Source organism: Aotus nancymaae, unplaced genomic scaffold (genome assembly GCF_030222135.1).
Source record: "Aotus nancymaae isolate 86718 unplaced genomic scaffold, 86718_ANA_hifiasm-v0.15.2.pri h1tg000263l, whole genome shotgun sequence".
NCBI classification, from domain to species: domain Eukaryota; kingdom Metazoa; phylum Chordata; class Mammalia; order Primates; family Aotidae; genus Aotus; species Aotus nancymaae.
The window spans coordinates 261783-384513 of NW_026988678.1; the positions used below are offsets into that span (position 1 = coordinate 261783).

The 122731-nt window shown below is 45.4% G+C and overlaps 1 protein-coding gene and 1 pseudogene across 1 annotated transcript; one reads left to right on the forward strand and one right to left on the reverse strand.

Annotated features, from left to right (window-relative positions):
- The first annotated feature begins 926 nt into the window (after positions 1-926).
- LOC105729928 (TBC1 domain family member 9B-like) lies at positions 927-108523 on the forward strand (annotated as a pseudogene).
- Positions 108524-113730: 5207 nt separating this feature from the next.
- LOC105729933 (olfactory receptor 2V2-like) lies at positions 113731-114677 on the reverse strand. The gene is given in 2 exon segments (XM_012470886.2): positions 113731-113762; positions 113765-114677. Coding segments are annotated over 2 exon segments (945 nt in total).
- Positions 114678-122731: the final 8054 nt, after the last annotated feature.

A 122731-nucleotide genomic window follows, 5' to 3' on the forward strand; every position in this document is an offset into this window, starting at 1 on the left:
TTGTTTCCTCCAAACTGTATGAGAAACAGACATGATGACCTATTAAGTCTTTCTCTTCTTTCTTTTTCAGGTGGTCACTTCTTTAATCGAAACTCTTTGTCCCCTCAGAGTCTGGTATATGAAGGAAAATTCTCTACAATAGAACCCTCTCTGGACATGTATGATGAGAACAAAACCTGATTTTGAAACGGGCTGTAGGGATCACTGCTTTTGTGATTTGATTTCTGATCACCTTTCTTATTTTGTATTCTCCTGTCAGCATCCGTTTTGGAATAATGGCAGCACTTTCCAAGCACAGGTTGGGGTTCAGGGCTCCCCTGAATTTGAACAGGACCCTAAGGTGAGGCTTTGAGGACAGTAGTATTGCGCAGGTGAGCCTTGTGGTATTGAAAATGCTTCCAAGCTGATCATTGAAGGCTGGCGCCCAGCAAGCCTAGCTGTTTCCAGAGAGGAGGCCTGGCCCGGGGTTAATGTTGTATTTCAGACACATCTCAACAATCACAGGCTGTTCTATGCCAGGGCAGTTGGGGTTTTTAACATCCTTTTGTGGTCCCCGCTTACGATGCACACTGCCCTGTGGTAGAAGCTTCCTACCGGTGCACAGTGCAGGTGCTGTTCCCTAGCCTACTTTAGATGGTCCCCTCTCGCTTATTCTACTTCCTGCTGAAGGGCCTCTTCTAAAGGGAGTCAGGAAAAGACCTTGCCTTTGTACCTCCTCTGAGACTCTGACCACCCACTTCCTGCCACGGCAGGGCCGGCAGGAGACGCAGGCCTTGGGGCTGGGTCTGTGTGCAAAGCCAGGCAGCCATCTGCATCACTGCCACGCGCCCGCCGGGGGGCGCCGCCCACTGGCTCCGCAGGCTCCGCTCTGGACAGAGACGGCGGCAAGTGCTTCCCCCTTGCGGGCCTCGGCGAGGTGCCGAGCGATGTGGATGAGCCTGGAGGAGGTGCTGGTGGCCAACGTGCTGTGAGTGACGAAGTGGACCAACCCCTTCTTCGTGCTACAGCGGCGCCGGGGCCACGGCAAGGGCGGAGGCCTCAAGGGTGAGAGGCACACGGGAGACCGGGCCTGTGGGAGCCGTGGCGGGGCACGACGGGACGGGGTGGGGCTGGGCGGGCGGTTCAGGCCCGGCCTCTGCGCGTAGTCGCGGACACGCGCGGTGGGGCGGGGACGCGAGGCGAGGACCTAGAAGCCAGGCTCGAAGGGGCCGGGGGTGGGGAGGCAGGAGCTTGTGGGAGGCGAATGCACTCTTGGCGGGCCCTCCTCAGGTTGGCAGGGGGCGGCGGAGTGGAAACTGGCACCTGTGAGCTCCAGGGCCCTTGCAGCTTCCCGAGATTTCACCGCCGAAAGTTAGGGAGACCACCCAGTCCTCATCCTCCACCTCAGTTTCCACAGGTTCCTCTAAGGGGCCAAGTGACACCAGCACACGTTTTCTTTTGCCCCTTCTTCATTCCCACCGCACCAAAGTGTCATCCTTTTAGCAAGATCAGAGGCCCCTGGAGCTGGATGCACCCCCATTCCCCCAGTTTCTCCTCCCCAAACTTTCCTGCTCCTGGGTGCTATGGGAAGCAGCACAGAGTGTTCCTTTGAGCTTGCCAAGGTGCCCCTTTGTGGGCCTGGGTGCCACCACCACACAGAATGAGGCTGGACAGGCATCCCTGGAATCGTGCAGCCTGTGGGATCCAGGGGAGGCCGACCGGCCACTCCCTCCACAGGTGTCTTCCTGGGCGCCTCATACTCCAAGGCCTGCGCCGGGGACTGCAGGAGCCCGGCTGGCTCAGGCTCAGTACCTATGCTCTTCGGGACGCTGATTGTTGCCCTACAGGAATGAGGTCCCAATGTTGCCAGGTCTTGCATTTTATCCAGAACATTTTCTGTGAATCGTCCTGATTTTCAGTGTTAGTGGTTAATACAGTCCTGCCAGATGTAGACAGAGGCTTCTCCTGGGCCACACTTCTTCATGTGAAAGAGACTGTTCTGTTCTCAGGAACACTGTTTTCCCTTCAGCTTCAGACTCCCTCCCAGTGGGCCTCAAGGATCTCGGGCTCCTGTGCTGGACCTGCCTCCTGGACCCAGCTGTTCAGTGGGAGTTAGACGGCAGCCCCTGTGGCCAACCTCGAAGCTACTGCAAGACCATTGAGAAAAGCGAGGAACCAGCCCCTTTTATTACACCAGAGTATGTGTGTCAGATTGGCTAGTGTGCTTGCAGCGCTTGTGCTGCACTCGGCAGGCTTATGTGGTTCATCTCATTAGATGGCAGGTGCAGGTGCAGCCTGGCCTCTGTACACCTCCTTCCTGCAGGCTCTTCTCCTTTCCACCTCATTCTCCATGTCCCTCAGGATCAAGCTCCTAGGGCATCCCCAGGGAAACATTCTTTGAACCCCCTCCCCACTGCTAGGTTTGGTGTGTTTTGCTGTGGCCTCTGACAGGGCCTGCCTTGTGCCATCGTGGGCATCATGGCCTCCTAAGTACTGTCCTTCCTGAAGAGGAGTAGAAAGTGATGTGGTTTCATTTGGGCCATCTATTAAAAATATGCCAACCAGCCGGGAGCAGTGGCTCACACCTGTAATCCCAGCACTTTGGGAGGCCAAGACAGGTGGATCACCTGAGGTCAGGAGTTCAAGACCAGCCTGGACAACATGGTGAAACCCTGACTCTACTAAAAAAAAGATGAAAATTAGCTGGTTGTGGTGACACACGTCCGTAATCCCAGCTACTCAGGAGACTAAGTCAGGAGAATTGCTTGAACTCCAGAGGTGGAAGTTGCAGTGAGCCGAGATCACGCCACTGCACTCCAGCCTGGGCAACAGAGTGAGGCTTCTCCATCTCAAAACAACCAACCAACCAAAAATACCAACCTAGATTTTTCAATAAAGAATCTGAATGTCCAGCTTGGCCAACATGGCAAAACCTCATCTCTACTAAAAATACAAAAATTAGCTGGGCACGGTAGCATTATCTTGTAATCCCAGCTACTCAGGAGGCTGAGACACAAGAATCACTTGAACCTGGGAAATTGAGGTTGCAGTGAGGTGAGATGGCACCATTGCACGCCAGCTTCGGTGACAGAGCAAGACTCTATCTCAAAAAAGTTTTAATGGACTATGAAACAAAAGTGTTAAAGTTGAATAATATCAATAAAAATTGTTCTGACATCAACAGGAAAAATGGGAATAAAATATTTTCAGATCATGACAAAAGCAGCACTTCATTAAAAGGAAGAAAAAATTTCAAATACAAACAATGAACGTTTTTAGATGGCTTGATAATTCAATTGGTGAAAAGGAATGAATCAAACAATGGTAAAAGCTGTATATTTCTTGCTGATTTGTCATAGCATAGTGACACTGACAAAGACAGCATTACCACAAATTGGTTAATGTGTGTCATCTATCAAATGGGTATATGTGGTGAGAAGAAAAACTTGAACTGCCCTAAAATGTTTCAGAAATGAAACATTCAGAAATGAAAAAACTTTATCAATATTTTTCCAAATTTGACAATTCTAAAGATTTACATCTTCAGTTATGATTTTTGAGGCTAAAAGAAACTTCCATAAACTGTTGGTAATAAAAGTCAGTAAGTCATGGCAAAGGAAAGATGTTACCTTTCTGTTCTTGATATGGAAAATAATGTTGCCGAATCATTGTCCTGTGAAGAAGCGATGGAGAAATGTCTGGGAAGATGGATTTCAGATGTGTCTGGCAGTTAAGAAAACATTGTGTTGTTTTGTGATATTTGTGGTATTGTTCTTTTTTAGCTTTAATGTGTAATTCTGTACTTTCTCATTCTAAAGCAATACTTGTTTTCTAGTCTAATTTTGTATACTTAAAAGAGGGCTTCCCAGAATCGTTTAAGCTCTGACCCCATGAAACTTGCATCTGCCTCTTCCCACAAGTGTTTCTGAGCTAGGAGAAGTAGATACTTCCAGGAAGAAGTAGAAGGGGATTTTTAAAATTAGGATCAGATGCTGGCGGAAGGCCTTTGACCGTGGGGGTAATTCAGGACATTTCCCTCTTTGGGCTGGACCCTTTGGGTAGTATCACCATCCTGTCTGCCTCCGGCCAAGCTCAGCCTTCAGGGGCCTCAGTCTGCCCCTCCTCTCACCCTCAATTCTCTCTGCCCTGTTCCCAGGTCTTCTCTTGGGCACCCTGGATGTGGTGCTGAACTCCAGTGCCTGTGTGGCCCCTTACCACATCCTGCATGAGACTCAGGACTCCCAGATCTACTGGACAGTGGCCTGTGGTAGGTGCCCATAGTTGTGAGGGGTGTTGGGCAGGGTCTGCCCTGGAAAGGCCATTGCTGAGAGGGAGGGGTGTGTAGCCCACATGCCTGAGTGGAGTTCCCTGCTAACAGCTCAGGCCAGGCCAGCAAGAAGAAAGTGGAAGAGTCTTCGCTTCCAGCTTAGGAAGGCAGCTCCACTGGTCATGGGGACAGGGTAAGAGAGGACAGCCCCATGTACCTCTGGGGGCACAGGCTTGGGGCTAGCCAATGTCCACATTCTCATGCCACCTTTTCTGAAGGTAGGTATAGTCAGCCTCATTCAGAGATTCCATATTTGCAAATTGGCCCACTCAATAAAATTTATTTGCAATCCCCAAATCAATCCTTCCAGCAATTTTGTGGTCATTTGGAGGCATTAATGGACATATGCATGTTCAAAGCAGTGAAAAATTTGAGCCGTCTGATGCCCATGTCCCCAGCTGAGATGGAACAGAGTGATGCTCTGCCTTCTTGATTCAGCTCTCCTGCTGCACACGCATGTCCTGTTCATGATCTCTTCAGTGCCATGTTTGTGCTCGTCGCTGATTACTTGGCTGCTTAAAATGGCTCCTAGGCATAGCGCTGAAGCACTGTCTTTTCTAAGAGCAAGAAGGCTCGTTTGTGCTTGTGAAGGAGATCCATGCTTTAAGCAGCTTTGTTCAGGCATGAGTGGTAGTGCTGCTGGCCATGAGCTCAATGCCAGTAAATCAGTGAAACATATTTTTTTTTTTTTGAGATGGAGCCTCGCTCTATCGCCAGGCTATGCAGTGGCATGATCTCAGCTCACAGCAAACTCTGCCTCCTGGGTTCAAGCAATTCTTCTGCCTCAGCCTCCCAAGTAGCTGGGACTACAGGTGTGTTCCACCATGCCCAGCTAATTTTTGTATTTTTAGTAGAGACAGGGTTTCTAGGGTTTCACCATGTTGAATACCTTGACCTCATGATCTGCCTGCCTTGCCCTCCCAAAGTGCTGGGATCACAGGCATGAACCATTGTGCCCTGCCAGTGATAATGTGTTAAATAAGACATCGTTAAACAGAAATACATGTAAAACAGTTAGGTATCAGTCAGTTGACAAAAGTGTGATTAGAGGCTTGAGGAACCTAACCCTGTATTATCCTAGGGTACTGGTTCAGGATTCACTAACACAGTGTTTACAGTCATTTTACATAATCTAATCACCTGAGTAATGAGAATCTTCTGTAGTTGTCCTCCTAGGTGGAAGCACACCCACCCTTCCAGGAGTGTCGAGGAAAGTTCCCTTTCAGCAGGTACCTGCTGGGCTGAGTTTGCTCTCAGAAAATGACACTCCTAGCTGACACTCAGACAGTGCTTCCCGTGTGCCCGGCACTTGCCTGAACCACCTGGAAGCTCCAGAAGACATGAGTACTTGGTCTTCTCTATGTTGAAGGTGAAGAAACTCTGGCCCAGAGGGGTTGGGTAACCTGCTCAAAGTCACACAGCTGCATTCGGACCCTTTCAGTACCTCTCTGAAGCAGAAGCCACAATGCCCTTGTTCTCCATGATAGTGGTTTCCCTTGAAGGCCTGGGAGAAGATGATGATACAAACAAAAGTTTGTCAACCTCATGGCTAGACTTCAGCTTCAGGAGGGGAAGGGTCAAGGAAGTAAAAGCACAGGGCAGGTTGTGCCCCAGGAACAGCCCTACTCCCAGATGGATGCTCTGCATGGGCATCCTGACCAGCAGTGCCCTTCTCCCTTGCAGGACTGAATAACTCAGTAAGAGTTAAGAAGGGGAGTTTGCCCAAGGCCAAGCAGGGAAGTTCAGTTAGACCCCAGATCTCTGGTTCTAGAACCTGAGTGGGCCCTGGGGGCAGCAAGAGTTTGCCCACCAGAGGAGGGGCTTCCTGTGAGGAGGGGACCATTTCTGAGCCAGCCAGGAGGTTGGTGTGTGCTGATGAGGAGAGGAGCTACTTTAACATGGGCCCCCAAAAGTTCCATCTCTGGCAGCAAGAGCTGCCTCTCCCTGGGGAGAGAAAAGTTTGAGGGGCAGAGGGGGAATCCTTTTAGTCACAGGGGGCCTGGCACTCTGGAGGGGCCCAGCCACAGCCACACTGCGGAGCCCATGTAAACAGCCCCATGCCACACCATCCTGTCAGGTCCAAAGCCCTGTACTGGCCCTGGCTGCACTTCCCTTTCCTGCAAGCCAGGCTAGAAGCAGCTCACCAAAACCAGACATGGCCTCGCCAGCACCTGCCCAGTGAGTCCTGCCCCTTGAGCCTGGTGTTTGAGGACTTCTGGGGGTCTGTCTGCCTCCATTTCTGGCCTCCTCTCTCCAGCTCACAGCCTGACCATCAGCCAGACTACACAGTTGCAGGGCCTGGAGGAGCCACACCCCTCCTGGCTGCCATGCATGGTGCCTGCCAGGCATGGTGTCCACCACGCCAGCTAACCTTCCTTCCCTCTCTACTGAGAACTGCCCAGACTCCACACACCCATTCTTCCTTCTTACGTCTCTGGACTTGATGTGTCTACGCACCCTTTTACACAGAAGCCCGTGAGACTGGGAGCTCCCGAGGGTGAGGGCAGGCTCTGCAGCCAGGCAGCCAGGGTTAGGATTCTGGTTTGATCACTTCCCAGCTATGTGACCTTGGGTAACTTATTTCACCTCTCTGTGCCTCAGCTTCATCTGGTAAAATGAAAATGATGGTACCTGTCTCCACTGTGTTCTGAGAATGAAATAAGATAATCCATGGAAAACTCTGAAAACAGAAATAGCATTTTATAATCTAATTAGCTATTATTTTTATTCCCAGTACCTAGCATAGAGATGGAGTTGTTTTCTTAGTATTAAATGAATATTGAGTTACTTTTAACTAATGTTTTTTTAATGCTCATATGTTTAAAAAAAAACTTTTTTGAGACAGCCTGTTTCTGTTGCCCAGGCTGGAGTGCTGTGGTGCAATCACAGCTCACTGCAGCTCCCTGGCTTAAGCAATCCTGCCACCTCAGCCTCCTGATTAGCTATGACTACAGGCCCATGCAACCATGCTTGACTAATTTTCTCTATTTTTTTGTAGAGACAGCCATGTTCCCAAGCTGGTCTCAAACTCCTGGGCTCAAGCAATTCCCCGGCCTCAGCTTCCCAGAGTGCTTGTATTATAGGAATGAGCCACTTTGCCCAGCCTGTAAATTTTTTTAAGATGGAATCTTTGTCTGTCACTAGGCTGGAGTGTAGTGATGTTAGCTCAGCTCACTGCAATCTCCAACTCCCTGGTTCAAGCAATTCTCCTGCCTCAGCCTCCCAAGTAGCTGAGATTACAGGCACCTGCCACCATCCCCAGCTAATTTTTGTATTTTTAGTACAGACAGGGTTTCACCATGTTGGCCAGGATGGTCTCAATCTTCTGATCTCATGATTCACCTGCCCCAGCCTCCCAAAGTGCTGGGATTACAGGTGTGAGCCACCCGGCCGGGCCAATATTTTTAATTAAAGTGCTGACACATCTACACAGGCAGGAAGGAGACTTCTTTCATTTTAGTTTTCTAGGAATGTATGTATAAAATAAAATGATACAGTGGACTTGCACCACATATAAATATGACTTCCAAATTCAACTGTGGGTTCCTGGTAAAGAGACCGATAAAGAAATCTCTACCTACCAACTAGGCCTTGGCCTCTGTATCAGGGAAAGGAGGCTGTTATAGAAATGCAAAGAAAAATTTAAAAAAGGAAAAAGAAAATTATGGATGACTTAAGGGGTTTCCAGGAGTAATTCTGGGGCCTTTTGTGATTCACTGCAAGTTGTGTGTTTCTGGGTGCAATCATTTTCCCATGGGTGTCCTCCCTGAGGCCCATCGGGGAGGATATGTCCCGTGGCCTTGCTTCTTAGGTCAGGGTCTGCTTGAGGAGATTTGACAAAGCAAACAGATCAGCCCCAAGCAGAACAGCTGGGCTGTGACACAGCCATGAGCAGGTGCCATAGGCTAGAGCAGGTGACAGGCCTGGCCTAGCCTGGCCTGGCCTGGAGGGAGGGTTGGAGCTGAATCCAGCTGGCAGAAGAGCATGATCAGGTAGGGAAGGAGGCAGGCACTCCAGCAGAAACATCTGGTTCACAGTCACACTGGACTCATGTCTTGGCCGAGGCTCTCTGCATGCCTGGTGGATGGGCCTCCTATCCCACCACTGAACAGTTGAGAATGACTCAGGGTGTCATTCACTTCTTGTCCCTGTGTTCATACAGCACAGGCAAAACCCCAGAAATGGAGTACCAGGGGTAAGGGGAGCCAGGCCAGGCAGAGATCTCCTCTCATCCCTTTGCTTTTCCCCCTGGGGCTTCTTCCTTGATTCCTTGATGAGAGTAAACAGTTCTGCCCTTTGAAAGTGGCATCATGCTGCCATCTCTATGTTTTCATCTTATGTGTTTTTCTGTTTTTGTTTTTGTTTTTGTTTTTGATGAGGTCTCACTTTGTCACTCAGGCTGCACTGAGCCTCTGCCTCCCAGGCTCAAGCAATCCTCCCACCTCAGCATCCTAAGTAGCTGGGACCATAGGCACACACCACCACACCCAGCTAATTTTTTGTATTTTTGGTTTTACCAAGCTGCCCAGGCTGACCTCAAACTCCTGGGCCAAAACGATCCTCCTGCCTTGGCGTCCCAAAGTGCTGGGATTACAGGCATGAGCCATGGCACCCAGACTTTCTCCACATTTTTTTATTTCCACTGGGCCTGTGGAGGATGGACCCCCTCCCTCCTAGGTGGGGCAGATACTAGGGAAGAGGGTGGCCAGGAGAAACTGAAGAGAGGGAGAGTAGCTACTCACCTGCCCAGCAGGAGTCTAGCAGGCCAGGGGCCTGGAGTCTTGTAGGAAGCTCCGGCTGCTATCTGTGGACACGTGGACTCTGAGGAAAGAGCTGGACTCATTTATACAAAGTGTAACTGTGTCTGATTAACACACACATAGCAAAGGCCACATAAAGTTCTTTCAGCTTGAGGAAAGTATAAACAAACTTGCAGGTGCACAGACTATTTCTAGGACACACAGGAAACTTAGTAACTCTCACTGTTGGCTTCAGGGACAGGTGGAAATGTTCTCTCCCACATGACTGTGATTCTGCCTAGATGTTTTAATTTTTTGTTTTTTACCAGTACCATTTATTACTTTTGTTATACACATATTCATAAGATTAAGAGGGAAAAGACTAAGCAGGTTGAAGATTTTAGTCACTATAATTTAGCAAATTAGGTGCCCACTTTCATCTCACTTCTTTGTATTTGTGTTTAAGGCCTGGTGAATTTATGATTTTTCTTTTACTTCACCAAACCTCTTCTAGGTTCTTCCCACAAAGAGATCACAAAACACTGGGAATGGCTGGAAAATAACTTGTTCCAGACACTGTCCATCTTCAACAGTGAAGATGATATCACCACCTTCATCAAGGGCAAGATACACATAAGGTTTATGCGCCACTCCCTGTCCTCCCCTTCCCTGGCCGGCAGTGTTCTCGTGTATTATCCTATTTAATCTTCACAATGTAGGGTGTGTCCCAACTTTTCAGAGGTGGAGACTGAGGTGTCAGTGCTCCTTCTCTTGGAGTTGAAAGGGGCAGAGGAACTCATGACCCAGGAAAACCCTTTGTTACCCTGTCTGGGACCTGGAGGCTACTAAAGCCTAGCTCGAGGCTTCCATTCCTACCCAAGTGCCTTGGAAGGTAGATGCAGATAGACAGTTCTGTTTGCCAGAAGAGATGCTGGAAACAATAGGATATTCTGAGTTATTTTTTTATTATAAAACTAACATTATTTTAAAAGACACATACCATTTACCCAAAAATTCCATTCTGTGGAGTTTACCCCACAGTGTATTTATATATGCAGAATATACAGTTTAAAGGGCAGGTATGGTGACTCACATCTGTAATCCCAGCACTTTGGAAGGCAAGGCAGGAGGATCATTTGAGCCCAGGAGTTTGAGACCAGCCTGGGCAACAACATAGTGAGACCTCATCTTTAAAAAATATATGTATACTTTCAGTAGGAATGGTACCAGTTCCTCTTTGTATGTCTGGTAGAATTCGGCTGTGAACCCATCTGGACCTGGGCTTTTTTTGAGTGGTAGGCTCTTAATTGCTGCCTTAACTTCAGACCTTGTTATTGGTCTATTCAGGGTTTCGACTTCTTCCTGGTTTAGGCTTGGGAGGAGGCAATTGTCCAGGAATTTATCCATTTCTTCCCGGTTTTCTAGTTTATGTGCATAGAGTTGTTTGTAATAATCTCTGATGATGGTTTGAATTTCTGTGGAATCTGTGCTGATATCCCCTTTATCATTTTTTATTGCCTCTATTTGGTTATTTTCTCTTTTCTTTTTTATTACTCTGGCTAGTGGTCTGTCTATTTTGTTGATCTTTTCAAAAAACCAGCTCCTGGATTTATTGATTTTTTGTAGGGATTTTCGTGTCTCTATCTCCTTCAATTCTGCTTTGATCTTAGTTATTTCTTGTCATCTGCTAGGTTTTGAGTTTTTTTGATCTTGCTCCTCTAGCTCTTTCAATTTTGATGATAGGGTGTCAATTTTAGATCTCTCCTTTCTTCTCATGTGGGCACTCATTGCTATATATTTTCCTCTAGAGACTGCTTTAAATGTGTCACAGAGATTCTGGTATGTGGTCCTTCCCAAATCATTTTATGAGACCAACATCATCCTGATACCAAAACCCAGCAGAGACTCAACAAGAAAACAAAACTACAGGCCAATATCCATGATGAACATAGATGCAAAAATCTTCAATAAAATACTGGCAAGCCAATTGCAACAGCACATCAAAAAGCTTATCCACCATGATCAAGTAGGATTCATCCCGGGGATGCAAGGATGGTTCAATATACGCAAGTCTATAAACGTAATTCACCACATAAACAGAACCAAAGACAAAAACCACATGATTATCTCAATTGATGCAGAGAAGGCCTTCGACAAAATTCAACAGCCCTTTATGCTAAAAACTCTCAATAAACTAGGTATCGACAGAACATATCTCAAAATAATAAAAGCTATTTACGACAAACCAACAGCCAATATCATACTGAATGGGCAAAAACTGGAAGCATTCCCTTTGAAATCTGGCACTAGACAAGGATGCCCTCTCTCACCACTCCTATTCAATATAGTACTGGAAGTTCTCACCAGAGCAATCAGGCAAGAAAAAGAAATAAAGGGTATTCAATTAGGAAAGGAGGAAGTCAAATTGTCTCTATTTGCAGACGACATGATTGTATATCTAGAAGACCCCATCATCTCAGCCCAAAATCTCCTGAAACTGATAAACAACTTCAGCAAAGTCTCAGGATACAAAATCAATGTGGAAAAATCACAAGCATTCCTATACACCAATAACAGACTTAAAGAGAGCCAAATCAAGAACGAACTGCCATTCACAATTGCTACAAAGAGAATAAAATACCTAGGAATACAACTAACAAGGAACATAAAGGACCTCTTCAAGGAGAACTACAAACCACTGCTCAACGAAATAAGAGAGGACACAAACAGATGGAGAAACATTCCATGTTCATGGTTAGGAAGAATCAATATCTTGAAAATGGCCATACTGCCCAAAGTAATTTACAGATTCAGCACTATCCCCATCAAGCTACCAATGACCTTCTTCACAGAACTGGAAAAAACCATCTTAAACTTCATATGGAACCAAAAGAGAGCCCGCATAGCCAAGTCAATTCTAAGCAAAAAGAACAAAGTGGGAGGCATCACACTACCGGACATCAAACTCTACTACAAGGCTCCAGTAATCAAAACAGCATGGTACTGGTACTAAAACAGAGATATAGACCAATGGAACAGAACAGAGGCGTCAGAGGTGACACAACATATCTACAACCACCCAATCTTTGACAAACCTGACAAAAACAAGCAATGGGGAAAGGAATCCCTGTTCAATAAGTGGTGTTGGGAAAACTGGCTAACCATGTGCAGAAAACAGAAACTCGACCCCTTCCTGACACCTTACACTAAAATTGACTCCAGATGGATTAAAGACTTAAACATAAGACCTAACACCATAAAAACCCTATAAGAAAACCTAGGCAAAACCATTCAGGACATAGGCATAGGCAAGGACTTTATGACCAAAACACCAAAAGCATTGGCAACAAAAGCCAAAATAGACAAATGGGACCTAATCAAACTCCACAGCTTCTGCACGGCGAAAGAAACATCAATAGAGTGAATCGGCAATAAACAGAATGGGAACAAATTTTTGCAGTTTACTTATCTCACAGAGGGCTGATATCCAGAATTTACAATGAGCTAAAACAGATTTACAAGAAAAAAACAAGCCCATTCAAAAATGGGTGAAGGATATGAACAGATACTTTACAAAAGAAGACATACATGAGGCCAAGAAGCATATGAAAAAATGCTCACCATCACTGGTCATTAGAGAAATGCAAATCAAAACTACATTGAGATACCATCTCACGCCAGTTAGAATGGCGATCATTAGGAGAAATAGGAACACTTTTACACTGTTGGTGGGAGTGTAAATTAGTTCAACCATTGTGGAAGACAGTGTGGCGATTCCTCAAGGACCTAGAAATAGAAATTCCATTTGACCCAGCAATCCCATTACTGGGTATATATCCAAAGAATTATAAATCATTCTACTATAAGGACACATGCACACGAATGTTCATTGCAGCACAGTTTACAATAGCAAAGACCTGGAACCAACCCAAATGCCCATCGATGATAGACTGGACAGGGAAAATGTGGCACATATACACCATGGAATATTATGCAGCCATCAAAAACGATGAGTTCGCATCCTTTGTAGGGACACGGATGAACCTGGAAACCATCATTCTCAGCAAACTGACACAAGAACACAAAATCAAACACCACATGTTCTCACCCATAGGCGGGTGTTGAACAATGAGAACACATGGACACAGGGAGGGGAGCACTATACACTGGGGTCTGTTGGGGGGGAATGGGGGGGACAATGGGGGGTTGGCGAGTTGGGGAGGGATAGCATGGGGAGAAATGCCAGATATAGGTGAAGGGGAGGAAGGCAGTAAATCACACTGCCACGTATGCACCTATGCAACAACCTTGCATGTTTTTCACATGTACCCCAAAACCTAAAATGCAATTTAAAAAAAGCATACACATACATATATATATTTATATATATTTTTTATATATATAATATAAACACAGTTTAATATGTTTCCCACAAGATTGTATTAGCAAAAAGACTGGAAACAATGCCTCCTGGTCCCATGATAATCGAGGAAAGCAGCTGTTCTCTCCTCTGTGACATAAGAGTAAAAATAGGTGCTGGCATTTACTGAGCACTTTATGTATGCTTATTGTGCTAATTGCTGTGTGTTCAAGGGACTTAGTAAGTCATAAAAGTTATATATGGTATACTTAATGCAGTATTTTGCAGCCATCAAAACAATGGTTATGAGAATTGTAGCAGTGTGTAAAAACTCATGGTGATCTCTAGGTTGTTTCCTCTTTGGGGAAAATAATGGAATAATGAGCATTTATCTGAGACAGGGTCTCACTCTGTTGCCTAGGCTGGAGTACAGTGGCTCAGTCTCAGCTCACTGCAACATACACCTCCCGGGTTCAAGTGAATCTCCTGCCTCAGCCTCCCGAGTAGCTGGGATTACAGGCACGAACCACCATGCCTAGCTAATTTCTGTAATTTTCGTAGAGATGGGGAGTTGGGTGTGGCGGCTCATGTCTGTAATCCCAGCACTTTGGGACGCCAAGGTGGGTGGATCACCTGAGGTCAGGAATTCAAGAGCAGTTTGGCCAACATGGCAAAACCCCATCTCTACTAAAAATACAAAAATTAACCGGGCATGGTGGCATGCACCTTTAATCCCACCTACCAGAGAGGTTGAAACAGGAGAATTGCTTGAACCCAGCAGGTGGAGGACACAATGAGCAGAGGTCACACTACTGCACTCCAGGCTGGGTGACAGAGCAAGACTCCATCTAAAAAAATAAATAAATAAAATATTGTGATTACTCCTGCATGTCAAGATATGTGGGGTGCAGTGAGAGCAATACACAGAAGGAAATTTAAAGCCTACAATCTTATAAAAGAAGGACAGATGAAAATAAACGAGCCAAGTGTCCAGTAAGTTAGAAAAAGAACTCCAGAGATACCAAGACACAAGACAGAAGGAAATAACAGAAGGCCAATGTTATTTCCATAGGAAACAAGGGAGCCATAGAGAAGAGCAACAGATCCCCAAATATTAGCAGACCTGTAGTAAAAGGGACCCAAGACAAAAGAGAGAAATCTCACATATACAGTGTTGGGGATATGCCATGAGGTGCATCTGTAAAAAAAAAGCAAAGCTCTAAAGAGAGACTGGATGACAAAACAGCCTTAAACCAGTACCTTTAAGAATTTAGACAAAATGGGGCTGGATGCTGTGGCTCACTCCTGTAATCCTAGCACTCTGGGAGGCTAAGGCAGGTGGATCACTTGAGGCCAGGAGTTCAAGACCAGCCTGGCCAACATGGCAAAACCTCATCTCTACTGAAAATACAAAAAATTAGCCAGGAATGGTGGCACACACCTGTAATCCCACCTATTTGGGAGTCTGGGCACTCCCAAAATCACAAGAATCACTTGAACCTGGGAGGCAGAGGTTGCAGTGAGCCAAGATCACTCCACTACCTTTTAGCTTGGGCAGCAGAGCAAGACCCTGTCTCAAAAAAAAAAGAATAATTCAGACAAAATGGGCACTTTATTAGAATAATGTTTATTAGGTTTCCAGTTGCTTTTGCAGCAAGTTACCATAAACTTAGTGGCTTAAATGAACACAAATTTGGCTAGGCACAGCGGCTCACATTTATAATCCCAGCCCTTTGGGAGGCCAAAGCAGGCGGATTACCTAAGGTCAGGAGGTCAAGACCAGCCTGGCCAACATGACAAAACCCCATCTCTACTTAAAATACAAAAATTACCCAGGTGTGGTGGCAAGTGTCTATAATCCCAGCTACTAGGGAGGCTGAGGCTGGAGAATTGCTTGAACTCGGGAGGTGGAGATTGCAATGAGCCAAGATCATGCCATTGCACTCCAGCCTGGGCAACAAGACAAAATTTCATCTCAAAAAAGAAAAGCAAATTTACTATCCTGGAGGCCAGGAGGGCAGAATTGGTCTCACTGGGCTGAAATGCAGGCATTGTCTGCAAGCTGTGTTTCTTCTACAGGCTCTGCGGGGAGAATTGTTCCCTTTCCTTTCCCAGCTTCTAGAGGCCACATGTATTCTTTGGTTCTCGGCCCCTTCCTTCATCTTCATGCCAGCAGCATAGATCTTCACCTCAGCTAGTCCCTCCCTCCTCCCCTTCATCTACTCCACTTCCTCCCTCCTCTCATTACCTCACCTTCTGTCAGGGTCACCTCCCCTCTCAAGATCTTTAGTCACATCTGCAAAGTTGCTTTTGCTAAGTAGGTCACATATTCCCAGGTCCTGGGGATTAGGATGTGGACATCATTGTGGTGTGCTATAGCTGGCCTGGAGCCAGAACCTGAGCAACGCCATTTTATAAGACAAAGCTGTGTCTCCAAAAATGAGTTGTAATAACTGCCCCATTCTCCTTGCAATAACTGCTGACTTTGGTTTCTGTAAATAAGACTGCTAGTCTGCTCTGGAAAATGTCCACTAGGTGAAGCTGTTTACCTTTTTTTATCAGTAACTGACAGAATTGCTGGCCTTGGCTTATCAGAATACGCAGCCGAAGCTAATTTCATCTTGGCCCCTGTGAACTAAGATCTGTAATTTCCACCGGTACCCAAACAATGTGTAAACTAACGTTTATCTTGACTTCTGTAAATCACTTAGGTAGCAATCAGAATGATAATAAGCCCCCAGCCCTCGGAATGTCTGGAGGCCCCTACCCCCATCCCTGCCCAGGAGGTAATTTATGGAATCCCCTGGCCCTGGGAATGTCTGAATCCGTCCAGCTCCACCCCCACCCCACACCTTCCCTGGGAGATGGTTTACGGGCATAAAAGGTCCTGTCACCCTCCCTGTGGGGCCGCGGGTTAGAAAGACATGAGTCCTCCATGGTCGCTGGCAATAAAGACCCTGCAATTTGGCACACTTTTGTCTTGGTGAATTATTTTAATCTCGCATCCCAATACAGCATTCGGGCCATTGTTTGGCCTACCATGTAATACAACTTAACTGCACAGGGGCTGAGGAAGAAGTAGGAAACCTGAAAATGCCTACAATTGTTAGAGAAATTGAATTCATAATTTAAAATCTACCCAGTGATTTTACAGGTGGATTCTGTCTGTTAACAAACAGGGAATTTCAACCCCATGAGCCAGTCCCCATTGGTAGGGACTGTTCTTCCTGAGCGGAGGCTGGAAAGTAGCCTGTGGGCTCGGGGCTGGTGAATTTTAGTGAAGAATGCTGAGGGAAGCGCAGAGCAGGCCATTGACCTGGGATGGTGGCCTGAAGGGCAGTGCTGCTGGGATAGCTGCAAGCCTCGGGCCCATGTGGCAGAGATGGCTGTGCCACCATGGGCTGGCCAGGGCTTCCTCTGTTATTTCCATGAGTGGGACGCTTTTTCTGCCTCCCAGTAGGGTAGAATCAGAGGCAGCGGGAAATGAAGGCAGAGCCCTAATAATGAGGGGGGTGCTTTGCCAGGGCCTTTCCCAGACACAGGAGTAGTTCCTGTAGCCCTGGTTCCTGTAGGAGTGCTCCACAGAGGTGCCAAAGGCCCCTGGAGAGAGATGTTTAGATCACAGCTGTGGTGGCACTAGTAGAAGGGAAGAAAAACCCTTTTTCTTTCTCCTCATTTAGGTTCTTGTCTGCGGCTCTGTTAACAAAAGACAGATTAACAAGAGAAAAGCAGAAGTTTACTAATGTGTTTATCTCATATATTCACGGGAGAAATGCTAACTAAGCTCAAAAGTTTAGTTAGAATTGGGTTTTTACAGCCTCTTAACACATCAACAGTCCACTTAAAGAGCTGTAACAGGATGAAGGAAAACAGCTTAGGCTTCCAAGGGCAGGAAACTGTGAGAAATGTAGATACATGGGATTAAACTAATGGAGTAAGGCTTGTTTGCAGACACCTATGGTGTTAACTCTGGACTGATAGGAATCTACAATTGTCTCCCGTAAAGGTGAGTATATATCCAGCCTTTATGCAGAAAGCAGGGGGCGGGGAAGAGAGCTTTTCCTGTGTTCGCTGCTACTTTATTGCCTTCAGCTCAAAATACTTATGTCAAAGAGGCATATTTGGGGATGGCATATTCTGTTTTCCTTCCCTGGTTGCTCTGAGAAATAGAAGAAATCAGAGCAGCAGACCCCACCTTTCAGTCCTCGCCAAGGCTTTTGGCTGTCCTCCCTGCCCATGGACAGAGGGATGGGTGGCAGCCCAGCTACCTGCACTGACCTTGACTTACTTTAGTATATCCTGTAATTGTCCTTCTAGAAAATCAATGTGTACATTTTGAGCTGAGGGCACTGAGGACCTGTTTTACCCCTGGAGGCTTGGGGCTGGCTCTGTGTCCCAGGGGGATATCTCTGGGACTCCAAGGCCAGCAACAATGGCAGCTCCATGAGGGAGTATGGATGGGCCCTGAACCTGTGGGTCTGCCGCTGGTCTGTGTGCAGGGCCGAGAGGCAGGAGCTCCCTGGCACACAGTGGGTCAAGCGTATTACATCTTCCAGGATGTGATGAGAGAAGCACTTTGCAGAACAGGGCTACAGGGTGATCCCATTTGGGCAAATAAAAGGGAAAAGAGGAAAACATGTATTTGCCTGTGGATTCATCAGTGTTTGCATGCCTGGAGGGAACCAGGGAAGTCGCTACAGAGGATGAAAGATTCCTTTTTCGTTGAACACACATTTCTACTATATACATTTTTTTACCATGTTTATGGATAATACGTTTCAGCAATTTTACATGAAAATAACTGAAATGGGATGGATGTGGTGGCTCACACCCATAATCCTAGCACTGGGAGGCCATGGCGGGCTGATCACTGTAAGGCTGGCTGCCTCACCGGGAGTTAAATGGACACACTTACCTCTCCCCATGCCGGCCTCTCCATGCTGACACACTTATCTCTCCCCATGCCGGCCTCTCTATGCTGGCTCCCCACACCCACTCCTATCTGGTCTCTCTATGCAGGCTCCACACACCCACTCCTGCATTCCTCACTCGACCCCTTCAAAATTTAAAAAGCCCACCAAAGATTTGTCCAACGGCAGCTTAACATTGACCTCCCCAGCTGGTCAGCCCACCAGTAGTCCCGCCTGGCAACCAATGGCAGCTTGCCCCATCAGCACCTTGACTTCCCCTCGCCAATGAAACTCTCTGCTCTTTGTTTCCCTAGTAATCAATCAAACCCCCTCACCAATAAAACTCACCAATGAAACTGTCTTCTCTGTTTCCCTAATAATCAATCCTCCTCACCAATGAAACTGTCTGCTCTTTGTTTCCCTAAAGACCAATCAATTACCTCCACTCCCTATAAAACCCCACACCCTGAGAAGCCCAGTGTGACTTCTCTGGCCCCTTCCCGGACCACAGAACCTTGCCCGGGAGCTGAATAAATTGGATTCTCGTTTTCTCACACTGGCCTCAGTTTCCTCATTTTAACTCGGCAATATACCTTACAATCACAAGATCAGGAGATCGAGACCATCCTGGCCAACATGGTGAAACCTTGTCTCTACTAAAATACAGAAAATTAGCCAGGCACAGTGGCACATGCCTGTAGTCCCAGCTACTTGGGAGGCTGACGCAGGGGGATCTCTTGAACCTGGGAGATGGAGGTTGCAGTGAGCTGAGATTGTGCCACTGCACTCTAGTCTGGGAATAGAATGAGACTCTGTCTCAAAAAAAAAAAAAAAGAAGAAGCCAGGTATAGTGGCTCATGCCTGTAATCTCAGCATTTTGGGAGGCCGAGGCAGGTGGATCATGAGGTCAGGAGATCAAGACCATCCTTGCTAACACAGTGAAACCCCATCTCTACTAAAAATAAAAAAAATTAGCCAGATATGGTGGCGCATGCCTGTAGCATGAGCAACTCAGGAGGCTGAGGCAGAAGAATCACTTGAACCCAGAAGGCAGAGGTTGCAGTGAGCTGAGATCATGCCACTGCACTCCAGCCTGGCTGACAGAGTGAGACTCTGTCTCAAAAAAAAAAAAAAGAAAGAAAAGAAAAGAAAGAATTGAAATGTTCATTTTAAAAGTGTCAGGCCAGACACACAGTGACTCACGCCTATAATCCCAGCACTTTGGAAAGCTGAGACAGGCAGATCACTTGAGCCCAGGAGTTTGAAACCAGCCTGGGCAACATGGCAAAAACCCATTTCTACAAAAAGTACAAAATTAGCCAGGTGTGGTGGCGTACACCTATTGTCCCAGCTACTCGGGACGCTGAGGCAGGAGGATGGGTTTAGCTTTTTGGTCAAGGCTACAGTGAGCTATGGTTGAGCCACTGCACTCCAGCTCGGGTGACATAGTGAGACCCTGTCTTAATTATTTTAAAAAGCCTCTGCTCACAGCCAGTGATGACAGTAGTTCAGGGAGTTGCAGGAACTTGTCTGGAGAGTCACATAGGCAATGTCTGTGGTTCATGTGCCTTGACTGCATGCCAGCAAGAGCCACTGACTGTTCCCACCTGTGCCAATAGCCCTTAGACCAAGGTCCATCAGTCCTGGGTTCCCTGGGCCTCTCTGCTCCACGCTTTGACCTGTCCAGGGCTGAGCAGAGCAAGTCCTTGTCCTCTTACCTTCCTCCAGGGCATCATTGCAGAAGAGAATAAGACCCTGAAGTCCCAGGGAGACAAGGACCCCGGGAAGTTCAAGGAGGCCGAGCTGAAGATGCAGAAGCAGTTTGGGATGTCTGAGGGTGAGCGGCTGGTGAATTACTACTCCTGCAGCTGTTGGTAGGGCCGTGTGCCCCAACAGGGCTGGTGCTACCTGATGGTCAACTACCTGTGCTTCTACTCCTTCCTGCTGGGAAAGGAAAGTGAGCCAGCCCCTCAGTGTGCCCCAGCCCCTCCATGCCCTCGGCCCCCAGATACTCCGTCCCCACATAGCCACCAGAGGGATCTTCCTGAAACCCAAATGCCACCTTAGCTCACTGGGGTGGGACTGCCCAGCCTTGGCCAGGCATATACCTCCTCCCAGCCAGCTTTTACCATACCTACCACTTGCTATAGAGTTCTCCACATGGTGACATCATATGCCTGCCCTGCCCTCTTCTGCCAAGCTGGCGTATTCGGAGCAAACCTCTGCTCCAAATTCCTGGTGATTCCATGTCATGCAGTACCTTGGGTGTGTGCCATGGCCCTCAGCTGCTGTAGGTCCTTCCCTGCAGACACCCTGGCCACAGGATGCAAGCCTGGTTCCCCAGCAGCTCCAGAAAGAGCCCCCAGGGTCTTAGCCATCCCCAAGCCTACGAAGCCCTCCTCCCTCCTCGCCTCCCTCAGCCCACAGCCTCCCTATGCCCCCTCCTGCCCTACTGCTTACCCATCACAACCAGGTGGCCAGTTACCTCCCATCAGTTGGGGTCAGGTCCTGCTCTGTGTTGGCTGTGCCGTGCTGTGACTGTTCACACATCAGTGCACTCCCACTCAGGGGAGCTGCTGGGTGGGTCTTGGTTGTTCACAGTCATTCCTTTCACCTTCAGCCACTGGTAGGGTAGACGCTTACTGTGTGTGGTTGGTCTGGAAGGCAGTGGACACCTCAGTGGGCTGGTCCCGCCATATGGAGGGCGTGACAGACCAGCCAGGCCTGGGCACCCAGGAAGGAGCACATAGGAAGTGCCCCCAGAGAGCAGTTCCCTGGGGTGGGTCAGGGGCACAGATGAGCAGCCGGAGCCTCACCCTGCCAGGCCCTAACCTGCAGTGTGTCTGTCCCTGTGTGTACAGTGAACCTCGTGGTGCAGTGGGTGGACATAACACATCTGGAGAAGAACGCCACCCTACTCTTCCCCCAGAGCATCCATGTGGAGACATGTGACCAGGAGCTCTTCTCCATGTTCCTCAACATCGGCGAGACCTTCAAGCTCATGGGGCAGTTGGCCAACCTGGCCATGCAGTAGCAAGGACTTCCTGGAGGACAAGACCCTCCCTAGGCCCATCCAGCCACACAGAAACATCTCAGCCCTGAAGCAGTGTGTTGCCCTCCAAGGCTGGGGTGGGCTCATGTGAGCCGGGTTTGCTGACCATGGCTGGGACCTGCCTGGTCCAAGTGTGTAGACCTGGAAAAGGTATCCACACTTCCCCCTCATGGGCTCTCCACTTGTGAGGGAAGCCAGGTAAACAGATCATTGCAGTACTGTGTGGAGAGGCATCAGGAAAGAGTAGTGATGTCTTGAAGATACCACTCATGGGGCACAGGCTCTTCCCGTTTTATTCCTCTTGGTCCTAAGATGGAAAGGGGATCCTAGGCATCAGACAAGGAAGCTGAGCCACAGAGAAGTTAAGTAACATGCCTGAGGTCCCTCAGTTAGTGAGCAGTGGAGCCAGGTTGTAGCCACCTCAGCTGGGGTACTCTGATGCCCCAAGGAAGGCTTCAGTGAATCTGGGCTCCAGTGCACAGTCTCCATCCCACTGTGATTGACATCTCTCCTGTATACCCCAAGACTCCTTTGCCAGAGGCCCCTCACAGCCATGGGGGCCCCAGGGATCCTGAGTTTGATATGGAAGCAGGCCTCTGGGTCTGAGGCCAGCCAGGGGAATGGATCATTTGTGAGTCTGAGGTCTCTGCTGCCCTGTCCAGGGGATTTATACACAGGAATATATCACAGCAGCCGGCAGTCCCAAGCTTATGTTTGGGCTCCTAGGTTTAGCTTCATGGGAAACTCAAGAGGCTGGCCAAGATCTCTGAGGGTTCCTGGATCTCACAGTCAGCCTGAGCACAGGCAAATTCACACCTGTGTGTTCAGCAACCTCATTCCTGTCAGATCATTTCCTGCATTGCACCCACAGACCATGGCCTAGGCCCAAACTCTGGGGTCCACCTCCAGGACCAGAAAATTGTGCAAGCATGTCACCCTTGGGATGCGAGTGGTTGGTTGGCTTGTGGGACCTTTTGGAAAGAACACAAGCAGAGATAGAACATGATCATGCCTGGCACTGCCGGTGAGAGTGCAGTCAGGCCCTGTTCAGGCTGCTGCAACCCAGGGCAGGTAGGAGGCTCTCTTTGGAGCTGGGAGAGTTTATGTGGACAGAGCCACTGAAGGGGTGAGGGCCTGGACCAGGCCCCTGTCACAGCCATCAGCTACATAGGTGTGCATTTCTGTTAGCAGCCGTATGCTTTACTTTTAGCTCCCCACCTCCCTGTGGGGAGCTTCCTCGCCTAGGTTTCAAGGTAGGGTTAGTCCTGCCCGGAGTGGAAGAGCAGCCCCAGGCCCTCCATCTGAGTGGGACCCAGTGCCAGCGCTCTGGGCTCTGCCTGCCCTTCAGTACCAAGGGTTTGGTTGCACATTGTCAGGCCAGCATCTAGGTGTCCTTTTCAAATCAGTCTCAGGATACATTGCTGGCCACTTCTCCACTAGTTATGTGACTTTCACCTTCTGCCTGTGTAAGGTATATTGCTGAGTCCAAATGAGGAAACTGAGGCCAGTGAAGAAAAATGAGAATCCAATTTATTCAGCTCTCGGGCAAGGTTCTGTGGTCCAAGAAAGGGGCCAGAGAAGTCGCAATGGGCTTCTCAGGGCATGGGGTTTTTATAAGAAGTGTAGGTAGTTGATTGGTTATTGGGGAAACAAAGAGCAGACAATTTCATTGGTAAGGAGAGTTGATTGATTATTAGGGAAACAAAGAGCAGACAGTTTTATTGGTTAAGGGGAGTTGAGATACCGATGGGGTGAGTAGCCACTGGCAGTTAGGCGGGGCTAAGGAGACAAAGAATAGACAGGTTCATTGGTGGGGAAGTTTGATTGATTGTTAGGGAAATAAAGAGCAGACAGTTTTATTGGTTAAGGGACGTTCAATGTTAAACTGCCGCCGGACAATTTCTGGCAGGCTTTTTAATTTTTTTCTTGTTGAAAGGGACGAGCGAGGAATGCAGGAGTGGGCATGTGGAGCCTGCATGGAGAGGCCAGATAGGAGTGTGTGTGGGGAGTTAGCATGAAGAGAGATAAGTGTGTCTGTCTGGCTCTTCAGCGAGGCAGCCGGTCTTACAGCCTGGTCACTCAGCATGCATCTTTTATTGAACTCTAAGGTCTCTGAGCATGACTTGCTCAAGGAAGAACCCCAGGGAATCTGAATCTGATATGGAAACTGAGGGCTGGGGAGGCCCCAATGCTTCCTTGAGAGTGTGCTGGTCCTGACTGTCCCCTTTCCTCCTGTCCTCCCACCTTGTCTCCCCAGAGACCTGGATGCCCAAGCCAAGAATGAGTGCTACCTAGCTATGTTCCAGCTGCCCAGGGATGAGTGGCTGGATGGCCACATGAGCTGTACCCTGTGGACACCATTTAACAAGCTGCACATCCCCAGCCAGATGTTCATCTCCAACAACTACATCTGCTTTGCCAGCAAGGAGGAGGATGCATGCCACCTCATCATACCACTGAGGGAGGTCAGTATCCCCTGGTTGAGGGGCCAAGGCCTTTCCAGCCCCAAGGTGTCAGTGGGCTCAGGGACCAGCCTGTCCTGCTCTGCCCTGGCCCACTGGGGGGCACCTGGGAGGAGGCCCCAGCCCAGGTAGCCACATGTCACTCAGTGATGGGACAGGTGGAGGGTATAGGCTGAGTGAGCCCCTCCACAAGCACCTGCCCTGTCGGGGAGGCAGGCACACTGCTGCCCCCTTAGGCCACTTGCCTAGTCGAAAAAGGGCCTCCTATGCATGAGTTTCTGTCAAGCCTGCCTTCTAGACCCTGCAGTTGAATTTTGGCAAAACGCTGCTCTGTGGTTGGGCTTAGAGGACCATGTTCCTGTACCAGTCCCACATGTCACTTTCAGAGGCCACCTCACCAGTCTTCTCTGGACACGCCACCTTGGCTGTGGCTCAGGCTCCAGCAGGCCATCAGAGGTCAGCTCTCCCCTGTGGGGCGGGGTTGGCTCTCACTTGCTGCTCCTTGGGTTTCTAGGGATTCCACAGTGACCCTGGTGGGAACAGGGTCATGTGTCCTGCACTGCACTGAAGGGGTGTGGATAGCAAGGACAAGGGCCCCCACCCAAACAGAAGGCATGAGACTGACTCAGGACATGTCTCAAGGCCTCCTTTTCCTTGTGGCCAAGCAGGGCACTAACCGTTTAATTATAAGAAGCAAGTGAAGGCTGGGCACAGTGGCTCATGCCTGTAATCCCAGCACTTTGAGAGGCCAAGGCGGGTGGATCACAAGATCAGGAGTTTCAGACTAGCTTGGCCAACATAGTGAAACCCCATATCAATGAAAATACAAAAATTAACTGGGCATGGTGGCACACACGCCTGTAGTCCCAGCTACTTGGGAGGCTGAGGCAGGAGAATTGCTCGAACCCAGGAGGCAGAGGTTGTGAGTTGAGATCACGCCACTGCACTCCAGCCTGGGCAACAGAGCGAGGCTCTGTCTCAAAAAAAAAAAAGAAAAGAAAAAGAAAGAAAGAAAGATTCTTCCCTGGCATTTACACAAAGCCCTCAAGTTGTAGGTGTGACGAAGAATAGGTGTAGGAGAGTTGCTGCTTCAGTTTCCCCAAGGGAAGTTAGAGGGAAGGAACTCAGAAGAGCCATAGCTCCAAAAGTACCAGGTTGAGAGGCTCAGGTATGACCCGGAACCCATATTCTATTAGCACCAGGACCCTGTGGCTCTGTCCTAGGAACTGTACTGACCTGGCCCCCAGGCCTAGGGGTCTTCCTGACACCTGAGGCCCCATTTGAATTTGTCCTGCTGGGCCCTTGACATCTCTGATGGTAGAGAGCCCTGGCTGAGCCTGGGGAGCAGGACTAGCCCACACTGAGAGCTGGGTGTGCTCTGGTGACGGAGCTCTGCAGCTGGTCAAGGTGGAGGTGGCCTGCCCAGCCAGCGCTGTCCCCTCAACCCACCTGCTCCCCCATGTTCCAGCCTGCAGGCTCCTGAGCATGCAGCTCACTCTGCTGTGGGCCTAGCGGGCTCTTGAATTTCACTCCCAACCATGCCCTTCCAAGCTTCCCTCAGGAAGTGACCCCAATTCCACCCTTTGCCGAGGTAAAAGCCATGTATCAGCCTAGATTCCAACCTTTCCCTCCTCCCTGTGTCCTCGACCTACAGCACGTCCTGCCAGCTTGCCCCACAGAGCTCAGCCTTTCGTCTCCATGGCCACCACTTGAGACACCACCATCTGCTTTAGCCTCTCCCTAACTGCACTTAACACCTGCCCCCCTCCTTTTTTTTGAAACAGGGTCTCACTCTTACCTAGGTAGGACTGCAGTGATGTGATCGTGGCTCACTGCAGCATCGATCTCCTGGGCTTAAGTGATTCTCCCAACTCAGCCTCCCAAGTAGCTGGGACAACAGATGCACACCACCACACCTAGATGGTTTTTTATTTTTAACAGAGATGGGTTCACCATGTTGCCCAGGCCAGCCTCAAACTCCTGGATTCAAGTGATCCTTCCTCCTCAGCCTCCCAAAGTGCTGGGATTATAGGCATGAGCCACAGCACCTAGCCCAACATACTTAGCCCCTTTATGAGACATCCTCCCACAGCAGCCGACAAAATTTAAAATGTCAGAGCAGGTTGGCACCCTGCTTAGAGTCCTCTAGTATCTTCTCCCACCTGCCTCCTGTGACCTGTGAGGCCTTCTGTGAGCCTCTGCCCCCTCTCAGACCTGTGCCCAGGCACACCCTGTGCACGCACATGTCCACATGTATATGCTCATACACAGACATAAAAAGTGCACATGCACACTCACCCCCCCACCGGCTCACGCTATCCTGGCTTCTCTGGCCTTCTCTTCCTCAGGCAGTCCCACCCCCCTCTGCAGGTTGACTGCTCTGTCCCCTGCCAGCACTCACCTGGCTGGATCAGGCCTCAGTTCAGTGGCTGCCTCCCCATAGTTGCCCTCAGTGCAGAGCTGCCTGGGGCCACCCGGCCTGCCCTCTTTCCAGCATTCAGCCCTGCTGACTGTGCTCAGCTGGTGTGTCCCTTGTCATCTCTCCGCCAGGCCTCAGGCTCTGCAGAGTTGCCCACTGAAAGCCTGTCCTGTGCCCTCCATGCCTCAGAGGGTTTCAGAGCCAAGTTCCAGGACCCCTCCTGTCAAAAAGTGTTCCCTGGGAGCAAGTGCAGGGGACAGACCTGCAAGCAAGGGACTGCTTGCCCTGCTTTAGGACAGCCTTCTGAGAGCCGGTAAAGGCCAGCAGCTGGGCTGAAAACTTTACATCATCATCCTCAGAACCAGCCTGCATGGCCAGTGTGCTTGCTCCCATTGACAGAAAAAATGGGACCTTAGAGGCTCAAGCAGCTTGCTCAGGGCTACATGCAGCAGGTGGCAGAATCAGGCCACTCACTACATTGTGCCCAGGAGAAGACAGCTGCAGGACAGTCTCTCATTCACAAACCATGCCCAGCTGCAGGGCCTGATATGCAGACACCCAAAAGAGTGCTTCTGCCTTCCCAGGTGACAATTGTCAAAAAAGCTGACAGCTCCAGCATGCTGCCCAGTCCCCTTGTCCATCAGCACAAAAAGCAAAATGATATTCCTGTTTGCCAACCTGAAAGACTGATTTCTTGGTTCAGAGGATCTCTGACTTCCTCCAGAAAACACCATCTAAGCAGCCAGGAGGCATCATCAGAAGCAGGAAAGCCAGTGTTGTGGACCCTAGCACAGAGGTGAGAAGACCCTTGGGAGCAGCAGGGTCCAGTTGGGCCTAGGAAGAGCCAGGGCAGCCATCAGCCTCCTTGCTGCAGCCTGATCCCATGGTGTCTGCTGTGGGCCTCAGGCTGGGGGCTAATATATGATAGCTGGCAAGAAACTCCTAGCTTAGCCTCACACTGCCCAGCAACATCACAGCCTCTCTGCACCCCCAGCCACACACCCCAGTACTCCTCATTCCTGCTGGGCCCATTGCCTGTGAGGAACATTCTCTGGCCATCCTTTCTGCATTGCTGTTGCACTGAGAGTAAGGTCACACTGTGGAGGACTGTGCCCTTCAGCTTTGTTCTCATGGCCTTCCCTGCCAGGCTTTCAGTCTGAGGTTCTTGCCAATAGAACTCCAATATCACTATTGTACCAGCAAACTTAACAATAATTCCTTAATATCATCACATATTGTGTTCACATTTCCCCATGTGCAAGTGTACTTTTCACCATTTTATTTGAACTGAGGCACACAAAAGTCACACATGTCACTGTTGGTTGATAGGCCTCTTATATCCCTTTAATCTATGGGCTTCTGCTCCACCTAGCTCCTGTTTTTTCTTCTGCAATGTTTTGTTGAAGGAATCAGTCACTTGTGCCAGTCTCTCATCATCTGGTTTTGCTGATTGCATCTGCTGCGGGCGTTTAGCAAGCTCTTATGTCCCATTTCCTTTAAGTTGGTTGAGCAGTGAGACCCAAAGCTGTGATCACATTTAGGCTTAGGTGATAATGGTTCTGGCAGGTCTGACTGTGGGCAGGCTTGAGGTGCTGTGTACTTCCAACAAGAGACGTCTGGCAATTGGCCATGTCTCTGTGTTACTGTCAGTCACTGAGAACATGCCTGGATCCAGTGGCCAGCAGCATGCTCATTCCTTCCTGCCTTTCATCTGGGAGCTGAAATTCTCCCAAAGAGGGAAGCTGACCCCAGGCACAGTTCATAGAGAAAAGGCAGAATACATCTTTTACTCTTCTCTCTTACCAGTTGTCTAAAAAATTGAGTTGGTTTTCTAGTGTCTTCCACATGAGACCAGTGAGTTTTTTGGTTCACTTTTTATTGTAATTATGAATGTATGTATTTAAGCAATGGGATGTGTGTCTTTCCACTGGAATCATTATTCTTATTCTATCTGTGGCCAGAGTGGCTCATCTGGGATGGCCCTGAGAGTCCCTGGGCACAACACTGGTCATCTTTGAGTCCTTGCTTCCTGGTGTGACAAGATGGATGTGGTGCTGCTGTAATTGAGTCTGAATTTGCAAAAACATTTGGCCATTAGAAGAGTCCATATGCAAATCCACAGCTCCAGCTTCTCTGAAAAAGTCAGTGCCTAGCCCTACAGGCCCTGTCCCCACTGGGCAGCAGACATGGGAGCTGTGGCAGCACATGTCCTCAGTGCTCTAGAACCCTGCATGTTCTGGCCCAGGCAGGCCTTTATATTGTCCACCCCTATAACAGATGCTAAAGTACTACATAGATGAGTGGGTGGGAAGGGGTGGGTGGAATCAGTGTCGATTGGACACATTAAGAAAGGTGTGGAGGAGGCAGGCTTCATCTGGGATTTCAAGAAAGTGTGAAGTTGGATTGGGTGGAAGGGGCAGTGAGCAGAGTGGTTGGGCCTCCTCTGCCTCCATGAGACCCTACACTTCCTGATGGCTGAGTAAGCACCACTCATGGCCCCTCCTAGGTACTCAGCTTTGTGCATCCAATCACATGTTATTGCATTCCTGTTAGGTGTCAGCTGCTATTCTAGGCCCCAGGAATAGAATAGTGAACATATTGGACACAGTGCATGTTCACTTAGAGCTAATATTCCAGTGAGGGAGACAGTAAGCAAATAAACATACAATATGTCAGGCAGAGGTAAGGGCTGTGGGTAGGAATAAAGCAGGATGAGGGGATCAAGAGTGCCAGGGGAAAAAAGGGTTCCATTTTCTCTCTGTTGCTCATGGGCAGCCTCTCTGATCAGGCAGCACTGAAGGAGAAACTTGGAAGAAGCAGGGGAGCCAGCCATAGCATGTCTGGGAAGGGTGTTGGAGGCAGAGATCACAGAAAGCTCAGAGACAGAATTGGGCATGGCACAGGCTCCTGGGACCAGGGCTTGGGAGACTGACCAGGTGTAGGAAGTGAGACCAGAGAGGTGGCAGAAGGCCAAGTCACTGAAAGCCCCTAGGCCCTAGGCTTTAACTCTAGGTAAGATGGGAAGCCAGTGAGGAGTCATGACCAGAGGAGGACAGGACCCGTTTACATGTTAATGGGATAATTGTGGCCACCCACCTTGTCAATGGATTAGAGGTGCCCCATCTAGTACAGCAGTTGTGTGTGGCTGTGGAGCACCGGAAATCTGGCTGGTCCCAATGGAAATGTGCTGTATGTATTCACTATACATGGATTTTGGAGACTTAGTGTGAAAAGAAAAACATAAAATATCTCCATCTTTTTTTTTGAGACAGAGTTTTGCTCTTGTTGCCCAGACTGGAGTGCAATGGTGCCATCTCAGCTCACTACAACCTCCACCTCCCAGGTTCAAGGAGTTCTACTGCCTCAGCCTCCTGAGTAGCTGGGATTACAGGCGTGTGCTACCAGGCTCAGCTAATTTTGTGTTTTTAGTATAGGCAGGGTTTCTTAATGTTGGTCGGGCTGGTCTTGAACTCTCAACCTCAGGTGGTCTGCCTGCCTCAGCCTCCCAAAGTGCTAGGATTACAGGTGTGAGCCACTGTGCCCAGCCTTTTATATTTTTTTGAGACAGTGTCTTGCTCTGTTGCCGAAGCTGGAGTGCAATGGTGCAGTTTTGGCTCACTACAAACTCTGCCTCCCAAGTTCAAGTGATTCTCCTGCCTCAGCTCCCAAATAGCTGGGATTATAGATATCCACCACCACACTCTGCTAATTTTGTATTTTTAGTAGAAATGGGTTTTCACCATGTTGGCCAAGCTGGTCTCAAACTCCTTACCTCAGGTGATCTGCCTGTCTCAGCCTCCCAAAGTGCTGGGATTACAGGTGTGAGCCACCTTGCCCAGCCACTCCATTATTTTTTAATTAATTCCTGTTGAAATGCTAATATTTTGGATATATTGGATTAAGTCAAATATATTATTAAAATTAATCTCAGTAATTTATTTTAGGACTTTTTGCTGTGGCTACTAGAAAATTTACAATTACATTTGTGGCTATCATCTCTCTTGGGCAGTGCTGGACTAGCGAGTAGTGAGAATAGAAGCAAGGAGCCTGGCCAAAGGCTATCGCAGTAGCAGGGGCACAAGATTACTGAATCCAGCATCAAGGGTGGGAGCAGTGCAGGTGGCACGAAGTGGTCAGATTCAATAGATACTATTGTGCTAAAATACACATAACAAAATTTACCATTATACATTTAACATGGTTATGCCATCACCACCATCGAGCCACAGAACTTTCTCAATTTTGCAAAACTCAAACTCTGAACCTGTTAAACAGTAACTCCCCAGTCCCCACTCCCCGAGCCCCTGGAAACCACCATTCTACATTTTGACTCTTTGAATTTAGCTATTCTAAGTAATGCACATAAGTGGAATCAGATAGTCTTTTCCCTTTTGTGCCTGGATTATTTTGCATGTTGCCCTCCAGGTTCATCCCTGTTGTAGCATGCTCAGGATTTCTTTTTCAAGGCTGAATCATATTCCATTGTATGGAAAAGCCACATTTTGTTCATTGAAGCTTGGACTGCTTCCACCTCATCGCTATTATGAGTAATGCTGCTGTGAATATGGGTGCACAGATGTCTGTTTGAATCTTTGCTTTCAGTTCTTTTGGGGACATACCCTTAAGTGGAATTGCTGGATTGTATAGCAATTCTATTTTTAATATTTTGAGGAACCTCCATGCTATGCTCTGTGCATCAACTATGCACCCCAGTTGGGGGCCAGACCACCAACTGTGGCATGACTCCATGCAGTTACAGAGCCAGTAGCTGTGCTGAGGCAATGACAGGAAGGAAAAAGGGCTCTGATAGTCGTAAGAGCCAGGGAATCCAGAAGTCACCAAAATACCTCTCACAAGAGACTACTCAGCAAATGGAAACCTCAGCAAGTGAATCTGAGAGACAGCCAGTGAATCTGGAAGTAGATTTCTCAGGCTCTAGTTTATAAAAGAGGTTTTTTTATTAATGGAAACACAAAATTCTGCTTTATTTCTACTCACAATCTTATTGCTGCCTGACATATTGTATGGCTGAGGAAAGATCAAGAATATTAGGGAAGCCCATGCCCTTGACAAAAACTTCTTTTCCAAAAGGAAAGAGCCTACCCCAAGAAAAAAAGAACTGGGACTAAACAGAGCAGGAACACTTGGGGCAAAGGAGAAAGAAGCTTCAGCTACAAGAGGTGGCTGATCCCGGAAAGTACAAGAGAGAGGGCTACACAGACAGACCACAGCAAGGGAAGGGCCCCTCAAGCTGTGGAGTCAAGGAAGCTACTCTGACCTACAACTGCCCATACATAGAACATCCTGCTGAAAGAACAGGAAAAGATGCTCATCACACCCTGTACAAAGATATTGCAGGGGAGAAAATAACCAGATAACCTTCCACAGATAACGAAAGCACACCAGAAAAGCATTCCTCCAGGCAGATGAAAACAGTCCTGATGTTTCAAAGTGACCTCAAGGGAATTAGAAAAACTATAGAAACTACTAAAGAATTGGGTTGGGTGAAGTGGCTCATGCCTGTAATCCCAGCACTTTGGGAGACCAAGGCAGATGAATCACAATGTCAGGAGTTCGAGACCAGCCTGGCCAACATAGTGAAACCCTATCTCTACTAAAACTACAAAAAATTAGCTGGGTGTGGTGGCAGGCACCTATAATCCCAGCTACTCAGCAGGCTGAGGCAGGAGAACCACTTGAATCTGGGAGGTGGAGGTTGCAGTGAGCTGAGATCCCACCACTGCACATCAGCCTGGGGGATAGTGTGAGACTCCATCTCAAAAAACAAACAACCAACCAAACAAACTACTGAAGAACGGTATAAATTAAAAATGTTTAGAAAGCCCAGGTTAAAAGTGACTAGTCAACAGAAAAATATGAAGAGAATTGACAGGACTCAGGAGGAAATAAGAAAAAAAAACAGTTATTTCTGAAACAAAAATCTGGACAAGAATGAAAATATATTCAAGTAAATAAGAAAGAGAGAAGAGAAAAATGGAGTCAAAGGAGACTCAAACAGAGAAGAAATTGTCCAGAGAAGGGATAAAGAAATCAGCATCAGGCCAGGCATGGTGGCTCATGCCTGTAATCCCAGCACTTTGGGAGACTGAGGTGGATAGATCACGAGGTCAGGAGATCAAGACCACCCTGGCTAACACGGTGAAACCCCATCTCTACTAAATATAGAAAAAATTAGCTGGGTGTGGTGGCATGTGCCTGTAATCCCAGCTACTCGGGAGGCTGAGGCAAGAGAATCACTTGAAGCTGGGAGGTGGCAGTTGCAGGGAGCCAAGATCTCACCATTGCACTCCAACCTGGGAACAGAGTTTTAAAAAAAAGAAGTCAGGCAAAGAAGATCCAACATATGTATAACTGTAGTGCTACCTCATACCCTTCCCAGAAAAAAGCAGTAGAATACAGATAATAGAAACTGTGATTCAGGAAATCTTATAAAGTAAGCTTGAACTTGTATAGTGGAAGGGTACATTGAATGTCTGGAAAAATCAACACAGAATAGTCAATACTGACATATAATCTCATAAAACTATTAGATTTTAAAGATTAAGAAATTATTCCAGGACAGGCATGGTGGCTCACACCTGTAATCACAGCACTTTGGGAGGCTGAAACAGACAGATCACTTAAGGCTAGAAGTTCAGAATCAGCCTGGCCAATGTGGCGAAACCCTGTCTCTACTAAAAGCACAAAAATTAGCTGGGCTTGGTGGCACATGCCTGGAATCCCAGCTGCTCAGGAGGCTGAGGCACAAGAATTGCTTGAACCTAGGAGGTGGGAGATGGAGTTTGCAGTGAGTCAACATCCTGAAAGATTCTTCCTCAGAGAGGTCTCCTGGAGTTCAGTGGCACAATCTCAGCTCATTGCAACCTCTGTAGTCTTTGCACTGCAGTCTTGTGACTCAGTAACCCAAGTAGCTGGGACTACATGTGTGCACCACCATGACTGGCTAATTTTTGTATTTTTAGTAGAGACAGCATCAAGGTTTCACCATGTTGGCCAGGTTGGTCTGAAACTCCTGACCTCAGGTGATCCACTGCCTCAGCTTCCCAAAGTGCTGAGATTATACAGAGTAATGTTTTTAAGATATACAATAAAAGCAGCTGTGAACCAAGGATTTTATACCCAGCCAAACCAGCCTTCAGGTATAAAGACCACAAGCTGTAAAGACTATGCAGAGGAGTTCAGGGGCGCTATCAGCCCCTATGGAGTCTGCTGGAGAACAGACTCCAGATAACCAAAGAGTGATGAAAGCAGCTTGGGCATAAGGACTGGTGGGAGCATTGGATATATTTAGCTGTGGAATTAAGGTTAGATAGAATAGAGGTGACAGTATACAAATGTTATATTGTCTGATGATGGAGACATAGTACAAAAAAACCCATGAGATTAGGAAGGTATATGAGGCTGGGTGTGGTGGCTCACACCTATAATTCCGACATTTTGGGGGGCCGAGGTGGGTGAGTCACCTGAGGTCAAAAGTTCAAGACCAGCCTGGCCAATATGGTGAAACCTTGTCTCAATTAAAAATACAAAAATTAGCTGGGCATGGTGGTGCATGCCTGTAATCCCAGCTATTTGGGATGCTGAGGCAGGAGAATTGCCTGAGCCCAGGAGGCAGAGGTTGCAGTAAGCTGAGATCATGCCACTGCACTCCAGCTGGGTGACAGAGCAACATACCATCTCAATTAAAAAAAAGGAAAGCATATGGAAAGTAGAATAAACTCACTGATTGCCTTATTAAATAAAAATGTATTTTGATTAGATGTTGGCAGAGAGGGAGGAAAGTGGAAGATAAGGCCTACTAATTTCAATATTGCTTGTAGTAGGGAATTGACATCTTACAGAGAACTAAGGGAACTATATAATGATATTAGCATTAAAGTATTACAGTATAAATATACACTTTCTAACACAGGGAAGAAAAACTTGAAAGTGGGAAAGGAGACAGTGAGGTTAGCCAACTCTTTTAAGGAATGTATAAAGGTCAGCAGAAAATAACAGGTAACTTTTGGGAGGGCTAGAATTTTAATTGAAGTATAACATATATACTTAAAAGTGCACATACAGTGTACAACTGGGTGAATCTTAGCAGAGTGAACATAATATTTGAACAACACCCAGCTGAAGTGGGGGTAAGCTTTAGGGGAATAGCAGTGCAATCCTGCTGGGCATGGTGGCTCATGCCTGTAATCTTAGCATTTTGGGAGGCCAAGGCAGAGAGATTATTTGAGGTCAGAAGTTCAAGACCAGCCTGGCCAACATGGTGAAACCTTGTCTCTACTAAAAAAATTAGCCAGGTGTGGTGGCATGTGCCTGTAGTCCTTGATACTTGGGAGGCTGAGGCAGGAGAATCACTTGAACCCGAGAGGTAGAGATTGCAGTGAGCTGAGATCACGCCACTGCACTCCACCCTAGGTGACAGAGTGAGACTACATCTCCAAAAAAATAAAAAGTGCAATCCTGTGCTGGAGGGTGACTTTTTGGGAAAGCAGGGGGTGGAGTCAGGTGCAGGCAGGAGGACACCCATGGAAGGCTCAGATTGTTCTCAATTACATGGAAAGAAGTGTGGTTCAGTGGGACTTAAGGATGGCAAGGTGGTTTTGGAGGTTTCTGTGAGATGGTTACCTCAGGAAAGTACAGAGGACTGAACTAGGAATACATAGGATCCCAGGCAGCTCTCAGCACCCACCTGAGGCCAGTGAGCCCAATCTAAGGTGGGACCCAAGCCAATCTTCTTCAGAAAGCATCCTTGCCCCCAAGCTCGGTGCTGTATTTGCCACCTCACTGGGAGCACACATCTGCTGCACAGCACACACCCGGCATTCTGGCTCCTTCCCTGGCACTGAGATTTGTGGTTCTCCAAGGTTTCTCACAGCCTTAGAGCCCATGTGTATCCTGGTTTTTCCCTCTAAGGGAGCTTAGGTGGGAAGCAGGATCTCTAGGCAGACAGGCAGTCAATCTATGCACTGGATTCAGGCAGCTTGTTGTAAGCATTTGTTAAGTAGACCCAAAATCTATTTCTATAATGTCATGGGGGCAGAGGGGTGGACTGTAGGTGTGAACCTAGCAGAGTTCTCTCTTTCATATATATATATGTATATATGTTAAGTATACATGTTACGATGTACCAAATTGTTCTCCTTAAATATGTACAGTATATTGCATGTCAATTTTACTTCAGTAAAGTTATTAATACATACATATGCATATATTTATACATACATATATATGTATTAATAACTTTACCGAAGTAAAATTGGCATGCAATGTACTGTACATATTTAAGGAGAACAATTTGGTACATCGTAACATGTATACCCTCATGAAGCCATCACCACATTCAAGATCATGGTTCTCTCAAAAAACACAGATGTGAAGTATTTTAGGAGGGTGCCCAGCACCCTGGCTGCTGCCCTGGCTCTGGGTGAGTGGGACCTTGGCCATGGGACCAGAGCCAGCAGGTGGGTGTGAGGAGTACAGAGCCCATCCCAGGCTGGAGCCCGCCATGGGGAGGTGACCACTGCAGAGCCAAGAAGCCCAAGCAGTCAGCTGGCTCTGGTCAGGCTGGGTTCTCCCACACTGGACTTTGCTTTCTGCCAAGACAGCATCACTCTCAGGCCTGTGTAGCACCACGATGGAAGCAGCAGCTCTTGCATGCTCCCTGGATTATCTCAACACTCCTGCATGCTCCCTGGATTATCCCACTCCTGCAGAAGGGCCATTTGTTTCCTTGGTGGCAACTGGGTGACACAGTCACCCCAAACCCACCCTGAGCCCAGACCAATGTCACAGGCCATCGCCCCAGCCCTCTGTGCAGCCCAAGAATCGTGGGCCCACAAGTGGACAGGGATGTATCTCCACATTAATATAGACCTTCTCCTGGCCTTTGCACTGACCTCCCTCAGAAAAGGACCCCACAGATGAACCCAAAACCCGCTCCCTGAGACTGACTCACTGGGGAGGGTGAGTTTGGTTACTGAGGACTCCATGTCCAGTAGCCAAAGAGGAACTGAGGGATGAACTGCAGCCACAGCCTCCTGCCCAGCCGGACAGGCTCTTCTCCATGCACCTTTCACCCCCATGGCCCTTCTTGCACTAGGCCCTGGTCCAGCTCTGGATGGACAGGTGCATCAGAGGCTGCCTGGCAGTGCTGTTGGTAGGGTGTCCCTTTCCCTGTTTTATTTTCTAGTCCTCCCCAGCTCCTCAGGAGGTGTCAGAGCAGCCCACTAGCCCAGTCTGTCCCCTCAACAGCCACCAGAGCTTCTGTGCACAGGAGGTGCTGACCACGTCCCAGGGCCTGCTCAAGCTCTTCCAGAAAAACTCGCCCATGGAAGACCTTGGAGCCAAGGAAGTGAGTCCTGAGCACCAGCACTCCAGCCTCCATCTAGAGCTGAGCCCTCAGGAGGGAGGCTGGAGCCAGTCCTGACCCTGTGCCTTCCCTCAGGACCCTGGGCTCACCACTGTGCAGTGCCCACCCAGGCTGTGCCCCAGCAGCATGGGATGGAGCAGGCAGGCACTCTTGGCCTCTGAAGGGAAGGGCCCTCCCACTGAGAAGCTGGTCCCCTGAGCATTGAGAAGTGTGGCTCAGCACAGGCTGGTCTTTCCTGGGAATTGTGAGGAAGGCCGCACTTGCTTGCCAGCACTGTCTGGAGTGTTCACAAGGCTTTTGGTGTGGCCTAGGGCTTGGCATTCAGAAGTGCTTCGGCCCCCAGGTTCCCTGATGTGCTTTTCCCTCAGGCTAAAGAGAAGATGAAAGAGGAATCATGGCACATCCACTTCTTTGAGTATGGGTGCCGTGTGTGCCTGTACCACACAGCCAAGACATGGGCACTGGTCCTGAAGGGCATCCCTGAAAGTCTCCAGGGAGAGCTGTGGCTCCTCTTCTCTGGTGAGTGGGACACCTCCACTGGCCCCCTGCCTCAGCTCAGCAAGTTACATCCCCGCAAGCTCTCTCCATGTGAGCTTGTCTGATCCTGAGCTGGTCTGGAGTTGGCCAGGCAGGAGCTCCCAGCTCTTTCACACAGCTGGGAACTGGGCTCTGGGCTGTGGGCAGGGGCCCAACCAGGAGGAGCATCCTGAGGAACAGAGGCTGGGAGCCGGGCACTCTGCTGGCCAGGTGGTGCCCGCTCACTCACAGTGGGAGGGAAACAGTCCTTTAGAGATCTCCTTTCCTTGGGACAGACTGACAGCATTCATACCCATGGCCCCTGGAGGAGGCAATTCAGCCACTTGAACTTTTGGGTAGAGCAACCTCCCCGGGAGCACAAGGGAAACCTTGCCTTGCAAGTTGTGCTTGACCCCAAGTCCCACCACTCTTCTGTGGGGCACTGGTGTCTCCAACCTGCCCTGTTACTGCCCCCAGAGTACCAGAAGGAAAGAGACAGCTGGCACTTATGTCTTACCAGGGGCCTGGAATGAGATGGAGACTCACCCTGGCTACTACACTGAGCTAGTGGAGAAGTTCACTGGGAAGTACAGCCTCACCACGGAGATCAAGCGAGACCTACACTGCCCATACCTGAGCACTCTGCCTTCCAGAGCAAGCTCAGGATTGCCACCCTCTGGCAGGTGCTGACTGCCTGTGCCTTCTGAAAGCCCACCATCACCTACTGTCAGGTAAGGGGCCTGACAAGGGCCCAGAGACAGCATCTGCCACCAGAGGTTCACAGGAGCAGGTCCCTGTGGTCCCAGGCCTGTGCCGTGACCCTGCCTCATGTCTCAAGAAAGGAGCCCAGCTGCAGAAAAAGATAGAATTTAAAAAGAGTATTAATTGCTCATCTCATCCCCATGCCACATAGAAGTTGTCTTCTTGGTACTCTGGTCTGAGTCCCAGCAGCATTTGATTGTTTTCTGTGTTTGGTAAAATAAGTATGCAAAACATAAAATGTCCCATCGTCACCATTTTTAAGCATACAGCTCAGTGCTTTAAGCACATTCACCCTGTTGTGCAACCATCACCGCCATCCACCTCCAGACCTCTTTTCATCTTGCAGAACCAAAGCTCTGTGCCCATTAAACATGCCCCAGCCACCATTAGCAACCACTGTTCTACTTTCCATTGCTATGAATTTGCCAACTGTGTCTCATATAAGTGAAATAATATAGTATTTGCCTTTCTGTGTCTGGGTTATTTCATTTAATGTGATATCCTCAAGGGTCATCCATGTCATATGAATGTGTCAGAATTTCCTTTCTTTCTAAGGCTGAATCATATGCTATTGTTAAGTATAGACCACATTTTCTTTTCGTTTTTTTTTTTCTTGTGGTGGAATTTTACTCTTGTTGCCCAGGCTGGAGTGCAATGGTGCAATCTTGGCTCACTGCAACCTCTGTCTCCTGGGTTCAAGTGATTCTCCTGCCTCAGTCTCCTGAGTAGCTAGGATTACAGGCATGTGCCAACATGTCTGGCTAATGTTCTGTACTTTTAGCAGAGACAGGATTTTGCCATGTTTGCCAGGCAGGTCTTGAACTCCTGACCTTAGGCAATCCACTCACCTCACCTCCCAAAGTGCTGGGATTATAGGCATGAACCACCACACCTGGCCAGTATTTCTATTTTTATCTTATTTATTTATTTATTTTGGAGACAGGGTCTTGCTATGTTGTCCAGGCTGGTCTCAAGCTCCTGGAACCAAGGGATCCCCCTGCCTCAGCCTCCCAAGTGGCTGGGACTGTAGGCATGTGCCACCACACCTGACTAATTTTTTTTTAAGAGATGGGGTCTCACTCTCTTGTCCAGGTTGGCCTCAAACTCCTAGGCTCAAGTGATCTTTCTGCCTCAGCCTCTCGAAGTGCTGGGATTACAGGCATGAGCCACCAGTCAACATGTCTGGCTTTTTTTTTTTTTTTTTTGAGACAGGATCTCCTTCTGTTGCCCACATTGAAGCTCAGTGGCATGATCATGGCTCACTGCAGCCTCCACCTACTGGGCTCAATCAATCCTCCCACCTCAGCCTCTTGGGTAGCTGGGACTACAGGTGCACACCACCACACCTAGCTATTTTTTGTATTTTTTGTGGAGATAGGGTCTCACTGTGGGTCCCAGGCTGGGCTTGAACTCCTGAACTCAAGTAAACCACCTTCCTCAGCCTCCTAAAGTGCTGGGATTACAAGGTGTGAGCTACTGTGCCCTGGCCTGTTTTTAATTTTTTTAGTAACTCCATACTTCTTCCCCAGTAGCTGCACCATTTTATATTCCCACCAGCAATTCACAAGGGTTCTGATTTCTCCACATCCTTGTCAACACTTGCTATATTCTGTTAATGTTGTTGTTACAGTGATGGGCATGAAGGTATCTAATTGTGCTTTAGGTTAGCATTCCTGGTAGCTTTTGATTTTAAATCTAGGCATTTTTCTGTCCAAGTCAAATAGAGTTCTGTTTGCCTTAAAGGTCTTGTTAGCACCTAGGGTTGTGTGTGGTCCTAGTTCTGCACCAAGTGAGTGGCCTTGGTGTGGGGCTCTGGCCATGTGGCTCCCCTCCACATCAACTTGGTCATGCGTCCCACCTCCAACACCAGACACTGCTCCACAGAAGTGTGATGTATTCATGTCCACCTTCTCTGGTTTTCCAGTGCCTTCTGACCCAGTTTGAAGAAGCTGGCTGACTGTTAAACCCGGTTCCTACCAATTGCCTTTTGACATTTCCCAGAGTTGGGCAGGGGCAGTTTCTCATTACCGGATGCCCAACCCTCCTGAGGAGGCAGACTTGCTTGTAGAAGGAGGCCATTAATCTTCACCAAGAGAACCTGAAAAATAATAAAAATAACAATGGCCATAATCCCATACCTGTAAACCTAGCACTTTGGGAGGCCAAGGCAGGTGGATCACCTGAGGTCAGGAGTTCAAGACCAGTCTGGCCAACATGGCAAAACCCTGTCTCTACTAAAATTACAAAAAATTAGCCTGGTGTGGTGGCAGACACCTGTAATACCAGCTCTTCAGGAGGCTGAGGCAGGAGAATCACTTGAACCAGGGAGGTGGAGGTGGCAGTGAGCTCAGATCGTGCCACTGCTCTCCAGCCCTGGCTGTTGCCAGTTTTGCTCTTGTTAGAGCAAAACTCCATATCAAAACCAAATACATAAATAACAACAACAAAAAGGAGATCATGTGGGCCCTTGCAGGAAGAGGGTAGCTGGGAGAAGTCGGGAGAGACAGTTTTATTTGCTGGCCAGCAGTGCAAGCCTTCCCCACTGTCTCTGTGCCTGGCAGGCAATGAACATTGTGACTTTGGTGTTCCTGCTCTATGGCAGCGAGGAGGAGGCCTTTTGTCTCCTGGTGGCCCTGTGCAAGCGCATGCTGCCCAACTACTACAACACAAGGGTGGTGGGTGAGTGTCCCAGGTGCTGCTTTGCCTGAGTCTCCAGGTGCCTGGTGGTTCCATCAGGGTGGCAGTCCTTCCCAGGCCAAGCTCCAGGCTTCATATGCGTTCCCTAGGAGTTAGAGGGTAGTATTACATATTAAATGGTTTATAAAAGTCCCCTCAGATCCTAAATTTCCATCTATCTAACTTTCTGTCAACTTTTTGATTATATAAAATTTCAAACATCAAAACTAGAGTGTTTATATCCCCCATGTAACCTGATGCTCAACTTTACTGAAGTCACATCCATTAAAATCCATTATTAAATGGAAATGGACTTGCAAGAGTATTTAATAAAGTTCATATTTAAGTGTGTTATCCTGTTCTTCCCTTGCCATCTGGTGTTTGGAGTTTGGGGTCCTTCAGAGTTGTATCTGTTCACAGTCATCAGAATTGGACACACAGCCACTGTTTACCTCTCATGCCTTAGGGAGAAATCAGTATTTCCCCAAAATAAAATTCAAGTGTAGTAGAAGAAATAGTTATTTTGCCAAGTGGTTTGGGAGCTATAGAGAGAACACTTGAAGAGTTTTTTTTTGTCCTTGTTTTCTCCTGGCACTCCAAGTGCCCTTCAGCCTTCACTGAAGAGGTGGCAGGGATGGCAAGCTCCAGGCAAGGGCCTGCCCCAGCCATGGGTGGGCTCACCATTGCCTCACTCATCCTGCCTGCAGGAGACCTGGTGGACCAAGGCATCTTCAAAAAGCTCATGAGAGACTCCCTGCTGCAGCTCTCAGAGAAGATGCAGGACCTGGGGGTAAATCTCCAGCACCTGGCTGTCCTGGTTCCTGACCATCTTTCTCAGCATCATGACCTTTGAGAGTGCTGTGGTCATTGTCAACTGCTTCTTCTATGAGGGCCTCAAGGCAATACTGCAGGTGGCCTTGGCAGTCCTAGACACCAACATGGAGTAGCTGCTGCGCTGCAGTGACGAGGGCAAGGCCATGACCATGCTGGGCAGGTGATATGCCAGGCTCCTTCTCCGGCTGGGGGCTCACAGCAGAGCCTCTCACCAGCCCTGGGCACAGCCACAGCATGCAGTGACTGTGCCCACCAAGTGCTAGGCTACGGCTAGACCTGGGGGCTTTCTGGGGTCAGGAGCTGGCTCCTTTCTAGTGGGAGATGAAGCAGCACTCAATGATAGGTGCTGGGAGAAATAAAGCAGGTGCTGTGGACAGAGCATTCTGGCTGAATAACTGCCGCTCAAATGTGGGGATGGGGATGTTTCCTCTGGGAGCAACCCAGAGCCAAGATCCAGTGACCACAATTCCAGTTGGTGGTATAGCTGGGCTTTTCCTATGTCCACCAGGTGGTCCCCAACATACCTCCCCAAGCTTAGCTGCATTGCAGCTCCCATGCCCTGGAGGGAGCAGGCCTGCCCTGGGCCCCCTGGAACAGCTGGATGAGCTGATGTCCAGCTAGTTGTGCCAAAGACCCGGCATCATCCCAGCTCCTCCACCTCCTCCTTAGTCCCCACATCCCATCCCTTGCAGATTCTGTCTGGGATCTAGCCCCTGGCCCACCATGCCCTTTCCCTGGATTCCCCTCTCAGGACTTTCACCTGCCTGCATCCCACAGGACTCATCAAACCTGCCCTGCCCTTCCCCTGGGTCCTCTGTACAAAGGCACTGTCAGCCCCCAGCCTGGCCTTCAAGCCCGAGCCCTTCCTGGCTATACTCTGCCCTGCCCAGAGCTCTGTGGAATCCCACCCTCCTACAGAGGAGCTTAGAATGCCCCCACACCCCCAGGAACAGCCTGGAAATGCTGCCACTTGCCTGTGACCAGGCCAGGTGCTGCCTGGGACTCTGTAGATCCAGCAGGGTTGTCACCTCCCTACTGTGGACCATAGTAGCTTTTGACTCATGCTGATGTCAAGACAGCCTGTGGCCAGAATCTGTGGCTGGTTTTCCTGCCCCTTCCTACAACAGGCAGATCAGGCCTCCTCCAGAGTAGGGGGTCTGACTGGGGATAGGACAAGGGTCATGGGCATGGGGAGTCAGCTACCTCCTCCCAGCTGAGTGTCAAGCTCAGCCCAGAGAGCCAGGGACGCCATGAGCTCTGGTGGGGCTAGGTCATCTGACACAGGTGGGGCTCCATCCCCAGGACTGTGTCCCTGGAGAAGCTGACTCCCTGGGCTGCAACAGGCCTCCCCACCCTCCCAGACTTTCTCCTGTGACTCAACATTTGATCCCTGATTTTTCATAGCCAAGGTAGGAAGGTCCCATGTCCCCAGGGCCCTGCCAAAGGGAGGAAGTTGTCATCCTTCCAACTGGGTAGGGTCTGGAGTTATAAAGGTTTCCATGCTCAAGGGACACTCCCCTCCCCTCAGAAAACAGCCCAGCATCCTCAGGGCTAGTGCTCAGGCCTTGTGGGGGGCACTACCGTGTAGAGAGCTCCCCAACTTACTGGGGGCCCTGCCAGGGCACACCTCTGCCCTCCTGGAGGGTGCTCAGTCCTCAGCATGCTCCTTGTTAGGAGACTGTGTGCAGATTGGGTCCCTCTGCATCACTCAGCTGTGGGAAGGAGGCTCCCTTTGCCTGTGTGTGGTCTGGACTGTTGTCCTCTGCCCTTTGCAGATACCTGGATAATATGGTCAATAAGCAGAGTGTCTCTCCTCCTATCCTACCCCTCCATGCCTTGCTGACAAGCAGAGATGACCCCCGGCAGAGGGGGACATCTTTGAGCTCCTGAAACTGTCCTATGAAGTCAGCACTCAGTGGGGCCAGTTTGGCTGGGCTGCTCCATCTAGCCTGTTAGTTGGTGTGGCTATGGGCAGGTGGCAACCCTCTGCCCTGCAGTTGGCTTCATCTCACCATCACCTCTGCCTATAGAAATTCAGCAGCCTAAGGGCTGAAGACATTGAGCAGATGTGGTTTAAACAGAAGCTGAAAGTGATCCAGTCCTTGGAGGACACGGTCAAGAGGAGTGCGGTATGGGTGCTGGCGGGGCTGGACGGAGACTGAGTCTTGGGGCAGCAGTGCCCTCTCCACAGAGCAGGGTAGGTGAAGGGCTCCACCACACCCAGTCTCCTACACTGCTTGGTATGTACATCCTGGTAGGATTCATGGGACTGGGATCCAGAGGTGTAGATGAGAAGGTGGAGAGAGGTCCCAGTTACTTGTCTCTGCTGGTGGGCGAGTCACCAAGAAACTTCTCAGACAGCTCCCACCCTGAAGGCCACATGGCCTCTGGGCCGAGCCTTCCCACCTTGGCTACGCCACCGCAGCTGGGCCCTATGCAGATGGCGGAATGCTGGGGCCAGTCGGCCCCGCTCTGAGCACAAGTCAGGGGCGCGGGCGCCTGAAGCCGTGCTGGGAGGGCCTGCTGGTCGCGCAGCAGGTGGTGAGTTGCCCACTCTGAGGTCCTCGGGTCTCAGCTCAGCAGCCCTCGCTCGCTCCCGAGCTGCAGTCGCGATTTGCACGGAGCTCCGCCAGCCAGAGAGTGTCCTCATGGGTGTTTCTCCGGGCGAGGCTTTCAGCATCCCAAGGTTCTCTAGCTGCTCTAGCCTCAGCCCTGTGTTCCCACGTGGGAACACAGTCTTCACACACTACTAGCGCTAGAGTAGCTGGAACTTCAGGATGCCTTCCTCTCTCAGAAAATGTCCTGAAAACTCTGCCAACTCCCACTGACGTGGGACGGGAACGCAGAGCTGATGACAAGCTGTCATCGATGTTTCTGACACGTGGGCCTTGCACACGCACTCTGAGAACAGTTGGCCCGCTGTCGGCTGTGCGCACGCGCAGTGAAGGAGCTGTCAGAGGTGCGCACGCGCAGTAACAGAGCTGTCAGAGGTGCGCATGCACGGTTGGGCTTACAGGCTTTGCTTGGCGCGCCTTGGCTGCTTGGCTTCGCTTGTTCCTGGCTCTGACTTTGGAAACAGAGGAGTTTCCTGGTTGGAGGTGGTGGCTGACCAGACTGGTTTGGTCTTATTGGGCCCCTGAGGCTGTGATAGGTGGAATGGTGCTGAGGTGTCTCTAATAACCTCCGCCATGAAAAGAATCTCTGGCTCCCGGGACCAGAAGGGCCAGGGGCCTAGTGGCTTCTTCACCAGCTGGTGGAGGAGCAGCAGGGGAGATGTCGCCGAGCGCAATGACAGCCCCTTCGCCCAGCGTGGGTACGACATCCGAGAAAAACATCTCGACAAGCTCCACAGAGCGACTAGCCGGGGTGACGTCTTCAGGGTGCAGCTCATCCTTACGCGCGGGAACATTGACTTGGAAGAGAGAGACAAGAAGAGGTGACAGGAGCTGGACTGGGGGCAGGGGCTGGGTTGAAGCGGGGTGTGGGAAACGCGCCCCCTTCCCGAGGGGGATGCAGCGTGGGGGGAGCGAGCCCTCCTGTCCTCGGGGCCCTTGCTTTTCTGCCTCGGCAGGCTCAACAGTACCTGGCATAGGGAAACCTTGGAGAGGTAAATTAAGTCTATATAGCACTTTATGTTGAATGGACACATTCCAAAACATATATTATATATATTTATTTATTTTACTTTAGGTGTATACTACATCCAGTATTTCTCCCCATGTTATCCCTCCCCTCCCTCCTCACCCTCCCCACCTCCCCCCGTCCCTCCCCTAATCCCCCCAATTGCCCCCAGTGTGTGATGCTCTTCTCCCTGAGTCTACATGTTCTCATTGTTCAACACCCGCCTATGAGTGAGAACACGTGGTGTTTGGTTTTCTGTTCTTGTGTCAGTTTGCTAAGAATGATGGCTTCCAGATTCATCCAAGTCCCTACAAAGGACACAAACTCATCGTTTTTTATGGCTGCGTAGTTCCATGGTGTATATGTACCACATTGTCTTTGTCCAGTCTATCATTGATGGGCATTTGGGTTGGTTCCAGGTCTTTGCTATTGTACACAGGGCTGCAATGAACATACTTGTGCATGTGTCTTTATAGTAGAACGATTTATAGTTCTTTGGGTATATACCCAGTAATGGGATTGTTGGGTCAAATGGAATTTCTATTTCTAGATCCTTGAGAAATTGCCACACCGTCTTCCACAATGGTTGAACTAATTTACACTCCCACCAACTGTGTAAGGAGTGTTCCTATTTCTCCACATCCTCTCCAGCATCTGTTGTCTCCAGATTTTTTAATGATTGCCATTCTAACTGGCGTGAGATGGTATCTCAATGTGGTTTTGGTTTGCATTTCTCTAATGACCAGTGATGATGAACATTTTTTCATGTGTTTCTTGGCCTCATATATGTCTTCTTTTGAAAAATGTCTGTTCATATCTTTTGCCTACTTTTGAATGGTTTTGTTTTTCTCTTGTAAATCTGTTTTAGTTCTTTGGAGATTCTGGATATAAGTCCTTTGTCAGACGGGTAGATTGCAAAAATTTTTTCCCATTCTGTTGGTTGCTGATTCACTCTAATGATTGCTTCTTTTGCTGTGCAGAAGCTCTGGAGTTTTACTGGATCCCATTTGTCTATTTTGGCTTTTGTTGCCAATGCTTTTGGTGTTTTAGTCATGAAGTCCTTGCCTATGCCTATATCCTGAATGGTTTTGCCTAGGTTTTCTTCTAGGGCTTTTATGGTGTTAGATCTTATGTTTAAGTCTTTAATCCATCTGGAGTTAATTTTAGTGTAAGGAGTCAGGAAGGGGTGCGGTTTCTGCTTTCTGCACATGACTAGCCAGTTTTCCCAACACCATTTATTAAACATGGAGTTCTTTCCCCATTGCTTGTTTTTGTCAGGTTTGTCAAAGATCAGATGGTTGTAGATGTGTGGTGTTGCCTCCAAGGCCTCTGTTCTGTTCCATTGGTCTATGTCTCCCTTTTGGTACCAGTACCTTTCTGTTTTGATTACTGTAGGTTGGTACTATAGTGTGAAATCACATAGCATGATGCTTCCAGCTTTGTTCTTTTTGCTTAGAATTGACTTGGCTATGTGGGCTGTTTTTGGTTCCATATGAAGTTTAAAGTGTTTTTTCCAGTTCTGTGAAGAGGGTCATAGGTCGCTTACTGGGGATAGCATTAATCTATAGATTACTTTGGGCCGTATGGCCATTTTCACATATTAATTCTTCCTAACCATGAGCATGGAATGTTTCTCCATCTGTTTGTGTCCTGTCTTATTTTGTTGAGCAGTGGTTTGTGGTTCTCCTTGAAGAGGTCCTTTACATCCTTTGTTAGTTGTATTCCTAGGCATTTTATTCTCTTCGTAGCAATTGTGAATGGGAATTTGCTCTTGATTTGGCTCTCTGTGTGATATAGGTATATAGGCATGCTTGTGATTTCTGCACATGGATTTTGTATCCTGAGACTTTACTGAAGTTGCTTATCAGTTTGAGAAGATTTTGGGCTGAGACGATGGGGTCGTCTAGATATACAATCATGTCGTCTGCAAATAGAGACAGTTTGACTTCCTCCTTTCCTATTTGAATATGCTTTATTTCTTTTTCTTGCCTGATTGCTCTAGTTAGAACTTCCAATTCTATATTGAATAGGAGTGGTGAGAGACAACATCCTTGTCTAGTGCCTGATTTCAAAGGGAATGCTTCCAGCTTTTGCCCATTCAGTATGATATTGGTTGTAGGTTTATCATAAGTGGCTTTTTATCGTTTTCTGATACATTCCATTGATACCTAGTTAATTGAGAGTTTTTAGCACTGTTGAATTCTGTCAAAGGCCTTCTCTGCATCTATTGAGATAATCATGTGGTTTTTGTCTTTTGTTCTGTTTATGTGATGGATTATGTTTATGGATTTGCGTATGTTGAACCAGCCTTACATCCCTGGGATGACGCCTACTTGATCGTGATGGATAAGCTTTTTGATGTGCTGTTGCAATCGGTTTGCCAGTATTTTATTGATGACTTTTGCATTGATTTTCATCATGGATATTTTCCTGAAGTTTTCTTTTTTAGTTGAGTGTCTGCCTGGTTTTGGTATCAGGATGATATTGATCTCATAAAATGAGTTAGGGAGGATTCCCTCCTTTTGTATTGTTTGATACAGTTTTAGAAGGGATTTACAGTTTTACAGCTCCTCTTTGTACGTCTGGTAGAATTTGGCTGTGAACCCGTCTGGACCTGGACATTTTTGGCTGGCAGGCTATTGATTGCTGCCTCTACTTCGCCCTTGTTATTGGTTTGTTCAGGGTTTCAACTTCCTCATGTTCAGTGTTTCAGCTTCATGCCTGTAATGCCAGCTACTTGGGAAGCTGAGGCAGGAGAATTGCATGAATACTGGAGACTGAGATTGCAGTGAGCTGAGATTGCACCACTGCATTCCAGCCTGGGCAACAGAGAGAGACTCCATCTCAAAAAAAAAAATACAGTCAGGCCTGGGCATGGTCTCTCATACCTCTAATCCCACCACTTTGGGAGGCTGAAGCAAAAGGATTGCTTGAGCCTAGGAGTTTGAGACCAGCCTGGGTAACACAGTGAGACCTCAACTCTACTAAAAATAAAAATAAAAATAAATGAAAAATTTAGCTGGGCATGGTAGCATGCAACTATAGTCCCAGTGACTTGGAGGCTGCACTCCAGCCTGGGCAATGGAGTAAGACCATCTCAACAAACAAACAAAACACAGTCAGGAGCTTGTTATGATCATTTTCATTTATGTTATTTGCTACATCATTCAGTGCCTTCTACTGTGCGCTAGATGCTGTCTAGAAGCGTCTAATGATCATTTATTATGTTAAATATGTGCCAGACACTTTAAGTATGTGGTGAGGAATGAAAGCTATTAAAAAGTGGGGTAGGATTTCAGGTAAGCATGCAGAAGGGGTAGACCTTTTCTTGGTAAAGAGGCAGAAGGATGATGTGGGCAGAAGGAACATCTAACAATTTTGTGTTTTTGGCAGAAGGAACGTAAACAAGATGGTATGCTTGGGAGAAGGAGCAGCAGATGCAAAAGGTAAGAGGCTTGAGTGAAATTTGCAGGGTTTATGAGCAACCCTATTTTGCTGTTGCAGAAACTGAGATGGGAGTGGTTGGGAATGAGGGAAAAACTTAGGTAAGGCAAGCTCATGATGGGCTTTTTAATACTGTAAAACTGAGTAGATCTTATCCTGCAGGCTATGGGGAATTTACCAGGTGGAGTGCTTTGGGCTGCAAATACCAAAGGACCTGACTAAGAGTGACTAAAACAGTGTGAAGCAGAGTTGCCTTGGTGGCCGGTTCAGTGATAACACTTGGTCCCATTTGGTGTTCCTATTTCAGCTGTGCTGTTGGCAGTGTTTTTTTCATGTCTCCTTTCATGGCTGGCTAATTAGCAGTAGCTCCAAACATGTTCTCACAATACAATTTCTGAAGGCTGGAAGGGCTGCTTTTCTTTCCATGTTTCTTTAAAATAGAGAGAAAAGTCAGAAGCTTGCAGTGGGCTTTCTTTCACATTTTATTGGCTTGGTTACACCACATACTCATTCCTAAACCAGGCACTGGGAAAACATATGTAATGACTGTAATTAGGTTAGAATAGTCATTTCTCTTGTTGAGGATGGGGAGGGATATTAGGATGATAAATACTCAAATAGACTTGTGGTTCTCCAGCAAGAAAAAAATAAGAAATGGTCGTTAGGTAGGGAGACAGCAAATGTTTTCTGTAGGAATTCATTATAGAATTGTGAGAACAAAAGTCACAAGATTAGATTGGGGTATTAGGATATTCTGATTATGGTATTCATAAGCTTTTTATGTAAAGGACCAGGCAGGAAATATTTTAGGCCATGTGGTCTCTGCCATATCTACTCAACACTGTCATTGTAGTGTAAAAGCATTCACAAAACTTTATTTACAAAACCATTAGGCGGGCTGGGCTTGGTCTGTGGCCTGTAGTGGATGACTCCTCATATGGAGGCTAGATGGAAGGTACCACATAAAGAGACTGGAAGACAAAGGAAGCTTTTGCAGTAGCCAAAGCTATAACTTCCTTGTCGCCAACCCTTAGACTAGCATCAATCCATTATAAGGTTTTCACCCTTCCATGGTGAAATAAATGATGTCAGAAAGCTACTTAGTAATTTTAAAATGTTGGTCTTTCTCTTGATTTTTGCATTTTTCATTTGTTTTGCTTGTTTTTAATTTAAGAAATAGTATTAATAGTTGGTAGCCTATAAAAACCAGTAGTTAAGAACCAGTGGCAGTGGAAAAATATAAAGCAGAGGCAGAAAAGAGATAGAGATAATATGAGTTAGTGATTATTGGATGTACAAATTTAGGGCACAGAGAGAAATCTCAGATGATTCATGGGTTTCCAGGTTGTGAACTAGCATTTAACCTGGACATGAGGAAGGAGTAAGAGATTTGCAGGTGAATGGAGAAGAACAACAGATCAGCAGGAATGACTAACCTCTTTCTGTGCATGTTGAGTTGAATGGAATATTCATGTAGGGTATTTTCAGTAGGTAATTGAATTTTAGGCATTTCTAGCTGGAGGTAGAACTGAGGTTGGAGATGCAGACTTGGAATAATGAAGGCAAAATCATATATCTAAATGAGCTTGTCCATGGTGGGAAAGACTTGGAATAAACAGAAGGCAGTGACAAGACCTTGGGAATATCAACATTTCCCAGAGGAAAAGAAGTTAGTAAAGAAGGCTGAGCAGTGGTTAGAGAAAAATAGGAGATTATCAGAGGAAGGGATGCTGTAAAAATGTTCAAAAATGTGAGAATTTCAAGGAGGGAGAATATAAATTCTTACAAGTAAGATTACTAAAAAGTAAGTTAAATTAATATTTTCAAAGCTCTTTGATGGTACCCTCTTCAAAAGAACACTTTTAGAGTTGTAAGGTCTACTATTTAGGTACATGGTACTTCTGGTGTTCAAGTATGAGAGGAAGAATACACCTATCAAAATCCTACCTAATATTTTTATAACTGTGGCAGCTACCTACACAGAGTCAGGCCTAGACTGGTGAGTTCCTGTGCCAACATTTTCCAAGAATTGTCAGAACCTAAGGGTCCACATGAGGAAAAGTGTAGTCTTTCTTACTGGTTTTTGTGGAAATGCTTCTTTTGTACTCAAACCCTTGATAAGCAGTTCTGGATGTATTCCCAAACAAAAATCTGACAGCAAAAACTGGAAGCCACTATCAGATACTCATTTCCTTTCTCTGACATGGAATCAAAATGCAGCCATGGCTGGGTGCAGTGGCTCACGCCTGTAATCCCAGCACTTAGGGAGGCTGAAGTAGGTGGATCACAAGGTCAGGAGATTGAGACCATCCTGGCTAACATGGTGAAACCACATTTCTACTAAAAATACAAAAAATTATCTTGGTGTGGTTGCACATGACTGTAGTCTCAGCTACTCAGGAGGCTGAGGCAGGAGATTCACTTGAACTGGGTAGGTGGAGGTTGCAGTGAGCTGAGATCACACCACTGTACTCCAGCCTGGGCAACAGAGTGAGAATCCATCTCAAAAAAAAGAAAAAGCCATGTTTTGACAAAATTTTAAGTTTTGATCAGAAATAGTTTACAGATCAGCAGTTTGGAGAAACATATCTTTATTTTCTTGCAGAACACTAATATAATATCACAGAAAAATACGACATGATATACTGTACATAGTAATTCTTCTTCTGTGAAGAAGGTCATTGGTAGCTTGATGGGGATAGTGTTGAATCCATAAATTACTTTGGACAGTATGGCCATTTTCGCTATATTGATTCTTCCTAACCATGAGCATGGAATGTTTCTCCATCTGTTTGTGTCCTCTCTTATTTCGTTGAGCAGTGGTATGTAGTTCTCCTTGAAGAGGTCCTTTATATCCTTTGATAGTTGTATTCCTAGGTATTTTATTCTCTTTGTAGCAATTGTGAATGGCAGTTCGTTCTTGATTTGGTTCTCTTTAAGTCTGTTATTGATGTATAGGAATGCTTGTGATTTCTGCACATTGATTTTGTATCCTGAGACTTTGCTGAAGTTGTTTATCAGTTTCAGGAGATTTTGGGCTGAGATGATAGGGTCTTATAAATATACAATCATGATATCTGCAAATAGAGACAATTTGCAAGAATGAGTATCATTAAAATGGTTATACTGCCCAAGGAAATCTACAGATTCAACACTATTCCTATCAAGCTACCAACACCATTTTTTCACAGTGTTAGGAAAAATGACTCATTAGTCAGTAATTAGGAAAATGTGATGTACTTAGTGTATAAATTTTAGGAAATTTCCCTCACTACTCCAGTTAGTTTGATTGAATATGTGTGTAATTTTTAAAAAATGTAAACTGAATAAATATGTATTGAACCTATATATGTATTGAAAATGTAAGTTGACATCACAGAGTACACTTAGTTCATGGCAATGCTTTCTCTGAAAGCAACTGCAGAAATTTACTCTCTCTTCTTTCTAGTTTGTAAGAACTCAGAGGCCACAGGGGAAAGGGAGTTCTCTGGATACCAGATAAGGCATGAAGCAGATGTGGTTACAGTAATTTTAGTATAATTCATTGTAAGGTGATGATCTCTAGGAACATCATCACAGTGGAGAAACCTGAAAGCTCCCAGCAGCCAGCAAGGAATGAAAGGTGGGGGCGGGGCTGCCAACAGGGTGGGGCCTGGTGAACCCACCAGGCTGGGCTCCCACATCACAATGGGGGTGGGGGCACCTCATGGAGGAGACTCTGATTGGTTCCTGGGCACCAGGTTGGAACTCTGGTGGTTGGTAGGGCAACCTCCTTCAGTTGGTAGAAAGCAGCGGAAGGAGGAACTCCCTCTGTGCTGTCTTCTCCGAAATCTCAGCTCTCAGGCTTGTTGTATGTAGACCCATTTGAAATCAAGCAGGTTCCCTTCAGACCAGTCATCTCAAGGGAGGCAGCTGAGGCGGGGAGTGAGCTGTTAGTGGGGTGCAGCCCCATAGCCAGGGGCTGGCCCTGCCAGCGTGCCTGTGTTTGAAAGAGGTCAAGCGCTGAACTCTGAAGACTGGGAGGCAAGGGAAGGTCCAAGTTGCTGGAGAGGAGCCAAGGTGCCCCATGGGGAACACGCTGAGTTGTTGCTTGCGCCCCAAAGTCAGGCGCAGGCGAGATCGGCGTAGGCGGTCTGAGGATCTGTCCTTCAGCTCTGAAATCAATGAGGCGGTGGCAAGCAAAGTTGCAGGCCAAGACAGATCAAACATGTCCAACGCCAGTTCCAGACCCATTTGGGGCCCGAGGTGGTTGTGTGGGCAGGTGTCTGGCAGCTGTGACGTCTATGAGGCAGTGTCAAGCATAAGTGCAGACCAAGGCAGAGAGGAGCAGAGGCTGGGCAGTGGGATCATGGTGCTCCCCAATGCCAGACCCAAGCAAAGCCAGTGCAGGGTGCACCAGGCAGAACCGATGGAGTGGGTGGAAGCGCCAGACACGACGGCTGTGAAGCCTGCCCTATGGGATTTGGGAGCCGGCAATGGCCCTGACCTGCAGCACATCAGCAACCGGGAGATGCCCAAACGTAAGGCAATGAATGATACTGTTTGCCCTCAGGCATGCCTCTGGCTGACACTGATACCAGTTCTCACCCCTCCCCCCACCCCAGAGGCATCCATAGCCTCAGGCTCCTCCCTCCTGCCCCTAGCCAGCTTTCCCAGGCCCATGCACCAGGCAGGAGGACTGGCCCTGCCTCATGCCTGCCCCCACTCTTCATTCTTTTTCCCTGCTGCATCTCGTGGTTTCTTTCCTCCTCCCTACCCCAATGCCCAATTCTGGCCCCTTTCTCAACCCCAGGCTGGCTGTAAGCTAAGTTTTCCAAATAGAAAATGTATGCTACAGATTTCATTGCTGTAGAGAAAGTGTCTTACTGCTCTTCTGTTTACTTTGGTTGGTCTCTTAATTTATTTAAACAGAATAATTAGGCTTCATGATGAATGTGACTTTGTAGCTGAAAGGTATTGTTCTCTCAGAATATTCAAAAATGGTGAAAGAATGAACAAAGATAGTATGTGAATGAATTGTGCTTTTATACACAAAGCATGCAAGTACTTGTGAAAGCTTTTCCTTATTTGGTGGTGTAAGGTAAGCCTCTGAGTGCTTTCACACACCAGGTAGCAGATGGGTAGTGTTGGATGAGGGCCTAAAATAGACTCTTCATATCATTTTTGGGGATTTCTAACACATTTACAGGTATGTCTCATTTGACCCTGTCTCTACAAAAAAATGGTTAAAAATTAGCCAGGTGTGGTGGCTTGCACCCACAGTCCCAGCTGCGAGAGAATCTCTTGAGCCCAGGAGTTTGAGCCTTCAGTGAGTTATGCTGGCTCCATCTCACCATTGCACCACTCTAGCCTGGGCAGCAGAGTGAGACATTGTCTGTTTAAAAAACTGTTTTTGCCCAAAACAGCTCTTTGTTTTAAGACATTTGAAATACTGAGCCGGTGTCTGACCACAGTAATTGACCACAGCATCTCTTACTGCTTGAGACCTTCCCTGAAATGTGCTGGTAATAGCAGCCTAGAGGAAGGTGGGTATATTTGATAAGTAGAGAAAGGAGGGCATATATGTGATTCATCTAAAGTTGCATCCATTTATTTCGGTGCAAGTTTGAAAAAGAAGTCCCAGCCCCAGCCTGGTTTTATTCCACGTGCATGGAGAGATTCTGTGATTTTTGCATTCTCCAGTAGAATTGGGACATTGGTGCCTTTATTTTCTTGACATTTATTACGAAAAGCTTTTCTCAGGACTGTTAAAAGTGATTAAAATGGTTATGTAGCTTTAAAAAGAATCTTTTTTACTCACCTCACTTATGACATTGTTTCCCCTTCTTCCTCTACAGATACTGCTTCTGACCATCCAAGGGCAAGCACACTCTTCCTGAGAAAGTATTAACTGAGTGGTGAGACAATGTTGTTTCTGCCTTCAGGGAAAACCTAAACATTTTCTGTCTTGTGTATTACAGAAAGTATTTAGAGAAACTCAGATATGAGTTAAAAATATTCAACTTTTCATAGATTTACTTGTCTTATTTTCATATGTGATATAATTTCTTTCAGTTGTCACTGTTTATGGAAACATACAGACTTTGTGTTTACACATTTGGTGACATTTTTACCAACACAATTAATTGGCCACATGATTTAGTGTAGTAGTCATGGATTTATGCCTTTTTCTTCATACGTCTTTGCCATTTTTCCCTTGCTCTAAAGCGTATGTTTTAATAATGAGTGATAGGATTTAGGCCACAGCTTGGATTTCACTTGAGCAAATCAAAAGAATCCATTGTTCTAGATTGGATCTGTGATTTTGGCCTCCTTTTTACAGCGCTGTAAGCACTGTCACATCCAAGTTGATGCTAGAACTTTTTCATTGGAATGTAATAGAAATGTAACATGCCCTGTGCTGTTTTCCTCATTAGCCTTAGTGTGTGAAACTAGTGTAAAGTTTCCATATCCTGCCTGTTTTAGGATGAGAATTAGAACGGTAGGATTTTTCTGTACTGTTGCTTATGTTTCATAATGTTCTGTTACCTTATTTTATTTTCAAAAAAGCCACACACCATGTTTTTCAGTTAATTTTAACTGCATTTTCATAGTTTGTGTGGACTTTGTCTGCCTTGAGCTAGTAATTTCTGGTTAGCATTGTTATATTTCTCAGTTTCTTCCAAGAGCCATGGCCTGCTCACACATAGAGTGTATGGAAGTAGAAGAAAACCAATCCCCTGCCCCTGTCACTTCAGTGGTGAGAAATGTGTGTCAATGAGACCAGTTCAACTTCAAAGGAGGAGGCGTTGTAGGGAACAAAGTGTGGCCCAAGTCCCTCTTTGGAGCTTTTGTTCTTTGGACCTTTGTTGGAACAAAATGATTGTGTGTGCTGAGGATACCCTGTTCAGTTAGGTTGGCACACTCATTTTGACATTTAAGTTTAAGATAGGCTACCTTTCAGTTGAGTAAAGACCCATTTATTTTTTACGGTAATATATGAGTAGATGACCAAGAAGTCATTTGGGATGTTTATTCTAGTGCATCTCGAGATTGACTCCTGGCCAGAAACTAGTTCTTAGAGCTGTCAGCCGTTAGATCCTGGTAATGAAAGTAAGCTATGTGTAAATGTAGAATCAGAAAACAAAACACTGCTGCACAGGGGTTCAGAAATACAATAGGTAAACGTTTTTATTAACTAAATTTCTCATCTGTCCCACATTTTGGCATTTTTATGAAGGAATACTTGAGATGGGATAATTTATAAAGAAAAGAGGTTTTATTGGCTCACGGTTCTACAGGCTGTATAGGAGGTGTGGTGCTAGCATGTGCTTCTAACAAGGGCCTCAAGAAGCTAATAATTGTGGTGGAAGGTGAAGAAGTCATCTTCCACATGGTGAGAGAAGGAGCATGAGAGAGTGGGAGGTGCTGCAGGCTTTTAAATAAGCAGATCAGGCCAGGTGCAGTGGCTCACATTTGCCATCTCAGCACTTTAGGGTGCTGAGATGGGCACATCACTTGATCCTGGAGTTTGAGACCACCTTGGGCCAACATAGTGAGACCCTGTCTCTATGAAAAATTTAAAAATTAGCCAGGTGTGGTGGTGCATGCCTGCAGCCCCAGCTACTCTAGAGGGGAAGGTGGGAGGATCACTTGAGCCCAGGAAGTTAAGGCTGTGGTGAACCATAATCACGCCGCTGTACTGTAGCCTGAACATCAGAGTGAGACCCCGTCTCAGAACAACAACAGTAACAACAACAAAACCCCAAGAAGAGCACGCATGAACTCAGAACAGGAACTCACTCATCACCAAGGGGATGGCGCTAAGGCATTCATGAGGGATCTGCCCCCACGATCCAAAGACTTCCCCACCTCCAACACTGGGGATTACATTTCAACATGAGATTTGGAAGGCACACACATTTCCTAACCTAATCTGTTTTGCCTTTCCTTATGTACATGGGGATGCTTTCATTTGAACGTAATAGAATATGTGTTAGGTCAAAAATTAAAACTGTGTTTTCAAATTTTACATTATGAGATTCATCATGCCAGATTATTTAAATGTTAAATTTTGTTTAAATTAAAAATTATTTAAAATTTGATTTTTTTATGTATAGTGATAATCAGATTGATTTTGCTTTATATAGTGATGATCAGATGATTAGCAACTACTTTTATTCTATGGTATTTTATTATACCAGAATTGATTAGTTATATTTTTATTTTTAGCACAAGGAAAGAGGAGAAGCACTCGCCTATATTCTGTAAGTAAACTTTTGAAAAGTTAAGAAATTAATTGTTTAAATTAAAAGTCTATCTGTCACGATTCCTTAGAAATGTAACAGGGACCGAGCGCTGTTAGCATGATCCTTTCTTGGTGAATTTTCTAACTCTTTTCTATTTTCCTAAGTGTCAGATTTATGCAGGAAAGTCTTTAACTTACTGTACCCATTTTTAACACTGTCTGACATTTAAGTTAAATTTAAATAGTTTGGTTGTGATATAAAGATCTGCCTTAAATATTTAATCTTTTAAAATGAAATAAAATTGAAAATAGCTAAGTCCATTTTCTTCAACACTTTCTGCTGACTCCCTGTCATAGCAGCTGAAAGCATAGCATCCTCACGCCACTACGACCATATTTCCCAGGTGTTTCTTCCACCTGTAACACATTTTTAATTAAGTCACGAACTGATATTTACATGATTATGACTATGCACATATTATTCACTGCTGAGTCATATAATGTTCTGAGTGTGCCTCCTCCTTGTACATCCTTCATTCTTTCTCTTAAATATTTCTGAAACCTGAACACTTCTGCACTTCTCCCAGATAACCTCCCTTTTCCTAGCCCACGATGGCTCATAAAGCCAAATGTGACCATTAGCCTCCGGCTGGTCTCTTTGTTTTCACATTCTTCATTTATGTGTGTGTGTGGAACTGATTTTCTGACTATATTCCTTTGGCTCTCTAACAACTATTCTTCCCCAAGAGTTGTAACATTTGTCACATGCCTATCAAAAATATGTTTTATCTACTAAAAAATAAATTCCATGTTTTTTTCTTGAAGCAAGTTTCCTTGGCTTTTCATTATCCTCCTCAGGATAGACTGTGTTTTCCTAGGCTGCCCTGTGCCTGTTGGCCTGGGAGCTCTCTCCGAAATCTTCTGGGACCACTACTGTTGGGTCCCTGAGTCCTAGACTGTGCATTGCCTTCTGCCTTGTGTTACTCCCCAGTGGTGCTGGAGCGCAGTTTCTGAGAAAAGGCTCATGGGCACACATGTTTAGAGATCTGGGCTTTCTTAAAACCCCTCCTTTGATATAGAGTATAAAATTCTAGAGTGAAAACTAAATGTCATGGCTTGAAGACATTTTTCTATTACATTTTTATTATACTGTTTTTGAAAGTATTGCCATTGTGTGATACGTCATATGTAATCAATGTTTCCATCTGTCTAGTTTGTAGGACCTTCTCTATCCCTGAGATTCTGAAATTGTATCACAGAGCTTTTAGGGACCTTTTATTCTACTGTGGCCATTAAGTCTACAATAAAATTTAGATAATTTTTCTGTGTTCTCTGTTTTATTATTATTTTAGTCTAATGATTCAGATGTTGGACCTCTTAGACCAGTATTTCTGCATTGATCTGTAATTTCCTCACCTCTGATTCTCCAGTTTGTCTTTTGTTCTGTTTCTTAGAGATTCTTTGACTGTCCATGCTAACTGTTCTATTGAATTTTTTAAAATCTCCTTAAGGGTGTTTTAAGATTTTTAAAAAAGTTTTGCTCCTGAATTTTTACTGGTCCCAGGAATTCCTTTCTCTTGTTGTTTTGATCTCCCATTGGAGGCTTTGTTCAAATGTGTCATGGTCTTTGGCTTTCTCTCATTGAAAGCAGGACCTTTTTTTCACTGAGGGGTCTCACTGTAGGGATTTGGATGTCGAGGCAGCTTTTCCTTTGAGGGACATCAGTGTATTATATGAGGGAATGAGGGAATTTTCTTTGCCATGGTTTGGTTTTCTTCCAAGAAGGACCTCCCAGTTTTCCGCCTGGGCAGTGCAAGCATGGCTGCTGGCTTTCCAGAAGCACGGTTGGGAAGCAAGGTCGAGTTTCACTTTGTGTGTGCCATTTACTCCCATTTCCCAGGTTTCAGCCCTCCGAGGTCTGAGCTCAGGAAACTTCAGGTATAATATATCCAGAGAATACACATCCACATTCCTTATAAAATGGGAGGACAGGTGGACCTGGGGTTCTAACCACAGATTTACTATTGACCTTGCCGGCTCAGTTGTATGTTTCACCCTACCTTCCCAGGTAACATGTGCTCTGATTTTGGAGACTGTGTTGGGTTCTTCAAAATACACAGGATTGCTTGTTTCTGTTCAAGTCACTCCCTGTGGGCACCAGGGTTGTGCTTTCATGTCAGTTACCACTCCTCTATCTGCTTGTCACCTTGCAACATTGACTCAGAATCATTTGCTGTCAATCCTGTATCCTGGTCCTGTGTATAATGTTTATTTTATAACTAATTCTCATGAGATTTCAGAAGGAAGAGAAAATAAATTTGTGGTCAATCCATCATATTTAACCCAAATTTAGAACCTATATGTAAGTGTAAATCTAAGTTTAAATTGAACATAATTATGACATTAATTCAGACAATTTTCTAATTACACCTATAATAAGCATATTACACTTTTGCACTCAGGCCTTGTGTAATAATTCTATTCAAACTCCATACCTGCCATGTGGTCCCATTGCTGTGCAACATAGATAGAGCTGATTTTGTTAGTGCACAAAGTATTGGACATTTTCAAGTTAGCTAAGTCATTACTTATTTTAAAAACATCTAAAGCATGTCTTGTAAAAAAGTGGGGAGAAAAAAGTGATCTTGAGGACCGAGTGTGGTGGCTCATGCCTGTAATCCCAGCACTTTGGGAGGCTGAGGCAGGTGGATCTCTTGAGGCCAGGAGTTTGAGACCAGCCTGGCCAACATGGTGAAACCTCACCTCATCTCTACTAAAAATACAAAAACTAGCCAGGCGTGGTGGCACACACCTGTAGTCCCAGCTACATGGGAGGCTGAGCCAGGAGAATTGCTTGAACTTGGAGGTGGAGGTCACAGTGAGTGATAGGAAATTTTAAATAAAAAAAGTAGAGACAGATATCATCTAAAGCTGTACCAACTAGTCTGTGTTTTGATGCTTTTTTCCTGTTATTTTTATTCTCATATATGGAATTTTCCTCAGAATTGACTTTTGTTATGTTAAAGTATTACGCTGCATTACCCCTAATAGTAGTGGCCTTAAGGGATACCTTCTTTCCCTTTGAATGAAAGTGTCTGAATGAGTCCATTTTTATTTTTTATGCCATATCTCTTTTTGAGACAATAAAAGTATGTACATTGACACACATACACTGTTAATGTAAACTATAACAGAATAGCTTAAGAAACACAAGTGTTTAGCTAGAGTTAAAACATTTCTATCTTAAAGGGTAATTTGGTCCATCACATAGTAATATTGTTCAAAAACATCTTGGATTTTAGTTAAGAAATAAGTAAATTTGCAGTAAAAAGCATCTGAAGCAGCAAAATGCTGTTGGACGCTATGGATATTTCTGATTATTGGCTACTGGCAATGTTTAAATGCAGTGTAGTTTTATAAACAACCGCTAGATCTTCTCCCTACCCTGCCTTTTTGTTCATACTAGCTCATTAGTAGTAGATCCAAACCTGTTCTGTCTTTAATGTGTTTGTGAGGGACCCTGATGGAAGAGTGCGAAAACATGATGCAAACAAGCATATTAGGAGGAAGCAAGGCTCACCTGAGTTAGTTTTTTTCCAGTTAAAATAATGAGTATTTTGTGATTTTAAATAATGCTGTTGATCTTTTCAACAATTTGGTGACTGGCATTTGGCCACTGGGACTATTTTTAAGGAAGAGCACTTTCTTTCTTTCTCTCTCTCTCTCTCTCTCACTTTCTTTTTCTTTTTTAATTTGAGGTGGGGTCCTGCTCTGTCACCCAGGCTGGAGTGCAGTGGCACAGTCTCAGATCACTGCAACCTCTGCCTCTGGGATTCAAGCAATTCTCTGCCTTAGCCTCCTGAATAGCTGGGATTACAGCCACCCAACACCACGCCTGGCTAATTTTTGTTATTTTTAGTAGAGATGGGGTTTCACCATCTTGTCCAGGCTGGTCTTGAACTCCTGACCATGTGATCCACTCACCTCAGCCTCCCAAAGCACTGAGATTACAGGAGTAAACCACCTCACCTGGCCAGGAGGAACACTTACTTAACATAGTTGAGGCAGTTTCCATATTGATTATTGCACTCTCAACAAATGAATAGATACTTTGAAAGTGTTTTAGAGATAGTTTATTTTCTACAGGGCTCAAAAGGTTCACTATCATATCTCTGATAGCACTGTGGATGAATTTTCACTGATTTGTATCTGTAGGAAGATTTACTTTCCAAATTGTAACTGATTTAAATATTTGTCAAGCTCTTACTGAACTCCTTAATTTCTCCCACATTCTGTGCTCAGCAGCTGCAGATAGGAGAGAAGCGGTCCGTCCTCCCCTGGAGAGGCTCACTTCCTCATGAGGGGGATACTCTGCAGGCAATTGTATCATGTAACACACGGTGAATTAGACTGATGGGTACACAAAACCAGAAATGTTTTGTGGTGTGGCTGCAGGCAAAGGGATCCCAGAAGGTGGATGAGGTCAAGCTTGCTGGGAAAAGGGGGAAAGGAATAAATATTCCAGAAAGACAGCAGCACGAGTGAGGCAGGAATGTGCCATAATGTGCATCAAATAACTTAAAGAATGAAATCAATTAACTTTGGAAATGAATGCAGAGTATTCTCAGAAGTTCTCATTTGAGTAGTGTAATAGCAGTCTTATGTAAACATGAAGTGAAAGTGAAATTCCCAAAGTTGTTTTCATCATCTGATTTTTGGATGTGAGAGAGTCTTAAAGCAGTACTTTTTCCATCCTCCCACAGGGAAACAGGCCCAGGGAGACGTATGGCCCCTCACTTGTTTGGTGGGTGACTGAGCAGCTCTGGCACACACAGTCTCTGACTCTAACACACTGGTTCCATTGCACTGTCTCTTGAATGCACACACTTAGGATTAGTAACTTAGTAAATGTAGTATTAGGTCTTCATTTACTGCAATCAAATGCTCTTGTGTCAATATTATTTAATGTATGACATTTTGTTGCAGTTAATGAATAACAGAAATAGAAAATCTCAGTGCTTTTTACTGCATAAGAAAAAAACGTGAAATCCCATTTAAAATGTTTCCCATTATTTATAAAGGGAATTTATCATAGAGGCTTGCCAGGTTTGATAATCAGTGTCATATTAAAGACAGCATTTTATAACCCATTTCTCAAACATCATCTGTGAAAGTTAAGAGCCTCCAATGAGTTTCCCATAGAGCTGAACATGATACCACGCTCAGGCAGGTCACGGGGTATAAAAAATACCTTAATGCTTTATTGTTTGACATTTTGACAAAGGGAAAAAACCCACACTTTTGTAAGTTCAGCCTACTGTGATATTTTTCTCTATTTTCCTTCTTCTTCAGATACCTCCATGGCATCTTGATAGAAAATACAGCTCATGTTCCACCATATTGCTAGATAACAGCACAGTCAGCAAGCCCAATCTCAGCCACATATTAGAAAGGTGAGTACAACGAGGCTGCCAAGGGCCGAGTGACAGACCCCCGTATGCTAAAAGCATCCCAGCCATCCGCTGTTATTTCAGCCATTTGGTTGCCCTTTTCAGCAAGCAGTTGAAGAAGTTGATGTCAATGATATATGGATTTTTCAGGACCTAATATGAATTTTCTGTTTCTCTTTTAATCTTAGACACTGTGTGGTAAAAGGGAAAGCCAGTTAGCAAATAAGCAATCCCAGAAAAAGCATAGTTATTTATTTGATGCATTTATATTATGACAGTATTGAACCTAATGGACAGGAGAGGTGCTTTTTATTGGATGTTTCTAGGAAAAATTATTAGTTCTTTATGGGCCATAGGCCTAAGACAATGGGCACTACTTTGGAAACTACTCTTGGAAGAAGGAACAGCTCATCCTCCAGTGGCACCATAGTGTATCTGCATTTAAATTTTCCCATCATGCACCAGCACTTCATAGGCCATGATCAGAGATGCCCTTCAAAACACCCTTGAAAGATGGGTTCAAGTTGGTTTAAAAAGCCAGCTCCAATGGAGATGTCCAGGAAACATTATTAACATCTCCTTCAATTATGTGTTGATTTTCAGAAAACAGTTTGACAAGCGGTACCTCAGAATGTTAATCTCCTTATCCCTAACTTGGCTTTCCAGTCTATAAACATGACTAAGTTACAAGCTTAATTTTGTCTCTAATGTACTAGTTTTTAAGCTAATTTGTCAGTAACTTCTACTTTAATCAAAAATGGCAGTTTATACTCATAATAATGTGACTTTCCTCTCTCGTGTATAACAATAATTGAGATCCAATTGTGTTTCAGCAAGAACTGGACTCTACCTGTGTCTAAAGCCCTGAGCTTTGACCTCTATGGTGTCATCACTTATTGTTTGTATTCAGTCCTAAGTAAAAAGCCACCCTTTTTTGGCTAGAGTCCCTGGCTTCTTCTGATTTCAAAAGATTCTAATGTTTCAGTATGCAATTCAAAAGTAGTTTTTAAGCTTACCCTTGTTCAAACAAGTAAAAGTCCTACTTTTTCTTCCAGCGTACTCTAAATTTTACAAGTTTTTTAAAAAATTGAAATATATATATTTTCTTTTTTGGAGAAGGGGTTTTGCTGTGTTGGCCAGGCTGGATTCAAACTCCTGGGCTCAAGCAATACACCCAAGTCAGCCTCCCAAAATGCTGTGATTAAAGGCATAAGCTACCATGCCTGGACTAGAAGTCTATTTTTGAAGCACAGTAAGTTTTAATTTACACTCCAGTTTTAGAAGGAATTATTTGGTATATTTGCTTTTGATGAAATAAAGTTTACTGAGCAAGTTAATATAGCAAATTGGCTTTTAGGAAAGATTTTGAAAAATGTATTTCATGGTTAGTAGAGCGTTGTTCTCTATGGAAGAAGTGAGCCATCTTAGAATCACTTATACTGTTTCTTCAAAATATATGTCTGCAAACACGTGCATCTTCCCAGCTGCACCTTCCCTTCATCTCTGGGCACTCACAAGCCTTTTAGGAAAATGGGGAAGTATGTGAGACATCATTATATGGATAAAAGCATCCCAGATGATTCCGATCTTAACCCTAATTCAGTCATTCCCAAACTTTGCTGCACATCAGAATCACCTGGGGAACTTTACCAACAACCCTGATGCCTAAAGCATACCCAACAGCAATTAAATCAGAATGTCTCCAGCTGACATTGAGGCCCTGTTTAAAGCTCCTCGGGTGATCCAGTGTGCAGCACATGTGGAGGCTACTGCTTCCTTTGTGTGAAAAAGTGATGGTTCTAATATAAAAAATAGGTTTTCCCTGTCATTTGCTCTCCTTTCTACCCACAAAGCTTTTCATCTGTGCGAGTCATTTCTATCTATGTGTGCATATGCTTCAATTTATACCATACCATAGTGTTTTGTGAACACCTGCAGTTCACAGGAACACTGTTCAGGGAACTTGGGCAAATCAGTTTTAAGGCTTGGTTCTCTTAATTGTAAAATGGGTGGTGCCTGGAGTGTCATGTGAGGCTCGGTGGTCCTTTTCAGCATGGAACTTCAAATTCTGTGATCTTAAAATTTGGAGATGAAACTGTTGGAAGCACTACAGAAATATCTATCATAGATGCTAATAATGTTGTAAGACCTACTTTTTACAACTCCAATTTTCCTTCTTAGATTATTCTGAGCCTCATTTTAAATGTTGAGGGTGAACGGAAGGACAGAACTTATCAAAGAGAAGCCCCTGTTTCCTGACACACAACATCTGTGGATGACTTTGGAACACAGTAACATACATCCGAAGAGTTGTATTTGTTCATTCATATTTTGTTTAAACTAATGTGGAAGTACCTGTCATTAATACTGTATGATGTGGTGTTACGCTGTGTGTTTAGTACTGCTTATTTTAGGAGCACTACAAGTGTCATCGATTTTTGGATGCATTATAATGTTTACTAATAAATTTTCTGCTAATCATGCATAGGTGATTTTAAATTACTTTATTTGGCATAAAGCACATTCATTCTGTGCTTTTAGGGAAATAATGACAAATGGGTGAGTAGGTGATGGTGAATTAAATCAGCCAAAATGCAGGGCCTGGCAACTTAAAAAGCAAAACACTACTGTCTACCTAAATGTAAGCATATGTACACATAGATATAAGTAACTTGCACAGAATGAAAGGTTCTATGGGCAGAAGAGCAAATGACAGGGAAAATATGTCATTATTTATACATAATAACCATCTGCAGACACAAGTCTTCTAACAGCATATTGCCTAGCATTCTGGTTCTCCTATTTTTGCTGTAAAGCCAGAGGACTAAAACAAAAGGAAAGTGCTCATGTGGTACTGTTTAGAATAGAGGATTTCAGGGCCACGGAGAGGGTTCCCTCCCCGCTCTTTAGAAATATATCTTCAGGCCTAACAAATGATAAAATCAGTTCTTACAATTTTTTTTCCCTCCACAGTGTGACTTTGGCAATATATTACAACATAAAACACAGGTGAGCTCTTTGAAACCTGTCTTGTTATTCCAGCTCATCACTTTGTGTCATATGAAACATGCTGTCAGGTCATAACTCTAGACATTATAAGCTGTAGAGTGCTTATTTTACAGTGTTACCGTGAATCATTTGTGGGTTTTTTGGTCCATAAGACTCTTTTAAATTATTAAGGGTTCCAAAGTGTATTTGTTTATGTCTTTGTTTGCAATTTATTTGTAAAGAAGCAGTAAAAAGATGCCCTAGCGTCACACAAATATATAGTAGGAAAAAGGCATATTTTTAAAGCTTTCAGGTAACTGTGGGTATTCTTGAACCCCACCAAAACTCCAGAAGTGCTAACTGATTAAAATAGTTATAGCGGGATTGTACATATCAATGAATTCATTCACTAATAGTCACTGATCTTTCTTGTACAATAAATGGATCTTTCCCCTTACTGGCTTTTACAATATTATGCATTGGCTACTTGGTTTATTTATAGTGTCAAAACTCACTGTCATTAGTATCACCACCATTATAAAAATGTCTTCAAATATGGAGATGCTGTCAATTTCACTGTAGTAGGTATATGAGTTTTCAAAGTCCTGATTTTTAGCTTGAAAGTTTAGGCTTTATTATAGACAAATGCTTGTTATTTTCCTTGAAGTGACAGACTCACTCGACTTAATTTTATGGATAATAGTCAGTTATACTTTCAGATAAAACTGGTGTTCTGTGAAAAATTGGCTTGTTCAGCTCACAATTTAATCACAAGTGCTTTTCTTTAACATGACGATAGTTCAGTATGCAGAAGCACTTTATGTGAACTTTCTAATTAGAATACTAAAAAGAGAGGTCAAGATTTAATAACACCATTAATTTTTACTGTTTCATCGAGGACATTCTTCAGTGAAACATGCTACTTTAATAAAAACTGCAAGGGGCAGTGAAGAATGGAATGAATACTGGTATAATTTGGTGCCACTGCCCTTATTCATACTGACAAACCATCAGTTTTACCCACTTTTGGTTTTAAACAGTCATTACAAGTGTTGAACAGGGAGAAAGCAATCAATGTTTTAATACTTTTAAAAAGTAATAAATTATTTGTGTGTTTTATTTTCAATCAGCTTCTCAGGTTGAATTAGTATTCTTGTAAGAACAGTTTGGGCCTTACATGGTGGTTGACACCTGTAATCTCAGCACTTTGGGAGGCCAAGGTGGGAGAATTACTTTGAATCAGGTGTTTGAGACCAGCCAGGCAATGTGGCAAGACCCTATCTATCAAAAAAAAAAAAAAAAAAAGATCAGCTGGGCATGGTAGTGGTGTGGAAATTTTGTCCCAGCTACTTGGGAGGCTGAGGCAGGAGGATTGCTTGAGCCCACGGAGTCAAGCCTGCAGTGAGTCAGGTTTGTACCACTATGCTCCATCCTGGGTGAAAGAGCAAAACCCTATAACAACAACAACAACAACCAGTTTTGACATCATGGGTCACCTAGGGAATCTCAGGGGTCCACAAACCACATTGGGAGAACCACTGGTTTCCTAAATGATCACATAATGTGTTAGTTTTTAAAGTTCATGAAAGACTGGCCTCTTTTAAAATAAAAAGGCAATTAAGTCTAACTCAATCTACTTCAGCAAACATAAAGTATAATAAAGAAAGATTTGGGAAATCTTAATTGATTCTAAAAAGTTCTAAAATCCTTATTGCCAACAACTACTGCTTTCTAAAATGCTCTTGTGTTCCACCATGAGGTTAGAGGAGTAAAAATAGATACAGCTTATTACCATTGCCTGTTAGTGGGAGTCAGTATTTAAAGGCAAGCCTGGCTCATCAATGTAGAAAAGACTTCCCAGTTCAGAACGTGATGTGCTGATGAAAAAGACGTCAAGAAACCCTCTGAAGGCCAGGATCCAGGAGAAAAATTGGCAACAACTGTTTTGGTGAACAAATTTTACCAAAGCAAACAAGAAGTATCTCCCTCCACCCTCCATGCCCTACTCCCAGCAGATACTTTACTAAGATATTAACAATTCCTGTATTAATTTCTTAAATGCACATTCTTCTTTTATAGATTTGCAGATAGATCTCTGGCTATTTTTGATGAGCCAATACATCCATTTTCAGTAAGTATCACTTTCTCTGAGGTTCTGTTTATGTCTTATAGAGTTGTGTTTATTTCATGATGAAGTCAAAATTATCCACCATTAAGTCTTCGCTAAGTTGTATCTAATCATCTTATGTAAGGAGTGTTGTAAATTGGACACACTGGAGTAACAGCTGACTTACAGCTTTGTTTAATTTGTGTGCTAAGGGGAATAAACATACCATACAAATAACAAAATGTGTCATTTTAAAAGATATTTTTTATAGCAGCAAACAATATAAATATTTGTAAGTAGTCCTAACAAATATGCACAAACTCTGTGAATAGAATTAGGGAACAATTTAAATTTGTTGGTTTAAATGCTATAAAAACTTAAAAACTTCCTTCTTCAGGCATATGATAGCCACAGGGCCACCTTAGCACCTATGTTTACAGAAAACCAAAAATATTTTAAGATCCTACTGTTTATATTTTTAGAACTAAAAGACATTTTATCCCAGCAAAATTATTGTAAGGGACACGTGGGCACAAATTTGAGCATTCCCATCTTAAGAGTACTTAAGAAGTTTTCTTGAATGAATATTTATATTACCTTTTTTCTTCTTTCAGTATGAAAAGATTCCAGGGAAATCCTTTGAGGATGATCCTACATGCAACTGCATTTTTGAATATTTCTGTGATCTTTTTAAAGTCACAAGACTAACAGCTCCATGTGCAATCGTAGCATTGGTAAGCTATTTCTTATCTACAAAGCATCTTTAATAACTGGTCTCCTACACAGTGTATGGCCATGTTTCTAAATAAAAGTCAGTTCCTAAAGTTATCATCAGATCTTTTAAGAGAAACCTATGCAAGCAAAGTAAATACCCATCTTAGAGTTTAATCATCGTCATGTTTTAAAATGATGCCATTGCTTTTCTTATCACAGAATAATTGCTACTAAAAGCAGCAGGAGAGACTTCTGGTTTCTCCCTCAACAGATTCCAATGTAGGTCTAAGCTGACTTCCAGGCTGTATTTCCCCACAGTTCTGACCTGGAGCTGCTGCTCTGAATGTTTAGTTGCTCCTGGTGACCTCTTGTGCCTGCTCGGGAAATTGTGCAGGAATGTGGAACCAGTAAGACTTGGACATGGGCTTTGCTAGTTAGCCTGCCAAGCCATAGCTGTGTCCTTACCTCTACATGGTTCTCACAGAATTCCTGTGGTGAGACTCATTCTGAATATAAAGTCCCCTTCAGATGGCTGGGATTGTTTGACCCCTCCCCACACTAACCTGTAGAGGAATGTCAACCACATGGCCTGGAGAGAAAGGATACTTAGATCAGTACCCTCTCCTTTAGCATGCAGCTAGAGCTTAGGGGCAAAGGCTTCTGCTGGACACCTTCATAGAAACTCTCCATGAGCACTGGATTAGATGCAGGCCATTTCATGGAGCTGCAGCCATTGGGAATGCTCAGCACATGCTGGAGGGAAGCAGGAGTGGTACTTCCAGATGGAGAGAGAGAGAGCTGATGCAGGAGGGAAAGCTGGATTGGAAGAAGGGGGAGTTCACTGTATACAGGCTAAATTTGGTGTGCCTGTGAGATAGCAGAGTAATGTGTGCAGTCATTATTTGAATCTATGGAACTGGAGCATGAATCTGAGCAGTGCAGTCATCATTTGGATCTATGGGACTGGAGCATGAATCTGAGCTGGAGGTAGGGAGTGAAGAGTAAGAGTAGCTGCTCAAGGTGAGGCAGGATGGTTCATGCTTGTAATCCCAGCTCTTTGGAGACCAAGTCAGGTGGATCACCTGAGGTCAGGAGTTCGAGGTCAGCCTGGCCAACATGGTGAAACCCTGTGTCTTCTAAAAAGTACAAAAAATTACCTGGGCATGGTGGTGGACACCTGTAATCCCAGCTACTTGGGAGGCTGAGGCAGGAGAATCTTTGGAACCTGGAAGGCAGAGGTTGCAGTGAGCCAAGATTGCACCACTGCCCTCCAGCCTGCACAGCAACAGCAAAACTCTGGGGAAAAAAAGAAAAAAGAAAAAAAGAGTAGCTGCTCAAATGCAAAGAAAGTGTTTAGAATGAAAGTGGACAAGCCGGAAATGGTGGGACACACCTATAGTTGCAGCTACTCAGGAAAAGGAAAAAAAGAGAAGATGGACAAAAGATAGCTCTGTAAAGACTACCAGCATGTAAGGGCCAAACCCCCAGTAAAGTGGCCAGAGTGGGAGGAGGAAGAGCAGGAAAAAATGATAAGAACAAAGGGTTCATGATAGGAAAGGCTGTGGTCACAGTGCTACATGCTGCCAAGAAGGTGCCCATTCCATAAACCCCCCTGGGATGCCAACCCTGTGCCACTCTTCTAAGTGCTGGGGTAGAGAAGAGGACAGGTGGAGCACAGTCCTTGTCTTTGTGAGGCATTTGTTTTAATGAGGAAAGCATTTCTTGTTTTAGGTAATGGCAAATAGCAAAATGATAAAGCAGGATACAGAGAGAGTGATGGGAGGGTCTCGCTGTTTCTGATAGAAGGATCAGGAAGAGCCTCTCGAGAGAGATCACATCTGAGCAGTGATCTGACTATAAAGCGAGGATGATAAGGCGTGCTGGCATTACAGGCAGTGGGATGAGTGGCCAAGACTGAGACAGGAACACATTTCATGTGTGTTCAAGGAACAGACAGCAGGGAGCCCGCCTGTGAGAGAAATGAAGGAAAGGATGGAAAAGATGAGGCCACACAGGTGGTGCCATAGCTCACAGCGCCCTTTGGCTTGCAGACCAGGCCACGAAGTTAAGGTTTTATTCCAGTTTGAAGTGGGGACTAATGATAAATCTTGAGCAGGGGAGTGCAGTGTTCTTAATTTAGAGGTTATCCCAACTGCTTTGGGGAGAGTAGACCATAGTTGGGAGGAGGGTTGGGGCAGAGAAGAGGACTAAGAAGCAACTAGGCTGTTACAGGTGAGCCATGACACATGGAGGCCCAGAATCTGAAGCAGTCAGCCTACCAGTGAAGGTAGCCATAGAGGGATTGCACATGGATTGGAGGAGGGTAACTCACATGTAAGTATTAGTCCCCAGGAGCTAGGCCAATGGCAATTCCCTGGACAAGATTAGGGCCAGGTTGGGGAGTGGAGCCTTGGGGTGAAAGGCTCTGGTTTGTGGGTGTGAAGGCTCTAGGGACCTCAGCAAGAGGAGTCTCAGGTGAGTGATGGGGGTGGGGGGTGGCTAAGGAGAGATGGGAGATGAGGAGCTGGCACCAGGGCATGACACTGTGAGCAAATGAGAGGATGTCCTGGGGGAGCAGGGAGGAGCAGGATGGGAACAGGCAAGACATTTGTATTGGGGAAAATCTCTGGCAGAGGTGATTTGGGGAACAGTGTTCTGCAAAAGTGGGACAGGATCCATCATGCTGATAGAAGAGTCGATGTTAAAAGAGGAACTTTCTCACTGACCCAGGAGGGCAAGTGGTATCGATGAGTGTCAGCAGGTCACTGGCTTACCAGTAATGGTGACAGGAAGTTGAGGGCTTGCCAGTGCTGTTCCAGTGCTCTTTAATGAGTCCTGTGGAGTTGAACCCTGGGAGGGAGGGTTATTCCTTGGATACCCGACAGTACAGAGTTTTGGAGAAAGGGAGCAGCATATCTCATAAGAACATGTCTGTTCAAGACCCATGTGATTTGGAAAACACAGTTGACTTTGGAGGACATTGCCAGATCTGAGCCACCAATCTGATAATGTTCAGACAATAAATGAACTCTCTTTAAATGAACTGTTTTCCTTTCACCTTGATACAAAGACTTCAAGTAGCATAGAGTCATACTCTTCTACAGAGCACCCTCTGAGGTGGCAACACCTCACAGCTCATCTCTGTAAACTTCACTCAGCTGGTCCCTCACCAAGTGCTTTATAGGATAGAGATTGGATAGATAGAGAATACTTTCTGAGATTATCTCACAAACTGCTTGACAGGTTTAGAGGCACCCCAAGGATACAGAGGCCAGCAGCTCTCTCTGCCTTCAAACCCACAGAATTCACTGCATGCAGATACTGTAGGGCAAGAAATAAGTTTTCATGAAGTGATTGTGGAGACATGGAAAATAGGGGCTGTGAGCAGGACTCTCCATTCATTCACATGCATTCCTCATCAAGGCACTGAATACAGGGACTGTTTCTCAGCAACAGAGACCTGCCCTTGTCATGCTGTCTGCCCGGCAGGCACTGGGAAGCACTCTTGACCCGCACTTCCTGAGCCTGTGTCCCAAGAGTGGGTTAGTTGTTGTGAAAAAGAGAAGACAGCAGTGTTCTCAGTATGACTTGGGTGCTACACATTAGAGCATGGCACACCTGTAAAATTCCTATCTACCTGCCAGCCAGGTGTGACGCTGCAGGTGGATGGCACCGTAGTGTTTCCTGAACAACCTTAATCTGCATGAGGCCTCTGTTTGTGCTGCCTTTCATGAGTGTGAAGGTGCTGAAAGTGCCTTTCTTCATGCTCACATCCCTGTGAATGAGATTGGCATGGAAATTTCTCTGGGCAGAGTATGCTGCAGAGGTATCTGACTATGACTGTGACTTGGCCTCTCACTTTGTCTGAGCAAAGTTCTGCAGAACATAAGAATAAAAGGCACTTACTTTCTGGCCAAAACCAGAAGTCTTTCATTCTTAAATGTTCTTATCACCACACTGAAACAGAACTGAAATCAAAGACAAGTGCTCTATTTTGCAGGTGTACATTGAACGCCTTTTGACTAATGCTAACAACGATCTTTGTCCTACTAATTGGAAACAAATTGTCCTTGGAGCCATGCTTCTGGCCTCCAAGGTTTGGAGAAATCGTCATCACTGGAGTGTGGATGACAGCCAGAATCCCAAGGATGTTGCAGTTGAGACAATGTAAGTTTCTAAGGTTTGGCAAATTTTGTCATCATTTTCCATGCCTCATTTGCTCTCCAAGTTCTCACTGTAAGAAATATCTTTATAGGTTTCATTGTGCAGATAAAGGAAATAGGCATAAAACCAGAGGCTTCAATCTATCCAGCTTTAGTATAACGGTTTATATTTTCCACCATTAATGGGTAGGTCTTGATGTGTTATTGTTGTAATAAGTGGCTGGTAATCTGAAAAGTGTTTTTCTGATTGTTTTCTGGAAAACGTGTTACAAGTGTGCTGGCAGAATGACACAGCACAGTAAATATCGTTATAGGTTTTTAGAAGCTGCCTGCCAGTTTCAGTCACCTTTTAAGGGGCAAACATCTGGACTTTGGAATAATTGGCCACTGTTAAGGTCTTAAGGCCTCTGGAGTATGCAGAAGTTAGAGCTTTAACCTAAATCATCCATTGTGTACTTGCTTTTGCTGGTCCTTGTCTCCCCCTTTAATCCGAAGATCTGTTTTTATAGGAACCTTGAGATATGATGCTAAATAGCTACAGATTTCTGTGCCCTGGCTCCTCCCCATTGGGAACGTTGCATGCGTTTGGAAATCGGTCTGATGAGTTAGAAGCTTCTGCGTTCACCTCCCACAGTGTGAGAAGCATTTCTGGGGCATCACCCCATGCCCACCACACTCACAGGCTCCCTGAGTACTCAGAAATTCACAGAAGCAGGCTGAGGGCCAGTAGTTGTTTATGAGAGTGCGGGGAGCCTTGCGGGGTCATGGTGTTCCTCCCAGATGCACCAACGTGACACTGAAACACAGCTTCCCCAGGGTTCCCTTCCAATTTGGCCTTATGACTACTGTGAAGTGAAGGGCCCTGAAGCAGGCAGGCAGGGTGAGCAGGAGGGCATTTCCAGCAGAGCTGCCCTGGGTGCCCGCTGGACAGTGAGGACAGCTGTGTTGGCTGCATCTGGTGCAAGACGAGGGAGCAGCTCTTGTTTACATTGAGCAGCAGCAAAAGGATGATGCCAGGCAGTGGCACAAGTTAGTTTTGTGATCTTTGCCCGTGACTCCAGATAGGACTGTTATTCAGAATCACCTCAGTGTATGTCTACAATTGAAGATATAGTGTATATTGTAGATATACTGCAGTGTGTATATATCTACATTCAAAAACAACCACTTGGTGCCTGAGCTCAGTGGCTCATGCCTGTAATCTCAGCCCTTCAGGAGGCCGAGGTGAGTGGATCACTTGAGCACAGGAGTTCAGACCTGCTGGGTAACACAGTGAAGCCTGTCCATACAAACAATTTCTTAAAAAATTAGCCCAGTGTGTTGGCAGGTGCCTGTAGTAGTCCCAGCTACTTGGGAGTCTGATGTGGGAGAATTGCCTGAGCCTGGTAAGTTTAGGCTGTAGTGAGCTGTGATCATGTGACTGCACTCCAGTCCTGGGTGATGGAGCCAGACTCTCTCTAAGAAACAGACAAACAAAAAAAACATTTTTGCCACCACTTTGCTAATAGTATAAACCAAGTGATCATTGTGGTATTTGTGGTAGCCATTTTAGCAAAGAGTGTGACAGCAAATGAATTTGAAACAAATGGAAGTACTTTGAAAGTTGCAAATGCTAATGTGAGTTTAATCATAGTCATCCATTTGCAACCTGTCCCTCAAAGGAAGCAAGATTTGTGACTGCCTGATTTCTCCTTGCCTGCTGCCTAGCCAGAGCTGATTTATCAATACAGGACAATTGCAATAGAGAAAGAGTTGAATTCATGCAGGGACAGCTGTACGGGAGACCAGAGTTTTATTATTACTCAAATTAGTCTCTCTGAAAACTCTGGGATGGTTTTTTAAAAGAATAATTTGGTGGGTAGGGGGTCAGAAAGTGAGGAGTGCTGATTGGTCAGGTAGGAGATGAAATCATAGGGAGTTGAAGCTGTCCTCCTGCATTTAGTTGGCTCCTGGGTGGGGGCCACAGAACCAGATGAGCCACATTTATTTGTTGGGGTGGTGCCACCTGATCCCAGTACAGGGTCTGCAAAATATCTCAAGCACTGATTTTAGGTTTTACAATAGTGGTGTTATTCCCAGGAGCAATATGGGGAGGTTCAGATTCTTGCAGCCTTCAGCCTCATGACTCCTAAGCCACAATTTCTAATCTTGTGGCTAATTTATTAGTTCTGGAAAGGTCATCTATCTAGTCCCGAGGTGGGAAAGGGGTTTGTTTTGGGAAAGGGTTGTTACCATCTTTGTTTCAAAGTTAAACTACAAACTAAGTTCCTTCCAAAGTTAGTTTGGCCTCTGTGTAGGAATGAATAAAGACAGCTTGGAGGTTAGAAGTGAGATGAAGTCAGATCAGCCCTCTTTCACTGTCATAATTTTCTCAGTTACAATTTTTGCAAAAGTGGTTTCAAATTTATAATCATGAACACTTAGTTCTGCCATTTTGGCAGCTGAATTGTTCTCAAAACCGGCAGCTAAGCTGGCTGGGGCTCTGATTTCTAGTCACAAGATCAGAGAACATGCAGGGATAGGTGCAGTTTTCCACAGAAGTGAGCTCCAGGAGCAGTGGAGGCAGAGGCCAGCTCCAAGAAGACAGATTCCAAACAGAGCTGTTTGTTTGTGAATGAGAAACACCAGGAGCTATGCTCCAAACAGGCTGCTTCTGTGTATGATCTTGGGAAGCTGAAAAGCATTATGTCCAAGCGTTTAATAGCCATATGTCTCACCCCACTGCTGTTGACTGTTTGCAATGATCCCATTTTGAGTGTCAATTGAATAGATTAAAAAACTGCTGTCCATCAGATTTTTCTTAAAACTTTCCAACATCTATGTGTCTCCCTAGAATATATTTTCTTTCTAGAGATCAAAACTGAGTAGCCACTATTCAGAAATGCTGTGTCATAAAGAGTATGCTATTCAATCATCTAGCCTTTTAAAAAACCAGAAATCCTAGAAGATGCATAGTCTGTACACAGAATTCTTTTCTTCAGCGGTTAAACCTCTATTAATAGATATGCTAATTCTGTGAAGTGCCTTTAATTCTGATAGTAAGTCAAGTCCTGATTAGCTGTCTATTCAAATATTATTTGATTTACATTTCTATAGACTTATGGACATGTGAACAGGAAATTAATTTTGGAAGTAGGTTCAGTTGGGTTTTAAGTTCAGCAAATGAGATCCCCACATCTTGGCTTGTAGTCTAACTGCCCCCCACTTTCAAGCATTTGTTAACTTAGCCAGTGGGTAAAATGTTAAAACTTTCAAACCAAGAAACCAAATGTATTGTTCAGATATTGATCATTTTGAATCAATTAACTCATTACAGGGGTTACTCTGAAAGCAGCCGGAATGACTCTGTGTACCTATTAATTTAGCCTTGGTGAGGGCAGCTGGATGACCATGATGCAGAGGACGGCTCCCAGTCCTTTCTTCTCCCATTGCATCCAACTTCCCCACATTCTGTTCTGTCCAGGGGTGACAGATGCTGAGTTCTTCAGGGTTGCATTCCCAACTCAAGAGCAACACTGCATGTGTTAAGGCCAGGGCCCTACTATAAATCACATTATAAAATGAATTTAGTTGAGCCAAAATGTCTGTCCTTGACTTTTATGCCTTTCAAATTGTACATGTTATTCTTCCCCAGTCTCTTCATAATATTAAGGTGAGTAGAAACCTGCATCATGTGTCCTTGACATCGCCTTGTGTGCTGGAGCAGAGGGAAGGGGATCCTTTTTGCCATGGAATGTATCTTACTTATGTATTTATTTGGGACTAATCCTCCTTGTAGCCTTAGAGTTTTTCCTCCTCCGAGGTAATAGGGTGGGTCTCCGTGGGTCCATTTGTTGCCATGGTGATGTGCCCCATCTTCCCATTGGTGCTTCTCTACTTCAGTAAGTCCCTTCCTGTTATCATCCTGGTAAACATGCGTGGAGCTTCTTCAGAGCTAGTAAATGGTACCCATCGTTCCTGTCATCTGATCGCGATTGCAGGGTTTGTGAATGAGCGTAGAGTCTGAGTTGTGCAGTTGCCCTAAGGGAACTGTGAAGAATAAGCCCCAGATCAGCAAGAGGAGTGCAGGAGAGGCCTCTACCTATCCCTCATCCCAAACTGGGGGTGCTGGGTTGCCAAAGAGACCACAAGCAGCTGTGCCTTGTTTGGACGTTAGTGTAAGGACCCGACCAGGCAGCCTTTATTTGTTTCAAAACAGAATTTGGAGCCTCCTAGTAGCTCAGAATGATATTTTTAAAGATAACCCACTTGACTAAAATTGCCCTGTGTTGGCTTTATTGTGTTTCTCCTCCCCCAGGAGTAAGATGGAGAAGTGTTTTTTGGAGCTACTTGAGTTTAATATTCGTGTGTCCACCAGCGTTTATGTGAAATATTACTTTGACCTGCGTGCCTTGGCATACGACCATGACGTGTATTTTACATTTAGTTTTCTTCACAAAGATAAAGCACAGATATTGAAGGTAAGGCTGTGAAGTCACTTAGTGGAGTTTCCCATTGGCCACAAAAGCCAACATCTGTGACAAAATCATATTAAGTAGTGATTAGGAAAATGAAAGCCTTAAAATTAACAGACCAAAGTGCTTATTTCTTTGGCATCACATTTCTTGTCTTTTATGCTTTATACAAGAATCCTTATTATTATTGTTGTTATTATTTTATGAGAAGGAGTTTTGCTCATGTTGCCCAGGCTGGATTGCAATGGCGCGATCTCAGCTCATTGCAACCTCCACATCCTGGGTCCAGCGATTCCCCTACCTTTGCCTCCCGAGTAGCTGGGATTATGTGCATGCACCACCATGCCCGGATATTTTGTATTATTATTAGAGACAGGATTTCTCCATGTTGGTCAGGCTGGTCTCGAACTCCTGACCTCAGGTGATCTGCCCGCCTTGGCCTCCCAAAGTGCTGGGATTACAGGGATGAGCCACTGCACCCGGCCAAGGATCTATATTTTAAAAAATTATTGATATTCTCACTGCTTTGACCATAATTCAGAATATTTTTAATTAAATTTAATCTGTTCTTAATGAGTTTTGTTTTTAATCTCTACCTGTTCACATAACATTCGTGAATAAATGCAGATGTATTCCTAATTATATCTAAATAGACAATGCACTTACCGCTCTTGACTGTCTTTTACTTAAACAGTTTGCAATTTTGTGTCCTTGTCTATTCTGTATACCTCGGTGCAGTCCCAGGAGTTTGTTAGACAAAGCAGTAGTGGCTGAGAGACTTGTGCTTAGACTGTATAAGGTGCCAGTGTTTCAAGTACTAGGTGTAGGAAGGACATGGGTTTTAATGAAAATGGCTTCATGGGACAACGTAAGATTTATGGCTTATGACTCTTGGTGAGTATACAGGAAAATTACAGCTGAAATAGACACGTTTAAAATTGGCACTGTCTCTGCTGTCTTGGTGGTACTTTGGAATAATACGTTTATCTACCACAATGTGCAAGTAAAGTAGCACCTTTTGGTGCTTCAATCATTAGACTTCTTGGATATTCCAAAACAGCCCAGCATGCACCTGCCTCATTAAAATCTGCTTGGAGTGTGTAGTGACTACTAAGGATTGGGTAGAATTTGAACCGCTGAGTAAGTTGATTGTTTGGCACCAGTGTATGTTGATTACGTTGAAGGAACAGGTGCACAGGTAACAGATAATATTGTTACGAGCTTGTCACAATACTCTTAAAATCTTTAGGAGGCCTATTTTATTTTTTATGTGACAGTATCATTAAGCAATGAGCCCAATTTTAAAATTATAAAGTAAGTTCCTCTTGGCTCTGGCAGTCTTTTCATAGCTCTTAAAGGAGACTACCTTAGTGAATGGGCAGGGAGTTCCATCCTCAGAACCTGGCAGTGTAAACCTTAGCCAAAGCAGCTGCAAGGGAACCCTCTAAGGGAATCTGTATATGTGGATTCTCATCAATGATGCCTTTTAAAAAATGTTGGAGCCTTTTTAAAAATTGTACCCATTTTCTCTTTGATTGACTTTCCTAGGCTATGCCACAGCCGTGTGAATACAAAGATTTGCATCAAGATGTCGCCGCTATGAGAAGGGCCATCAGCATGGATTTCATCGGTGTTTGGCATACTAATGCCATCTTACCTTAAAGAGCATTATAAGATCCTGGACTTGTCAACTATAAAGACTACAAAATATCGCTTCTCCTGCTGAAAAAGACCAGCAAAATTAGGATTTTCTTTTTTTATGTTTTTTATTAAACTTTTATTGTTATTGTTGTTGTTGTTGCTGTTGTTGATTAGGATTTTCATAGAGCAGAAACTTCTTCAAATAACCACAGTGTGAAGCTGGGTGATGGTGGCATGAACAGTGGGTGCCAGGTGTTGTATTTTTAGTAGAGACAGGGTCTCCCCATGTTGGCCAGGCTGGTCTCGAACTCCTGACCTCAGGAAATCTGCCTGCCTTGGCCTCCCAAAGTGCTGGGATTACAGGCGTGAATCACCGTGCCTGGCCGGGTCTCTGTTTTATATCTAGAATGGCATCTGATGTTCAGAAAGACCCGGAGGCAGTCCATGATTCTGAAGTTTTTGTTTGTTTGTTTGTTTTGTTTTTGGTTTTGGTTTTGGTTTTTTTTGCATTCACCTGTAGTCCTAACTACCTGGAGGTTGAGGCAGAAGGATCAATTGAGTCTAGTTTGAGATTACAGTGGGCTATGATCTCATCATTGCACTCTAGCCCGAGTGAGAGCTAGACCCTGTCTCTGAAAACAATAATTAATAAAATAATAAAAAGAACAAAGTAATAAAACTTAAAAGTTTAATATCCAACAGAAAAATGGAAAAAACATATGAATAAATACTTCAAAACAACAATGGTTCTTAAACATGTAAAAGATGTTCAACCCCATTCATAATTTTCAGAAAGTGAAATAAAAACAATACTGAGATAGCATATTACACCTACTTGGATGACAAGCATTAAAAAAAAGAGTAATAGGTTTAACCCCTTGCCTTACCTAGAAAACTGGACAAGATACCTGAGACAATGTTTTTTCAGACATTACGTAACAGGCAACACAGGACTATAATCCCTAAGAAGAGAAACTGAAACCATCAGTTCTACAATTACACCCACTTAGTGCCTAAGGGCAGATTCCAGGCCTCAGTACAGGGAGGGGAAATGAAAATGAAGCCTGGATAATTCATGAAGTCAGGGAGACAGTCAGAGTTTAGCGGCCAAGGCAGCCAGAATTTGCAAGGCAGAGCACTGGAGGGGAGGAAGATGTGCACACAGTGCCAGAAACCTGCAGAGGGTCCCCTCTAGTATCACTTGAGTACCAATCTGCATGTGTCTAGCTTGTAGCTAACCGTCTTCTCCCTATACCTTCACGTGGTCTCTACTCTGCCTGTTTGTGTCCTAATCTTGTAAGAACACCAGTCGCATTGGATTAGGGCCCACCTATATGACCTTATTTTACCTTTCATATAAAGGACCTGTCTTGAAATATAGTCATATTTTAAGGCACGCAGTTTAAGACTTCAACATAAGTTGAATCTATGAATTTTGGGAGAGACATAGCCCATAACACCTTCCTAATGTGGACAGTTATTGGAAGCCAGATGAAATTTGTGAAAAAATGGTACTGAAAATATTTCAAAAGTAACATTTTAATAATTTTCAGGTCTACATGGTTAACCTTGAGCTACCTCCTTAAGATATTGCTAAATTGGTCATGCTTTATTAAATAGATGTTTTATTTGTGATTACTACATTTTTTTTACAAACTTAACAGATTTAAAATCGATTAAATAAGCATATTGCATCTCCTGTATAGATAAATCGTGTGCCTCAGAGAGCCAAAAACTTGATGACATTCTGTAAAGTTACATAATGTATCTGGAGAAACATATCTGTTCTTGCTCTGACTTCAATTCTAAATAAAAATCCAACTTCAAAATCAATTAAGAATTATTTTAATCTGGGAAACCTTGGAATTGTTACACACGTAAAACCTTGTCCCTGCGAACCTTTTCTCCTCTTCTTACCACTGCACCAGTCCACAAATCTTAGCTGATGTGGCATGGCATTGCCTCAATCACAGAGATCTAAGAGCTCAGCCCCAAAACCACCACCATCGTGGGTTTGCTCAGCCTTCAGTTTATGAGACTTCAGCTTCTGGGGTAACAGGGCAACCAAAATGGATGAAGAAACACTTCAGCAAAGTAACTGATTTGTCCACAAAACAGTGAAAATATTGATGTAAAATTAACAAACCAAACATAAATCTAACACGATTCTGCATTTCCAGAACTTGGTTTTATATTTGCACAGTGTTCTTGATCATCCACCAATATATTCTGCGACTGTCTGAAGAACTTTTATTAAGTTACTAAACCTGTTCTTTTGATCAGAAGTCACAGAATTGTGATGATTAGAAAATTCAGTTATTACTCTGTGCAGACCACTTGACAGTGTGGCGAGTGTAGTGCCATTAAAGATTGAATAGAAGTCTCTGACTTCTGAACTAAACACAGGAGTTCTCAAAAACACCAGACAGGACAGTGAAATGGCATGATCAGAACTGAGGAACATCATTTCCTTGGAAAGACAAATATCTAAGCACTGCCTGAAGTCTACTGAGTACAATGCTCCACACACTTCCACAGAAATAGAGTAACTGGCACTGATTCACTATGATCCACATCATCTTCATCTCTGCTTCCCAGGCAGTGTCCCTGTCCCCCATCTCCAGCTTCATGCTGTGTTTCCAGCTGCTGCTCCATTCCACCGTAGATGCCACCGCTGCCTGCAGCGGCTAGTTCCCCCACTGGATGGTACTGTGGGTAACCTGCATCCTTTCACCCCGCACATGGTTCTCGTGTCTTTATGGAGCAGATGACTTGGCAAATAAATGCCTCAGTGCAGAAGTCACACCAAGGCTTTCCATTCTGTGTCTTCTTTCCTAATTTGTGATGGGACCTGGGTTTGAAGGCTTTGTTGCTCATGTGGCATGCAAAGTCTTTTGTTACTGTGAACTCTCTGACAGTGCTTTGTCTGGGGCACGAATAAATAATTTTCCACACAGCTCACAACTGTAGGGCTTACATCCTGTGTGTGTGCATTGTGTGTGTGTGTGTGTGTGTGTTGAGACTGAGTCTTGCTCTGTCACCCAAGTTGGAGTGCAGTGGCAGGATCTCGGCTCACTGCAACCTCCACCGCCCGGGCTCAAGTGATTCTGCTGCCTCAGCCTCCCAAGCAGCTCGAATTTCAGACATGCATCACTATGCCTGGCTAATTTTTGTATTTTTAGTAGAGATGAGGTTTCACCATGTTGGCCAGGCAGGTCTCAAACTCCTGGCCTCAAGTGATCCACCCACCTTGGCCTCCCAAAGTGCTGGCATTATAAGCATGAACCACTGCCTCCGGGCTTCACGTGGATTTTTAGGCGTTCTTTCAGGTGGGACTGTGTGGTGAACCCTTTTGTGCTCATTTCACATATGGCTTGTCTGCTATGTGGCATTTCTCAGCTTCCTCCACTGCCTTCACGGAAAACATCTCCCCGAAGGCCTGACCAACGTCACTCCCTAGGTGACCATGCATCAAACCTCATACCTCACGACACTGGAGGCTGCTATCCAGCCTGGTGTCTGCTCATCCTGCACTCATCCCATAGTTACATGTAGGCTGGAGGGGTCTGGAACCACTAATCTTTGATCCTGGGGTCTCCATGGTTTCTACTTCCTGGCTGTAGCAATGGACTTTCTGAACTTGATCTTTCAGAATTGCATGTTGAACCTGAGTGTAGTCGTGGGTGACTCGCCGTCCTCCTGCCCCGGGGTGGGATGCCTTTGTTCTGTGTCACCACAAGTGCCATCATCCTGATCCCAGCTTCTTCCAGATCATCCTCCTGAGGCTCAGCAGTGTCTCTGCCAGGGCACGTGGGGCCTTCTCCCTCATTTCCCTGGTCCCTGGAGGTGAGGGAGCACACAAGGTGGTTTGCCTCCCTCCCCAGACAGAAGCTCTCTATCCCAGAGCCAGGGATGAAAGGGGCATGTTACCTTCTGTAATCAGGCCTCCCATGTAGGCTGGGGAGGCTCTTAGCACAGGGGAGACCCAGCCCTGCTCATGTCCCTGGCCACTCTGGCTCAGCCCTCCCCACTGTTTATATTTAAGATGATGAGAAAATAAATCCATCAAGTAGGTTAATCACCTCTTGTATTCTGCCTTTGTTTTCTTTTTATTGCAATGTAATTTATACATCATAAAATTCAATCTTTAAACTGTACAATTCAGTGGTTTTTAATACATTCTCAAAGTCATGCCACTGTCAGCGTGATATAACCCCAGAATGTGTCCCTCACCTCCAAAAGAAATCTATACCCTTGAGGGATGATCCGAGATGGCCAAATAGGAACAGCTTTGGAGTGCAGTTCCCAGCAAGAACGCAGAAGGTGAGTGATCACTGCATTTCCAAAGGATTTTTTACTGCCCACAGACCAGGAGATTCTCAGGTGGAAAAGCACCATGAGTCTTCAGCATGGCGGTTTCAGCTGGCAGAGTGGGTCTCTGCACAAAATCTCACACAAATCTGGGTGGCATTTCAACTGGTGCCTGGAATGCCTGGGAGACAGAGTCGCCCGTTCAACTGAAGAAGAAGGGGGCTGAAACAGGGAGCCAGGTGATCTGGTTCAGCGTGTCCCACCCCCACAAAGACCAGCAATCTGAAAAGCTCTGGATTGAGAGTTTCACAGCAAGCACAGCTGGACCTGGGACAGTCCAGATCTGTAGGGGGAAGCGCATCTGCCATTACCAAGGCAGTCCACCACTACTGAGGCAGTTCTAACTATACCTGTATAAACAAAACCACAAGGAAGTTGACACAGCAGCTGGGCAGAGTCCACGGCAGCTCAGCAATGCCTCTGCTGGCAGACTGTGACTAGGTTACCTGCTTGCTGGACAGGGCATCTCTGAAAAAAGGCAGCAGCACATCAGGAACTTATAAATAAAGCCCCACCTTCCCAGGACAGAGCACCTTGGAAAAAAAGGCAGTTATGAGTTCCGCTGCAGCAGAATTAAACATACCTGCCCAGCAGCTCTGAAGAGAACAACGGAGCTCACAACTCAGCACTTGAGCTCCTATAAGGGACAGACTGTCTCCTCAAGCAGCTCCTGGGCCCCCATATATTCAAAGAGACACTTCATAAAGGAGAGCTCAGGCTGACATCTGGTGGGTATCCTTCTGGGACAAAGATAACAGAAGAAGAAACTGGCAGCAACCATTACTGTTCTGCAGCCGCTGCAGGTGATCCCCAAGCAAGCAGGGTCTGGAGTGGACCTCCAGCAGTCCTACAGCAGAGGGGCCTGACTGTTAGAAGAAAAACTAAAAAACAGAAAGAAATAACTTCATCATCAACAAAAAGGATGTCCACTCAGACCCCATTTGAAAGTCACCAACTACAAAGACCATAGGTAGATAAACCCACAAAGATGGAAAGAAACCAGCCCAAAAAGGATGAAAACACCCAAAACCAGAATGCCTCTCCTCCTCCAAGGGATCACAACTCCTCACCAGCAAGGGAACAAGGCTGGATAAAGAATGAGTCTGATGAATTGACAGTAACAGTCTTCAGAAAGTGGGTAATAACAAACTTCTCTGAGCTAAAAAACATGTTCTAACCCAATGCAAAGAATCTAAGAAACTTGAAAAAAGGTTTGACGAAATGCTAATAATAAACAGCTTAGAGAAGAATATAAATGAACTGATGGAGCTGAAAAACACAACATGAGAACTTTGCAAAGCATACACAAGTTTCAGTAGCCGAATAGACCAAGCAGAAGAAAGGATATCAGAGATTGAAGATGAACAAGTGGGAAATGACTTGGTTCTCCCTAACACTGGCTTAGGAGTCTGTTTTTTCTGTCTGCTGGGAAATGTCTACTTTACACTGAAGAACCCCTAAATGGCACAGGAATAGACACTTTGAGGCACTTCTGGAAGTAGTGGTAAAGGTAAGATTTGAAACAGCATCAGGGGATTGATCCTCCAATCGGTGTGTTAGTGTCTTGCCCTTTTAAATACAGCAGATGGCGCAGGATCCCCAGACAGCTGAGGAAAGCCTCTAATATGACTGAGATGAGTGCAACCCCTACTCCTCCGACCGTCTTTCCTCCAGCAGCACGGACCCGGAGTCAGTCTCCGCTGAGGCAGCCAGGCCTGGCTGCGGCGACGGTGGTTGAGTAGGAGTGGAACCGGCAGCTGGGCCCTATGCAGATGGCGGGACGCTAGGGCCGGCCGGCCCCGCTCTGAGCACAAGCCAGGGGCGCGGGTGCCTGAAGCATTGCTGGGAGGGCCTGCTGGCCGTGCAGCGGGTGGCAAGCTGCCCACTCTGAGGTCCTCGGGTCTGAGCTCAGCAGCCCTCGCTCGCGCCCGAGCTGCAGCCGCGATTTGCACGGAGCTCCGCCAGCCAGAGAGTGTCCTCATGGGTGTTTCTCCGGGCGAGGCTTTCAGCATCCCAAGATTCTCTAGCTGCTCTAGCCTCAGCCCTGTGTTCCCACGTGGGAACGCAGTCTTCACACACGACTGGCGCTAGGGTAGCTGGAACTTCAGGATGCCTTCCTCTCTCAGAAAATGTCCTGAAAACTCTGCCAACTCCCACTGACGTGGGACGGGAACGCAGAGCTGGTGACAAGCTGTCATCGATGTTTCTGACACGTGGGCCTTGCACACGCACTCTGAGAACAGTTGGCCCGCTGTCGGCTGTGCGCACGCGCAGTGAAGGAGCTGTCAGAGGTGCGCACGCGCAGTGACAGAGCTGTCAGAGGTGCGCATGCACGATTGGGCTTACAGGCTTTGCTTGGTGCGCCTTGGCTGCTTGGCTTCGCTTGTTCCTGGCTCTGACTTTGGAAACAGAGGAGTTTCCTGGTTGGAGGTGGTGGCTGACCAGACTGGTTTGGTCTTATTGGGCCCCTGAGGCTGTGATAGGTGGAATGGTGCTGAGGTGTCTCTAATAATCTCCGCCATGAAAAGAATCTCTGGCTCCCGGGACCAGAAGGGCCAGGGGCCTAGTGGTTTCTTCACCAGCTGGTGGAGGAGCAGCAGGGGAGATGTCGCCGAGCGCAATGACAGCCCCTTTGCCCAGCGTGGGTGCGACATCTGAGGGAAACATCTCGGCAAGCTCCACAGAGCGACTAGCCGGGGTGACGTCTTCAGGGTGCAGCTCATCCTTACGCGCGGGAACATTGACTTGGAAGAGAGAGACAAGAAGAGGTGACAGGAGCTGGACTGGGGGCAGGGGCTGGGTTGAAGCGGGGTGTGGGAAAAGCGCCCCCTTCCCGAGGGGGATGCAGCGTGGGGGGAGCGAGCCCTCCTGTCCTCGGGGCCCTTGCTTTTCTGCCTCGGCAGGCTCAACAGTACCTGGCATGCGGAAACCTTGGAGAGGTAAATTAAGTCTATATAGCACTTTATGTTGAATGGACACATTCCAAAACATATATTATATATATTTATTTATTTTACTTTAGGTGTATACTACATCCAGTATTTCTCCCCATGTTATCCCTCCCCTCCCTCCTCACCCTCCCCACCTCCCCCCGTCCCTCCCCTAATCCCCCCAATTGCCCCCAGTGTGTGATGCTCTTCTCCCTGAGTCTACATGTTCTCATTGTTCAACACCCGCCTATGAGTGAGAACACTTGGTGTTTGGTTTTCTGTTCTTGCATCAGTTTGCTGAGAATGATGGCTTCCAGATTCATCCAAGTCCCTACAAAGGACACAAACTCATCGTTTTTTATGGCTGCGTAGTATTCCATGGTGTATATGTACCACATTGTCTTTGTCCAGTCTATCATTGATGGGCATTTGGGTTGGTTCCAGGTCTTTGCTATTGTACACAGGGCTGCAATAAACATACTTGTGCATGTGTCTTTATAGTAGAACGATTTATAGTTCTTTGGGTATATACCCAGTAATGAGATTGCTGGGTCAAATGGAATTTCTATTTCTAGATCCTTGAGAAATTGCCACACCGTCTTCCACAATGGTTGAACTAATTTACACTCCCACCAACTGTGTAAGGAGTGTTCCTATTTCTCCACATCCTCTCCAGCATCTGTTGTCTCCAGATTTTTTAGTAATTGCCATTCTAACTGGCATGAGATGGTATCTCAATGTGGTTTTGATTTGCATTTCTCTAATGACCAGTGATGATGAGCATTTTTTCATATGTTTCTTGGCCTCATATATGTCTTCTTTTGAAAAATATCTGTTCATATCTTTTGCCTACTTTTGAATGGTTTTTTCTCTTGTAAATCTGTTTTGTTCTTTGGAGATTCTGGATATAAGTCCTTTGTCAGATGGGTAGATTGCAAAAATTTTTTCCCATTCTGTTGGTTGCTGATTCACTCTAGTGAGTGCTTCTTTTGCTGTGCAGAAGCTCTGGAATTTAGTTGGATCCCATTTGTCTATTTTGGCTTTTGTTGCCAATGCTTTTGGTGTTTTAGTCATAAAGTCCTTGCCTATGCCTATGTCCTGAATGGTTTTGCCTAGGTTTTCTTCTAGGGCTTTTTTGGTGTTAGGTCTTATGTTTAAGTCTTTAATCCATCCAGAGTTAATTTTAGTGTAATGAGTCAGGAAGGGGTGCAGTTTCTGCTTTCTGCACATGACTAGCCAGTTTTCCCAACACCATTTATTAAACATGGAGTTCTTTCCCCATTGTTTGTTTTTGTCAGGTTTGTCAAAGATCAGATGGTTGTAGATGTGTGGTGTTGCCTCTGAGGCCTCTGTTCTGTTCCATTGGTCTATATCTCTGTTTTGGTACCAGTACCATGCTGTTTTGATTACTGTAGCCGTGTACTATAGTGTGAAGTCAGGTAGCATGATGCCTCCAGCTTTGTTCTTTTTGCTTAGAATTGACTTGGCTGTGTAGGCTCTCTTTTGGTTCCATATGAAGTTTAAAGTGTTTTTTCCAGTTCTGTGAAGAGGGTCATAGGTAGCTTGCTGGGGATAGCATTAATCTACAGATTATTTTGGGCAGTATGGCCATTTTCACGATATTGATCCTTCCTAACCATGAGCATGGAATGTTTCTCCATCTGTTTGTGTCCTGTCTTATTTTGTTGAGCAGTGGTTTGTGGTTCTCCTTGAAGAGGTCCTTTACATCCTTTGTTAGTTGTATTCCTAGGCATTTTATTCTCTTTGTAGCATTTGTGAATGGGAGTTTGCTCTTGATTTGGCTCTCTGTTTGTCTGATATAGGTATATAGGAATGCTTGTGATTTCTGCACATTGATTTTGTATCCTGAGACTTTACTGAAGTTGCTTATCAGTTTGAGAAGATTTTGGGCTGAGACGATGGGGTCGTCTAGATATACAATCATGTCATCTGCAAATAGAGACAGTTTAACTTCCTCCTTTCCCATTTGAATATGCTTTATTTCTTTTTCTTGCCTGATTGCTCTGGCTAGAACTTCCAATTCTATATTGAATAGGAGTGGTGAGAGAGAGCATCCTTGTCTAGTGCCTGATTTCAAAGGGAATGCTTCCAGTTTTTGCCCATTCAGTATGATATTGGCTGTAGGTTTATCATAAATGGCTTTTTATCATTTTATGATACGTTCCATTGATACCTAGTTTTTGAGAGTTTTTAGCACTGTTGAATTTTGTCAAAGGTCTTCTCTGCATCTATTGAGATAATCATGTGGTTTTTGTCTTTTGTTCCATTTATGTGATAGATTACGTTTATGGATTTGCGTATGTTGAACCAGCCTTGCATCCCCGGGATGAAGCCTACTTGATCGTGATGGATAAGCTTTTTGATGTGCTCTTGCAATCGGTTTGCCAGTATTTTATTGATGATTTTTGTGTTGATTTTCATCATGGATATTTTCCTGAAGTTTTCTTTTTTAGTTGAGTGTCTGCCTGGTTTTGGTATCAGGATCATGTTGGTCTCATAAGATGAGTTAGGGAAGATTCTCTCCTTTTGTATTGTTTGATACAGTTTTAGAAGGGATTTGCAGTTTTACAGCTCCTCTTTGTAAGTCTGGTAGAATTCGCCTGTGAACCCGTCTGGACCTGGGCTTTTTTGGTTGGCAGGCTATTGATTGCTGCCTCTACTTCAGCCCTTGTTATTGATCTGTTCAGGGTTTCAACTTCCTCCCGGTTTAGTCTTGGTAGAGTACAAGTGTCCAGGAATTTAACCATTTCTTCCTGGTGTACTGGTTTATGTGCATAGAGTTGTTTGTAGTAATCTCTGATGGTAGTTTGTATTTCTGTGGGATCAGTGGTGATGTCCCTTTTACCTTTTTTTATTGCATCTATTTGATTCTTCTCTCTTTTCTTTTTTATTAATCTGGCTAGTGGTCTGTCTGTTTTGTTGATCTTTTCAAAAAACAACCTCCTGGATTTATTGATTTTTTGAAGGGTTTTTTGTGTCTCTGTCTCCTTCAGTTCTTAGTTATTTCTTGTCTTCTGCTAGCTTTTGAGTTTTTTGATTTTCCTCCTCTAGCTCTTTCAATTTTGATGATAGGGTGTCAATTTTAGATCTTTCCTTGTTTCTCATGTGGGCATTTATTGCTATAAATTTTCCTCTTGACATTGCTTTAAAGGTGTCCCAGGGGCTTGAACTCAAGGAAGATCCCTATGACACAAATAAATAAGAATTATCAAATGATAAAGCAAAACATATATTTTGATAACAATGCCATATATATTTTAACTCCTTTGTAAGCATAAAGTTTTTGCCTTTGTTTACTTATTTGCATTCTGACTCCTGATTTTTGCATGATTATAAAAATTTGAAGTTTCTTCTAAAGTCTTTATCTATATCTTTGCCGACTGACTTTGTATAAAAATTAGTATAGGGTGAAGTTTAAGAATATGGGTTTTACTATGAAATAGATGTACATTTGAATCCTGGTTCCTAAATATGGCTGTTTGACTTGTACTCAGCTTCCAGCCTCTCAAATTTTGCTGCAATAAAATGGGAATACAAAGAATATCGACCTCCTGGGGAATTTGGAAGAGAGAATAATAAAATTTTACATGAAAAATTCTGAATACTTTATGACTATTTTTAATATGAGAGAACATTTAACAATAAATTATGGAAGAACAAGGAATAAAAACAAGAGTTGTAAAGGTAGAATAATCCTATGATTCACCCATATTTGAAGGGGAGAAGGAAGGGGCATATAGAATGCAAACACAAATAATGATGCTTAAATCTTATTTTTATATTAATCAGGAAATCCCCAATTAAATCCCAATTAATGGGATAGGTCTGTATTAGGTACAGACATCCAAGTCTTGATTACACACAATGTAGACAAAAAATAAAAATGTATTGAAATATAAGATATAAGCAGGGTGATTTTTTATGCATATATTAATTCATGAAACACAGACAATGTAAAACAGAAAGATAGCTTATCTGAATTTACCATGATCTGTGAAATCCCTCTAACCTGGGTCGATATTCCAGATCTTCACTTAAAAGCCTATGACCTTAGGCAAGCTATCTGACATCTCAAGTCCCCAGAAGTTACTTCTAGGACATCAGAGTAGAATATTCCAATTCCACAGGAGTATTTGAAAGCAGCAAGAATGTCTCCAATTAGAAGTACAGTTCTTTTTTGGTAGACCAGATTCACAGCTTATATCTGAATAAAAATTAAATCATAACTAATTCTTAAATTTCTGAAAGCCATAAAATTGTGAGCAAAGTGTTTCTAAGTACTTTATCTCATTTTATTACCACAAAATTATTTAACCTAGTATAGTGATTCTCAGCTGAGGGAAATTTTTCTTCATCAGAGAACTTTGGCAATGCCTGGTGAGATTTGTGGCTGTCACACTGGGGATACCACTGGCTTTTAGTGAGTAGAGGTCAGGGATGCTACTCAACATGCTGCAATGAACAGGACACTCCCCAGTACAGAAATATCTAATTCAACATGTTGATATCACAGAAATTGAGAGATTCTGATTTAGAACAAGAATAATCTTCTGAATACTGGCTTATTTGCAATAAAATATATTCACATTGGTTTTATTTTCACCTATGTTTTTGCTCTAGTGTCAACCTACCAGTGAAACAGAAATAAAACAGGTTTTATTCCTGTGGGTCACTTGTCTGAACTAATGTTATCATTTATGTAAGAATATTTTGCTGATGGGCTGCTGTATATCTGTGATACTTAATTTTACATGTCAACTCAACTATGCCACAGGATGCCCAGTTTATTTCTGAGTGTGACTCTTAGAGTGTTTCTAGATAACACTAGCATTTGAATTAGTGGACTCAGTAAAGTAGATTGCTCTTCACAGCATGAGTGGGCCTCATCCAAACTATTTCAGGGCAGAACTAGAACAAAAAGGCACAGGAAGGGAGAATTCACCATTTTTAAAACTTTCTGCCTGCCTCTTAGCTGGAACATTGGTCTCCTACCCTCAGGCTAATATTTACATCATTGGCTTTTTTGGTTCTCAGACTTTCAGACTCAGTCTGGAATGAGACTAACAGTTTTCCTGGGGCTTCAGCTTACATACAGCCCATTTTCCCACTGCCATAAAGAGATACCTGAGACTGGATAATTTATAAAGAAAAGAGGTTGAATTGGCTCATGGTTCTACAGGCTGTACAGGAAACATGATGCTGGCATCTGCTCAGCTTCTGAGAGACCTCAGGAAACATATAGTCATGGTGGAAGAGGAAGGAGAAGCAGGCACATCTTACATGGCCGGAGCAGGAGCAAGGTAGAAAGAGGTGGGAGCAGGGGATGTCCTAAATATTTTTAAACAGCCATATCTCACAAAAACTCTTTCACTCACACTCACAAGAACAGCACCAAGGGACTGGTGCTGAACCATTCACGAGAAATGGCCCCTGTGATATAAACACCTCCCACCAGGTCTCATCTCCAGCACTGGGGATTAGAATTCAACATGAGATTGGGTGGGGACATAGATCCAAATCATATCAGCCTCCATAATTACCATGTGGTGATAGCAGTATATATGTTAATATAAGTGAGGAATACCCCTTCCTTCCCATCGTTTTATACATATATGGTAATATATATGTATATATAGGGAATAGCAGTACATATGTGTGTATATATAAACACGCACACTATTGATTCCGTTTCTCCAGAGAACCTTTACAAATACAATATCCATGAACAAATAACTAAAATAGTAGGACCATCTAAATTCTAATCTATATTGCACCATTATAGAATATATATAATAAAGAGCTATTGTTTTGTACCCTTAATATTAGTTAATTAATTATGAAAATGAAATTTATTTGGTACCTACTAAGTTCAAGAAACTACTTTCTTTACATATTTTAATCCCAGTTCTTATCATGGGATAGGGAGCAGAAGACCAGAAAATCTCAAATCCTGGGATTTATAAAAGACTATTTTTTGAGTACCCTGGATCTGCCAGGATACTACCACCTGGAGTACTGCCCTATCACAGGCAGTTTTCCTTCCTTGTCAGATCTGATGGGTATTTTGGGTCTTTCCTGTATTTCTTGCATTGTTGTTTGTATGATTGAACATGCTAATGCTACTCCATCCCTAGGCATCTTTCTCAAATCTCTGTGTCCATCAGAAAGTGCCTTCTAACATTAATTGAAACTGAGACCAACCTTTTACTCCTACCCTGAAGTGGCCATCCAAAGTAGGAATGTAACGACAGACTGCTGGACTCAAGGCTCCAACTCCTGAGGCTGAGTTGTGACCACCCACCTTCTACTATCCCCTACTGATGCAGGATTTTTGCTTCTTATCTCAGCTAGGTCCGGGTTCTTGTCTCATGATCAGGAAAAGTTAGGCACATGGACACCATGGAGTGGGTGGAGTAGAATATATGAAGTGGAAAGAAGGGGTCCTGAATAAGCAGGTTGCCAGTTGCCTCTTCACAGTTGAATACCAGGGCTTAAGCCACAAATGCCTGGTGGCTCCACCCTGTCCTTCCAGTGTGTGTGCGGGCCTTCAGACTGAGCTGCTCCGTATTTATGTTATTTCCCTTACTGAGCATGTGTTAGGGAACAGAATTTTCTGCTGTGGGCATGTTTAGGCAAGACCCCTATGCAGGTTCCCTTATCTGCACAAAACATCTGGTGTAAGCACTTATTGGGGGAGTCTGAGGTTCTCTGAGGACCCTGCCCTTACTGTCTGCCTAAAGCAAGCTGGCTAACTCCTTTCACCACCACATGACACTCTGCTCTCTCTCCGTAGACAAAGTCTGTGTGCCAAACTAGGGCAAAAATGGTTATTGTAAGATTGACAAACCTTCTCATCCATCCTAAATTGTGTTCAGTGGAGAAACGTTGAAACTTGACAGAAACATGACACACAGGTTGTTGCGATTTGTGGGAGTAGTCATATCAAATGAGAGAACGAGAGTAGGAGAACTGCCACTCTTTTTTAAAGTCCAGCTTGGTGAGAATACAAGGGAAGTCATTTTGAACGCTTTCTGAGGAGGCAAAGAAAGGCAATAAGTAAGCACCAAGTTGAGGTGAGAAGGGAATAAACAGATTTCTAGTCGATCTAAGAAAAGGCCTTCCGGGTAGAGGAAATAGCGTGTGTGCAGATGCACAAAACTTAAGCAAAAAGTACAAGCAGATTGGCAAAGTATCCAATATTGTCAGAGGGCAACAGATGTCAGCCAATTCAGGAAAAGATGATGCTGGAAATACAAGGAGGAGACCATTTCTGAATAGACTCAGGAATTTGTTTCATTCTGAACAGGGAATCATTACATGAATTTTCAAAAGAGAGTTTAAGGCATGCAATTGCATTTTATTTTTTTAAAATCTATCTGATAGTTATATTAAGAAGGATGGATTTAAAAAGGAAGGTAAAGGTAGAAGCCAGACCAGTGAGTTGGAGACGGTGGAGAGAGAAGACAAATGACAAAAATCCTGAGAAGTTTTAACCCAGGATTCTTAGCAGAAAAAAATTAACAAATAAGAGATAAATAAATTTTAAATAATTGAGTATTCTGGTTTTCTTAGTGTGCCTGAGGGTTTAGATTTTGACATGAGTGTTTTAAAAAACATTCATAATATTCATTGATATAATTGTCAAATCTCTAATACAAACTATGGCGTTTTCCCACGTTTTGTTTTAAAACTATTATCATATTTTGCTCAAAAGATATTTGAGATTTAGCAGCTTTTCTCTTCACAGATGGTCAGTGATTACAGGAGTGACCACGGAAAGGAAAAAGTATGATGAATTTATGAGTATTTTGGCAAAGAAGGACAACATTGATTTAATTCTTGCAGTTGAACAGAATATTAACAAAAATTCTCTGGCTCATTTGAAGAAGATGGAATTAATTCACAAATGAGAGGGTAGCTATAGGCAGGATTCCATGGACAAAGAAACAAACTGCAGATTATGGTTTAAAAAAATTAACTAGTGAATGGGATGTTAACCTCCAACTGGGGAAGTAATTGCATTATAATGGCCATGGAAAAAAAACCATCAACCAAAGAAATGAACCTGAACTGAAATGTTTCTAAATGGCAAGTAACTGGTTTCCTTTTTGGTTTATATATGCTTCATTTTGTACACCACTGCCCTGTGTTCCATCATCTCAGCAGTGACTGGAAATGGGAATTCTGCAATATTTGGCCTTGACACATATTCAAGTTTTGTCCACAGACAACTTGCTTAAACATGCCCAAACCAGGATTCCACTGCAGCAGAATTCCTGCTTTCCATAGCGGTTTCAAATCTAGATACCTCACTTGGTGGATCCAAGGATCAAAGGAGACCACTTTCAATTACTTTAATGGTTCCTGGCACATTGCAGGTGTTTTCAAAGTCTAATTTCTTTTCTAGCATCCTGAGCTACTCCAAGTTGACCTTTATTAATGCATCTGAGAGAAACAAGAAAGCTTTTGACACACCAAAAGTTAAGGAAACTTCTGGGTACTGAAGTTCAGTGACTTCACAGGAATAGTGATAAGAAATACATAATAGCAGTACTTTGTCTCACAGGTTTTGGGTTTTGCCATGATTAAGGCATAAGATAAACTGAGTGTTGGGGCTTCCTGCAGGACATGCTCATGAGTACCGCAATTTAGGGAAAGTTCTGATGCCATGAGCTTCAGGATGATTTGTTGAGATCACAAATTGTATTTTGAGTATAAGTGTATGGATATTTACTCTCCCTATACATGAAGGTAGCTAAGTCTTTGTGTCCTCTTCTACAACATGATTTGTATTTCAGGGCTTAAAGTAGATGAAACTTGCAAATAGAACTGCATCTTGCACATATTGTTTTGTTTTTATTGAGAAAATTATGCTGGTGTATCCCACATAGCAAGGTAAAATGTACGTTATTTTTGATTTTTTTTAAGTAGACTTTATTTATATAGAGTGGCTTTAGTTTACAGCAATATTAAACAGAAGGTACATAGCATTTCTGTAGTCCCCTGGTGCCCCACCTCACCCTCCCTACTGTCAACATTATCCCTCATCAAAGTGGTACATTTGTTAAGACCAATGACCCTACTTTGACAAATAATCCTGTTTTTAAAAAGCAGAATTTTCTATTAGCAATTTTTATTTTGGTGTACAGCTTTAGAGATTTAAGTCTATGTATAGATTCACATAACAAGCATCAAAATCTAGATACAGAATAGCTCCTAAGAAACTCCTCCATTCCATTCCTTTGTACACATAGTATCCCCTTACCAATAGACCCTGGAAACCACCAATTTATTCTCTATAACAATAATTTTTTCTTTTGAAGATTGTCAAATAAATGAAATAATAAAGTATAAAATTTTCTTGAGACTGGAATATGTCACTTATAATGCCTTTGAGATTTATACAAGGTTTTGCATGCATCAAAAAGTTGTTCCTTAATATTGCTAAGTGGTATTCCATTGTGTGGGTGTACTACAGTTTGTTTATTCACCCACTGAAGAACATTTGGGATATTTTCAGATTGGGACAATTGAAAAGGGCTGCTGTAGCCATTGGTGTACAAGTTTCTGTGGGAACCTGTTTTTATTTCCCTGGGTGTATAATTTCACGGTGGTGTGTAATCTCTGGATCCTGTGGTATTGCGTGTGCTTAACTTTGTAAGATACTGATAAACTCTTGCAGAGGTCTGGTATTATTTTGCATTCCCAACAACCACATAGGAGAATTCCTGTTACTCTTCAGCTTCATTACCACTTGATATTTTCAGATTTTCATTGGTTTGCTTTTTGTTGTTGTTGTTATTAGTCATTCTAATAGACACGTAGTGGTGCCCATCATGCTTTTAATTTGTATTACTTTAATGGGTGATGATGTTGGAAATCATTTTATGTGCTTATGTTTTATCTATGTATGCTCTTTGCTGAAGTCCATATTCAAGTTTTTAAAATCTATGTCAATTTTGACTTCTTGGAGAACCGACTCTTTTATCATTATGTAATATCCCTCTTTATCTATTTACCTATTCTCTGTCAATTGGAGCGTTAGATCATTTGTATTTGATGATCATATGTGGAGACTTAGGTTTACCCCTTTATTATTTGCTTTCTAGGTCTTACCTCTGTTTTCCTTTCTCTGCCTTCTTTTGAGTTTCTTCTTTTGGACTTCTCCAAGATTGTGGTAGGAATGGCGTTTGGGGCTCAGCAAAAGACTCACAACCTTCTCCTATCTATCATGTCTGGGAAGGCAAAGACTCCCCTATCTCCTGGGAGATGAAGAATGACTTTTGGTGCATTTTCAGAGACCGAATTTTAGGTCAGTGGTCTCCCAGAATCAATAAGATCCCTATTATTTAAGAGCATGAAATCTAAAGAAACCCGACTCATTGGGAAATATGCTCAATATACTTTGGCTCTGTGTCTGCATACAAATCTCAGATTGAAATATAATCCCTAATGTTGGAGGTGGGGCCTGGTGGGAGGTGAAGTATCATGGTGACAGATTTCTCATGAATGATTTAGTACCATCCCCTTCACAGGGTCCTCACGATGTTTCAAGATCTGTTAGTTTAAAAGTGTGTAGCACCTTCCTCCTTGCTCTCTTGCTCCTGTTGTCACCGTGTAAGACGTTCCTGCTCCCTCTTTGCCTTCTTCCATAACTGTAAGTTTCCTGAGGCCTCCCCAGAAGCAAAGTAGATGGCAACATCATGCTCCCTATATAACCTGAAGAACCATCAGCCAATTGAACCTATTTTTGAATAAATTATCCAGTCTTGAGTTTTTCATTATAGCAATGCAAGCATGGCCTGATACAAAGCTATTCCAGATCATGAGCATATGCCAGTGGTGGCTGGTGTGAACAGAACATTCAAGTTATTTCCTAAATATTCTGTATAATACCTTGATGTTGGTCCTTCAGATGACCCTAGGAAAAGACAATGACAGGATTCAATTTTCCACCAACCACATACATTTGCAGTACAACTGAGTACAGATTAAACTCAAATCTTCTACTATTCCTTGGTAAAAAAGAAAAAAACAATCTGACCAAAGAATTTAAAGAGAATGTTACTTATTTGCCACTTATCTGGAAATAATTGTTCTAACAATACATTATATCATTGTGATAATACTATTCATTAAGGGATATAATTGTACTTTTAAAAATGATTCACACATTTCACAAATTTTTAAAAATTTTTCTTGTTTTTTTTCCCCTCAGTTCAACTTAGTTGTTTAATTAAGAAACATTTACAAAACTTCTAGTTTTCACCAAAGGCTTTATCAAGTACAAAAAATAGACTTGAATATGATATATCCATACTTTCATTGCATTTACTAACAGAGAAACATATTTATTCACTGTATTTTATCACCTGTGAAAGAAGTGCAGATCATCTCAAATGAGATTTGATAAAAGTGGAATTGATGGCTCATGGTCAAGGGAACTTTTAAGAATTGCCCTTGTTTAAAACACTGGTGGTTTAAGAGGGCAAAAAAAAGTTATGGCTCTTTCCCCCTACACCCAGTGTCTCCATGCTCCTTTGCTCTGTGGTACATCATTTTCAAAAACTCATCTTTTTCCTTGGGAGGAATTACAGGCAGTGACAGCGTTAGCATCACATGGCACTTTAAATGGTGACTGAATAAAAAAGAGAGAGCCTTTCCCAAAAGGTACTGAGAAGACTCATATTGACCTGAATTAAGTTGGATAGCTATCCCTTGAATCAGAGCAAAGTGAATGAAAAAGGCATGCTTCCCCGATGAAAGAAACGCTTGTCATAAACTAGTGAAAACAAAATGCATTGCAGACTTACTTAAAATATTTCAGTGCATTATGGCCATGATCATTAATAATCCAAAAGAAATTTTCCAAAGAATTTCCCACCTATATATAACAATATCACCAAAGAAAAGATAGTTATTCACAGTAATGAATAAACACATTTATTATTACTCAGTAGTGTATTGAATGAATACTCCTTCCAGCAATTAAAATTATATTGTTTTTAGATACATCTGCACTTAGTGATGAACATCAACACTCTCATTTCAGTTTTCCTATTGTTTTTGCCTAGTTTAGCTGATTTAAAAAAACAAAAAATATGTAAACAAGACAGTTTTACTTAGAAACATGATTTTGCTGAACCGTCTTTTAATCAAAAATTCATACTTCAAGGAGCAATAGAGAATCATGTGAATGTCAAAAATGAAGTTGATTTTTAAGATGTATTAGAAAGTGGACGGGATTAACGCAATGCATTATGTGCAGAGCGATGGGCCATTTCTTCCCAGAATGGTATTTTCCTACTTAATGGTATCATCTTGTGAGGATGTCTATTTATGATGATCAATAAGTAGATTTTTATATGGAATGTGTAAACATTCAAAAGCCCCTGAGCTTTTAAAATATAATGCTAGTTGGTCCAATAAAAAAAAGAAACTACTTTACTCTTTCATACATATGTCTATGGTACATAGGACAAACATACTCACACACATATGTAATTCTAAATAGAAAAGAGGTAACGCAGGAACAAATTTTATAATCCTTTAATAAGCAGATGTTTTAAAATCTGTGAAAAAGAAAACAACTTTTCTGTTCTGAAACTTATGCATAAAACTGATTAATAGTTGTTTCTCAAATATTATCTATCAAGGTCCTGGATTGCTACCCCGGGTGGGCCACGGCTCCTAGCCGAGACGAGGCGGGTGGGCACCAGGTTAACACAGAAATCTGCCTCCTGGGCCATGCCGCTTCTAAGACCTGTTTCTTCTCATGAGCCCCAGCAGAAGACATATGGGCCATTTCTCACAGTGGATAACTTCCCCTGCCTGACCAAGAGATGGGATAGTATCTGGGATCTGTCTATCACCAGACTCTGAGCTTAATAAGGCAGCTGAATGAAGGGATGTAACGGACCCCTGAGAGTGGCACTGAAGTCTGCAGTGGCGGCGGGGGTGGGGAGGGGCCTGGACACACCCCTTCCTCCCCAGATTCCTCCCCCTCAGGGTCAGCTCAGCCATGGACTTTGGACCTGGATAAGAAGACAGAAGCTGCACTTTGTTTGTTGGGTCTGATTTGGGATTCTCAGTTTTGGAAATGGAGTGCTGGATGGGGGCTTGATGATCTCCAGGGGAGCAGCTGAGACAAATGTGTTCCCTGCCCCACTCCTGGGTAACAACATCTTGCCGCACTCCAGACACCCCAGACACCATGTCTCTGCCACAAGCTTCTGTCCATGCCTCTGGAGGGGACAGGCCCTCCCTGCCACCCTGTGCTGTAAGACCCGTTCATAGTCTCTGTCCCCAAAGGGCGGGACTCTGTCCCCAAAGGGCGGGACTTCTTCCGTTGTTTCCATGTTCCCAACCCTCCTACAGGCTTGTAGGACACTGTGAGGACATTGGGTCACAGCACCAGAGACTCACTGCTTCAGCCAATTAAAGCAAAGGAGCATTGGCTGGCAGGTTCTAGGCTCTTTCCACAGAGCTGGCACCAGGGTCTCTGCAGGGATCCAGATGAGAGGAGCTAAGTGAGCATCTCTCACCCGGTGACCTCTACTGCACATTGAGGAGAGAAAGGCTTCCCAAAGCCCATCCTAGGAAGGAGCCCAGGAGTGTGAGCTGACTGGTGGGTGGGGGGCCAGGGATGGGCTGTGGCCTCGCCCTCTCCTGAGGGGTCCGCCCTCAAGTGCTGGGCCACTGAGAGGGTGGTTCACACCCTTGCTCTTGTCCACTGAGGATGCTCTCACAGAGTGCTGTACTTCAGTGGCAGGAGCTTGTGATCCAGCCATACACCCTGTTTCTCCTTCTGTCTACGTCCGAGCTATACCTGTGGACATTGGTTTCTCAACTGAAGAGTTGGAGGACCTTTACATGGTGTTTAAGATGACAGCCCAGAGCCAGGGCAGGACCCCTTCTTAGCATCCTAGCTTCCCGTTAGAAAACAAATAGATTTAAGTGCATCTTCAGATGCAGTTACCCTGATTCTCATGTTATACAATCACATCCTTCTTGGAGTTTAGGCAGGACCTCTTAAATGGCAGAAAATCCATTTGTCATCTTACACAGAAGAGGGAATGCATTGCCCTTGTAACTGAAAAGCCTAGCAATGCACAGCTTTAGACATGGCTGGATCCAGGTGCTCAAATGTGCTCTCAGGCTCCCCCACCTCTGATGTCCTCTGCACTGCTCTTTCTACACCATGGCAGGACTGTCATCACAGCTCCAGGGCCATACTCTCTTCTCAGGAACCTCAGCGCAAAGACAATTTTTCTTGTGCTTTAGCGAAAGACCCAGCCTTGATGGTTGGAATGGCTGCCTTTCTGTTCTTGTTGCCAGTTCCCATCCACCTTTCCAGCTGCCTCAGGTTCAGTGCTAAAGGTGGCTGAGTCACAACACTTGAGCCAGCTCTGCTCACCTCCTGGACAGGTCATAGGAGTGAGAGCAAGCCTCAGGCCTCTTGTTTCCCTGGAGCCCTGCCAGGAATGCTCAGCCTTCCTCTGGAGCCAACAAACCAGTTCTGCCCCCTGCAGGCTGCCAAGGGCTCTCTTTCTCAGCCAACCCTCTCCCCATATGTTAGGCTGAAGATACCCTGAGAGCTTTTGGGAGGTGCTGCAGTTTCTGGCCAGTGCTCACCACCCCAGGGCTCTGCAGGGTTGGATGGCGGGGGAGGGTGGATGCACCACTAGCCTAGAGGTCCCCTCAACCCTAAGGCTTAGTGGCTGGGCCATCTCACCAGACCGTGTCCCAAAGGCCAAGCACCTGGCTAGCCAGTACTAGGGGTGCAGCCACATGGTGGCTGGCCATCCGGACCCCAGCCTGCCCTACCTGGAGCAGCACCGGATTGATGCCAACCAGTTCCAGGAACTCTTTGCCAGCCTGATGCCCTGGGCCTGCGGCTCCCACATGCCGGTGCTAGCAGGGCACATGTGCTGGCTCCTGGACAAAACAAGGACTCACTGATCAACTTCAAGGAGTTTGCGGTGGGGATGAGTGAGTGCCTGCAGGGCCTACCAGGGGACTGACCCTCCCACACCCTTTCCCAGGAAGCCTTCCAAATGCCAGCATCTCTGCCCTGTCCCTACTGCAGCAAACAGGAGCAGCTTGAGCCCCTGGCCCTCGATGCAGAAAGAACAGTTTACCCATGGGAGCCAAGCTGGGGTCCAGCAGGAGCCTTGCCCCCCTACTCCATGCAGTCTGGCACTGCTAGAAGCTGGTTGGCCAGTCCCAGGAAAGCACTGAGCCTTCCCAACATGGTGCCAGGGAGACAGGAGGCCTAGGACTCGCCCCATGACCTCTCCAGGAGGGAGTGGGGCCACACAGCCTTTGAAGAGGGTCCCACTCAGACCCCCTGCAAGGGGCTGTGCAGCCATCTTGCCAGCCCCTCCCTGGCCTTCTCCATCGGCGGGATGTACCACGGGGACCTGACAGAGAAGCTCAAGGTACTCTACAAGCTACACCTTCCCCCAAGTGAGAACCTCCTGCCCACTCCCCACACCTGGCTAATTTTGTGTTTTTAATAGAGATGGAGTTTCTCCATGTTGGTCAGACTGCTTTCGAACTCTCGACCTCAGGTGATCCGCCCATGTCAGCCTCCCAAAGTGCCAGGATTACAGCCACCATGCCCAGCTAGATTGTTATTTTAGGCTTCTAAAGTTTTGGGGTTATATATTATGCAGTAAGAGTAACTTAAATATCCTCGTTTTCTTGTAGCTTTTCAAATCTCTTACTCACCAAACCCAGTCTCTCTTGGAAGACCTTCTCTGCCTTAATGTTTTCCGCATGGACCCAGCGAGAGGTAGGTTGGGTTTTCTTCCTACTCATCATGGCTACTCAGAGATCATTTCTTCTTCTTCTATTTCTTCTTTCTTCTTCTCCTTTTTCTTGTTCTTCTATTTCTTCTTCCCCTTCTTCTTCCTCCTTTTTCTTCTCCTACTTCTTCCTCCTCTTTCTCCTCCTCATCCTTTTTACTCCTCTTCCTCTTCTTTTTCAACAGGATCTCATCTCCCCAGCTCAGGTAATTATCCTTCTTCTGCTGCTGCTGCTTCTGCTTCGTCGTTTGTTTCTGCTTCTGCTTCTTCTGTTTCTGCTGCTGCTTCTCTTTCTTCTTCTTCTACTCCTTCTCCTCCTCCTCCTTTTTCTCCTTCTCCTCCTCCTTGTCCTCCTTTCTCTTCCTTCTCCTTCTCCTCCTTCTCCTCCCCTCTTCTCCTCCTCCTCACCTCCTCCTCCTTCTCCTCCTCCTCCTCCTTCTTCTTCTTCTTTTTCCTCTTCCTCCTCCTTCTCTTTCTATTCAACAGGGTCTCATCTCCCTAGGCTCGTGCAAGTCTCACCTCCTCCCACCTCAGCCTCCAGAGTAGCCAAAACCACAGGTGCATGCCACCGTACCCAATTAATTTTTTTTTTTTAAGAGATGGGATCTCACTATGTCACTCAGGCCAGCCTCAACCTCCTGGGCTCAAGAGATCCCTTGCCTTGGCCTCCCAAAGTGTTGAGATGACAGATATGAAGCACTCTGCCCACCCTTGTTTTTCATCTTTTTTTTATTTTTTGAGATGGAGTTTTGCTCTTGTTGCCCAGGCCAGAGTGCAATGGCTTGATCTTGGCTCACCGCAACCTCTGCCTCCCGGGTTCAAGCGACTCTTCTGCCTCAGCCTCTCGAGTAACTGGGATCACAGGCATGCACCACCACACCCACGTAATTTTTTGTATTTTTAATAGAGTTGGGGTTTCTCCATGTTGGTCAGCCTGGTCTTGAACTCCCGACCTCAGATGATCCACCCACCTCAGCCTCCAAAAGTGCTGGGATTATAGGTGTGAGCCACTGTGCCTGGTCTTTTCATCTTGTTAAGCTAACCTAAGTGTCTCTGTGTTCTCCAGGACTCTATTCCCTTGGAGACTCAATCTCGTATGTGACTGCTGCAAGTCCTGGGATCTTTTCAGGATTCCCTCTCTAAGGGCCATTCATTAAGTGGTGAGTTCATTTGCCCACAGTTCATAATTCATATTGCAGCCAATAGTGAAGCCAAACACCAGCTGTGCCTGGATCTCCCTGCACACCCCATTCATCCTTACTTTGAATACATTTCCTTCACTCTACAAGGACAAGAACGCTATTGAGCTAATCAACGTGCATGTTCTTTGTTCAAAGCGAAACACATAATAAATAATTCCCGCCAAGATGCTAACTGTTAAAAGTAGTCGTCTTCAAATCTAATGTATATGAATGTTTATACTTCTGTTTATTTCAAAACTCCCCAATTAGAGACTTCCCAGTATCTTGCAATTCCTCAGCAAGTCATAGGGAGCCCAAAAATAAAATATTCAAAAATAATTAGCAAAAGGCTTTACCTTGTTTTATCATTTCGTTGGTGATCTTTTCCAATTTAATTAGTCTCACTGATATAGAAATTATTGAAGAGGACTCTTTGGGTTAAGAACAAGGCTCTTAGCTGGGCACAGTGGCTCATGTCTATAATCCCAGGACTTTGGGAGGCTGAGGTAGGCAGATCACGAGGTCAGGAGATCAAAACCATCCTTGCCAACATGGTGAAACACCGTCTCTACTAAAAATACAAAAAAATTAGCTGCATGAGGTGGAACACCCCTGTAGTCCCAGCTACACGGGAGGCTGAGGCAGGACTATTGCTTGAACCCAGGAGGCAGAGATTGCAGTGAGCCGAGATCGTGCCACTGCACTACAGCCTAGACAACTGTGGGAGACTCCATCTCAAATGAAAAAAAAAAAAAAAAAGAACAAGTCCCTTTCTAGCTGCTCAGGAGAATAAGAAAATGAAGAAAAAAGAACAAGGCTCATTTTAGGAATCTTTTAGTTATGACTAGAACATGGCACAAGGAAAACTTTTATACAAGAAATATATTTTGGTCAGGTGCAGTGGTTCATGCCTGTAATTCCAGCACCTTGGGAGGCTGAGATGGGCAGATCACCTAAGGTTAGGAATTCAAGACTAGCCTATCCAATATGGTGAAACCCTGTCTCTACTAAAAATACAGAAATTAGCTGGACATGATGATGTGCACCTATAATCCCAGCTACTCAGGAGGCTGAAGCATGAAAATCACTTGAACCCAGGAGGCAGAGGTGGCAGTGAGCCAAGATTGCACTCCAGCCTGAGCAAAAGAGCAAGACTGCATCTCAAAAAAATAAATAAAAAGAACAGAAAAGGCCCTTCAAATTCAGCCATTTACACAATGCCTGAATTCTTTCTATATCCCTAGCCAATTTACTTTTTATTCTATGTCTGCACAGTAACATGGTTAGAAATGGTATCCCAGTTATAGTCCAAAAAAAATATCTACCTGTAACATTCCATCTGTCACAGAGTCATGCCAGATGGAATGTAGCTCCCTGTCACCATCCTGAGTCCATGCTGTCTGGCGTGTCTCCTCTGGTAGCGTTGAGGCTGATTGATGTTGTCAGCTCGACCCACCCACAGAAAAATCCAGCCATTGGCAATGGTTGCCTTGAGCTTCAGGATTCGAGGATGTTTTCCGGAGCCCTTGGACCTGACGTACCGCTGCCCATGCTCTGATCCAGGGGCACTGGAGACGTGAGGGTCTTAACCGTCCAGCCTCTGATGGGCGGGAAGCATCCACAGAGGAAATGGTTTTTGGTAGGTGGTTGTCCCCTGCGGTGAGGGAGGGCGGCCCGCCATCCTGGTGTGGTTTCAGGGTGTGAGTCTGTGGGGAGTGGTGAAAGGAACTTGCCAGAGGGTTGCAACAGATTTCAGCCAGATTTCCCAATACCCCGAATTCAAATATCCGTGCACAGACACTCCCAGTATTGACAGAGAGTTTGAACTCAGTACAGATTGCAGACATGCATGCTGGGCCCTTCACAGTGTTTCATTTATATATGTATGTATTTATTTACTTACTTACTTATTTTTGACACAGAGTCTTGCTCCGTCACCCAGGCTGGAGTGCAGTGATGCAATCACAGCTCATGAACTCCTGGGTAGCTTTGAACTCCTGGTCTCAAGTGATTCTCTTACCTTAGCATCTCAAGTAGCTGAGACTACAGGTACCCACCACCATGCCCAGCTAATTTTATTTTTTGAACTTTTTGTAGAGATAGGATCTTGCCATGTTGCTCAGTCTGTTCTCAAACTCCTCGGCTCAAGCGATCCTTCCTCCTATCTCGGCCTCCCAAAGTGCTGGGGTGACAGGCATGAGCCACCTCACCTGGCCGTCTCCTTTGAGTTTTTTTTTTTTTTTTTTTTTTTTTGAGACAGGATCTGGCTCTGTCACCCAGGCTGGAGTGCAGTGGTGCCATCTTGGCTTACTGCAGCCTCTGCCTCCCAGATTTAAGTGATCCTCCCGTCTTAGCCTCCTGAGTAGCTAGATTACAGGCACGCACCAACATACCCAGCTACTTTTGGCATTTTTTGTAGAGGCGGGGTTTCACCATGTTGTCCAGGCTGGTCTTGAATTCCTGGCCTCAAGTGATCCTCCTGCCTCAGCCTCCCAAAGTGCTGGGATTATAGGTCTGAACTACCACACCTGGCTGTCTCTAATTTAACATCTCCAAATCAGAATTCCCGATCCCTCCACAATCCTGCTCCTTCTCAGGTCTTCCTCACAACAGTCAAAGACACCCATTTCTTCCTCTTCCTCCTGCCAAAGACTCTGGAGCTCTCCCTGACCCCTCTTTCCAGCCCACGCCCATCAGCATCTCTTTGGCTCTGTTTTTTTATTTGTTTGTTTTGACAGAGTCTCTTACTGTTGCCCAGGCTGGAGTGCAGTGGTATGATCTCAGCTCACTGCAACCTCTGCCTCCCAGGTTCAAGCAATTCTCCTGTCTCGGCCTCCCAAGTAGCTGGGATTACAGGCACACACCACCATGCCCAGCTAAGTGTTTGTATTTTCAGTAGGGACAGGGTTTCACCACGTTGGTCAGGCTGGTCTTGAACTCCTGACCTCAGGTGATCCACCCGCCTCGGCCTCCCAAAGTGCTGAGATTAGAGGCATGAGCCACTGCGCCTGGCCTTTGGCTCTGTCTTTGAAGCAGATCCAGAGCTGGAGCCTGTCCCTCCCCTGGGCTGTCTGGCCCCCGGCCACACCAGAGTCAGTCCTACTTGCCTACAACAGCCACCTCACAGCCGGTCTTTCTGCTCCCACCTGACACACTGGCTGGACCAGTTGGATCATGCCCCTCCTCCACAAACAACCGGCCAGGCTCCAGGCCACACAAAGGAGACGCTCAAGTCCTCACGGTGATCAAAAAGCCTCATGGAACCCCTGTCCCCTAGTAACTGTGGTTTTTCAATTGAGATGAAATTCATGTGGCTGGGAGTGGTGGCTCACGCCTATAATTCCAACACTTTGGGAGGCCAAGGTGGGAGGATCACTTGATGTCAGCAGTTTGAGATCAGCCTGGCCAACACTGTGAAACCCCGTCTCTACCAAAAATACAAAAATTAGCCGGGTATGGTGACGGGCACCTGTCATCCCAGCTACTTGGGAGGCTGAGGCAGGAGAATCACTGGAACCCAGGAGGCAGAGCTTGCAGTGAGCCAAGATCGAGCCACTGCACTCCAGCCAGGGCAATAGTGTGACACTACTCTGTCTCAGAATAAAAACAATTAGCCAGCTGTGGTGGTGGTGCCTGTAGTCCTAGCTATTCGGGAGGCTGAGGCAGAAGAATTGCTTGAACCAGTGAGATGGAGGTTGCAGCGAGCCGAGATCACACCACTGCATTCTAGCCTGGGTGACAGAGCAATACTCCATCTCAAAAAAGGCAAAATAAAACAAACAAACAAAACTGAATGAGTTACCAATATTTAAAAATTAAAGGACTTTAAAAATATATTTTTCGCTGGGCACAGTGACTCATGTCTGGAATCCCAGCACTTTAGGAGGCCGAGGCAGGTGGATCTACAAGGTCAAGAGATAGAGACCATCCTGGCCAACATGGTGAAACCCCATCTCTACTAAAAATACAAAAATTAGCTGGGTGTGGTAGCGCGTGCCTGTAGTCCCAGCTGCTCGGGAGGCTGAGGCAGGAGAATCACTTGAACCAGGGAGTCAGATACACACACACACACACACACATTTTAAACATGGACTTCCAGCTTCTCTTGAAAGATCATCGTATCTGGCCAATGCTGGGCCTGCCCTGCCATGGCCACACGTCATTGGGAGCCCAGAAGAGAGGCGGATGTGGTTTGCATATGTGTTCTGTACAGATATCAGGATGAAATCTGATCCCAGTGCTGGTGGTGGGGCCTGCTGGGAGGTGTTGGATCATGGGAGCCGATCCCTCATGAATTGCCCAGCGCAACCCCCCTGGTTATAAGTGAGTTCTCACTCAGTTCATACGAGATCTGGGATTGGCTCTTTTTCCTGCCTTCTTAAACCCCTAGAGCCCTGGTCCTGGGCCTCAGCAGGCGCTCACAGCTATCTATCATTAGAGTCATTGCATTGCTGCCCTAGCTGCTCTAGGCCAGGGTAAAGCTGGCCACTGTCTCAGAAGGACCCAGGAGGAGTCTAAGGAGGCAGATAGGGCCCTGAGTAGACTGGGCCTTGCTCACTTCTCTCAGGACAGAGTCTAGGTAAGATGGCCAGAAAAACCATGTCATGATTCAAGCTGGCCCTCAAAGACAAGAGCTCAAGGAGCAAAAGTGCAGATTGGTATAAATTGTCACAGTGTCCTGGAGGGGGCCTCTGAGGTCACTTGGTCAAATGCCCACAGCATCTTCTGAAAATCAGGAGCTGAAGGCTGTGCTGCCTGTGGGCCTCCCCTCTGCTTTAGTTTTTGCAGGGAGGATGGGGTGAGGAGGTTCCTATCTGGAACCTCTTTCCTCCTGATCACCTGACTCTAGGCCCTGAATTTAAAACATGGATTTTCCCCTCTCAGCAGGAGCCACCTGGACTTTTGCATTAATTTCTGCTCAGGATTGGTCTGCACAGGCCCTTCTTTAGTCTTTAAATTTATCCATGCCATTAAGTTCATTTATCTGTTCCCTGCTACATGCATACTCCGTCATCCCCACCCCCCCATGTCTGCCATGTTAGCAGGGCTGTGCTTGCCAGGGCACCTGGGTCTGTGAGGGTGTGGGCACCTCTAGACCATCAATCACAGCCACATCTCCTTTTTCCCCTCTGGGGTCTCTTGGCTCATCCGCATGGCTGCCCACCCCCATTGACAAGGCATGTCCTGGTCCCCCCACCCCTGGGGGTTTCTTAGGGACATCCTAGATATGATCTCACTGGGTCTGGGGTGCCCTCTCCTCGCTGCCTCCTAGGAAGCCACAGCCCCTGCTCACTTTTCAGTCATCAGGCTCCAGCTGCATCTCCCACACATTCAGAACCAGCCTCTCCCCTCACCTGTTCAGGCCCTTTCCTTCTTCTGGAGCGGCCTCCCCAGCCTTGCACCTAGTGTGGGGTTGGGCAAAGCCCCTGCATCCTTCTTAGCCCCTGCATCCTTCTTAGGGCTACCACAGACCAAAACCTTCATTCACCCACTATGCTGCCCTCTGCTTCCTGCAGTTCTATGCAGGTGGGGCCGTGAGCATGCACTGCCATGGCCAGGGTGTTATCATTTCACTCTGTCATGTGTGCAGGCTGGGGTGTCACCCTCAGATGCCAGCTGAGAACCACACAGACAGACGGCCCTGGAACAGGCCTGCTGAGAGCACAGTTGCCTGCTCCAGAGAGGCCCAGACCTGCCTGCCTGGCTCACCCTCATGCAGGTCCCAGCCCTGTTGACATCTGACAGTGACCACAGTGGGTCTTTAAGAGACAGGCAGACCTCCCAGCACCACAGAAATTTGGGCCTGGGCATGGCTGTGTGTTAGAGAGGAGGGCTTCACCCATGGGAACCTCAGGCCTTGGGCACTTCCCTGCTGCAGCCCCTGCCCTGCAGCACCCCCTGGCGCTAGGTGTGACTTTTGAGGTCTCCACAGTCACACCCATCCTCTGCCTGCAGGTGTTTCCCACCACCCTCCCATGAACCCCTTCCCTGCACTTCCCCCAGGCTGACCTCAGAGGTCCTCTGCTTATCCTCTCTGCAGTGGGAGCTCAGATGTGGTCCTCCTGGGCCGGCCTGCACTGCTGCCATGCACCTCACTCTCTTTATTGTCACCAGCCCCCTGCAGTCCATACTATTATTTTCATGTGACAGATGACGACACTGAGGCACAGAGAGACTGGCAGCTTTGCCAAGGGCAGCAGGAGGGAGGCTGGAGTATTTTGGACCCCACTCCACTCTCTCCTGCACTTTCACTAGATCTGTCTCTACAGCCACATCCCTGGCTATTTCAGACCAATATGATGGCAAGGGTCACTTAAATAAAACAGAAAACAAACAAAAACACCTGCACCTGTCCCATGCTGTCTGTGCCTTCTCCTCTGATTGGGTTCATAGCTCTCTGCTGCCCTCCCATGGCCATTGGTTTTCATAGGTGGGGACGGGTGCTGACCTCATTCACAGCAGCAGACATTCTTCCAGGTTCAGACTATGGGGCGCAACGTGATCAGGACACATCCGAGCCCCGTGGTAGTTATTGTTGGAAACAGATGCTCGGTGCCACAAAGAAAAATTAGCACTGAGACAAAAGATCTTTCAACAACACACTTTTCACTTCCTGGACTGCAGGAGGGTACTCTCACTAGCCATTGTGCCATGAGAGTACAACGAATAAAGGAAAACACACAAATTTATACCTTATGCATTTGGGGTGGTCCTCACTGCTGTGTCTGATCTCCATTGGCTGGAGCCAGACCTCACAATTTAAACTAAAACCTGAGTGGTTAACAACTTCAAACTTTTCTAAACAGGTAAAAAGAAGGGAGAGCTGGGACATGCCTGTGAGCACATCCAGCACAGATGTCTTGGTTAAAGTACAAGGACATAGAATGTACTACAAGCCTATAAGCATGGCATGTCTAACAGCTACATAAGATAGGACTTAACAAAGTTATTAGCACACTTATTATTTAACAAGAAAGGAAAGTTTAAAAAGGACTTTTTCTACTTCCCACAGTTATGGAGATGCCAGCTTAGCTTTCATACATGACACAAACACATAAACAGTCTTTCCAAATGGAGGTGTAGAGCATTTTAAAATAAAAAATTCATATTTTATTTTTATTTGTTCTAGAGATTGGGTTTTGCCATGTTGCCCAGGCTGGTCTCAAACTCCTGGGCTCAAGTGATCCTCTTGCCTTGGCTTCCCAAAGTGCTGAGATTACAGACATGCGACACCCTGCCCAGCTAATACTGAACATTTTAAAATTTGTAGAGATAGGTTCTCTCTGAGTTCCCTGGCTGGTGTGCAGTGGCACTGCAATGTCAGACTTCTGGGCTCAAGTGATCCTCCCGTCTCAGCCTCCCCATCATCAACTGGGATTATAGGAATAATCCACCATGCCTGGCTTCAAGCAATTTTTCATATACACACACACACACACAAAATGCTGACCTAACTGATTGCAATGAAGATTTTACACATGTATATCCCAAAATCACCCAATAAGATGAATGGACAACTTGATGGGAAAGGATTTGATAAGGTAGTCGGCAAAAGCAACAACATTTTAGACTGTTAATCATAAAGAATGTCAAGCATACACAAAAGTGAAGCAGGTAACAAAATCTCCCACGTCCCCTGGCAGAATTCTTATTTTTTCTACTCTCCTGTGTTCTCACATGTAGTTTCTTTTTATTTTTCTTTTATTTATTTATTTGTTTATTTATTTTTGAGACAGGCTCCTGCTCTGTGGCCCAGGCTGGACGGCAGTGGCACGATCACGCTTCACTGCAGCCTCAACCTCCTAAACTCAAGCAATCCTCCCACCTCAGCCTCCTATGGAACTCAGCCTCCCAAGTAACCACGTTGGGCTGATTTTTGTATTTTTTGTAGAGATGGGGTTTTGCCATGTTGCCCAGCCTGGTCTGAAACTGCTGAGTTCAAGCAATCCACCCACCTTGACCTCCTAAAGTGGTGGGATTACAGATGTGTGCCACACCTTGTCCCCTCTCACACGTATTTTCTATATATATATATTATTTCCTTACAAATTTCTAACAATTGAAAATCTCTAAGTTTGCATTGCTCACAACTGCAACTCTTGATTATAAGGAGTACTGGTTAGTGAACTGAATCGTGTGCCTGAACATAAGAGGACTCTGTGGAACCTTTTTGTGATCTAGAATCTACCATATTTTTGGGTGCTAGCAGGTGTTCAGTAGATATTTTTCAACGGAATACCTGGTCCTTGTGCAGGAAATGAATTAAGGGCATCAAGTCTATGCCAATGAAATGCAATGAGAATGAAATAGGAATTCCCCCATCATGGGACTGGATAAGGCAAAGGCTGGTAAAAACTTTTCCTTGGGCAATTGTGGTTCAAAATCCTGCATCATGGAAGGGGACTAGATTAAGTTTGCTCTAAATTTTTAAATTTTCTTCCAGTCTAGAGGTTCAGCAGTTGTAGGTAAATGATTCTGGTTGAAACACTCAAGATACTTATAGGTTGAGAGATACAAAATTCTAGAGAAATCTGAGTGGGCATGAGTTTAAACAGGGATACTCCCTGGAAGAGGAGAATTTGGGACAAAATACGTGCAAAGGACAGGTACAGAGCTCAGACGGATGGATACAAGTCCTGCAAGTAGTTCAAACGGAAATACTGAAAATAAGTTTTCAAGTAGCAGATGAAATTTGTACAAAGCAAAACATATAAGGAGAATGAGGAGAATACACAGAAAGATATTTAATATATAGAGCTTAAATTAATTTGGCAGGTTGGGCACGACTTAAGTGATATCAACAAGTGGTCATGAAATACACTAAGATGCATCTACACAATGGAAAATCTTGCAGTCCTATGACTAAGGCAAGTTTCTTCTATTTCCACCAATCCTTGGAGACTCCTTCTCTGGCAATTAAACCCGAAAGGAAAGGGAGCTTCCTGTGAAGTTGTTTGCTCATCTCAGCTGCACCAACAAGCCAGTATCTCCCATGGGGAGGTGAAGAGGAAAAATGGGCAATGAGGGCAGGGACTTACCAATTTGAGCCCTAGTTTCCTCTCCTGTAAAATGAGCATAATATTTTCACCACATAATGATTTCTGTGAGAATTAAGCTGAGCAGACAATCTAAAATCATCCCCCACAGTAGGCCCTGGGTGCCACCTCCTTCCACCTCTCCAAAGCCTGAAGCCCAACAAACACCTCCCTGGGGTTTAATCTAATCTTCAGACCCAGTTCTGGCCTCTTTTCTCTCTGCCTTCAATGGAGATGACTTTTTTTCCCTGAAAAGAGAATTCTACTGCAAATATGTGCAAAGGACATGTACAGAGTTCAGAAGGATGGATACAAGTCCTGCAAATAGTTCAAACGGAAATACTGAAAGTAAGTTTTCAAATAGCAGATGAAATTCTGTCATCATGCTCCAATCTTCATTCCCAAAGGGGAAGCAGTTCAGCCAGTTTTCTCCTTACAGAAGCTGAGCTGACACAGAGCAGCACACACTGGTGGGGCATGGTGAGGAGACAGCAGCCCCAGGGGATTTCCCATGTGTCAGATACTGAATACACAAGCAAGCACGTCTCTACCCTGTCATCATCTCAAGCACAACTTGTATGCTTTGAATATGTCTTTATGAAGTTTCTGGTTACACATTGTGAGGAGTGGAAATTCTCCAAAGGCTATTTTCTGCCATCTATAAGTTGTTCATCTAAGACCCCAGTGTTGGGCTATAACTGGTGTGAGACATTATATAAACATCAGACAGGTGGGCTCTATATGATAGACATAGAATGATGTCTCCCACAGAGTAAGCGCAGAATAAAACGTTAGCAAGGAGAGTTAGGATGCTCAGCGCGACATCCTCTTCTAGTAGAAGTAATTCCAATTTTAAGTAATTGGTGACAGCAATCCCAATGCCTTATTTCTGCACAGTGCTGGTTTACAATGTCCTATATTTATTTTAATGTATAATACAAAATAATTAGTGCACAAAATATTGGGGGGGGATTGTTTTTTCATCAGATAAAAAGTACTGATGTTGGCTGGGCATGGTGGCTGATGCCTGTAATTCCAGCACTCAGAGGCTGAGATTAGCAGATTGCTTGAGTCCAGGAGTTCGAGACCAACCTGGGCAAAACACTGTCTCTACAACATGGTGAATCCATGGCTAAAAAAATTAGGCAGGCGTGGGGGCATTCGCCTGTAAACCCAGCTACTCAGGTGGTTGAGATTGGAGAATCACCTGAGCACAGGAAATCAAGGCAGCAGTGACCCAAGATTGTGCCACTGCACTCCAGCCTGGGTGACAGAGTAAGACCCTGGAGAGAGAAAGAAAAGAAAGAAAAGAAAAGAAAAGGAAAGGAAAGGAAGAAAGAGAGAAAGAAAGAACTGATGTGGGTTGGGTGCAGTGTCTCACTTTGTAATCCCAGCACTTTGAGAGGCCAAGGCAGGCAGATCACGAGGTCAGGAGTTCAAGAGCAGCCTGGCCAACATGATGAAACCCTGTATCTACTAAAAATACAAAAATTAGCTGGGCATGGTGACACATGCCTGTAATCTCAGCTACTCAGGAGGCTGAGGTAGAAAATTGCTTGAAACAGCACCAGGGAGGCAGAGGTTGCAGTGAGCCGAGATTGCACCACTGCACTCCAACCTAGGCTACAAAGGGAGACTCCATCAAAGAAGAAAGAAAAAGGAAGGAAGGAAGGAAGGAAGGAAGAAGAAAGAAAGAGACTCACACCTGTAATCCCAGCACTTTGGGAGGCCGAGACAGGTGGATCACGAGGTCAAGAGATCGAGACCATCCTGGTCAACATGGTGAAATCCCATCTCTACTGAAAATACAAAAATTTAGCTGGGCATGGTGGCGTGTGCCTGTAATCCCAGCTACTCAGGAGGCTGAGGCAGGAGAATTGCCTGAACCCAGGAGGCGGAGGTTGCGGTGAGCCAAGATCACGCCATTGCACTCCAGCCTGGGTAACAAGAGTGAAACCCCGTCTCAAAAAAAAAAAAAAAGAAAAAGAAAAAGAGAGAAAGAACAGATGTAGTATTTAAAAAGACTTTCCAAGTCTGCAGGTGTCACAATCGTCATTATTAATGAGGAAACCAAGACTGAAAATGAGATAATTATTAACGTGACATCCCAGAGCCAAGCAATGGCAGATCCAGGCACTGGATGCCCTGGGTTCAGTGCTGGCTGCCAATCCTACAGCGGTCCATCCCTTCCTTAGTGCCCCCATTACCTCCCGGTTCCTAAAGCTGTAAATGAGGGGGTCGAGCATGGGAGGGAGGACTGTATAGAAGACAGAAGCCACCTTGTCATGGCTGGGAGCCCGATAGGGCCTAGGCCTCAGGTAGATGAACATGACTGCTCCATAGAAGAGGGTGACAGCTGTCAGATGGGAGGAGCAGATGGCCAGAGACTTTTTCCAGGCCTGAGAAGAGTGCATTTGCAGCACAGTCCCTAGAATGCAAGCATAGGTGGCCACAATGATGGAAAATGGGAAGAGAAGCATGAAGACACAGCAAGCAAATATCACCTTCTCAAACAGGGATGTGTCTACACAGGCCAGCTTCAACAGGGATAGCATTTCACAGAAGAAATGATTCACTTCCCTCAAGCCACAGTAGGGGAAGTTCATTACTACCACCATCTGGATCAAGCCATCTATTATCCCAAAGGCCCAGGAGCTCCTGGTAATTTGGAGACAGACCCTCTGATTCATGAGGATGGGATAGTGAAGTGGGTGGCTAATGGCCACATAGTGGTCATAAGCCATGAGTCCCAGCAAGAGCCCCTCAGATCCTATAAGACAGACAAAGAGGCCGATTTGTATGCCACAGCCCACAAAGGAGATGGACTTCCTACCAGACAGGAAGTTGGCCGCCATCATTGGCACATTGGTACAGACCAACATGAGGTCCATGAGGGAGACCTGGCTGAGGAAGAAGTACATGGGGGTGTGAAGTTGAGGATCCATGTAGATGAGGAAGATGAGGAGGACATTCCCACAGAGGGCCACTGTGAAGACCACCATAACCACAGAGAAGAGGACAAGGTCAGCTGTACTGTGGGAGAAGATGCCCAAGAGGATGAAGTCATTTGTGGATGATTGGTGTGCCCATGTCTCCATGGCTCAGTTGTTATTCCTGGTCACCTGAGAATATGGACAAAATGTATTAGATTGACTGACATTTCTTTATAGACCTCTGCATGCTATGTCTTTAGTCAGCTATTTTGTGTGTAACTTATTAGCTCTCAACAACTAAAGGGGCTTTGGGTCATAATAGGAGACACTCCTTCATATCTCCCTAACACAACAGTCGGAGCCCTCCTGGCTCCTAGAATTAGACTGCATATATGTGCTGTATGTATCTTTATCAAGAAGGGTAGACCTGAGCTGTTTCATGTGCCATAGACCTTCGGACAACCCTCTTCATCAGGCAAAGTCTTGGCTGTGCCGCATGAAACCAAATCTTTTATCTGAGATCACATGGACTTGGGAAGCTATGTTTAATGGGGCTGAAAGCATTTCATTCCCAGGAGATAATTCATGTGTTCTATAGAAAGGAAGGGAAGAAAGCAGGTGTTGCTCTTCAGTCTGCAGTCTGTATGTTCTGAGAGTTTTCTTAGGCTAACTACTCTATTATGTTCATAATATAGGAAATTGATGTTCTCCTGCTGTGCTCCACATGAGAAAGGAAGAGTTGTGATGGATGCTGTCATTGTCAGTCATATTGAGAGTGACAGGAAGTCACGGGGCCAGTGAGGAGAAGCAGTGTCTTGGTACCCAAGACTCTTAATAAGAACAGTGAGGTTTTAGTTATGCCGGGACTTATAAAATAATCCCACAGTTAGAGCTTGAGTAGAAGTGGCTGAAAAAGCAGTATAGATAATATGTGCTTCCTAAGTTACCTTTAGTAGAAATCGAAGTGCCTTCTTTATGAGATCCTTTTAACTGATATATTTCACTTGGATTTCTGAGTTGTGTATTCACTGTTTTATCAAACAAAGTTCCAATGAATTTATTTGGAGCCTGCTAATAAAGAGGGATTTACCTTGATATTTAGCCAAGAATTATTTTTTGTTTTTATTTTTTTGAGACAGGGTTTCACACTGTCACCAGGCTGGAGTGCAGTGGAATGATCTTGGCTCACTGCAACCTCCACCTCCTGGACTCAAGCCACCCACCCACCTCAGCCTCTCACAGGTGCCTGCCACCATGCCCAGGTTACTTTTTTATCTATTTTTGTTAGATATGGGGTATTGCCATGTTGCCCAAGCTGGTCTCCAACACTTGAGCTGAGGTGATCTGCCTGCCTTGGCCTCCCAAAGTTCTGGGATTGCAGCTGTGAGCCACCACGTCCTGCCAAACAATTTGTCCTAAACACCTTAGAATAGAGAGATATCAGAGACATGATCTGATTTTACATGGACAAAGCCAAGTCAGGAAATAACATCATGCATATTAAAAAAGACAAATGTTCCTTGACAGTAGAATATCTGAATCCATGGCAAATAACAGAACAGATAATTACAAACAACAAGTGGAAAACATTGCCATATTCCAACTCTGAGTCTGTTATCATTGGCGTCACACTCTCACCCGGCTGAGCCTTGTCTTCGCTCTCCAGGGAGTTCCCAGTTTTCCTTGGGCCTCTTTGAGTTCTATTTCTCATTTGCCTCCTTTCGATTTGGTTGTCCCTTTATCCATTCGGGCCTCCACTGTCAGGCAATATCGCTGTTCTGCAAGTAGCACAGCACTGCAGTATGTTTTCCCTTAATTTTGTATGACTTTCTTATTGCTTTGTAACAAATAGCTCCAGAACTGAGGAGCTTAAAATAGAATAACACACATTTGTTTTCTCATGTTTCCTGTGGGCCAGGGATCTGATGCAGCTCAGCCATGTGCCTCCAGCCTGAGGCCTCTCCTGAGGTTCCCGCTCAGCTGTTCAGCAGGTGCAGCCCTCTCAGGGCTTGGAGGGGGAGGTGCCACTCCATGGTCATTCCTGTGGCTTTTGGCTCCTTGTTCCCTCCTCAAAGGTGCCTCACTACATGACCGTTGACTTCTGCCAGGGCAAGTGATCCACCAGAGAGTGAGAGGAAATAACCCTAAAAGGAGCAGGGTATTTTGTAACCTCACATTGGAAGTCACATCTCTTCAGCTCTGCATATTCTGTTTTTAGACGAGTCACTAAATGCAGCCACACTCCAGGGAAGGAGATTACCCAAGATTGCGAATGCCAGGAAATGGGCACAGATGAGGACCATCGTAGAGGCTGCTGACCACCTTCTCTATTTCTGTCTCAAGTCTTGATTGCTGATAAAAATAAATTGAACCTTGATTAATTTAATGTGCAATCGTGGCATACAGGAAAGATGATGAATTGCATGGAGCCTAGAAAACTAAGAATCAAAGGTTTCGGGCTGGGTGAAGTAGCTCAAACCTGTAATCCTAGCACTTTGGGAGGCTGACACAGGAAGGTCACTTGATGCAAGGAGTTCAAAACCCTGTCTCCACAAAAAATAAAAAATTAGCTAGGTGTGGTGGCATGCGTCTGTAGTACCAGCCACTCAGGAGGCTGAGTGAGGAGAATCACTTGAGCCCAGAAGCCCAAGACGGAAGTGATCTGATCATGCCACTGCACTCCATCCTGGGAGACAGAGTGAGACCCTGTCTCAAACAAACAAACAAGCAAAGTCTCTGGGTTTGTCAGTCTATCTCCAATCTGCTGAGAAGAGGCAGGTCTCTAGGGACAGGCAGCACTCACTCAGAAAATCACATTCAGTGTCTGCAGCCACAGTATTCACATCCATTTTTATTTTGGCCCATAGTGATCCTGCAATAAAGGTAGAGTGGTTTATTAAAATGGATCTTCTTATAAAGGAGAAACAGAGGATCTGAGAAGTTGGCTGCATAGCCCATGTTTGGTAAATGTAGAACCAAGACTTGAGAAGGAGCCTTTGAATGTCAGTTCTGGAAACTTAACTTTAGATCAGCCTATTCCTGGGGAAAATACTTTGAGAAGGGTAAGCTGCCTTATCTTGTAAAATCTTTCAGTTAGGAACTTCTAGTTCCTTTTTCTTTGACCCTTGGCTCACCCAGCAGCCTTCTTGCCTGAACTCCGAACAATGGGAGATGCTTTTGCTGAAGAGCAGCATCGGTGTCCTGTGAGATGCAGCTCTCATTACAGGTGGCTGTATGCTCTCCTGTGGTAATTAAGTTCCTGACTTATGAGTTAGTGCAAATGCAATTCCCCAACCCTAAAGGAAAATTGCCATTGGATTTCTGGACCTGCTGAATTCCAGGGGTGACCTCGGTGATGATCATGAGGCTGAGGTGCAGGAGCCAGAGACCCCTCTGGGCATCTCTCCAGGTAATGCCATAAATCTTCATGGGATTCCAGACACCCCTTCCAGCCCCAGCCTTGAACTGCAAATTTCCCACAGAACATATACAATTGAGTGACTCCCTGACACCTCAAACAGAAAACAACCAAGCACTATTTTTCACCTGCCCGCCATACAAAAGTCATATCCCCTCCTCTCATCTTATTAATGCTCATGTCCTTTAGGGCTCAGCTCAAGTCCACTTCTGCCATGAAGGGTCCTCCACCTGACCCCACCAAGTGATCCCTTCCTGTGCCCATAGCATTTCTTTGACACAATGCATGTGTTGCTGAGGACTGCAGCTGGGGTCACTACAGCCTCCCCTCTGGCTCACCCAGCAGACTGAGGGTGAAGCCATCGCCTGGAATTTAAGCCAGATGCTGTCAGTCTTGTGCTGAGGATATGCCACTGGCTCCCAGCACACTCCCAGCAAGGGCCAATGTCCTCCTAGGATCCCCCACTTTGCCTCCCACAGTTGCCAGCCCTCACCTGACTCCGGGTGTTTCATTTGTCAAGGCCCTTTTATTGATATTTTCTTCCTGGAGAGAGCCAGATGCATCTGACCTTAGCACCTTTCCTGCTCCTTCTGCATGGAGCATCTTCTCCATTTGTCTACACCCTCCCTTCAGGTCTCCTACCATGTGTCTTCCGCTCATTGGGAACTTTTCTGCAAAGCGCCCCATGCGGCCCTCCTTCCCTGCTTGCTTTCACTCCACAGCTCTTATCACCCCCTGATACTCTACGTGCTTACTTATCTGGTGGGGCTTTTTTTCTGTTGTTGAGATAGGGTGGTCCAGGCTGGGGTGCAGTGGTGCAATCAAGGTTCACTGTAAGTTCCACCTTCTGGGCTCAAATAATCCTCCCCCCTCAGCCACCCGTGTAGCTGGGACCACAAGTGCGTACCACCTTGCTCAGCTAATTTTTAAATTTTTTGTCGAAATGGGAGTCTCCTTATGTTGCCCAGACTAGTCTTAAACTTCTGACGTCAAGCAATCCTCTCACCTCAGCCTTCCGAAGTGCTGAGATTCCAAGAGTGAGCCACTGCACCCAGCCCTGTGGTTTTTGAATCATCAGCTCTATCCCATTGGCTGTGAGTGTCCTGAGAGCAGGGTACTCCTGCCTGATTTGCTCTCTGTTCGGTTTCTAAGATGGTCCCTCTGTGAGATATGTGTGCTAACTGAGTAGAACAACACCCATGAAGTGATATGCAGCTGGAGTTTCCATTTTCCGAATGCAGAGGGTTTCCTCTTTATATGTGGGAGAGCTTTCTCCTGACCTGAGTGTAGTAGAGGTCGGTGCTATCTTCCTTCCCATGCAGAACTGTGAGTGCTAGTGCATGTCTTCAGTTTACGAAAGACAAGTGTGAGAAGCGCAAATAGGGGACAGTTGCATGCAAGTGTATTCAGGTCCTTCTCTTGCTGCAAAGACAAAATGAGGCCATTCCATAGGACATGTTCTCTGTGTAAAGACCTGGAGTAACATCCTCATCTCTGATGCACCTCCCCAATTGCAGAGCCTTGGATTTAGCCACCTGAGCTGTGTCCCTACAGAGCGAAGCATGTCCTGACTTGTGCCCTAGAAGATGTACCCAGGGGTCCTTGCCACCAACAACACTTAGGTGTGATGTGGTGAGGGTTTTCTACAGATGCAAACTGCTTTTCCCACAGCCTTCAAACACCATCTTGGCCATATGGGCCCGAGGCCCAAACAACCAACAAAACAAAGCAGGTCCTCCAGAAATTCACAGCAGAAGTTCCCCTTCCTGTCTGCAGATGCCCAGTCCTACTACCGTGTACAGAGGCACAGAACACCTGCATTCTGTCTGTCTCGGATTCTCTCTCTTTCTCTGTCCATCTCTCTCCTCCTTTTGCTCCATGTTTACATTTCTGTGTCTCTTGAGAAATGCTTATAGCACATTTATGTAACAAGTGACTCTCTAGAAAGAATCTTTCTTTGCAGAAACTGCAAATAGACAGAAAACCAGAAAGGGCATTTGAAGCATGTGCCCAAGATCCCCACCTGCTGCCAGTTACTGTGGGCCATGTTCATCTCTCTGTGACTCTGCAGACACAGCTGTGTCCTCCGTGAAGATAATCGTGGCATGCCCATGAGCCTCTGATGAGGAAGCTTATGTGGGGCTTCCGGGACAGACTCTGCAGATGTAACTTGTACAATGTTATGTGGGTCACTAAGGGCATTTGTCTCCCTATCTGGATGACTTCCTTGAACTCAGATTCTTAAACCCACTGTGTACTTAGCATCCACCTGGATGGTCAGTGGCCTGTTCTGCCTGAAGTTACCAAACAGAGCTGTTGGTCTGCCTGGAGAAACACTTGTTCTGTCCTCCTTCCCAGCTCAGTTAAAGACAGGGCTGTCCAGTTGCCCAGGTCACTTCACTTGGGTTATTCTGGAGTCATTTCCTCTCACACACACATCCCAACCATTGGAAAACCCTGCTGGCTCTTCTTCCAAAACTTATCCACCCTACATATCCACCCCTGATCACCACTCACCACTGCTGGCCCCTGCCTGGCCACACCATCTTTGCAGCTGCCCTGGAGGAGGGCACTCATCCCCAGCTGGATCTGTTTCCTAAGTCCTCTCTAGTCCCCCACCCCAGGCTATTGTCACACAGCCCTGGAGTGGACCCACCCCTGCAAAAATAAAGCCAAAGAAAATTCAGACCTCATCCACAGGCCTTCCATCACCACCCAGCCCTCCTTTCCTTCTGCTCTCCCCAGAGCTCTGTGGGCTCCTGTCTCCCTGGCTTCCCTGCAGTTTCCCTCACGCAGCAAGACAAGGTCGCCCCAAGGGCCTGGGCACTTGCTCTCACCTCCATGCAGAAGGCTCTTCCCAGACTGGCCCTGCCTTGCTCCCTCACCTCCTCCTCACCTTCTCAGCAAGGCCTTCCCTCAGTACCCCATTTAGAGTTGAAATTCTTCCTCCTTCTCCCTTCCCTGCCTTGGCTCAAAGCCAGGAGGCGGGCTCCAGACTCTTCATGAAGACATTTTTTTTCCGGCTTTCCCAGCTAGGACCCAAGTTCCCTGGTACTTCTGGTGCTCGGTGGGATCCCCAGCTCCTGGAACAGTGCCTGGCATCTGTTGTGCTCTCAGTAACCATGTGATAAATGAATAATGACTGTGTTATGAAATAAAACTGAATTTATTATTGCATGTCACTTGCTCATTTTCAGACTTTTCTGCTGGGTGTTTAGTTAATGGCTTCACTTTTCTTTCTAGAAACCACAACACGGGAGAAGCCACCATGTCTCTGCAATATTTCCCAGGGATGAGAGGACCCTGTCCCACATCAGCCCCCACCTGCCTGCCGCTTCACCTTTGCTCTCCCCACACATCCATCTTTGTCTTTCTGCTGTGGACCACTCTCCACCCCAGGGACCTACAGCCCAGTCTCCAACCCAGACAGAGGGAGACGGACAGGATAAGGTGAGTAAGACACCAAAGAAAGAGAGAAAGAAGTGGGTCAACGGAAGAGGATGAGAAGAAAGAGTGAGGAGAGGCACCACACCAGAAGGCGGACGCCCCTCCAAAAACCCAAACAATTACACCCTGATGGAGGCAGGCAGCAGGAGGAAGAGCAAGTGCTGATCAACAAGACACATGGGGACATGAACCAGGAGCAGAAGCTGCAGGGAAGAGTCAGGGGGCAACAGGACAAGACCCTCACTCACCTGTGGGTGGGTCCCCTACAGGGGAACAAACGCAGCAGGGACGCCTGTGCAGGAGTTCCTGGTTGTCAGGATCAGGCACTCATCCTCCTGTGTTTGCTCCCACTGGGTTCAGGGGAACAGGAGGAGCCCCAGCCCCAATCTCCTTCCTCAGTCCTTGCTGACCCCTCATCAGGCTGTGGAGCCCATGGCACCCTCGGCCTCCAGTGGCCCCTCAGGCTCAGAGAGCATGACTCACCCAGACCACAGCCTCCTTTTAGAGGGAGAAACGGGCCCAGAAGGAGCTGAGCAGGAGGGGCAGAGCCAGCAGTGATGCTCCAAGCCCACCCAGGATACCCACTTGCCTAGAGGACACCCTGGCTCAGGCCCAGGTGGCAGAACTACCTCCTGCTACCCACACTGGTACTGAACACAGACACGGGGTGAAGAGGGGGAGCTGACTGCAGACCTCAGCTCCCAAGGGACCCCACAGGCTCCAGCCCTGAACAGGCACTCCCAAGATTACAATTACAGAGACCCACAGAGGGGCCTGGGAACAGGAACAGCAGCAGGGCCAGTGGGGACAGTGTGAGGAAATCCAGTTAGGGGAGGAAGGGAGTAGCTGGGACTACCGGCACCTGCCACCACGGCCAGCTAATTTTTTTTTTTTTTTTTTTAAGTAGAGACAGGATTTCACCATGTTGGTCAGGCTGGTCTCAAACTCCTGACCTCATGATCTGCCCACCTCAGCCTCTCAAAGTGCTGGGATTACAGGCATTAGCCACCACGCCCAGCCACTAGTGAGTTTTAATAAAGTTTCCAAAGAGCACATTTTAATTATCTTCTACAAATATACTCTAAATGAAGGTAAATTCAGAGAATGTCCAGTGATGCAGTGGGATCACATCACAAACGGACTCAGCAGTGCACATTACTTCACATGGCAAGCACTCGAATATTTAGGAATCATTGGCACTTGCTTTGGGTACAATCCATGTCTCCAGCTTCTGTGGTACTTCAGATTTCTGTGTTTAAGCATTAAATTCAGAATAAACCTTATTAACATGCAGTGATTGTAAATACAAAGAAACAACGGCCGGGTGCTGTGGCTCACATCTGTAATCCCAGCA